The sequence below is a fragment of the Peromyscus leucopus genome, chromosome 20, assembly GCF_004664715.2.
Source record: "Peromyscus leucopus breed LL Stock chromosome 20, UCI_PerLeu_2.1, whole genome shotgun sequence".
NCBI classification, from domain to species: Eukaryota; Metazoa; Chordata; class Mammalia; order Rodentia; family Cricetidae; genus Peromyscus; species Peromyscus leucopus.
In genome coordinates, this window is record NC_051080.1 from 1,781,902 (window position 1) to 1,920,973 (window position 139,072).

Consider the following 139,072-nt stretch of genomic DNA (forward strand, 5'->3'; position numbering starts at 1 on the left):
AGTGAAAAGGTACCACCTATTAATGTATCCAAGTATAATAGATTGAGAACATATGCTCAGTAGGTGTATTAAAATCACTTAAGTATCAGCAGGCTCAAGAACTATCAAACATAATCAGACCTAGAATGGGTGCCACACCCTCAGTGGGACCCCATAATGAGGACATCTAACACAGTGATGGCGATGGTCCCCACCCTACTGACCACTGTGTGTGTGTGTGCGCGCACGTGTCTCAAAGGGCAAGAGAAAAATCCTCACTGTTTCTGGGGCTTCAGCTCACTCAGCTCAGGTCCACTGTTGATGAAAACTACTTAGATTATCCAGAAAACCCAGTCCTGCATTTTGCCTCTGAGGCTGGGCTCAGCCCTGTGACCTGCTGCTTGGCCGTGAGGCAGTGGCATCTCCAGCAGCTCTAGCTGGGTTTCTTCTCTGGCTGTGGGACCTGGTAACTTTGCCTTAACCTATCAGCTGTCTTGAATTATGCCATGGCTTCTTTAACCCTTTTGTAGCCACACTATAACCTACGTATGTCTATATGTGGTGTGTAATGTGTGACCCAAGAATTAGTGATTAATACTAAAGAAAAAGAACCTGTGCTTGCTTTTTAGCCCATTATTCAGGTAAATCAGGACTAATTAGCAAATTGCAGCCAATGGAACCGACACAGCTTGTTAATTGATTGATAGTCAATAAATTCAGATGTGGAAAGACACAAATATATTCGTTCATGTTTCTGACACAGGGTACTCAAGACAGAGGGTGAGTCTCTCTGGAGAGAATATGCAGTCTTGGGAGCAAGACATGGAAGCCATCCAAGGATCCCAAATCCTCCCAAGGGCAATCCCACCCTTTACAGGAGATGCATGATAAATGTTAGTGTCCTTTCCAGCATATTCTGACCTGGCCTAACTTTCCTAGCAAGCCCTCTGTTCCCAAACAGCACTGGGTTTCATTTCACTGTGCTTTTTTGCATCTGAAGTTCTCTCCTGTTCTGGAACGCCCTTCCTGGAGTGAAGGTACGGGATGCAAAGTGGTGCTCTGGAGAGAAGAAAACAGAAGGTATCAGCGGAGGGCGGCCGCGGTGGAGCTCGGCCTCTGGCTCCTCACGCGTAAAAAGGAGATAAAATTTTAAGAGATTTTTCCCCCCCAGCAAAGGCTGTTCCGTGGATCAAAAAGCCATTCCAGTAACGCTTTTAGCATCACTTCTTGCTCCAGTAACGTGACGCTCGCACGCGCGCGCGCGGGCACGGCGACCTGCTCCGCCCCAAGGGAGCCGCCCCTTGACCGCCTCCCCGAGCTCCTGGCGCCCGCGGTGGCGTCGGTGCAGCCACGTCGCCTCCCCCAACCCTGCCGACACCGGGGTGTCTCAGACGCCGCCGAGTGTTAGGTACCCGGCTCACCGGGCCGCGCCCCACACCGCCTGAGCCCTGCGATTGGCTGCTGTGGGTGCCCGTCTGCGGAGGCCGCCGCGGATTGGTCGGATTCGGCGTGGGGGGGCGGGCCCCGCGGAGCATAGGAAGGGCGGGGACCCGGATGTGTGTGGTGGCGGCGGCGGCAGTGGCGGCAGCGGCGGCGGCCGGAGAGCTACAGCACGGAGCTGAGAGGCCTATGGATGAGGAGGACGCGGCGGCCCCGGTAGGCGGGGATCGGGGGCGGGGTCCCGGAGGCCCCGGCCTCTGCAGATCTCCAGGCGGGGGTCCTGGAAGACGGCTCCGGGCTCAGGGGCGGGGCCAGGGGCTGGGGTCACCGGCGTTCCTCCCGCCGCCGCGCACCTCCCCTAGTGCAGGGCCTGCGGAGACCGGGCGTAGCCGCATTGACAGGTGAAGGCCGGGTGGCCCCCGGGTCTCCTCCGAGTGACCCGACCCTGCTGAGGCCGCGCCAGGCCCCAGCGCCGCTGCGGCTGGTTGGTGCTGGAGGATCAGGTGCCTTCACGTCTGGGGCTCCAGCTTCCACCCGGGTTCAAGCCCCGGCCCCGGGCCCAGGAGGGGCCTCCTAGTGCCGTGCCACAGGTGTCTGCTCGCTGGAGCGTGTGGTGATGGGTAGCTCCTTCAGAAGAGCCCTGATGTGCACGTTGGAATCGAACTCCGCTTAGCCTAGGTTTGCTAAGCACCTACTGTGTGTGTGTGTTTGGGGGGGGGGTAGGGGGAGCACTGTGCCAGGTGTCTGGGGAATGGGAAGAACAGATTTCTTCATCGTTTTCCCACGTTTGGCTCTCTGGAAAATTTTATTCATTCATTCATTCGTTGGTCTTGAGGGTTGTCTAAATACCAAGAGAGTCCCATTCCTTTTCTCCTCCGCTGCTGCCCTTCTGATGGCTGCCACCGGTGAGCTGGGAATGAGAGTCAAGATCTGATAAATTCTTTTTGTTTGAGACAAGCACTCACCACGTAGCCTTGGCTGGCCTGGCACCCGCTGTGTAGACCAGGCTGTTCTAGAACTCAGAGGTCCATTTGCCTCTGCCTGGGATTAAAAGTGCTAGAAGGATTGCTGGGCGGTGGTGGTGCATAATGCTAATCCCAGCACTCGGGAGGCCGAGGCAGGTGGATCTCTGTGAGTTCCAGGCCAGCCTGGGCTACGCTGTGAGTTCCAGGACAGGAAGGGCTACTCAGAGAAGCCCAATCTCGAGCCCCAACCCCACAAAAAGAGCACTGGCTTCTCTCCCAGAGGACCTAGGGTTCAATTCCCAGCACCCACATGGCAGGCAGCTCACAGCTGTAACTCCAGTTCCAGGGGCTCTGATGCCCTCTTCTGGTCTCTGAAGACACCAGGCACACACAGTACGCACAGACACACATACAGGAAACACCCATACATGTAAAAATAATAAAAAATTTAAAAAATTGCTAGGATTAAATAGATGAGTATCACCATACCCAGCAAGATGGGATATGTTTTAAAATCATACCATTTCTTGCTTACAATTCCAATTTCTCGCTACCCTTGAAGTAAAATTTAAACTCCTGACTGGGTAGTCTTTTGCCTTATCCTATTCTTTTTTTTTTCCGAGACAGGGTTTCTCTGCGTAGCTTTGTGCCTTTCCTGGAGCTCATTTGGTAGCCCAGGCTGGCCTTGAACTCACAGAGATCCGCCTGGCTCTGCCTCCCGAGTGCTGGGATTAAAGGCGTGCGCCACCACCGCCCGGCTTGCCTTATCCTATTCTTAATCACCTTCCCCATATTCCAGTGGCTCTGGCCGTCTGTCTTTCTCTACGGCGACACCTTTCTTCCACCCAAGGCCCCGTGCCTCGACTGTTCTCTGCCTGGAATGCTGTTTGCTGGGCTGCCATGCTGCCTGCCTGCCTTTCAGCTCACACGCAGTCCCTCCGAGACTGTCCTCGCCCAGTGTCTGTTACACCTCTGTGCTTTTTTCTTCCGCTGGCTAAAGTGGCCATTTGTGCTAATTACCTGCTGTGCTTCCTCACACCCACGAGATTGGAAACGACGAGAACATGAATCCCATCTGTCTTGCTCACAGCTTTGTTCTAGCCTCGATGACCGTGCACATGGAAAAAGCCCAACAAATATCTATTGACTGAGTGAGTGGCCAGGCTGGAGTTATTGAGATGCATTTGGACATCGGGCTTGCTCAAGTCTGGGGCCCTCTGCGCATTCAGGATTGAGCAGGCTGAGGTCAGGATTGAGCAGGCTGAGGTGCTCTGTGCTCAGCCCCATTTCCTCCTCAGTCATTTCTCTTCTCACAGGTTTGTTCTCATGAACAAGATGGATGACCTCAACTTGCACTACCGGTTTCTGAATTGGCGGAGGAGGATTCGGGAGATCCGAGAGGTCCGGGCTTTCCGGTATCAGGAGAGGTTCAAACATATCCTTGTGGATGGTGACACTTTGAGGTGAGCGCAGGGAAATGGTTCCACCTTGCCCCTCCAGTGCTTTCCAGGTGCTTTAGAGGGAGGGCACCCCGGTGGCCTTCGTGCATTCCTTTCTGCCTCCGGTCACTCGGGTTGCCCTTGGTTTTTGTTTATTGGGTGTGTGTACTCGGGGATGGCTGCTCAAGGACAGCTGGAGGAGGTTGATCGTCTTAGGTCAGGTGGGACCCAGGGATCCGACTGTCATTAGGCAAGTGCTTTGTACTGAGCCACCTCACCGCTCTATGCTTCGTTTTGTTTGTTTGTTTTTCGAGACAGGGTTTCTCTGCATAGCTTTGCGCCTTTTCCTGGAACTCACTTGGTAGCCCAGGCTGGCCTGGATCTCGCTCTGTAGACCAGGCTGGCCTCGAACTCACAGAGATCCGCCCGCCTCTGCCTCCCGAGTGCTGGGATTAAAGGCGTGCGCCACCACCGCCCGGCAACTTTGTTTTGTTTTTGAGATGGGCAGGTTGTCCTTAAACTTGCAGCCCTTCTCCTCAGCTTCCCCAAAGCTGGGATTCCAGGCATGTTCCACCTCAGCCATCTTGGCTCCCTGTCTTTTGGTCTGACAAGGAAAGGATCCAGAAAGGCCATGCATGTTCTGCTCTGGAAGTCCCCATGGCATGTGTAGGAGGCTGCCAAGACCTGCCAGGATGATGGATCTGTGTGGTCTGAGTCCCCCACTGCTGACATTTCAAAGATGGGGTTCAGCAGGGAGTGGCTGGGGAGTGCCAGTACATAATCACCCACCCTGTGTCTTTCTAGCCCTTTGGTTTGTATTTTTCTCTCTTTTGTCTGGAATCTTCCCTGCCTCCTTCCTGCCTCCTAGATAGTTATCATCTAAGAGGAGAAGGAAGTAGCATTATTTAGCCTGAGGGGAAGAAAGCTGAATTATGGGAACTGAGTGAATGCCAGGCTGAAGGCTAGTTGTCTAGCTCCACTGAGGACAGGGCTGAAGGGAAGGGCCAAAGTTGCAACGTGAGGGAGGGATTGAGGTTACACAAGACTGTGGGACCCCTAAAACACAGTTAAGGAAGGCTGTACATTTACCTCCTGAAAATGACGAAACTAGACTGGACTGATCTAGTGTGGGTTGGGCCTGGCTAGAAGCAGTGGGAAGGGGGGGTGGTTAAGTACCTCGTGTGTGTGCATCCACACAGATTGATTAATTTTCTCTGGATAGTCCTGGCTGCCCTGGAACTCGCTCTGCAGACCAGGCTGGCCTCGAACTCAGAGATTCCCCTACTACAGCCTCCCAAGTGCTGGGGTTAAAGGTGTATGCCACCACGCCTGGCTATGTGCCGATTTTCTGAAGCGTGCCTTGATGTTCTCTGTGCTAGCCCTCACAAGATTGGGGTTCGGGGTATTGGGACTTCCTCCTAATCCCTGGGCTTGCCTGATCATAGAATGTTTCCATATTCCTTTAGTTACCATGGAAATTCTGGTGAAGTTGGCTGCTATGTGGCGTCTCGACCGCTGACCAAGGACAGCAATTATTTTGAGGTGATCAAGCAGTAGTTGGGCAGAGCTGGGGAGCCGGGGTGCGGTGATAGGGTTGGCGATGAGGAGTGAGTATATTTGCTCCAAGGAGCTCTTCTCCTGGATTTATGACCTGGCCTTTTAAGTTTTCCATCAGTGTTGTTCTTTTGGGAGAAGGGTGCAGAGCAGCCTGACTCTTGATCTGAGACACAGGCACCTTGGAGTCTCATCACCCTTTGCCCTTCTGCTCTGCTGTTCCCTTGCCTAGGGTGACTTTGACCCATGTCTCACTTTCCTAGCTCCTACTATGGTGGTCCTCAATCTTCCTAATGCTGCGACCCTTTAGTACAGTTCCTCATGTCGTGGTGACTCCCAACCATAAAATTATTTTCATTGCTACTTCATAACTGTCATGAATTGTAATGTAAATGTCTGTGTCTTCTGATGGTCTTAGGCGACCCCTGTGAAAGGGTCACGACCCCTAAGAGGTCAAGACCCACAGGTTGAAAACTGCTGCCCTAATAGAAGCCCAGAATTGATTGTGTGCCTAACTTCTTCTTCTTATTGTTATTATTATTATAAATGCTGTGTGTGGGTATGTGCATGTGAGTGTAGTACCCACAGAGGCTGGAAGTTAGAAGTGTCAGATCCGTAAGGAGCTGGGGTTACTGGTGGTTGTGGACTACCTGATGTGGGTCATGGGGACCAAACTTAGGTCAGTATATACTCTTAACTACTGAGCCAGTTCTCTAGCTCCCCACCCCTACTTTTTTTTTTTTTGAGGCAGGATCTCCCTAGGTAGCCCTGGTTGGCCTGGAACTCTCCGTGTCTCTAAGTATACCAGACTGGCCTGGAACCTGTCTCTGCCTCTGGAGTGCTAGGATTAAGGATGTGAGCCATGATGCCCAACTAAGGCTCAAGAATGATTGTCTAGGGCTGGAAGATGGCTTAGTGGTTAAGAGCACTGACTGCTTTTCCAGAGGACCTGGGTTCAGTTCCCAGCCCCACATGGCAGCTCACAACTGTCTGTAACTCCAGGATCCAACCCCTCACACAGACATATATGCAGGCAAAACACCAGTGTACACAAGATAAAAATAAATAAATTGAAAAAAAAAAAAGAATTCACCTTAAAAAGAAAAGAGTGATTGCCTCAATAACCCTAGGAAAGGGGGCCCTGCCCTCCCCTGCTCTCCCTGGCAGGGCCTAACCTCTCACCCCCAGGTCTCTTTGAGCATAAACCTCCCTTTGATCACTCCAGAAGTTCATTCAGTTTTCTGTCCCTGTGAACTGTATCGTGCTCTCTTCCCTCCAGGTATCCATTGTGGACAGTGGCGTCCGGGGCACCATCGCTGTGGGGCTGGTCCCCCAGTACTACAGCTTGGATCACCAGCCTGGCTGGTTGCCTGACTCCGTGGCCTACCATGCTGATGATGGCAAGTGAGTGGGGGTCCTTTGCTGTGGAGTGGCAGTCTAGATGTGAAGGGTAAACCACCTCTGAGTGCTTTTCTCCACTGCTTCATTAGGTAAGGTGTGGGTGTCAGGGTGACCGAGTACCAGGACACAGGTGGATGCCATCAAGGGTGGAGCTGCTGAGAAGATGCAGGGGAGCAGGTGCCGTAGTCCGTGTCCTGTGCCACTCTCTCCGTAGGCTGTACAACGGCCGTGCCAAGGGGCGCCAGTTTGGCTCAAAGTGCAATTCCGGGGACCGGATCGGCTGTGGCATTGAGCCTGTGTCTTTTGACGTTCAGACTGCCCAGATCTTCTTCACCAAAAACGGGAAACGGGTGAGTGGGGAACCCTGTCTGAGGGGTTTCCGTGGCTTGGATCTGCCTCAGGATCTGTGAGAGGGACAGTGGAGAGTGGTGATCTCATTCCTGTTGCCTGTCTAGCCTCAGGCAGTCCCCTGTGTATCTGAGAAGACACTTCTGCCCAGGGCAGCTGGAACAGGATCCAGATCCTGAGGTTAGAAGGAAGGGGAACTGCAGCCAGCAGGGGCAGAAATGCAGGATTTGGAGGAAGACGTTTTTTAGTTTCTGTTTTTCCAGACAGAGTTTCTCTGTGTAGTCCTGGCTATCCTGGAACTCACTCTAGACAAGGCTGGCCTCAAGCTCAGAGATCTGCCTGCCTCTGCCTCTGGGGTTAAAGGCATGCACCATCACTGCCCAACGCAGGAAGACTTTGAACAGACAAAGGGAGGGAAAGAGTTTGCGACTGTAGCTCAGGTGGTAGGTAGTGTGTTTGCCTAGCATGCTTGAGTTCTGGGTTCAGCTCCCAGCACCGCATGGGCACTCAGGAGATGGATGCAGGAGAACCAGGAGGTCAAAGTCATTCTTGCTACACGATGAATTCAAGGACAGTTTGGGTTGCATGAAGTGCTATCTTTAAAAAAGTTTTCTTTTGGGATGTGGCCCCTGAGAGGCTGCTCATGCTCCAGTAGATGGCTCTGTGCCCTTGCACGTGTAGGCAATGCTAAACTGGCTCAGTGGGTTTGAAAAAAGACTGCATGACGTTAAGAGGGGGGTACACGGTCCGGGTGGGGGTAGGGAAGACTGCATGAAGTTAGGAGGGGGGTACACGGTCCGGGTGGGGGTAGGGAAGACTGCATGAAGTTAGAAGGGGGGGTACACGGTCCGGGTGGGAGTAGGGAAGAAATTGGAGGGGAGGGGAGGGGAGGGGGGTAGATTTGATCAAAGCACATTACATGCATGTATGAAATTCTCAAACAATAAAAATGTAAAAAGCGGTGCTGAAGAGATGGCTCAGTGGTTAAGAGCACTGACTGCTTTTCCAGAGGACCCAGGTTCAACTCCCAGCACCCACATGGTAGCTTACAAGTGTCTCTAACTCCTCCAGGTCCAGGGGATCTGTCCTGTGTCAACTGCAGGGTTTTGGGTTGGTTTGAATATTTGGGGCAATATGTCCTTGGTTTTATTTTCTTTCACTCCGAGAGTCCTCTTCTCTTCAGAGATGGTAGTTTTGGTGAGAGAAAGCCACGCGACTCTCTCCCTCTTCTTGCCTCCTCCCACTCTGCTGGGGGAAGATTGCTTCTCAAGCCAGGCAAGAGGTCAGCTCCCTCTGCAGCCTTGGCAGACATGCATTGGTGCTGCTGTGGCGCTCACGCAGGTGTTTGCAGAGCCTGAGGCTTGACTTCTAGCTCCATGTAACTTGCTTGGCAAGGAGCACTTACCAATTGTTAAAACTCTCCAGGACCTCTGTCTTTCTTAAGTCTGTGAGTGTGTATGTGGTAATAGTTGGTTGCATCGTCTTGGAAATGCCCTTTTGAGAACGGGATGAGCTGTGGGAAACTGACCCACATGGCAGCTCCCTCTTTTCTCCCTGTGCTGCAGGTGGGCTCCACCATCATGCCCATGTCTCCAGATGGGCTCTTCCCAGCAGTTGGTATGCATTCCCTGGGTGAGGAGGTGAGGCTGCACCTCAACGCGGAGCTGGGCCGTGAAGATGACAGCGTCATGATGGTGGACAGCTATGAAGATGAATGGGGCCGGCTACATGACGTCAGAGTCTGTGGGACTGTAAGTAAAAGGCACTGAAGGTAAATGGGCTGGGCAGAACACAGGGTGCAGCTAAGCACATTGGTATTGCTTAGAATGAGGAGGAAGAACAGTGTTGCCCTCCCCTTGCCCCCACCATTCTTTCTTTGAGACAGGGTCTCGTGTAGCCCTGGCTGGACTGGAACTCAGAGATCCACCTGGCTGGGCCTCCTGAGTGCTGGGATTAAAGGCGTGCACCATGCCTGACTCTTTTTCTTCATCTTGCTTGGCCTTGAATTTGCATTCTGCCCACCTTGGCCTCTGGAGTATCCGTCCTGTGCTGCTGCACCCAGTGGAGGCTTTTGTGTGGCTTGGGGAAGTGGAAATTTGGGTAGAGCAGCCAAGGCCTTGGCGTGGTTCTTGGAGTCCAAACCTGTGTTGTGAGGCTCATTCCCTCCCTTCTTTTCCCTTCATTTGGGACCTCAGATTGGCTGTTGATTCCCAGAATAAGCAGACGCTCTCGTTGGCAGGCTTCTCTTTCTTCAGTGTTGGGGAACAGCTTTGGAAGCCCAGTTCTTATGCTTCCCTTTGGCTGGATTCAGTTCAGCTGGGCTCTCTGGTCATAGAACTGAGGAACAAATGTGGAAAAAGACTCTAGGAGTTGGGTGTAGTCAGACTTTCTCTGCCAAATAATGACACGGAGACTTATTACTAATTATGAAAGCTTGGCCTTAGCTTTAGGCATGTTCCCAACTACCCTTAAAACTTAAATTAACTCACCATGTGGTGGTGGCACACGCCTTTAATCCCAGCACTCAGGAGGCAGAGGCAGGCGGACCTCTGTGAGTTTGAGGCCAGCCTGGGCTACAGAGTGAGATCCAGGAAAGGCACCAAAACTACACAGAGAAACCCTGTCTCGAAAAACAAAAAACAAAACAAAACAAAACTTAAATTAACTCATTAATATTAATCTATGTTCTGCTGTGTGACTTGTTACCTCTCCTCCATACTGTACATCCACATCTCTCTGGCAAATTTCTGCTTCTCTGAGTCCTTCCTAGAGTTCCTATCTCTGCCTGGAAGTCCCGCCTATCCTCTCCTATTGGCCTTTCAGCTCTTTACTAAACCAATCAGAAGGTGCTTTGGCAGAGACACATCTTCACCGTGTACAAAAAGATTATTCCACAACAGTTGGGTTTTTGTCGGGGGCGTGTGTGTGTGTGTGTGTGTGTGTGTGTGTGTGTGTGTGTGGTGTGTTGCTGGGTATTTAAAATAGAACATTGCACATGCTAAACAAGTTCTCTTCCACCAAGCTGTATGTATCTCTAGCTCTTTTATTATTTTTTTGAGATAGGGTCTTAACTAAGCTGCCCTGACTGGTATCTGAACTCAGTCTCTAACCCAGTTGGGTCTTGAACTTTGAATTCACATGCCTCTGCCTTTCAAGTGGTAGGGGTCAGAAGCTTGCATGCAGGCCCAGTTTTGGGGGTCACGAATGAACTTCGGTGTTAATCTCTTCTGTGTTTTTGTAGAAGATGACAATGTAGATAAATGATAAGTCGGGGGGACCTGAAGCCTCCAAGCTTGCTTTCAGGCGTTTCTTTTCAGTCTAACTCTGATCTCTTGTGAGATGCTCAGTCCTCCCACTTAGAATTCTTCTCTGCAGCCTTCTTACTGCTCCCAGCCTGGCCTTTGGCCCTCTCACCTCAACACAGGCTGTTTTCAAATCAGCCTGTGATAGGAAAACAGAGGCAGTGGGGGCGGAAGGGGGTTATGAGCAAGGCCTTTCCTTGTGGAGTTCAAGGTAAATTGAGCTCAGAGAGCATGGCAGACTGCGTCCTCCTGCTGTCTGATGCCCCACTTCCCTCTGGCCCTGGGGTGTGAGGGCTAGGTGGTTGTGAGCCAAGGCCTCAGACGCTCACGCCTTGATTCATCGCTTCTTTCTTTCTCCTTCTACCGTCATTTTGACAACATCCACAGAGTTGCCCTTGGGCCTGAGCCATGGCTGTGTTCCAGCTCTCATCTCTGACCTCTCCTCATTGTTTTCCTGGCATCCTTTCCCTGCCTGGACCTGTCCCTACTCTACTCCCAGCTCCTCCCAGGCATCTTTTCTAACTGAGGTGGAGTCCTGTAGACATTATAAATAGCCTTCCTTCCTTCCCTCCCCTCAGCGTCCTCAGTCCACTCACTTAGGAATTTTTTTCCCCTTAAGCTTAGCTGTCGAGTTTGTTTGGCTGTTTTTAAACCCTCACCTCAGCTTAGGGCTGCTGGCAGGGTAAGTCCACTGCACCGTGCACACAGGCTCCTCTGCGGTGGAGTCGGGCAGCTGTAGTCAGTCTGCCCTGGAACTCACATTTAGCTCAGGCTGGCCGTGAATTCTTGTCAGTTTTCCTATCTCAGCCTCCTGAGGTTACTGATGTGAACCACCATGCCTGGCTAGCAGTCAGTCTCTTCTCCCCCCAGTTTTCTGGTGGATCTTTTATTACATTTATTTATTAATTTATTGTGTGTGTGTGTGTGTGTGTGTGTTGGTGTGTGCGCATGTGGCGGTCAGAAGACAAGTGTGGGGACCGACTCTCCCTCTATCAGGTGGGTTCCCGGAGTTGAACTTTGGTGGTTAGGCTTGGCAGCAAGTGCCCTCACCCCCTTAGCCATCTCTCCAGCCCTAGGGTGAGTCTCTTGGAGAACATAGGTCTTTTTAGGTTTTCCAACTGTCCCATCTTTCAAATGAGGATAACCTGCCTGGTTTTTTTCATCTTCTGTTCTTTTGTACCATCCACTGTATTTCTGATCAGAGCTGTGTTGTCTTGGAAGGAGAGTTCGTTCCTTTAAAGATGACTAGCATACATTTTCATCCTTTGCCCTTGTTTTTTACATCCCTTGCTGTTGGGGACCCGCCCTTGGACCCAAGGCCTTCTTCCGGAGTGAATGGTGGTCTCAGTAGGGTGTCCCAGAACCATGGAGATTTGGGAAGGCCTCAAATCTGACCTAAAGTTTCTCAGAAGGACATAAGTGGTATTTCAGTAGGGACAGTTATTTTTTTTTTTAACTTTTATTCATTCATTTGTGTGTGTGTGTGTGTGTGTGTGCGCGCGCATGCACACACACACAGCATGCATGTGGAGATCAGAGCTTAATCTACAGGAATCATCTCCTTCTGCCACCATGTGGGTCTGGGGGTCCAACTCAGCTCATCAGGCTGGCAGTGAGGGGCTTTACCTGCTGAGCCATCTTGCCAGCCCAGGAGAGTTCTTTCATGTGCAGGACAGTGGGCATCTTTAGCATGCAGATACAAGTTATTGGTAGTATTATGATAGTACAGCATGAACACCCACATTTTCAAACATGTTCTGTGTAGATGTAAACGTCTTATTAAATAAGAAACACAGAGCCAAATGCAGAGTTAAAAGCCCAAGAGGTCAGAGCAGTAGCTGAGAGCTGAGACTTAAAACCGCCTTCTTACCCTTCCTGCCGCTGCTGTCCTTCCCCTCAGCAAGAGACCTACTTCCTGTGTGTCTGTCTTTTTATTGACTTTCTGTTCTGCCTTCTTATTGGTTGTAAACCCAACCACATGACCTCCTCGTCACTGCCTGTCTATACAGACCTCTAGGTCTCTATGGTTGGTATTGAGATTAAAGGCATGTGTCTCCATGCTGGCTGTATCCTTGAACACACAGAGATCTACTTGTCATGTGATTGGGATTAAAGGTGTGCACCACCACCGCCTGGCTTCTGCTATGGCTTGCTATTAGCTCTGATCCCCAGGCAACTTTATTTATTAACATACAAATAAAATCACATTTCAGTACAAATATAATATCACCATAAAGCAGTCCCAGAGAAGTGTGAAGGGGCTTGCTCAAATTGTCAAAGAGCCAATGAACAGGAAAAGTAGGCCCAGGTAGTTGTTCCTTGATCTATCTGTGGCCTTTTTGATAGTTTAATACTCATGGTCTTTGAATTAAGATTCTACAATTATGATGAGATGAGAACAGTATGCTTTCAGTAGAAGCCATGATTCAGAGATTATTATTATTGTTGTTGTTATTATGATTTAGACAGGGTCTTACTTTGTAACCCTGGCGGCCTGGAACTCTCTATGTAGACCAGGATGGCTTTGAAATCACAAGGATCCTCCAGCCTCAGCCTCCTGAATGCTGGGATTAAAGGCGTGTGTAACCCTGCCAGACTGTACTTAAGATTTTGAATTTTGAGGTCGGTCAGTGTCAGACATTTGCCTTGCATGCATGAAGCCCTCAGTTCATTTAATTCCTAGTACTACAAGGGGGGAAAAGTAGATTTTGAGTTTTGATCTTGTCCAAGGTCATGGGCATTGACAGCACGCTCCAGCTTCCGGTCAGTGCGGACACGAGAGGAGTCAGCTGGCATGCTGCGGTGCAGTGAGGCTGGTGCTCTGGTCGGGCGCAGTCAGTGCGCTTGCTTTTTTCTTCTTTTCTGGAGGCAGTGTCTCATGTAACCGAGGCTGGCCTTGAACCTGCTGTATAGCTGAAGCTGGCCTTGACCTAATCCTCCTGCCTCCACCTCCACAAAGTGCTGGGATTATCAGCACACCTGCTTTCTATGATGGTCAGGGACTGAACCCAGGACTTCCTGAATGCTAGGCAGATACTGCCCCCTGAGCTGCCTGCCTTTCTTGGTGTTTTGCCTGCGTGTATATCTTTGTGCCATGTGTGTGCCTGCTGCCCTTCGAGGTCGCAAGAGGACAGTGGATTCCCTGGAACTGTAGTTACAGATGGTTGTGAACCAACATGTAGTTGCTAGGAACTGAACCTTCATCTTCTGGAAGAGCAGCAGGTGCTTTTAACTGAGCCATCTCTTCAACCCCAGTTGTAGCTCATTTTGCATGAGTTCTTCCCCTGCTGTCTGTAGCCTCAGTTTTCCCTCCTTTAAAGAAGTCCTAGGTCCCTTGCCTCCCCCTCCCCAGGGCTGAAGATGCTGAAGAATGGCTGCTGCCCCTAAGGCCTGCACAGTGAGGTCATGTGTGGAGAGGGTTCCAGGAGCTGTCTGCACGCTTGCATTAGACTAATCTTGTCTTTGTGCGCTGTTCGTGGCTCTTGACACTCCTTACAGTGGCAGCTTCGGGACACAAAAGGAGAGGGTCCTCCCTAGATTCAACTCAGGAGGACTCTGTGTTGAGGCCTGAGCTGGGAGCTTGCACTTGATTCCTGTGTCAGCTACTCCAGGCCCTCCAGGCTTGCTCCAGTTGAGAAGAATTAGTCCATTCTGGCCAGCAATGAGAGAGGGAATCAACAAGAGAAGAGTGAGGAGGGCTTGGAGTGTAGACAGAGTTCTGATCTGCAGTCCCTGTGACGGGGTGGGTGGTGGTGGTGGACCTGAGGCTTCCGTGGAAAGGGCCCCCTCTACCCGCAGCTCAGATGCACAGGAGGGTCAGTGGGACTGTAGCTGTCTCAGTAGTGGGACTCTCAGCTGATGCCCAGCACCACAGATACCCATCCTGGTGGGCCTAAGGGTGGTTTGCTGCTCTAGTGTGAGGTACAGGCTGAAAGGTCATGGCCACTGTGGTTGGTCAGTCCCCATTTCCTGACAGAATGCGTATTTTCATCAACTGGGTGTGGCAGGCTCCACTGACGCCCTGATCTCATTTTATCTTATCTTTTTACTATTTTTGACAAAGTAGTAGTGTCCTCATTTTACTGATGAAGACATTAAGGCTTTTTTGTTACGTGAATGTCTGATGTTCAAGCTTAGTGGCAACCAAGCAACACTAGTTAGGGTTTGAACTTGGTCTTTCAAACTAAGAGTCAACCAAGGCACAGACTGAAGGACCAAACCTACAGATCCTGACGAGTGAGGCTCTAGAAGCCAGACCCCCAGTTCCCAACAGTAGTACCCAGAAAGGATCTGCCAGAGAAGTGACTCCCTGCTCTGGCCTGTGCATGCCGAAGGCTCAGGAGGGCTTGCTGGGAGCAGGAGAGCAGCCTATGACTTTGGCTGCCCCGAGATGGGATGTTCCACTCTTGAAGAGGGCCTGTTGCTCAGGGTCAGAATGTCAGCAGACTGCCTCTGCTCTTCAGGAGCCTGCGGGTGTGGGTTGAAGTTCCCTGTCAGGGCAGGTCGTCCCGTGGCCTCTTGCCCTTGGAAGCATCCCCACCCTGTCAGAACTGCGGCCGCCGTCTTCTGTGGGCTGAGGCAGAGGGAATGGTTGGGCGGGTTTTTCCCAAGGATGAGGATCTGGATCGGTTGCCTTTGGCCACGGAACTAGAGAACACCCTGTTTCCAGCATAGAGGCCAGTTGGATAGCATGGGTCAAGGGCAGCTGTGGGGTCCCTGATCCAGCTCTGCAGTACTGGGTGGAGGGAGTGGATCATAGGCTGCTAGATAGATGAGGTTAATCAACACCAGTTGACCCTTCTCCTGGCTGGGGAGCGATGCTGAGCAGAGCCAGGCCGGGAGCACTCGAAGGGCTCCAGACAGAACACATGGTGGGCTGCGTGTGGACCTGGTGGCTCCCATGTACCTCTGGCCTTTCTGCATCTGTCCTCACTTGTCTTTAGAGTACAGGAGCATAGACTAGGAGGTTCTGGAGCTGAGCACAGTGAGATCTTCCTGTCCACTCTGAAGGGAGATGAGGAGGGCTGGCTTCTGCAGGAGATGCCCCCAGGCCTTCATGCTTTGCTGCCGGTTCAGGCAGGAATGTTAGTGGGGTGAGGCCATTGTCTTAAGGTTTGCTAGGGATTAGTGGAGGAGGTCCCAAGGAACAGTGTTTTTGTAGGGCTACAGGGTTTAGAGAGTAGAAGAAAAGCCCTGAGGGGCAGTTAGGTTGATTAAAAGGGAATCAAGGGGTCCTAGGTGATGCTAGGTGGGTGAAAGAAGAGCTGGGTCTGGGTCATAGCCCCATTACCTGACATCTGACAGGTAAAGCTCCCAGACCGAGGTTGTTACCCTGATGTACACCCAACTCCAGCCTGAGTGGGGGTCGGGAACTGGAGGACCTGCCGATTGTCTTTGTTTTGACCTTTGCCCTGTGTAAAGTGAAGGGTGGGGTTGCTGTCTCCAGGCTCCTGGCTCCCTTGAGCACCTCCCTGGCCCAGCAATGAATGGCTCGGTTCAGGCCAGGGAGAGCAGGACCTGGAGAAACGACACCAGTCCCATCGGTGCAGCGCTGGCTCCTGACCGTCCCTTCCTGTCCCCCGTCTGCGGTCGGCTCCTGACCTCTGCATACCCCTTGTCTTCCCTCTTCCAGGAAGGCAGGCAGGCAGGCTTGGGGTTGTCCCGGAATGGGATGTTCCGGCCTGAAGACCCCCAGGGGCGTCCCAGACAGTGGCTCTGTAGGAATGTGAGACATCTCACACTAACCACCTTGTTTCTGCCATCCTTGTCCTCTGCCTGCCTAGAACTTGGAGTCCACTGTGCCTTTAGAATCCCTTTCCGTTCAGCCAGGGGATTTTGTCAGACTCAGAAAACCGTCCCGTGTCCAGGGAAGTGTCCCCCTAACCCCTGACCTCTGGCTCTTGCTCCACAGCTGCTGGAATATTTGGGGAAGGGCAAGAGTATCGTGGACGTGGGGCTGGCTCAGGCCCGGCACCCACTCAGCACCCGTAGCCATTACTTCGAGGTGGAGATCGTGGACCCTGGAGAGAAATGCTACATCGCCTTGGGGCTGGCCAGGAAGGTGGGCGCAAGTGCCGTCTTTGTCCCTGTGGGGTCAGTTTGGGGCTGTTGGGATGGGGCCCGGAAGTGCTGGGAAAACCTGGGCAAGGAGCCGTAGAGGAAAGTTGTGAGCTGAGGCAGAGCATGGCTCTAAGTCGGCTTAGAGGACAGGCCCTGTGACGTAGGACACAGTGTCCCAAGTGTGCCACCTTGTCTGGCCCTGGGCCCCTTCCTGTTCCCCCGGTTCCTGGCTGGGGACTGCCGGCCGTCTGGGTTGTCACAGAGTCAGGTGCCCCTTTCTTCTGTCCTCCCCGGTCATGCGTGATGTCAGATTTCCTTTTGTCTTCCTGCTGTAGGATTATCCCAAGAACAGGCACCCCGGCTGGAGCAGAGGGTCTGTGGCATACCACGCAGGTAAGCGGGACCTGCTGCTGTGGAAACTGAGGGGACAGGCCAGAGTCGCCCACTCTCCCCTCGCTCCCAGGCTGCTCAGGCTTTCTCCTCATCTTGTTTCTCTCAGTCCTGAAAGCTGGAGGCACAGGACAAGGCAGGAGGAGAGCTGGGCCCAGAGTGAACACTCCAGGCCTCTGACATGGCTCCCCTGTGCCCTTCCTGAAGATCGCTCAGCTCTCCTGTAGGGCTGGCTTCCTGAGAATACTGAGCCTGGCGCCTGGACTCCCCTCCTCCCTTCCCTGCTTGCTCACTCCCCCCAGGGACCCTGTCCTTTCTCCTGACCAGTTCAGTCAAGTGGACATTGTTTTCCTTTTTAAAGCCTGGTGTCCTTCCTGCATCTGTCTCATCCCGAGGACTCTAGAGTCAGTCCCTTCAAGTGTGTCCTTTCCTCTCTCCAACAGATGACGGGAAGATCTTCCATGGCAGTGGTGTGGGGGACCCCTTTGGGCCACGCTGTTACAAAGGGGACATTATGGGTTGTGGAATCATGTTCCCCCGGGACTACATTCTGGACAGTGAGGGTGAGTGAGGTTGGGCAGCAGCCAGGCTGCTCAGGGCAGCGGGCGGTGGGTGCCGCAGGAGCTCATGTTTCCTGTCTCCTAGGGGACAGTGATGACAGCTGTGACGCAGTGATCTTGTCCCCGACTGCCCGGGCTGTCCGGAACGTCCGAAATGTCATGTACCTGCACCAGGAAGGTGAAGAGGAAGAGGAGGAAGAGGAGGAGGAAGAGGAAGAGGAGATAGAGCAGGAGCATGAGGGCAAGAAGGTGGTGGTGAGTAGGGAGGAAGGGGCTCATTCTGGGGTCCTGGGGCAGACCACAGGTGGGAGGGGGTGAGGGTCGGGTGAGGGGAAGATCTGGAGCTGCACGGGCGGGCGGGCTCACAGTAGCTTTAGAGCCCAGGCTGCAGTTCCGGCCTCTGTCCAGCCTCAACCCGCCCTCTTGTGGTTGCTTCCCGTATCACCCCAAGTGAATCCTAAAGCCTGTGGTGGGAGTCGGGTATCCCCAGGGAAGAGACCAGAGTCCACTCTCTTCTCTCCCCTCCACTACCAGGTTTTCTTCACCCGGAATGGCAAGATCATTGGGAAGAAGGATGCTGTTGTACCTTCTGGAGGCTTCTTTCCCACCATTGGAATGCTCAGTTGTGGGGAGAAGGTGAAAGTCGACCTGCACCCCTTAAGTGGCTAGAGGCTTCCCCGGCACATCCGCCCTGCTCACCAGCAGGCTCTGGGAAGATATCACCCTGCCCCCACCAGCTCAGGGCCCAGTCAGGCTGGACCTTCTGTCCCTGGGCCGGAGCCTTTGGTGATGGGCAGAGAACAGTGTTGATATACGGGAGGGTCCCCGTGCTTTGGTTAGTGGGGCACTCAGATCCCCTTGTACCTCACTGGATCCTGTGCGAGTTGAGAGGTGTGAGCCCACCTGCTATTTGGGCCAAGGGTAGAGTCTAGGCACCCTGTCTCTATTCACCACATAGTTCCCCTGAAATCTCTTCACTCCCTGCCCTCCTGGGAGCCGGATGCTGCTGTCTCCCCCTGGCTGGGCTAGGGGGCCTGTCTTGGCCATCTCCCCTTTGACTGGCTGCTGTCCTAAATCACATCTAGGGTCTCCATTCTTTCCTCTGAGAGACAGCCCCACCCCCACACTAAAGCACCACAGAAAGCCTGAGCCTGGCTCCCTACCTGGCCACGTACAGATTGCTCAGTGTGTGCGTGTGTGTGTGTGTGCGCGCGTGCGTGCGTGCATGTGTGTGTGCATGTGTGTATGTGTGTGTTAGCATGGGACTGTGGCCTTTGCTCCCATCTCGTCTGCACTCTTCAAGGCACCCCTAGCCCTGGCTCCCCGAGATGGGGCCAAGGCACCAGGGCATGTATTATGTTGTGGCTGTCGCTCAGAGCCACCGCTTGGCCCCTCACCCCTTTCCTGCCCGCCCCGCCCCTGTGCCCAGCTTGCTGTGTGTGCCAGTTGACTCTTGGCTTCAGTGTTTGATTCTAGCGTCTTCATAGACCCCGCCCCTGCACCCAAGCCCCCATCTTCTCCCCCCTTTCCAGGGGCTCTTGGTCTCAGTTTGCACAGTGGGTAGGACTGGGGGGGGGGCTGTGCTGCTGGGGCTCCTGCCCCTCCTTCCGGGCCTGCACTATGATGTATGAAATGTATGTACAGACCAGAGATGTTTATACGCCCAATAAAGACGGAGTTTCCATATTTATCAGGACGGACAGAAAGGGAATCCTTTCCAGTCAGAGGGCCAGGGCGGGCAGGTAGAGACAGCCGAGGGTGGATGGCGCCAGGGCGGCTGTGGGACACAGGCCGGCGAGGGGGTGTCTCTGGGAGATGCACAATGTCTTCTTCCTATGAAGTAATCAACTCAAAAGTTTATAGAAATTCTTTATTATTACACAAAAATAGACTCTCTTTTTTCCTCTGTTTGTGTGATCCCACTCTGGTCTCTGTTCAGAGGGGAGGAAGGAAGCTCCCACGCCTCTCCCCTCTCCCACCGTGATGGGACCTGCAGCTGGGTTGAGCTGGCAGGACCATCCCCCACCAGGCCTCCACTACTGATAGCTCCTCACGCCTCACACCTGTCTCTGCCATCTGCTCACATGCCAGGTCATCTCAAGGCCCACTCACTCCGCTTAGCAGGCAAGGGCAGGAAAGAACGGTGGCCCGGGCTGGTGCCACCCCCACTTCGGAGGGTGGGCGCCGGCTCTTCGGGCTCCTGGGTCCAGGCCAAGGCAGTGAGAGCTGTGGGTGCTGGGAGGGTGCAGTGTTGATGTGGACTCGGCTTGCGGCCTCCTTCACTTTCTCTGGCCCAGGAGGACTTTGGTGATGAAGGTGACGATCGCACTGGCTGGCTGGTCTGGGTCCAGCTCCGCAAAGAGGTGGCACACGTTTTCCCAGGGACTTCCTGGTTTCTTGGCCACAAAGCCAAAGATCCTACAGGGACAAAGCCAGGGCTGGGCTAGCCTTGCATCCCTCTCCCAGGAGGGTGGGGTGGCCACGTGGGGGGGCTTGTGCCAGGACAGGGCTGGGCTAGCCTTGCATCCCTCTCCCAGGAGGGTGGGGTGGCCACGTGGGGGGGCTTGTGCCAGGACAGGGCTGGGCTAGCCTTTGCATCCCTCTCCCAGGAGGGTGGGGTGGCCACGTGGGGGGGGCTTGTGCCAGGACAGGGCTGGGCTAGCCTTTGCATCCCTCTCCCAGGAGGGTGGGGTGGCTTGTGCCAGGACAGGGCTGGGCTCCCAGGGAGACTTACTTGGAGGTGGTTCCATCTGGGTTGGTCCATCTGTAAAGAGAGAGAGAGCCCTGAAGGGGTACAGCCCGGGACACCGCTCCTGAAGGGTGAGCTGGGGCTGGCTGAGGCTGGCAGGACCACAGGGCTCTGAGGAGGGCTCACCTGCGGTCCTGGGGGTCAGTGCTAGAGAAGGTGATGCTGTTCACTGGGTAATGGCGGCGAAAGAAGAGCCTGTGAGGAGAAGGTTGGGGAAGGAGTGTCACACTTAGAAATGCAGGTTTTGCCGGTGGCGGTGGCGGTGGTGATGGTGGTCGCGGCAGCACACGCCTTTAATCCCAGCACTCAGGAGGCAGAGGCAGGCGGATCTCTGAGTTCGAGGACAGCCTGGTCTACAAAGTGAGTTCCGTCTTGAAAAATCAAGGGGGAAAAAAGGAAAAATGCAGGTTTTGGAGCTGGAGAGATAGACGGCTCAGAGGTTAGGAACACTGGCTGCTCTTCCAGAGGACACGGGTTCAATTCCCAGCACCCACATGACAGCTCACAACTGTCTGTAACTCCAGTTCAGGGGATACAACACCTCACACAGACACATGCAGGCAAAACACCAGTGCACGTAGAATAAAAGTAAACACGTGAATCCAGGTTTCTGGGTTGGGGAGGCGGCCCAGAGGCTAACACTAGCCATACAAGCAAGAGGGCGAGTCTGAATGCTAGAACCCATAATCCCAGCTGCAGGAAGCAGAGACAGAGTCCTAGGAGCAGGCCAGCAACAGGACTAGCACATCTGTGACCTCTGGGTTTGATTGCGAGACCCTGCCTGCCTCAGTAAGGTGGAAGAGTAACCCAGAAAGAGCTTTTTGTTTTTCCAAGACTTTTTTTCAAGATTTCTCTGTAACCCTGGCTGGCCTCGAACTCAGAGATCCACCTACCTCTGCCTCCTGAGTACTGGGATAAAAGTCATGTGCCACCACTACTTGGGACCAGAAAGATTCTTAATTATCAAACTGGAGCCTTCACACATAAATGCAAACATGTATGTACACACACCACACACACATACACATGAAAAGGAAGAAAAAAAAACCCAGGCCCCCGGTCCTTGGGACTTCGGGAGGCTGGTGCCTGGGCTCACTTCCTCTGGTTGTCTGTCAGTGTGATGCCTTGAGCTGAAACCTTGAAGTGGACAGTGGCTGGGACTGGGCTGGGGCTACAGCCCAGAGCTGCAGAGCTGGCCCTGGCCACAGCTTGAGGTCCCGTCAGTGACTCTGTTTCCACGGAGGTCAGGTAGAGCACACTGCAGGCTAAAGAGACAGGAAGCAGGGTGAGCTAGTGTGGCTTTGCCAGGACCAGGAGCTTCTCACCCAGTCACCCCGTGCGTTTCTCTGATGCGTGCCGTCTGAATGCACTAGCCTCACGTCCCGGCAAGTCAGAGAGGCAACTCTCAGACCCCGAGGGGCTGACAGCCAGCAAAATGGGAGTTCTTCCTCTGCTGCAGCTGTGGCTCCTGTATTGTGCACCCTGAGAACTTAGCCTGTGACCCCTCCCCTGCCTCCTGGAAAGATGGGGCCCCTCTGCCTTTGCAGGTTGAATGCATCTTCTGGGTCTACCTCCCACAGGCCTGTCCATGCCCACCCCTCCCTGTATCAGGAGTCTACAAGGTCCTCTGGACCACCAGGGAGGGGGAGGGGAAGGGCGTCGCTACCTGCTCCCTGACGCAGGAGGTCTGCTGCTGTGCTCATGTTGGTGGGCACGGGGGCCTCGGGGGCTTCTTCCAGAGGATCTGAGGAGATGAGGGCCACCAAGGAAGGTCAGCACGGGGAGGCTTCCTTAGGGCAGCGGGGGTGGCGGGGTTGGAGGGGGGGACCCGACCTCTGTATTTGCTGTAGGGGTGGTGGGAGCTGGGGAGACATCACACACCTTTACTGGGAATTTGCAGACAGCAGGGCAGGGAGATGGGAGAGATGGAGTGTTGAGAGACCAGGGCAGAGAGGCTGCCTGCAAGGGGAGGGGAAAAACACCCTGAAGGATGCATGGCTAACCAGGGCTTTCTCTCCCGCCCTCTTGAGGCTTCTCCCTTAACCGACCCCTAGAGCCCTCTCAGACTCTTGTTTCTCACCAAAATAGGGCTCAGTGGGACAACCCTTGATCTTCACGCCTTTGGGCCCAGTCTCAATGAGGAAATGACGAACCAGCTGTTCTGAGGGGTCCCCTGAGAGGAGGGCGGGGTGATGAAAGTGAGGCTTTCCTGGATTCCGGGATCTCAGTGTCCCCCGCCCCTGGGACTCTTTCCTAGGCTGGGGAGGGGGTGCTTTCCTTGCCCCTTCCCTTCATGGAGATGTCCTGTGCATCTCTCTGCTCTTGGTTCTGCAGCCTCTCCCCTGTCCACACCTGCTCCCTCAGCTTGAGCAGTCTGTACCTTTCCAGGGCTGGGCGCTGGGTGGGGGTGTAGCCACCTTGAGGGCTAGCCCATAGGCTCCTTGGAATGAATGGCTGTCCCTGATCAGGAAGGCCCCAGGGTCCTTTTCTTTCAGCAGGGCAATGGCTGCAGGGCAAGGGTTAGAGCTGGCGGCAGCGCCACAGTGCCCCACAGTGCCCCACAGCGCCCCACGGCGCCCCACAGCGCCCCACTGGCAGGTTCCCCACCGCGCCCCACAGCGCCCCCTGGCAGGTTCCCCACAGCGCCCCACAGCGCCCCACTGGCAGGTTCCCCACAAGTCCCTCACTCCGGCAGCTGTGTGGATGGCAGGACTCTGGGGCAGATAGTCCGAGGCCAAAGCTTAGAGTCGCTGCTGGTGAGCCCCTCAGCCAAGAGCTGAGACAGAAGGAACCAAAGCCCCCACCAGGGTGAGACCGCCAAGACAGGCCTTGGAGGTGGGGCGGGATGGGCACACTACCGTTTCTGGCTTCATACCTTGGTCCCGGGACAGGTGCGGCTTGTACCAAAACTTGGATGTGTCCTGGACGAACTTGGTGTTGCTTTGGTTCTCTTGTAAAGGGTGCTCTAGGAGGAGGAGGGGGGGGACGACTGAGTTCAGACCCCAGGGGTCCCCACGGTCTCCCTCTGGGAGGTGAGGTTCTTTAAAGGACGCCCGATGCCCCACACCCTTATACCTGGGGGTTGGGTGACGTCTGGGAGAGGAGGCGCAAAGGTGACGTGTTGACTGGCGGCCCTGGCTGGTGGCGATGGCTGCTGCCCAGGCCCGGGCAGGTGTCGTTTTTCAGGGAGAGGTGGCTGAGGGGGACCACTGGCATCATAGGAGGCAGCCAGTGGGAAGGCGGGCGTGGGCGAGCTCTGGGGTGGCTCTGGGCTGGCCACAAGCCAAGGCATCTGGGTAGGCACAGGAGTAAGGGGGGAGCCATCGGGACTGTCTGGGGGGCCCCGCCAGGGGGCATGGCGGAGTCCGGGCAAGGTGGTTGGCACAGGCCCTCGAGGGCTGGCACTGTTGGAGTGACCCCCCGGGCTCCTTTCCTGAGGCCAGCCGTTGGGTGAGCTGGGTGGGGAGGTCTGGGAGAAAGGGCTAGGGTCTGGTGGCTCGGGCCGGCTGCTGGCCAGCAGCTCAGGGGCCTTCTCAGTGCCTCCCTGGACAACAGGAGGCGAGGCCTCGCCAGGACTCAGTCTCTGAGTTGGGGCCAAGGAGGGAGACCTGGTGTCTGGCCGTCGGGCGCTGCAGGGGGAGATGAAGATGGTCAGACGGCCCTGCTTCGGGCTGCTGACACCCCTAGAGCGTGCCCAAGCAGCCCTGGCCCTCCGTGTACCTTTCTTTGCCCTGGACTGGGCTGCTGGTGTGCAGGGGCGTGGAGGGACCGGACAGCTCCGAAGAGGCACCGCACTGGGCATCTCGGGGAGACCGAGGCAGTGTGGTGTGCCCACTGGAGCCATCCCTCCAGGAAAGCTCAGGTGACTCTGTGACAGGGACAGAGGCTCTGTGGACAGGGGCCCGCTTTTCTGTCGGGCCCCGTTCCTTCCCACCCATGGCACCCACAGCAGCATTTCAAATCCTCCTCTCCCCTGGACAGTGCCGCTCCAGCGTGCTCACCTGTGGCTGTCAAGGGTCCTGTTGCGGCCAGGTGCCCAGGCAATGGGTACTTGTCCCTTCCATCCTCTGCGGGGATCTCATAGCCCAGCTTCCTGGACTGCAGGTAGGGTGGGCTTCCCGGGGACACAGAGCCCGCCCGTGGTGAGTGGGCACCAGGGCTAGGGTACCCTCTGCCCTCGCCTGGGGATCCACAACTGTGAGGTGCCCGGCCATACGCTGGGCAGTAACTGGGAACGGCTCCCCCATAGCCATAGGCTAGCAGGGCAGGGTACCCTGGGTGCCCATACCTGCCTTCGGGGCACATGGCATAAGAACAGCCGTCACGCCCTTCTTCACCCACCTTGGGTGGCTTCAGGCAGCTGTAGTCAGGCATCGGGGCATGGTGATGCCCACAGGCAGGCACCAGCAGAGGCAACGGGTGTCCAGGCCTCACCGGGTGCAGGAGAGGCTTGCCTGCTTCGCCGGCCCACCCCTCTCCAGCCTCCCTCTCTAGTCGCAGTCCATACAGGGCTGCCGTGGGCAGTGCCAGCTTCTCCTCACAGGCGGGGCATGAGCATAAAGCAGGTGCTCCGGGGTCCTCCAGGATCACCACCTCCCGGTAGCCTGCTGAGCGGTAGCCAAAGTCCCCGTTGGCCGGTTTCCCTAGCTCAGAGGCGTAGGGGTATGGCCCTTCCGACAGCGACCTGCAGAGGCGCCTCTTCTCCACAGAGGCTTCTGTGTAGCTCTGGGGGTGCCCCTCATAGCCCCCATAGGGCAGTCTTCGTCTCTCCAGGGTCCCCTCAGGCCGGTAGTAGCCCCCATTGGGGACTGCACAAGGCTCCCGGTAACCTTGCCGGCAGGAACAGTGGCGGCTGAGGCCAGGCCTGTGGCCCGGATACACCCCAGGGTGCAGGCCCCCACCTACAGAGGGCTGCTCTTCGTCGTCGAGGATGGCGGTCTCACGCCCAGCTCCACGGCCCCCGCTGGCCACGCCACAGCCCCCCAGCAGACGATCCAGCTCCTGACGTTCAGCGGCGGTGGGGGGTGGTCGGCCAGGGGACTCTGCTGTGGGTTCTGTGGTGAGTGTGGATGAGTGGCCGGAGTCGCTGCTGACAGAGAGCATGGGGGGTGGGGGGAGCTCTGGAGACGGTGCTGGTGGCGTCTGGCGGGGGGCCCGCTGCACCTGGGCGTAAGGACTGCCATCCAGGGGGCCCCTTGTGTGGGCCAAGGAGCCTGCGTGGAGAAGAATTAGTGAGCGGGGACAGCACTAATGCCTTAGTGTGCCCCCCCCACAAGCCACAAAGCTCTTATCTCCCGCCCGCCCACCAGCACCACCCCACACACCATCCACGCTGTCCTCATGGCGCTGGTTGAAATTCTCGTAGGAGTCCCAGCGTACGGCGGGCTCTGTTGTGTTGTAATCCACCGAGACAGAGGGGTCGTTCCGTGGGGTACTGCCTGTGGAAAGCCACCGGGGTGCTGAGGATCAGGGGACCCCCCAACACCTTCAGCACCCTACCCCTCCAGCTCCCACTCTTACCTTTGACCTTCTCAGGGCTGGAGGAGAAGACAAACTCCACTGAGGCTTGGAAAGGGAACCGCTCGTCTGTGGAGGTGGAGGTGGTGGTGGTGAGGAGCCGGGCCCTGTTGGCATCCCCTTCCCGCCCATTTGCCCCTTCCCTGGCCTCTGACTCACCAGCCCAGGCCTCATCTAGCTGGTCCTTGGGGAAGGTGAGCCGTGATCCATGGATGGTACACGTGTGGAACTGAACCCGGAACACAAGGGTCCGGTCCGTGCCCTGGCCACCCTTGTGGTAGCAGGTTACCTGAAGGAGGGCAGGAGGCTGGGGGTCAGGCCTTCACATCCATTGTGCCTTATGTGTGCCTTTACCCCAAGGGCTGCCAGGCCACAGCTTGTGCGGTGCCCTCATCTCAAGGTGAACTCTCTTGGATTCCCTTTGGGCCCTCCAACCCTGCTTGAACCGACGACTCGTCAGTCGACTATATGGCTAGAAGCCCCCACCCCACTGCGGTCCCCATCCCCAGGGTCCCCCTCACCATGACATCGCCTTTGAGGAGGAGAGCTGGCTCTAGGCTGATGCAGATTTGCTGGGGTCCTGGGCCTGCAATGCGGCTTTGGGCAGAGAGAAGGCAGAACAGTCAGAGGCATCCAGCGAGGGCACGGGCACGGAGGTGGCTCTGCAGAGTCAGCCCCCAGGGGGTAGGTACTTCAGCATCCCTGGCTGGAGGCAGAAGGCTGGACCTGGGGAGGCTGGGGGCGGGTGCAGCAGGCACAGGCAGGTATCGGGGCCTGGGAATGGAGCACTCACTAGACTCCAGACGTGTAGACCAGCTGCATAGATTGGTAGATCTTGAGGAAGGGCTGGAAGCCTGGAGGGGTGGAGGAGGACGTGAGGGGCATGGGGTGAAGCGGGGCAGGAAGTGGCTGTCCCCGTGGGATACATCTCAGGTGGGACTCACCTGTGCTGGGCTCAAAGGCTGGCAGCACGGGCACAAACACATAGTGCAGGAAGAGCGGGCTGCTGTTCATTCTGATGGAGCCGGACAGCAGCCCGCTGAAGTAGCTGACGTAGCTGGGGAAGATGCCCAGGAAAACATCAGCACCGTCCTCACACCAGCTCAACCCTGCAGACCCTCCCCGCAACCTGGGGAGACCTAGAATGTTCTACACTTCAAGGAGGCAAGCTCCGCTCGGCCTGTGACGCCCTTCCTACAAGCCTCTGCTTTACTTTCTTCACAGACCCTATCATCCGCTGGAGTGATCTCGTCTGTTTACGCATGGCCTCTTGCCTTCCACACCGCTAGCAAAGGAATGCCAGGAGAGCCTGACCCTGTACGTCCTGAGTCCCCACAGCTTGGCGCGGTGCCTGGCTCCCTTGCGTTGCCCGGTTCAGGTGGGCTGCCTGAGCCAGCGTACCCGCCCCTCCCCCACTGGGCGGCTCACCGGCGCTGGGAGGGCTGCAGTTCGGTGGCCACCTTGTCCTCACAGAATTTTCTCATGGTGAGAGTTGCCAGTGCCTGGTCTGCCCTGGGGAGAGCAGGGCAGGTGGGGGTGCTTAGGGGTCGGTCTCATTCTGGCCTTCCATGCCTAAGCCCCAGGGCAGGGACGGAGGAACCATGAGGTCCCCTCAGTGCAGAGGGGACCCCCGTGGAGAGGAGAGCTAGAAGCCCCGCGGTACAGTTTCCCAGTTGCTGGGCCTCAGGCAGCCGTTCCCCGAGTCTGACTTTCCTCGTCTGTAAAATGGGGCAGTTAGACAACCTAACGGGCTGCGTGGTGTCCCTCCCCCAGAGAAATGTACCTCAGACGGGGGCCTTATTTAGAAAGAGGGTCTCTGCAGACGTGATTAGATAGGTTAAGCTGAGATCATGCAGGAGCATCAGGGGGATTGGTCCTTAGAAGAGGAGAAACAGAAACAGACGCACAAAGAGAACACCACGTGATGACGAATGCCGCTGTAAGCCAAGAACTGCCAAGAATTGCCAGCCACCACCAGAAGCTGGAAAGAGGCGAGGAAGGAGTCTGCCTAGAGTCACAGAGAGAGCAAAGCCCCGCTGACACCCTGACTTTGGAGTTTTAACATCTTAGAACTGGGAGACAGTTATCTTAAGCCAGTTTGTGGCTTTTTGCTGACAGCCCTAGGAAGCTAGCCCAGCTCATCTGCTGGAGAGGGCTGGGCACCCAAGTGGAGATGGGTGGCATCACACCAGGTTTATGGTGTAGGACTCTCTGACTACAGGGAGAAGCTCAGACAGAGCCAGATGAGGGAGGGCCACCGGGCCAGGGCAACTCACCCTGCAGAGATCCTGCTATAATGCATATAGGCAGAGACAATGACTCCGAGCTTGCCCTTGCTGCCCTGAGAGAGAGAGAGAGAGAGGCAGGGTTGTGGGACCTGTGAGTTCTGGGCGGAGGCTGCCTCAGCTCTGTGACCCCAAGGCCCCAGCCCACCTTGCAGTACAACACCACCACGTGCTGAGGGTCAGCACTGAGCCATGTCTCCATGGCTTTGCAGATGGAACACAGTTTGTCCAGAGGCGGGGCGTGCAGCTCAGGCCAGCCGAAGTCCTGCACCTGGGGAAGTACAGGGAACAACTGTGTGTGCGTGGGGGGACAGGAACAAGGAGGTGAGGGGGGTAACAAGGGGCCCCGAGGCAAGGTGGGGCTTCCCAGCCGTCACCAGTAGCCTGGACACTTTTCTCAGCCACACTATACCATGTTTTCAGGTATCTTAAACGGTATGTCATCTAGGAGAGTGCTTAAGAGTGAGGTGGATGTCAGCCGCTGCTACTAATCACAAGGAGGCAGAGTCTTCTCACAGGGTTGGCCATTTCCCCCTACCTTAGGGTTCAGGCGGGTCAGGTCATGCCGTTTCTCTGAAAGGTTGAAGAGCTGAAATAAAGGGAAGCGTTAATAAATAAAGGCAACCTCAGACAGAGGTGCTGGAGGTGGACCCTCAAGGAGGATCTTACTCTGAAACTGCAATCCTCTGGAGCTGGATTCTCAGGAGCTGCTGCGTGCAGGACTGAGCTCAGGCTCCGCCCCCCGCCCCGCCCCGCCCCGCCTTTGCACACTAACACCGCCCTCTGCCAGTCCCATCTCAGGGATGGATGGCAAACAGTAGCCTTGCCTATTTGGACCTCCCGGCCCTCCCATTGGTCGAACCTGGCCGACCCGCTCCTCACCAGGTACTTGTCCCAGTGCTTGGACTGCAGCACGTGGGCCAGCTCCCGCAGGTGGCCTCGGTGTCGCTGCTCGTCCGGCCGCGCGGGGAAAGCCGCGGCCAGGATCCGCTCGGTCACGTAGGTGAGGTCCAAGTCCCAGCGACGCTCCATGAGCGGATCCAGGCTGAAGCTCCTGCGAGAGGTCGCAAAGCTGAGTTAGGGGACAGAGGCGAGGCGCCCCACGGGGCTAGTATAAGGAGAAGGGTCTTGGGGAGCGCTGAGGCCTGCTAACTCCTGAGGGTGCATGGCCCGGAGGGGGGGAGAGCACTGCCCTGGGGTGTCTTATTGGGGGCCACTGCCATGAGCTGAGTGGGGGTCCGGTCGCCAGGCGCCCTCACTCACCTGGGTAGAGTGCTGCGTTGCTTTGAGTGGTTCAGAGACTTGGTGGACCCCTGGTGGATGAGAAACCGTAGCAGACATCTCTTCGGATGCATCTCTTCTAGGCTTCCCAGTCCAAAGTTCCACACACCGTGGTCTCCCCAAAAGCTACCCACGCGCCCCTCCCCGCCCAGGCCCCTAGCATCCCTTACCAGGTGTTCTATGCGCCGGACCGGGGCCGTGTTTCTCCGCTAGAAGGGGGGAGGTGGGGGAGGAAATGGGAGTGGTTAGGGCCAGGGCAATGACTAGTCTGGACCTGGGGGTGGGGGTGGGAGGGCATGTCTGCGTCTACTCCCTGGGGTAAGAGAGAGGACTCCAGCCCCCCAGCAGGCCCTAGTGGACACTGACAGCCAAGAGCTGGAAGTCATCTGTTCGGATGACTGGCCAATAACCACAGCGCTCAGTTCTAGGTAACCTCCTGGACACCCGCTCTGAGACCACCAGACCTCTGGACGCTAGTCAGGTTCCTGCCTTCCCCGCCCCATCCTAGAGCACACTCACCAGCTCCGCGGGGGGCAAGGCCTGACAGGATGAGGTCACCTGGAGGGAGATGGGAACAAGGGATGGAGCTGGCGAAATGGGGTGCCCGGCTTCAGCAGGAAGGTGGAGGGGCTGTCAGCTGATGAGTACAGGCTCCAGTGGAGGTTCCGCTATTTAAGGGAGCCTTGCTTCTGGCCTCCCGGTCCCCCACCTCTCAGGCCCCCTGCTTGTTGCTCTTGGCTCTCAGCCCCCTGCCCAAACAGACCCCCATTCATCCAGCTGCAGGACAGGAGTTATATATAGAGGCAGGCAGGCAGGCAATGGCCAGGGGTGGACACTAGCCTCTTTCACCGTTGAGACCCCACCCATGGGCACATACTCCCCCAAGCTAACTTGAGGCCCTGGGACCACCCCCGGCACTGAAGGAGGAGAACCAGGAATGCTCCTCAGAGATGGGGCTGCTTGGTGGACAGTGGGTACCACCTACAGTGTGTATGTACCTGAAGAGGCCCAGCCCTTCCAGCACCCAGGATAAGATCAACTCAGGCATCCTGAGGACCCTTCCCCAGCGGAAAGGCACAGTGTAGCCCCGCGCCTGGTCTCTGAAATCCTGCCCCCTCTCTATCCACCCCGCCCTTCCTCCTCCTCCTTCTCCACCCGCCCCCCCCCCATCCTCTCGCCAGCTGCAGCCTGGGCACAGCACCAAGACAAACGCTGTCTCACTGTCCACCCTCCTAGGCCAACCCTCCAGGGGTGGAGTAGGGTGGTTCTTAAAGGGCCCAGCACAACCCCCCTGCCACCCAGGACAGGTCTCTAGGAATGACATGGGACTGAGTGGAAGAACCGTGCCAGTGTGGGTAAAGAAGACTGTCTGTCTGGGCAGTGAAAGGATTCCATCCCCCCTCAGCTAGGACCGGGTACCCACCTTTGCTTCGCATTTTCTGTGTGTGGCCACCTTGCAGACTAGAGAGGGAAGGGAGGAAAGAGGTTAGCAGAGGCTTATGGGAGCAGGGAAAGGGCCACCCTCCTCTTCCCCAGGTCCTGAAGGCCAACCCTGGGGCAACACTAGATTGCCGGAGTTGTGAGCAGGGCAGAGTATCCACAGGTTCTGCTCCGGAGTCAGGGAAGAGGGCCAGAGGTTGTGGCCTAGGAATGGAGGTGAGGAGGGAGGAAAGCCCCTTAGTCACAGGTGAGGATGGGAAGGTGGCAGAGTCACCAATCTCCTGAGCTGTGGCACGGTGGATGTTTCGGTGAGAGGGGGCATTGTTTCTGCTCCGTGAATCTGCCTGCTCCTGGAGGGAGCCTCACAGCACAGTGGCATCGAGTGGAGGGCTCAGGGTACACGGGCAGAGCGCCTCACCTCGGCACGAGACACCGGTCCCATCGATGGTCACTTTACACACTGCACACACCGGAGCTTTCTTCCGGAAAACCTTCTCCCGGAAGCTGTGTGGTTCTGCTTTCCTAGGCTGCGGGTGGGATGACAGACAGACAGAGGCATGAGTTCCTAGTGGGCCCATCTCCAAGGCTGGGTAGGAACCTGGCCTTGGAACCACGCTGCTTCCCTCTCCTCTGAACTCCCAGGCACACTTGGCCACAGCTGTTTCAGGGTAGTCATGGGGCCTGTCCTCTACGGGGCTTGGAATGTGACCCCTTGCGTCACCTTGGCTGGGTCAACTCCTCCCTAAGGGATCACTTGGGCCCCTCACGTGGCGCTGCTATGTGATGTCCTGGTCACTACCACTTCAAATGTGAGGGCTTTCCGAACCTTGGCAGAGTGGGGGGGAGAGGGGGAGTCTGACTCTCTTCCCACCCTGCCCTCTCCAGATGAGGCTTGTGTACTGTGAGCTGACGGCCCAGACACACATGCACATTGTCACCCAACACCCAGACTGGCTTCAGCCAGTCCTGAGCCCCTGGCTCTCAGTGTCCCCACGCTCCAGGCAGCTGACGAGCCCTCCCTCCTCCACGGTCAGAACAACATGTTTACTCTTTGCGCGTCGGGGCGGCCGGCGGCAGTTGTATAAGATGGGGGTGGTGGCCGGGCTGTAAGATGGGCTGACGGTGGGGACGGACAAGCAGCTGACTTGCTGCCTCCGTGTGTCCCCTCCCCACCCAGTGGTGGCGAGGCCAGCAGCTGGGCAGCTTCCAGTCGCCCGGGCCTACTTCAGCCTATCCCGCCCACCCTGTGTCTGTGGGCAGTCTCCCTCCACGTAGGATTTTTCACCTCTGTATTCCAGCTCCCGCTGTCCCCTCCTCCCCCTGGATCTGCCCACCACAGCGTTAACACCTTCGGAAAGGCAAAGGGGGAGGACGGCGACATGGGACAGCTTTGGTCCCTCCACTCTCCAGGACGCCTCTCTGGACTGGAGGTGGGACCCGCGAGGACACCGGGACTCACTTGTTGATAACATCATGTGCAGATGACGTCAGTGGAAGGCAACCTCCCAGTTAGAGTGCCTGGAGACCTGGCCGCCTCCCTGCCTTTCACTGCCTTCTCTCCATCCCTTTACTCCCAAGCTTCCCTGGGAGGTCAGGACTTACGTTCTTAGCTGAAGCTGGACTCCCCCACCCCCACCCCCACCCCCCGGGCTTACTCAAGCTCAAGCCGGGAAATACACAGAGATGGAAATACACTGAGGCAGGATCACACAGCCACCTTGGCCACCTCAGGGGGCCAGAAGAATGAGGGGGAATACTGAGGCAGGGCGAGGAGCAGAAGAGGCTGAGATTAGCAAGAGGGTCTGGCCTGAATCCTGACCCCCCCCCCTTGTCCGCACCTCCACCCTCCCCACCTTCGCCCAGCTGGTGGGTGCTCCTACCCTGCTGGTGGCCCGGCTGCTGTCCCTCCTCCCCAGGGCTCTGAGCAACCTTTCCACAGGGCCGCTGGACTTCATGGTGTCTGGCTGGCTGCGCTCTTGGCTGCAGGGCCTGAACAATGCTGGGGCCTGGCCTGGGGCTTCCTGGAAGCAGCCTGGCCGAGGCAGCCGCTTCCCTTGGGTGGAGGGGAGGCTGTCTGGCTGGTGTGTGGAGAAGCCTGGCCCTGGAAGTGGAGGGAAGTGCAGGCGGGAAGGGGGCAGGTCGCTGCTCCAGGAAGTGGGGTGGGGGAGGATGTGGGGGAGGCCAGGAGATCAGATTCCCAGGATCTACCCTGCTGGGAGTGTCCGCCCAAGATCTTCGGCTTTCCCCATCTCCTCTGGAACTGCCTCTCACCCGGTGGCCCACCCTGTGTAGGGGTCTGTGGTCCTGAGATCCAGCCCTGGAATCAGCCAGTGGGGCAGGGTGGGAATTCAGGTCTCAGGGCAGGGCTCGAGGACCAGAGGAGAACACTGTGTCCCTAGCCAGTCTCCAGCCTGGACTCTTATGCTCCCTTGGGACTTCCTGTGGGAAGGGAGTGGAGCTGGGAACCAGTACCCCTGGCAGCCCAGGACTCAGAATCCTCAGGGTGAAAGAAAGTAGGAATGAAGACCAACTTCCCTGTTAGACGGGAAAGGATCACGCCCTCCTCAAGGCCGAGTTCCAGCCAGAAGACCCAGCTGCCCACAGTAGTGGTCCATCCTGCTGCAGCCCAAAGCAGTGGAAGGCACCACCTGAAGACCCCAGCTACTGTGCTCCGGATAAAACTCACAGCTTCTGGCTTAGCCCCCTGCACCCGGGACCCCTCCCACCCCCCCACCCAAACCTGAGCGCTACCTTCATGGCTCTTCTGGGCCTGGCTCTCCTTCCTCTGTGGCTGTCACTGGGCCTGAGGACTGGACAGGAGGGCCCCCTTCCAACACATACTCCACCCCCTCTAGGGCCTCCTGCTTCCCTCCTGGGAATAGGGCCAACTTCCTGTCCCAGGAGTCAAGGGAAGGAGGTGGATGGGGCCTTGGAAAGGATGGAACAATCTTCCTAAACAAGGGTCAATGGCCTGGGGGTTCTCGGCCCGCGCCCTGGACAGCAGCCGCCTTTGGAATGCTGTAGCTGTCACTTGAAAGAATGCAAACGCTGTCATCCTCATTTGCACGGTATTTACTGAATGCCCCAGCGAGACTGACTCCTCCAGCTCTGGCTATGCAGGGTCCCACAGGAGTTCCCTCCTCCTCTGCCTCATGCTCCCTGGGACACCCCAGAAGACCTATCCGTCCCGGGGAGCCTCTTCTTGCATGCTCCCATTCTCTAGGAAGCCTGTCACCTGTGTACCCTGGCTAGAAGGGGGCACCTGAGCGGCAAGGTGTGTGCCTCCATCCTGTAACCGGAGAGCGCCAGCGGCCCTGTAATCCCTGCCCGAGTCCTGGCTGTGTCCCAGGACATTCCAGGCCGATGGCCAGGTGGGCAACTGGGCCTGGCCTGATTCAGCACCCGGCCCTGCTGGGGGAGATGGGTCACTGTAGTGCCTGGGTGAGTGTGGCTTCTCCCATCCAGTATTTTTCCTCTGCACCTACGGCACATAGCCCTACTTCTTAAAGTCCTACTTTTTTTTTTTTTGGTTTTTCGAGACAGGGTTTCTCTGTGTAGCTTTGCGCCTTTCCTGGAGCTCACTTGGTAGCCCAGGCTAGCCTCGAACTCACAGAGATCCGCCTGGCTCTGCCTCCCAAGTGCTGGGATTAAAGGCGTGCGCCACCAATGCCCGGCAAAGTCCTACTTTTAAGTCCCCTCCTCTGGGGAAGGTCCCCAGACATCCTCCAGCCCCATAGAACTTTCACTGCCCACCCAGACCTAGAAACGTGTCCATTCCATGACTGCAACGGGAGCTGTGGGCTAAGTAGGCACTATGTGGGCTGGTCAAGAGCCCTGCGGGGGAGTGGGGTACTTCTGGAAGGAGATGGGGGAACCTATGCCTGAGGGACGGCTGGGATGGCATTACCAGAGCCTGTGGGTCCTCACTTCCCACCTCCTGCCTGGAATATTCCAGAGCTTTTTTTTTTTTTTTTTTTTTTTTTGCTTCTCCTCAGCAGGGCCCCCTCTTACTCTGAAGCCCTGGGTTTGTTTGGAGAAACCCCTCCACCCACCCACACACCCCTCCTTCCTGGAAATAGCTGTGGTTGGATGTGAAGCTGGGAGCTGGGCCACAGAGGAGTGAGGCCCAGGAAAGACGGGAGGGGAATGGAGGTAGGATTCAAGGGTGTATCCAAAGGGACCTAGGGGGCGTCTAGGCAGGGCAGAAGTAGAAGAGGGCGTAGGAGGGATCAGCTTCATCTGTGCCTGCACTGTGCCTCAGTGTCCCAGACAGGGAGCACCAGAAGAAAACGCTTGCATGCCTTCTGCCAGGCCAGGGCCGGGGCCCAGCTGCCAGCTGCCGCGGGCATCTTGTGCTCCAAGTGCGCTTGTCTGACCTGGGGATGCACGCAGAGAACGGCCCGACCCAACAGTAGTGCGCAGTGAGTCGCGGGAAGGCGTGGCGGCCTGAGCTTAGGACCACAGCCGTGCCCCGCCCCCTGGTCACCTCCAGGATCTCCAACTGCCCCCTAGCTCACCGCGACCCGGAGGGCGCTGGCCGGAGTCCCAGCCTCGGGCTCCTGCCGCGCCCGGTGTTCCCGGACCCCCCGGCGGCTCCGCGCCCCCTGGCGCCCGCCCCCGGGCTCGGACTGCGCGCTGTGACGCAGAGGGCCGCCGCCCGCGTTCCCGCTCGGCGTGGCGCGGCCACTCACCTGTGGGGGGCGCCCGGAGGGCCGGGGGCGCGGCGGACCGGGGCAGCAGCAGGGGGCGCCCCCGGGCCAGCCCATCCCGGCCGGCCGCGCCGCGACACGCGGAGGCGGCGGCGGGCGGCGGCGGCAGCGGCGGCGGCGGGACGGGCACTCAGCTGGCTCCCTCCCTCCCTCCCTCCGCGCCCTGCGCCCGCCACCTCCTCCCGCCCTCTGGCTCCCTCCTTCTTCCCGGGCTCCAATCGCCACCTTCCACCCGCTCCCCGCCCGCGCCGCCTCCTTTCCCCCTCCTCTCCTCCCACTGTCCTTCCCGCGAACGGCTCAGCTCGGGGAGGCAGGCTCCAGCCGAGACTCGCAGACGGACGGAGCTGGCAGCCGGAGCCCGGGAGGGCCTGGCAGCCAGATCCCCGGGGAAGTCTCGGACCGAGAGGCTGCAGAGGGAGAGGGACGCGGGCGCAGAGAGCCGCGTGAGCCGCACAGACTCCTAAAAGAAGGTGGACACAGATCCTAAAAGAAGGGTACAGAGCACAGCGGTGGGACCTCGGCCTCTCCGCCGCCCCTTTAACGCCCCGAGCCGGATGCGGGATCTCGTCCGAACCAGGCCTGACCTGGTGGGGGCGCCAGACTTAGACACCCAATGTTACCGGTGTCCCAGGTCTTAGGACCCACGGGAGCTGTCTGTGTCATCTTTTCTCCCAAAGGACTCAGGGCTGAGGACCCACAGAAGGTTCAAGACTCCCACCCCTGGACGGCTTCAGTCATCGCCCCGGTGTTCTTGGGTTTTCCCAATGCAAGTTCTTCTGATGGCGTAATCCCATTCCCTTCTTTTAAAGGCTGATGTTGGATAGGAACGTCTGGAATTAAACTAATGGGCCGTGGTGCTAGTTTGAGTTGTGACGCTCGGAGGGGAAGGTGGAGGGTAGGGATGTGGTCCTAGAATCTTTGAACCTGCCGCCTTTCCCACTCTTCTGCTGTTACCCTCCCCACTGGAATTTCCATAATGGGAGTTGGTGGAGCCCGAGGATCTCCATGCTGAGAAGTGGGAAGTGCCGGGAGTTCAAGGCTAGGGTAGGTGCCCAAAGCAACCCAGCACTCCCTGCTCAAGCCCTCTGGGTCTGCCTGCCTGCCCCATCTCAGCGGAGTTCTGGGCTCATCCTGTCTCTGGCAAAGGCTGTGTTTGGCGGTCTGGTTCTGATTACTGGGAGATGGAGCCCCTGATTCTAATCTGACAGGGGAAGAGGCTGGAAGCAAGGCTACGGTTCTTACTGTCCAGTGGCTGGACTCCTGGGGGACCAGAGAAGAGCTGGAGAGGCGCTGGGAGGGAGTGGTCGCACTGGCGGTGAAGGGAGAGAGCAGCAGAAGTTAGAAGACAGTGGCAGGGATTGGAGGCTGAGGGTGATGCTGTGGCGAGATTAGATTACACAATTAACCTGGAATATGAAAATATACTTATTTGATGCCTGCAGCTAGCTCTTTTAATATTCAGACCTTTCCAGAATGTCCTGGGCTTTAGCTGGAACTCGCTTTGTAGACCAGGCTGGCCTTGAACTCACAGAGATCCTCCTGCCTCTGCCTCCTGAGTGCTGGGATCAAAGGCAGGAACCACCTCCGAGTTTTTAACTGATGACATCACCAAGACTGATTGGACTAGAACTTCACACCAGGCTGGTATCCTACCATGCCTAAGCAGCCACCAAGAGGAACTTGAAAGGTTCCTAGGAATTGGAGGGGGAAGAGAGGAGTCACAAGATGGGTAGCTGGATTCTCAGCTCAAGCTTGATCACCACTCTCCGGGTATGAACTGAGGGAAAGGGATCTAAAGCAGGCTACTTGGTGGGATAGGGTAAAAGGGAGTGGGGCTTGGGGAGCCAGCCAGGCATTGTGATTGCCAGCTCAGGGCAGCAGGGGAGGGGAGAGCCAGGCCACTATGGATAAAGGTGTTCACCTACTTATCCTCCCTCCATGCAGATATTCTTACCCTGACTATACAGAAAGACATCCATCTTGGCACTGAAGAACCCCCTCTTCCACAGCCTGAGACCTGATGCACTCAGTTTCTTGGGGTGGGTCTTGAGAATGTGGGGCTGTCCTGGCTGAAAAGCACTGGGTCAGGAGAACTTCAGTCTGGGCTCTAAGAACCAGGAAGAGCAGTGTGGGGTAAGGGGCAGAACCAACTCCAGAGGCAGATCTCCTGGGAGGACAGAGCAAGCATTGCCCAACCAGGAGGTTGCTGCAGATGGGCGGGCACAGCATTCTCTTCCAAACTTTCTGTGGAGGCGGGAAAGCAAGTCCCCTTCACTTGTAGCCCTGGGGGCTATAATGGTTGCTGAGAAACGAAGCTTGTTTGTTGAATGTTGCTTCCCAGAAGCAGATGTGAAGCTCAGTCAGTTCCTGAGAATATTTGCTGTGAGCTAGTGAAGCCCTTGAGGTGATGTTCTTAGCATGAACTTGGGCCCTCACTACCTCGAATTCCAGAGCACAGCGCCTGCTCTGATAGGAGAAAGCAAATGTGTGTGGCCTGGAGTATACCCAGCCTAGACTCTAGGTTAGAGTCTAAGTGAACATCCTGTTTGCATTCCGCTGGCTGACAGGGGCAGACAGGCAGTGAGGACTGATTAGCCCTGTCCCTGCAACTAGGTTTCTAAGTCTCCTCTCAGACCTCGCTTGCTCCCAGTTGGATAGCATTAGGTCTACGGAGATCAGCTCCTGGGGCGAAGCCTAGGAAGCCCTCTATCTAGTCACACTGAAAAGCTCTCACAGCACAGCCACTCACAGATCCCTACCCAACTCTGCCAGTTTTGGACTTGTTAGAAAAGAGAAACAGGCAGTGGTGGCGCACACCTTTAGTCCTAGCACTCGGGAGGCAGGGGCAGGATGATCTACAGGAGTTTGAGCCAGCCTGGTCTACAGATCAAGTTCCAGGACGGCCAAAGCTACAGAGAAACCTTGTTTCAAAACAAAATACACCCCCCCACACACACACACACTCAGCTGCCCTTAATGGCCAGCAGCCAGTGCTACATCATTCTTGGATACAACTCCCTCAAATGTGGTCCAATTCCTTGACTCCAGAGGTTCTGTCTCTGTCCTAACCCTTTTTCCTGCTTTCCAGTAGCAACCAGTTCTGTCTGGAAAACGTAAATCTGAGGTGTCTCCAGGACAGTAGTTTCTGCATTGGTGCCAAGTAACTTGCTGTGTGCAACTCTAGTCAGTGTGGCTGGCACCATTTGGCCTCATGGACGGCTGAGAGTGAGTGTAAGAGGCATGGGCCGCAGGTCACATCCACACTCGGGCGTTAACACTAGTCAAAAGGCTGGGGACTGAGGCGAGTGCCCAAGGCACCAAACCCTGGGCTTATGTACTGGGGCCTACCTCCACTGCTACATAAAACCCAAGGGCTGGAGACGTGGAAGAGGCGAGGACAATCCAAACACAGGGAGTATCCAAAAATGCAGCAGTAACTTCAACTTTAAAGACTGGATTTATTTGGAGAAAAACAAAAAACCCTCAACCCAAAGGATGGGATTTTACATCTCAAGACATCTCCCAAGTAATGTCTACAGATTACAAATCATTTTCATAGAAGATATTTTTGTACAAATTTTACATGTATTCAGGAGCGGGACATAAGTCAACCCCTGCTTTTATTTTAACAGAGGAGCAAAGTAGGAGAGTGGGACAGAACAGCTTTCTTCTGGTGCAACTATCTGGAAGGGAAATAGACATGAAGAGGGCAAACTACCTTTTCATTGTCTACAACCAACGGTTTTAAAAAACCCATTCAACCGTGGGTCTCTCTCTAAAAGCCCACTTTCTAGCTACTAGCCAATCAAGACCACTGGGCAAGCGACTTGCTATGGCCACTGCTGCAGCACACCAAACCAGCCTCCTGCACAGCAGGCCTCGGGCTTGCACACTAAGACCAAGGTCTCCTCTGCCTGCGGGTACCCCGCCGTCCCACAACAGGGAAGCCTGCCGACTTTGGAGCTGACCCCTACACAAAGGTGCAGATCAAAGCAGACAGGTCAAGCTACTGTGCAAGAGAAGCCAGGACCTTATTCAATAGTTCTTTGCATTATCCTTTATTCTTGAGGGAGGTCAAGAAACCAACCCCCTCTAAGCAGAAAACCACAGCCTAGGTCACATTACAAACCCAAGCACTAGCATGGGGTTCCAGTGAAGAAAAGTATAGAAACACCCCAATCCAGGCTGAAGACCTTTAACTCAACTCTCCCCATGTATGTACCCCTATTCACCACCCAAGCCCATCAATTGAAATACTCTGACCTCCAAGGGGGTGGTGAAAGCAGCAGGAGCAGACGGGGCAGGATCACCACCACCACAGAGCCTCAGCCACAGCTTCTGGTGAGAGCAGGGACTGATTTTGGAAGGCTGACAGCGTCATCAAGAACATGAGACGACCAGAGTGACAAGGAAAGAATGTGGATAGATTCGAACCTTTAGAAAGGACAGATTTTAGAAGAGAATTTCCCACACCTGCTACGTGCTTCCTCATCCGGGAAACGATCCTTCTATTCATGTGTTCATCGGAGGTCATGCCATTTCCCTTACTACCTGGTATAAAATAACTGATCACTCCCTCAAAGCTTTTCAAACCACGATTGAGTTTCCCATTCATTTTGGTCCCCAAGCGGTACTACTTGTTAGTGGCCTGTAGACTCACTCCCAATTACCCCCTTGGGGGGTAAAAAACAAAAAACAATTCCCCCTAGGTTGGCCCCAGTTAAGTCAGAATTAAAGTAGAGGGACTGGCACCTCCTGGAGACTAAAAGAACTTGAGAGACTAAATCTACCTTTCCAAGGATGGGGAATTTATTCAGATGATGTTCGGGAATTCATGGGTACCACCACAGGATAAGAATGGCAAGGCAGACATCTCACTCTTCCTTGTACCTGTCTCCACTGCCTCACTGTCACTACATTTCTGCTGAATGGAGCCCTAGGCACTAGTCACACAGGTGGCTGCTTGGTATTATCAGAACACATCACAACTTCCCCATTCAAAAGCGGTAGCCACATCTCTGGCTACAAATGGTGATTCTCCAGTTACTTCAATACTTTAAAAGGCTGCAGCAGCATGCAAAACAATTTCATTTCATTTAAAAAAAGTTAAGAAAGGTCTTCAGGAGATGGTGAGTTTTATTTTTTCTTGTCTGGATAGAGGTTTGATTTGCTCTTGAATGTTCCGGGGTGGAGACTAGAAGAAAGCACAGCACGTGGAGGTCTACTCAGTGTGGTCGTCTCCCTCATTCTCATCTTCACCATCCACGGAGAGAGCAGCATACTTGCTTGCAGAACTGAACTTCTGTAATAGAGGAGAGGGACAAGGTAACGGAGCCTGCTGAGATTCTCCTACCAAATATCTAGACACAGAAGGTTAATGTTTTGGCACAGCTGAGTTCAGAGCACAGGAATTCTCTAAGGGTAGCATGTTCCTCTCAGCAGTCATGGAGGGCCAGGGTCACAAGAGAGCTCACCAGCCATATACATCCTCTCTCTATTTTCCAAGAGGATGAGGGCTCAGAAAGGTTGGCTCATCAGCAAAAAGCCCATCTTCGTTTTTTTCCACTAATTTGAACAAACACCACTGCCTCATTTCCAACTTCTCCAGTCTCAAGAAAACAGGAGGAGTGTGATGCAAACCTAAGCTAGGAAGTGGATGACATGACACTTACAGAGGCTGGATTCTCCTCGGATTTCTTTGGCTCAGGTGCAGATCTGGAGTCTTGATCTTTTTTGCCATCTTTCCTGCAGAGACAAAACACAGACCACCTATTCAACAGCATTACTAGGACAGCACAGAATCTTCAGATACCTCAAATTAACTGTGACCTGAGTCTGTTCAGTGGTAGACCTGGTAACACTTTGCAGAAGCCCCTGAATCTAACATCAAAGGATCCCTACGTGGGTGAGAGGAGACTACACATACCTGTCCAACTCCTTCCAGGGGTCTCTGCTCCCTCCTTCTCCAGGACCACGACTGGAGGTCCCAGTTTGGCCTTTTGGGACACTCATCCTATCTACTTTATTTTCATCTGTTTAAGCAGAAATGCAAAATCAAATTCAAGTTATATAAAGTAACCTATCTCTCTGCCCTAACTTTCCTTTAAGCCAAAGAAAACATGTGCTATGGGAAAGTAACCCCACTCCAAACCAGCCTCCAAAGGCCTTCTTCCCAAGTTCCTGTATAACACACATGCACACAAACAAGACCTATTCAAAAGTCCCACTGTAGTGAATGCCAGCCGGAAAAGCAATACAGAAATAAGGACTAGAAGCCAGGTGGTGGTGGTGGTAGTGCACGCCTTTAATCCCAGTACTGGTGAGACAAAGGCAGGTAGATCTGAGTCCCAGGTCAGCCTGGTCTATGGAGTGAGTTCCAGGACAGCCAGAGCTACACAGAAAAACTGAAAAAAATATCACGGCATTAAAAAAAAAAAAAAAAAAAAAAAGGGCCGGGCGGTGGTGGCTCACGGCTTTAATCCCAGCACTCGGGAGGCAGAGCCAGGCGGATCTTTGTGAGTTCGAGGCCAGCCTGGGCTACCAAGTGAGTCCCAGGAAAGGCGCAAAACTACACAGAGAAACCCTGTCTCGAAAAACCAAAATAAATAAATAAATAAATAAAATTTTTCTTTCCAGTGGTAGTTCACACCTTTAGTCCCAGCACTCAAGAGGCAGAAGCAGGCAGATCTCTGTGAGACCAGCTCATCTATAGAGTGAGTTCTAGGGCTACACAGAGAAACCCTGTCTTGAAAAACAAAAATTTATTTGGGCAAGGTGCTTAGTTCTGGAATTTTTCTTTAAAGTTATTTTATTTCATGAGTGTTGCCTACATGTATGTGCACCACCTATGCCTGATGCGTGTGGAGGACCGAAGAGGGCACCAAATGCCCGGGAAGAAACTGGAGATGTGAACGGTTGTGACCCACCACAGGGGCTCTGGGGACTTGTAAACTCCTGGACGGGTTTGTATTCGAGGCTCACCTTTCCTTGATGGTCCGTCCTCTGCGGGCTGAGCTGGAGCCACCTTCCCTCCACTAGAGAAGCAAGCAATCAGCGTCAGTTTATACAGAAAGACAACACAAGCTCATCCCTTACAGAAGCCCACAAGGGCCTGCATTTTCAACATGAACAGTAAGCACAGGAGAGACAACAGACGCGGTCATCTCCACTCTCAAGGGCCATACGCTTTGGAATACAACCCAGCAAGGCTGGCAGTCGTCTTCTCTTCGTAAATATTGAGAAAATTTAAGAAAACCTTAAGTCCCGTAAGTGACGTGACCTTTCAAGGTTACACTAACAGTAGTCTCAGGGCGAAGCCCAATACACATGTCCACAGATTTGTGGTATAAATATTCCCACCATAGCTGATTTCAACCCATCAAAATGATGCCAACTGGCTAACAAAAATCAAGAAAACAGACACTGTTATGAGACACCCGGGTATGAATTATACAGGAGGCAACCTCATCTGTGACACTACAAAGGCCAGCCCCCCTCAGGGCACCTTCCAGCTAAGCAGCTGCTGCTGCAGGCCTACTCACCTTGTAGGGGACTGCTGCTCTGTGTCTGAGCTCTGAGATCGAGCAGGAGGGTTAGAGCTCCGCTTCACCCACGCATTCTCCTTTGGTGGAGGGGCTGGCATTACCTTTAGAGGCTGATCAGGTTTAGGAGGTTTGGAGGTTGGAGAGTGACAGTCTTCTTCTTTATTGAGGGTTTCATTTTCTAGAGACTTCTCACTCTCTCTCCTGCGTGTATCTGGGGAGAGGGGAGACTCGCTGTCCACACACTGTATAGTGTTCACGTGGACTGACTGGTCAGCACGGAAGGAGACGCATCTCCACATCAGTCCTTCCATCAGCAGAGAACGCTCTGACTAGCAGTTACAATTACACAAAAACCAACGGCTTCAATGTCACCCTGAGAAAAATGCTTTATGGACACAGAAAAGGGGAATCTGTGTAAAGGAGACAACTGCCTTTGCAGGACAAAAACCAGACACGCCTGGGCTTGCATAAAGTTTTCTGCAACTGTGGAGCCTGACTTGCCAGGTGCCTCCTACATCTGAAGTACAAGGCCATCAAAAAAAGGGCCACAGAAACCAACACCACACTTAACCTGCCACAAGGACCACATTATGTTACTGGGCTACTCCAAGTGTGAAACATTTCCAGAAAACTCTTACACCACTTGGCTCAATTTACAAATCACTTTGGCCTTGAGCTCTTTTAAAATATACAAATATAAAATAGAACAAGTAAACTTGGAGGTAGGAGAGCTTAGTCAACACTGGGTCACAGTATGGGAAGGGGCGGGAAGCTGTACTAAAACACTAGCTATGCTTGTGAGTGGCTCTGAAAGACAACATCCACTAGTGAGGCAGAGAACAGGGGCTGGCAAGATGGCTCAGGAGGTGTGGGCACTTCTTACCAAGACCTGCTAATAAATGAATTTAATCAGTGCCAAGAACACTCATGGTGGAGAAACAGACTTCTGCAAAATTTCCTGACCTCAAGGCATGACATGAATCCCCATTCTTCCACAAAATAAATGTTAAAAAAAAGGACAAATCTATCAGTCAAGTATTGTCTTTAGCGACAGGTGGTCAACAGATCATTTAAGTCGATTCTGGTGCCTGTTCCTCAGGCTTTTGAAGGTACGATGTGAAAACACACCAGCCCTTGCTTACCACCGCTGGTTCAAGGCCAGTCTAGTCTACGAAGGTTCAGGATACCTAAGGCTATGTAGAGGCCTTGTCTGAAGAAAACACTGCAAGCCCCTGCATACCCTGGTCATGGGAAAGCAGTACTGACACCCACCCTGGTCTGACTTACTTCTGCCAGACGTGGCTGAGGTCCCAGTCTGCGATGACTCACTTCCTGTCCTCGACCGTTCTCTTTCCTGAGTTTCTTCACTTCGCCAACTTGGGTGTCTGCACAATGGAGATTAAAAAAGGACAGAGAAAAATGGTGTTTAGTCCACTTAAGGCCACCATGAACCTGACACAAACGGTTTATAGAAAATGACAGCTATAAGCTGGGTAGTGTTGGTGCACACCTTTAATGCCAGCACTCAGGAGCCAGAGGCAGCGGATCTCTCTGAGTTTGAGTCCAGCCTGGTCTACAAAACAAGTTCGAGGACAGCCAGGGCTACACAGACACACACAGACACACACACACACACACACACACTTTAATTCTTACTATCTCTGAAACAAACAAGTAACACACAAGCACACAAAAAGAAAGGCAAAGAAATTCTAGGCTCCTTCCCTCCTTTCCTAACAGGAGAACAATGAAGGTAGTGGCTGCGGAGGCTCGTGCTGCAGCTCCCACCTCCGGGCAGCAGAGGCAGGAAGGAGCACAAAGCTTGTCTCACTCAGTGGTTTCTGGACTGGCTTGTGAGACTCTTGTACGTATAATCTTTTTGCTGCTGCTGCTGTGTTTTGTAGACAAGGAAACTCATGGGAATCTCCTGCTTCAGCTTGAGTGCTGAAATTATTCCAGGCATGAGTTACCATGATCAGCACTTTCTGGTTTCTACTTATCATGTTATCTACTTTACCACCATCTACTTGACACACTTCCTAAAAGACAGAAAAAATTGCTTTTTCTGTGTATGTTTCTTTTTTTTTTTAAAGAGTTACACAGACCAGGCTGCCTGTCTCCCAACGGAGCACACCACCACACCCAGCTTGTAATCTTATTTGTAAGGGATTATGTAGATGACTTGCTGGGTAAGAGCACTTCCAGCCAAGTCTGAGGATCTGATTTTTGTGCCCCAGGATCTACGCAATTGCGCTCTGATCTTTAAGTGGGCACCCACACAAATATAATAAAGACAGGTATGATGATTTACTTCTGTGCCCAGTGCCGCCAGCGTCCGTCTGTGGCAAGTGTAGCACAGGTCAAGTGTGTGCCACTGTCTCACTCTGCACCCCGCCCAACACACACTGCTCAGTGACCACAGCCACCACCCCACTACCCAACGCCACCCTGCTCAGTGACCACAGCCACCACCCCACTACCCAAACGCCCCGCCCCCCGCAGCAGGAAGGAAACCCTAATCAGACACAGCCTCACCTCTCCCGTGGCCGGCGGTCTAGTTTCGGCTCATCCAGCTGCCGCTGCAACTTCTCCTGCTCCTTCTGTAGCCGTTCCTCAACTTCCCGCTCTCTGGCAGCCGTGTCCACAGGTTTCGCCCCTCCAAAGATAGAAGCCGCTCGACTGGACTGGGAGGTGCTAGCAGAGGAATCATCTTCCTTAGGAGTACTCCGAGGCTTTAGATTCAGTTTGGGTCTTTGAGGGGGACCTAAGTTAAACGAAACTCTAAGTAACAGTTTCCAAATAATCAGAAGGTAAATGCTGAAAGCCAGACTCCAGACACAGCTCTTACGATCTTACTCAAGGATCTGGTCTGGAAGATGGGTGTCTTCAACAGGTTAGAAAGGCGCTGTAGCAATATAACAGGAGATCCTAGGAGTGTGTACGTGTGTTTGCACACATTGTGTGTGTATGAGAGAACACGAATGTCAAGGCCAGAGAGCTCCAAGGATCTACCTGCACACACTCACCCACCCTATTATAGATGCAGGTGAACAGACCCAGTTTACCTCCTTTTTAAAGGACACGTGCGGGAGATCTGAACTCAAGACTCATTACCTGCACAGCAGGCACTTGACACACAGATACGCTATTTTCCCAGCCAAGGAGACTCTATCTTGTTCTTACATTTTTGTATGAAATTCTAAGTAGTCTGATATCTTATCTTTCCACATTGTCAAGAGTACTTTCAGAATAAACCTAAAATTGGTTATAACCTTAGTTCAGAAAACTGATATGAAAGGTATAGTGACTAGAAAGAAAGCCAGGGAGCGAGACTACTGGGTTTAAGGAATAAATCAATACATGTTCACCTGCACTGCCTTCTCACAATAAACGCTAATTTTTAAAAAAGATTTATTTATTATGTATACAGAAGAGAGTGCCAGATCTCATTACAGATGGTTGTGAGCCACCATGTGGGTGCTGGGAATTGAACTCAGGACTTCTGGAAGAACAGTCCGTGCTCTTAACCTCTGAGCCATCTCTCCAGCTCCAATAAATGCTAAATTTTGTCTTTATACCTTTATTACATGTATCCATGTACTGAAATAATGTACTATTTAGCTTTTGTGTGTGCGGTTTGTGTGGAAGCCAGAAGTCGACTTTTGGACACTCATTTCTTAAGCACTGTCACCGTTTCTGAAGGGGGTCTCTGACTGACCCAGAGCTCATTAAGGTAGGATGGCCATCCAGTGAGCTCTAGGAATCTGCCTGGCCTTTCTTCTTATGTGCAGTGTTTTACCTGCATGTGTGTGTAGCACATGTGGACAGCCTGGTGGCTTCTTAGTTCCCAGAGGCAACAGATCCCCTGGAACTGGAGTTTTGGTAGTTGTGAGTCACCATGTGGGTGCTGAGCACTGAACCTGGATCCCCTACAAGAGTGCTCTTAACTGCTCAGCCAGCTCTTCCAACCCCTTGCCCAGTTTTTTATGTGGTGTTGGGACAGAACTCAGCTCCTCTTGCTTGCATAATAAGTTCTTTTTAAAGATATGGCAGGTTGCTGAGGAAGCTCAGCAATTAAAGATGCTTACTGCTAAGCCTGACAACCCGACTTTGATTTTCTGGACACTCATGGTAGAGACTGGACTCCCAAATTGTCCTCAATCAACCTCCATGCATGCAATCACACACAAAAGAGTGTAAGAGTGTGTATGTGTGTCTGATACAGATATAGAAAAGAGCCAGACACGGCTGGTCTGGAAAGCATATAGATCTACTGCCTGCCTTGGACTCCTGAGTGCTGGGATTAAATGCATGCACTACCAGTAACAACAGCTTTTAAAAGATACCATGCTAAGACTTTGTTCATTAACAGTTAAGGGATCATGAAGCCTGAGCATGTACCCAAGAGGATAGATGTGGAAGACTGGGAGATACCAGGACAGGGAAGGGACCATGTAAAAGAGAACATCAGGAGTCAAGGACACCCAGACAGGACTTTCATTTTCTTCATTTGAAAGATAGAATGCTTACGTTTCTGCTTATAAAAATCTTTTGGCTTTTTTTTTTTTTTAAAAAAACAGGGTTTTTCTGTACATCTCTGGCCATACTGAACTCTCTCTGCAGACCAGGGTGTCTTCGAACTCACAGAGATCCCAGTGCTGGGATTAAAGGTGTGCAAACCACCACGCGGCTGTTCTAACTGAAGCATCTACTCTATTCGAAGGCTTTTCAGGAGCAGATTCTGTTCTTTTCCACCATGTCACCCACATCCGACTGTCCACTGTGCCCCCTACCTCCTTTACACTCTGCATCTGTGTCAAAGCTGAAGTGGGTAAGGTATTTACAACCGCGACTTTCCAACTTTCTGCCCCACAATGACAGGATGAGAAAATGAGTACCTCTGTCATCACGCCTATAGTCGTCCCGAGAGTAGTCATCCCTGGAGCTCCATGATCGATCGTCCCTTCTGTCATACCGGTCTTCATAGCGGTCCCCACCTCCTCTGTAGTCATCATCCCTACGGTACCCACTACCAAATGCTCTCCTGCCACTGCCTATCCTGGAGTCATAGCCTGTAAACAGATCTCAAATTGTGGTCACAAAGAAAGGGAAAAAAGCAAAAAGCCAAATTCTTGAAGAGCTTTCACGGATAATGTTACTGTGACTACCTCGGTCATAGTCTCTGCTGCCTCGGTCATCATATCGATCCCGGCCCCCATAGCGGTCCATATCTCGGCGTGGGCCATCCCGGTACCCATCCCGGTACCCGTCCCGGTACCGGTCTGAATCGTAACGATCTCGATACTCTAGAAAGAAAAGAATATACGTAAAATCACTCCCCTCCCACAGTTGATAGAATGTGGGAGCTCACTCGATCAATTTGGCTTAATGAGTTCTATTCACTATGATTCAGTTTTTATAGTTCAATCACACCTCCAAATAAGAACCATTTGTACTGAATTAAAAATTTCTTGGGCTGGAGAGATGGCTCAGAGGTGAAGAGCACCGACTGCTCTTCCAGAGGACCTGAGTTCAATTCCCAGCACCCACATGGTGGCTCATAACCACCTATAATGAGATCTGGCACCCTCTTCTGTATACATAATAAATAAATAAATAAATCTTTAAAAAATTCTTAGTATAAGTTAATTATTTAATAAAAACCAAAACAAACAAAAACCCTGATGGGCATTAAGAATGGAGTTCATGGCAGAATGCTTGCCCCAGGAACAACACTTGAGAGGTATAAGCAGGAGGACTGAGTTCAAGGTTATCCTGTCAAAACCAAACAAAAACACACCCACAAAATGACAGCTGTAGGATGTTCCCCTGATGAAATTTTGCTGGGTTAAAGTGTTTTTTTTTTTTTCCTTGGATGGGTGGGGTGATAAAAATATATATATTCTATAACAAAAAACAAAATACAGCTGGGATTTTCTATGCTTGATACAAAACAACCAAAGATTGGTTCAAAAAGTTTAGTGTGAGGAACAGGGCAGCCAGATGGCTCAGCATATAAGGGCCCTCCACACAGACGCCCACACAGACATACATGCAGACAAACACCAATGTACATAAAATAAATCATACAAAAAAGAGAAAGGGGGTGGGTACTGGGCTGGAGAGATGGCTCCAAGGTTAAGAGCCCTGGTTGTTCTTCCAGATCCTGAGTTCAATTCCCAGCACTGACATGGTGGCTCACAGCCATCTATAATGAGATCTGGTGCCCTCTTCTGGTCTGCAGGGATACATGCAGGCAGAACACTGTGCATAATAAATAAATCTTAATAAGCTGTGGTGGCTGGAGAGAGTGGCCCTGCTGTAGGAGTGCTCGCGGCTCTTCCAGAGGACCTGAGTTTGGATCCTACACCAAGTGGATGACAACTGTTTCCTTAACTGTAGCTCAGGGTCCAATGTTTCACTGTCTCTGCAGACACTGGGTGCCAGCTCCACTGAAAAGGTGCAAACCCAACTAAAAATAAATCTTTTTTTTTTTTTTCCCAGACAGGGTTTTGGTGTAGACCAGGCTATCTTCGTTCTAACTCAGAGATCCACCTGCTTCTGCCTTCCAGGTGCTGGGGTTAAAGGCGTGACCACACCTGACAAAAACAAAACCTTAAGCTGTCCCGTCTCAGCACACAGGAGGGAGATATACATAGACTCAGGCCAGCCAGGACCAAAGTGAAACCACCTCAAACAAAACTTAACACAGCACAGCGCTGCTTTCAAATTTGTTTTTTCCCCTTAAATTTTATTCTTGCTATTACATACATGTTAAAACATGAAGAAGTCTATTATCTTCAAATCTTTATAAAGTGTTGATCCTTTTTCATATATGTATGAAAGGTGAATCACTATCCATATTGTCTCCCCCTGGATTTAGGTGGCAAATATGGGGCATTGTTTGCCCTGTCCTCACACCACACTCCCAAATCTCTCTTCCACTGTCACCAACGTCTGGTGAAGACCAGATTCTTTGCACACTGCCTTCAGCACCAAGTGCAGCCGCTATACTGTTTGAGTGAACAAATTTCAGGTTCTCTGAAAGTCACCCTTGGGTTTGTCCCTCAGGTACCGTCCATCTTGGTTTTTGGAGACAGGGTCCCTCTCACTGACCCGCAGCACACCCATTAAGAGCCTGGACAGCGGATCCAGCAATTTGCCTATTTTTACCTCCCCACACCTGGCTTTTTAACGGGGGTACTAGGAGTCCACCCTGGGCTCTCCCTGGTGTGGGATTACTTCGGCACTTAACTGATCGAGCCACATCTCTCAGCCCAGCCCTGCTTCTTTATAAACAACCATGCTCTGCTAAGTCTTTTCATTAGGAGCTTCATAAATCCTCTTCTGCAGTTGTCAACCAAACAAACAAAACCCAAACACCTCCCACATGACCAGAAACAAACAAACTCTGAGCCATATCCTAACTTCTGAGTGCTAAGGGTCTATTACAGACCCAAGAGTGGATGCCCCAGTGGTGCGATCGGTCACCGCGCGGCACTTATACAAATAGACCCAAGGAAGAATTCGGAAACTGAACTTACTGTCTCCAAAGCTATCGTCACCTCTTCTAGGCGGGTAGTCATCAAAGCTGTCGGTGGCGGGACGGGCCCTCCAGTCTGTGTCTGTTTTGTCAGAATCCCGATTTCTATCTCGACCAAAAGAACGATCATCCCGGTCTGCAGAGAAAACAAGTTAGCCAAGACCCTGCTCACTCCTCACATCACATCTCACTGGCTTCTGTCTTCCACTGCACTAGCATCGTGAAGTGGCCCAGGTCTTGCAGTTGCCCTCTCTAAAGTAACTCATCTATTCTTCAAATGTGTTTTTATTAATTTAATATTTATCTGTTTCATAGTACAGCTTAAGCAAATCTAATTATAGATTTAAGGTCCAATTAGGCTAGTCAGTGCTTTGAAATTTTTTAAATATATAATTTATTTTTATTTTATATTTATGGTGTTTTGCCTGTATGTCTGTGTGAGGGTGCCAGAAGCCCTGGAACTGGAGTTACAGACAGGGGTGGGACAGGTCCTGGGTCCTGGGAACTGAACCCGGGTCCTCCGGAAGAGCAGCCGGAGCTCTGAACCCCTGAGCTCTCTTCAGCCCTGGTGCTTTGAAATCTCAACCTACTAACATTTTGGGTTGCGACTTCTTTGAGGTGCAGACAGGACGACTCTCTGGACTGTATCTACCAGCCGCAGTCCCTTCCTCTGTGGCAAACCTCCTTTAACACTGCCTCACATGGAGCAAAACTAGCTGAGAACTGTTATTACAGGACTCACTACTTCCCTCGACCACTGCCAACTTGGAATGTTGTACCAGTTTTTTTCTCACCTTTATCCTGTGCTTGATCAGCAACGTCCACTCGAATTCTCCTGTTACCTAGAGACTGAGAGCACAGGACCCTATTAACCAACCCTGGTTGACTTAAAAAATCCCTTATCAAGATTTGAAAGATTAAAATAAACTTAGAAGAATTAACAAAGTTGGCCTTAAATGAATACAAAGCCCAATTTCATATAATGGAATTAACTCTCTAGCAGTTTGTTAAGCATCCTGAAAGCAATTCTTAATCAGTTAACATGCTTATAATTACAGCCCTCAGGATCGAGGCAGAGGCCAGAGTCACTCCAGGTTCCAGCCCAAAATATACAGGAAGAGACCCAGCTTAAGGGGGTGGGGGGGAGGGGACACACACGACGGGAGACGGGACTAAAATGTAACCAATCGCAAGGTGGTGACGACACACTTTTAATCCCAGCACTCCAGAGGCAGAGGCAGGCAGATCTGTGAGTTTGAGTTCAGCCTGGTCTACAGAGTGAGTTCCAGGATAGCCAGAATGGTTACAGAGAAACCATGTCTTGGAAAACCAAGCCAAACTAAACCAAAACAAACAAAAACCCCACCAAAACAAAACAAAAACCACAACTACTCTAGCATGATTAGTACCAAAGCATTTGATTCAAACAGGACACCGCACAGCAGCCAGGAATGTTGTCTACACCTCACTGTTTTCACTCAGTATTTCTGTATATCCCGACGTCCCTTTTCTCAATTGCCTTTGAAATACTGACCCAAGCTGAGATTACAGGTATGAACCAATGTGTCTGACTGTACCCATGAATTTTGACCACTATCTGATACAGGTTATGACATTCAATCACTATTCAGTCAAAGTATTTCTAAGAGCTGTTTATTTACAATCATACCAAATGTAGGTTTAGACTATGGAATGTGGCAGAGGAAATGGGTTTTTCAGAAGTGATCAGCCCTGAAGAAAATGCCCTTTAATAAAAACTGGTTTACTTTTCTATCTGCCCTTTTTTTTCCCCCCCTGAGATAGGGTTTCTCTGTGTAGTTTTGGGCCTTTCCTGGAACTCACTTTGTAGACCAGCCTCTGCCTCCCTAGTGCTGGGATTAAGGGCGTGCCACCACCCAGGCTCTATGTGCCTTTATTAGGACAGTTTATCTTGAAAAAGTAAAACCTTAGAGCTGAGACAAAGTATTAAGCAGGTTTTAGAAACCTGGCACATGATATCTTTCTTCTTCCCTAAAATTCCATCAAAAGCGTTTCCCCTAATTAATGGAAACCACTGTAGTTCAAATGACTTGGTCTGGTTGGAAGTGTGACTTGATCTGGTGGAAGTGAAGCGTGCCCTCCACCCTGGCCCTGCCCCCACTGTCTCTTTACCTCTTCATTGAGACTCAGAGCACTGAGCAGAGAATCCAGGTCCTCAAACTCCGCATAGCCAAAGCCTTTCAACCTGTCTGGATTGCTGGGTTCACGTGGTAAGCGTACAGCGCTGATCTGAGAGAACAAGGAAAGGAATGACAGGGACAACAGCAAACCACAGTGGTCAGTACAGATGTAATTGATTTCTCTGAGAACATCCAAGTATCTGCAAGTCTCCAGGGGGAAAACTGGTGAAGAAGGCTAGAAAACAAACTACTCTATAGTCTACCGTTCAAATCCTATCACTTTAATTCTTAAAAAATTAATGTATTCTTTCTATCTTGGACTCTGCAGCCTTCCACTATCAGTTTACTTCAGGTACTATTCTCAACATCCCATACATAAAAGTCTAACATTAAGACACTCACATTTAGTCCTCTAAAGAATTCCTTAATGGAGTCTTCTGTCACATCATAGGGCAGGTTCCCTAGGAAAGCAGTGTAGGGTGGCGATTTGGGAAGACGGCTCCGGTCGATATTGGGTTCCCGAGCAGCCCGTGGAGCAGTGGGAAGGATGGATCGGTCAATTGGAGGTGCCCTGTACACATCGTCATCGTTACTGTGCCAGGTTGTTGACACTAGAACAGAAGAGCAGACAGAAGGGGTTAAGAAGCCAGGCATGGTAGAGCACTTGGGAGGATGGACAGTAGGACTGACGTGAAAGCAAGGCCAGCCTGGGCTACAGAATGAGACACTCAAACCCAAACCCTAGCAGGCATAGAGGCAGAGGCTGGCTCAAAGTTTGAGACCAGCCTGGTAGTTACAGTAAATTCCAGGCCAGTCAAAACTATAAAGTGATATTGTCTCAAAAAGCACCCATACAAGATTAAAACAAATCAAACAAACAAATGAAAAAAGAATTAAGAGCAATACTCCCTTATAACTGGTGTCATAGAACCAGAGATTCATGCCAACACCAGCCCAAGCCACAACAAGGCTATCCCACTGAAGCACAAGACAATAATGGGTGTGCTTTAGCAATGCAAAAAGACAAGGAAAATGCTTCTGAGGTGTTAAAATTCAGGACTGAGGCTGGGAAGATGGCCTAGGAGTTAAGAGCACTTGTTCTTGCAGGACTCAGGTTTAATTATTATGACCATCTGTAATCCCAGTTCTGGGGCACCCAACAGCACACAAGCAAAATATTCACAGTTAGAGAAAAGCAGGAGTAATGAGCACTCATGTCTGTTCTGATGTACATTAACCATTATTGACTGACAGCTCTCCCACGCCCACTATAGGGCTGGACCTTGTGCTCTCTGCCCCTCTGCCTCTGCTTTTTGGAGACAGAGTTATGAAACCCGGGCTTTAGGTCCTTCTGCCTCCCCTCCCACTGCAGGGATTACAGGTATGTACCGCCTCACCAGGCTTCCTTCAAGGTTTACCTTCCCCCCAAACAAACCAAACAAAACCAACTATTCTAGTCCTGGTCCCTGAATTTGTATTTAGTTTCAACATTTAGAGAAGGTATAAGCTATATGAAATTTCCTATTTTTATTATAAAAATGGGCAATACACAAAGTAATCAGTTTGTAATAAGTTTTAAGGGAAAAAGGAGGAAGAAAGGTGGTTAGACTGACATGCCCCAATAACTACAAAGAGCCCCAATAACTACAAAGAAGTTCTGAGGTGGTGGTGCACTCCTGTATCCCAGTACTGGTGGCGGTGAGTAGATGTGAGCAGATCTCTGAAAGCTTGAGGTCAGTCAGTCTATATAGCAAGACAGTTTTACAGAGACCTTGTCTGTAACAAATAGCAACAGAAACATACATGCACCCCAACCAAAAGCAAAGCCAGGCATAATAGCACAGGCTTTTAATCCCAACACTCCAGAGGCAAAGGCAGATGGATCTCTATGGATTCCAGGTCAGTTAAGGCTGCATAGAGAAATCACACAAACTCTCCACAACATCCAACCAATTAAAACACCACAAACAAACAAGTTTTATGTTTCTTTTAGGTGTAGAATTTTATTATCCCCATAAGTGATGCTGCAATGCAATCTGCTAAATTATGTATACCTTAACTAATTATGTGTGAAAATACAGAATGCCTTGTACATTTAAACAGTAGCCAGCAACAGACAGGACCTGGGCCTAAATGTGTGCATCACAACACCTAACCACTCAATTTTTTTTTTTTTAAAGACAAGGTTTCTGTGTAGCCCTGGCTGTCCTGGAGCTGGCTCTGCAGACCAAGCTGAGCTTTCAACTCAAGACATCCGCCTGCCTCTGCCTCCCGAGTGCTGGGATTAAAGGCGTGCACTACCACCACCCAGCTAGCTACTCAATGTAGCAGCCAGTAGGTATTCTGAAAGTTCTTTTTCAGTTTGAGAGCCAACCAGAGTAAACTCAACATCCCAAAACACACAAAAAATTTCAGGCTCTACAAAGTAAGATCCTTTCCAATCACAAATGAATCAAATTATGGAAAACACCTGTGAAACAGTGAAAATTTAAGCATGATAGTTCTAAGGGCAATGACAAAGGGACATTACCATCTCCTTCCAGATCGTCTGTTTCATCAGCCCAGCTGACTGGTTTGGGGACATAGGTGCTTCCTCCACCGCTGCCCCCATCCTCAGCTAGAAAGTCTGTTAGGGAGATGGTCTTCCCCTTCTTATTCTTCTTTTTTGCTGAAAGAGAAAGATTATATATTCAACGACAGTCAAGTATTTAAACTTTGTTTTTGGCTTTCAAGACAGGATTTCTCTGTGTGCCCTTGGCTGTCCTGAAACTTGCTCCAACTCACTGAGATCTGCCTTATCTCTGTCTCCCAAGTGCTAGGACTTAAGGCATACACATAGACACCACTGTCCCGCAAATATTTAGACTTTTATCTTGCACCATTAAAGACATTCTAAGAAATCAACAAAGACTGGTCAGATGACTGGATTATGAAACTGACATGAAACGTTATATAGAGATAAGAAAAAGACCCCAAGGGAGAGGTACTATTAGGTGTGGCCTTGTACAAAGTGTGTCACTGTCGGGGTGGGCTGAGGTCTCTTTTCTCAAGCTTCACTCCGTGTGACAGTCAGTGACTTCCTGTGGCCCACAAGATATGACACTCTCAGCTTCAGCACCACATCTGCCCGCATGCTGCCATGCTCCCCTTCACAGTGATGGACTGAACCTCTGAAAACGCACAGCTAGTACGCACAGCTAGTACGAAGTCCTGGCTTCAGTCCTTAACACCATATAAACTGGGTGTGGCAGGATACACTCAAAATCAGGAAGATCACAAGTTAAAGGCTATCAGCTACACAGTGAGTCTGAAGCTAGCCTGGGACACATGAGACCCTGTCCCACAAAACTAATGTAACAGAGATAGATAAATGCTTATGTAAATAAGCATATTTAGGTACAGAGAGGGAAATAAGGTATAGATGTTTTCTACTCTACTGTTCACTCACCTAGGGCCTAACACACAAGTAAGGCAAAGGGGTGGGGTGGGGTGGGAGCGCCAAACCAAACCAACAAAATCCCACGTGGCTGGTTGGCACTGGCCTGTAACTGTAGCATCATGGAGGCCGAAGCAGGATGATTACAAGTTTGAGGCCAGCCTTGGTAAACAGTGACTGTTCCCCCTCCTCCAAAAGTTAAGCAACTCTGTTGTATCAACTCTCAGCTTCACAGTTGTTTTTTGAGACAGGCTCTCACTATGCAGCCCAGGCTGGTTGAGATTTATCTACCCCTGGCTTCTAGGTGCTGGGTTAAAGGGATATGCCACCATGCCCAGCAGCCTCATGGTTTTTAGCAACCATGAGTTCTTCCATCTTCCAATTCTCAACTAATTTTCAACTCAAGAGGAATAATCTAACTTGATACACCAATGCTTAACAGCAAGTTGCTTTCTCAAATTCAACTGTCAAGAAAGTAAAGCGCCCTGCCTACTATGAATGCTACAGACAACATTATGGACATAAACAACCACCTCAAATCAAGCGTTACGGTTTAAATGCTCAAACCAAATGAACACACCACAAAAACAGAGAAGATGGCTATAAATCAGTAGTTTCTTAAGCGACCTAACACTAACATGGCTCTACAATGGACAGCTAGACCACGTAAGTGATTCTCAGTGCCTTCTGCTCCTAAGACTAGAGTGCCAGGCCCGGCCACAAACTGAGCTACAGTCAGGAACTTTCCTACTGTTTGAAAATAGTTAAGCAGAGGGTTCTAAAGCACTCACATCTCTCCAATTCATATGCAGACACCTTTAAGTTTGCCATATGCTCCCTCATTGAGACAAGGTTGGTCACTAACTGTCCCCACGTAGCCAACTCCTCCCTCAGTGCTGTGACATGGGGATGCACCACACCAGGTTGACTGGTGACTGAACTCAGGAGCTTTGTGCATGCTAGGCCAGAACTAACAAACCACCTGAATGTGATACAAGACACAACACTTTAGATTTATGCCTGTAGAAGCTAGTACAAAGTCTTGGGTCCCCTGAACCCAGAGTCACAGATGATAGAGAGCCACTATGTAGGAGCTGGGAATTGAACACGGGTCCTCTGCAAGTACTCCTAACCACTTTGTCATCTCTAACCACATTATTTTAGTCCTGATTTTATACTTTTCAATTAAAAAAAAAAAATACCTGGGGTTAGAATGATGCCCGTCAGAGATTCTGATTCTCATTTGGCTACTATCATTAGCTAATATCTATTCATTAGTCTATTTTGGCCACTCGGAGTAAACACTGGCGGTAAAAAGATTTTAAGGCTGGGTGTGGTTGCACATATCTTTTATTTCCAGCACCCAGGAGGTAGAGGCAGAAAGCTCCGAGTTCGAGGCTGGCCTGGCCTACAAAGCTCCAGGACAGACAGAACTACACAAAGATAGACTCTGTCTCAAAATACAAAGGCAGGCTGATTTTTTTTTTTTTTTTTTTTGATTTTTCGAGACAGGGTTTCTCTGTGTAGCTTTGTGCCTTTCCTGTAACTCACTTGGTAGCCCAGACCGCCTCGAACTCACAGAGATCCCCTGGCTCTGCCTCCCGAGTGCTGGGATTAAAGGTGTGTGCCACCACCAGCCCGGCCAGGCTGATTTTTGTGAGTTCAATGCCAGACTGGTGTATACTGGGAGTGCCAGATCAGCCAAGGTCACACGGAGAAACCCTGCCTTGAAAAACCAGTAATATAAAGCCTTTGACACAACAATTTAACTGGTCCAGTTCTTTCATCTCCCTTCTTTTTTCCCCCAACCCCAAATCTTGCATGAATTAGTTAACAAATCAATCAATTCACAAAGCAAACTTCTTCTAATTTCTAAAGCTAAGCCTAATCCAAGGAGAGGGATTACACATCTGAAGCTCTTTACCTACCTGGTAAAGTTAAATATAAGAATTTAAAGCCGGGCGGTGGTGGCGCACACCTTTAATCCCAGCACTCGAGAGGCAGAGCCAGGCGATCTCTGTGAGTTCGAGGCCAGCCTGGTCTACAAAGCGAGTTCCAGGAAAGGCACAAAGCTACACAGAGAAACCCTGTCTCAAAAAACCAAAAAAAAAAAAAAAAAAAAAAAAAAAAAGAATTTAAAATCATCCCCCAAATTAGTTTTAAAGCATAGAAGACCTTATTAGAGACAATATACTGGGGGAGGGGCTAGTGGTTCAGGCTGACCTGGAATTTAACTTCTGGTTCAACTTTCCAGGTACAAGACAGGTGTGCACTACACTGTTGTATCTTGCTTTATTGTGAAGTACTGTGGATTGAATCTAGAGCTTTACACATGCTAGGTAAGCACTCTATTGCTGCCAGCACCTACTGTGGTCCAATAGGTTCTCACAAAAACAAAAAACAACAACAACAAAAAAAAACAACAGAACATATGGAGCTCAGGAAAGAAATAGTTCGGAGGTTAAGGTACTGGCTGTCCTTCCAGAGAACCCTGGTTTGATTCCCAGCACCTAGATAGATGCTAACAGCAGTCAATAACTGAGCTCCAAGTCATCTGATGCCTCCTTCTGGCCTCCCCAGGAACTGTAGGCACATGTAAGATAAACAGAAAAACACCCATACACATAAAATAAATCTTGACTTCATCCTAGCACCCGGGAGGCAGAGTTCCGAGGCCAGCATGGTCTACAAAGTGAGTTCCAGGATGGCCAGAGCTGTTACATAGAGAAATCCTGTGCAAGTAAATAAATAGATAGATAGATAGATAGATAGATAAATAAATAAATAAAATGAACAAGAACCAAACCAACAAAATAACCCAAATAAATAAATGTTGAAAAACAAACAAAAACACAAAACAAAACAAACACATTCAATTGTGTCTGAAATTGGGGAGGCCTGGAGGATCAGCTCAATTCTTCAATCAGGATCTTTTTCAACTTTCCTTTTCTCTCTCCCCCCCCAGCCCTTTGAGGCAGGTTCTCACTGCATAGCCCTGGCTGTCCTGGAATGCACAGCAATCCTGCCCCTCCCTGCCTCCCAAGCACTGAGATGACAGGCATTTGCTACTCAACAGTTCACACTTTGTTCTCTGGCTTCATGCATTCTAGACCAGCACTCACCACTGAGCTCTACCTATCGCTAGTCTGAAAAACACTGCTCAGGTGACATTTTCACTTCAATAAATAAAAGGCTCAGGAGAAGCAGAGGCAGGAAGGCTGCTGAAGGCCAGACTGAGCCAGAGAGAACCCACCCCAGGGTATGTGTGTGTAAAAAGTAAATCCTAAAACTTGGGAGGCTCAGGCAATATCAATTACCAGACTGAGCTACATAGCTGAACACCTCCTGCCCCAACCAAGTATATGCAACTAAGATTATTTGTATGTAGCAACCTTCTGCCCCTTTTTTTGTGGGGTGGGTTAGGAGAGACAGATGCTCACTATGTAGCCCTTCGATGGCCTGAAATTCATGAAAATCTGCCTGCCTCTGCTTTCCAAATGCTAGATGCTAGACTTAAAGGCAAGCCTTAAAACATACAAACAGTTCCCTTGTGAATTACATCTCAAAGCTATTATCAAAATGATCGCACATACCTTTTCAATACGAAACACTTTTCCTTCAATTGACAATACTCACAATTGGACTTTATTAGTGTTTTTAATCTTGGCCATCTAAATCTAAGTATCCTTGCAATGCAACAAATACTCTGTACAGGATGGGATTTGCAAAGCTAATTTGTATACAATGTAACTACAGCCTTTGAAACTGTTTAACTATAAAGATCAGCACTTTATAAAAGCAACCATTTAACACCATTTTCTCACTATAAACCCAAAGAAGTACCTCACAGCACAATGAGTCCTAAGCACACCTTACATACACTAGCTACAATTTTAATGTAACATATCAAACTATAATATCAAAATTATGATTCCTATTGCCAAGAGATCTGCAGATAAACTATGTCCATTTATAAATGAAGAAACTCACACTAGGTAAAGAGGCAGCCCACTTTAACAACTCAAATAGCCACAATAAACTACAATAAAAACTTAAAAAAAAAAAAAAAAACACCTTTTCTCTGAGGCAGAATCTCACTGTATTCAGGCTAGTCTGGAACTCATGGCAATCCTCCAGTCTCAACCTCCTGAGTGCTGGGATGACAAAGGTAAGCCACCATATTCAGCTAAAATCTCATAGATTGAAGTATTTCTTTTTTAATTAAATTCCCACTTTGGCTCAAGTTTCCTAGAAACTTAAACAGTCTCTTTTGTCAGTCAGCTCTGATATAATATACTGAAGGTCAGCAAGGGGTCACATGGAAACTGGTATTGCCTCAATAACTTTTTTTTTTTTTTTTTTTTGGTTTTTCGAGACAGGGTTTCTCTGTGTAGCTTTGCACCTTTCCTGGAACTTGCTTTGGAGACCAGGCTGGCCTTGAACTCACAGAGATCCGCCTGCCTCTGCCTCCCAGTGATGGAATTAAAGACGTGCACCACCACCGCCCAGTACCTCAGAAACTTTTGGTCTTACCGAAGTGATTAAGTTGTATCTGTTATTTTCAGAGAACTCAAGACCCATTTCCAGCTCTGGGTATACTGGCCACTCTAAGTTGGTCTAACTGGAAGAAATGTGGTCAATTCCAAAATCTTGAAAGGCCAAGTAAGAGGTAAATTTGTGCTGAGCCAACAAATCAAGATATATTTCCTGAGCTGAACTTAAAGAGGGGGTCTTCCTGAGAGGGTAACATAGATATGGAAAGGGGGGCAGAGATGTTACTAGGCAAACCTTTTGAGTTCGAATCGCACGCGAATAAAACGAAAGACAGCTTACTGTGATGTCTTCTTCTAACTTCTGACTTGTTTGATAGCACACAGGTCAGAGGACAACTTGCAGGAGTCTGCTCTCGCCTCCACCATGTGGATTCTGGGAACTAAACTCAACCTGTCAGCCTTGGCAGCAAGTGCCCCTAGCCTGAGCCATATCCTCAGTTCAGCTATGTCGTCCACAACCAAAAATTTCCTAAAAGGGAAATCCATCTAGACTTTTCACCCAGTTAAGACACTAACTGACAAGGCAGTAAATCTAGGCCAATGAGTATTTTTCACCGATTAAAACAGTTTTGTAAGTTTTAGATGATTCCCCCCCCCCCATAGCAACTTCAACTTAGTGTGACATTTTAGTACTTCTCATCTTAATGAGCCCAAGAGCCTGGAGTCTCCAGGATTTTGACCCTGCTCTGCTACCTGCAAGCAATGGGGCTTTAAACAAATCTTTAAGCAATTTCTCTTCAGCTGTGAGAAACCACCAGTTCTTTACATTATCTCACAGGCTTCTTCAATTAAGTGCTATACTAACAAAACCTGTTATATCCGGGGTTGGGGATACAGCTTACTTAGTGTTGAGAGTGCTTGCCTAAACAGGTGGTGGCACACGCCTTTCATCCCAGCGTTTGAGGCAGAGGCAAGGGGATCCAACCAGGACTATGCAGAGAAATCCTATGTCCAAAAACCAAAATTAAAAAAAAAAAGGGGGGGGGCTGGTGGTGGTGGAGGTGGAGACTTGCTTACCATGTCTAAGTTCCCTTGTAAGAATAGAAAAGATGGGATTTCTTTTCTTTTTCTATGTAGCTTTTGGAGCCTATCCTGGAACTCACTCTGTAGACTATACTGGCCTTGAACTCACAGAGATCCACCTGCCTCTGCCTCCCAAGTACTAGTATTAAAGGCTTGGCACCAACACCGACCAGCAAAGATGGGATTTCTGATAAATTACCTGGTATGGTGTCACTTCTAATCCTAGAATTTGATAGGCAGAGGCAGGCAGATCTAAGCTGGAGGCTAGCCTGTCCTATGAAGCAATCCAGGACAGCCAAGGCTACAAAGAGAAAACCCAGTCCTCAAAGGGGAAGGAAAAAAAAAAGGCTTTGAGTGTTGCCTTTAATCCTAGCACTCTGGAGGAAGTGGATCTCTGTGAGTTCAAGGCCAGCCAGGTCTACTTAGTTCCAGGACAGTCACAGCTAATTAATAGAGACTAAGTAATAGAGATAGAGACCCTTTCTCAAAGTTTAGAGGCAGCAATCCACAAAGTGTTTTTTATAGACTAGAGGGTCATGCTAGAGAAAATAAGCTGTACTTCACAAACTAAAGCTGAGTGTTTAAAACCACAGAACCTCTAGCCATTATTTTAATAGCACCTTTTGGAAGTTTCCCAATTATCTAGGAAAATGACAAAAGCAAGCCGAATCCTGACACTCGAACTATCAAAAAGCCAACCAATGGAAGCTGATCTTGTTCCCCACCCGTCCCCGGCATAGTCTGCACTGAGTAAATACTGTTGAATTAGAGTTGGAAAGAAAACCGCATAGGAGAGAGGTGTCCGTCCCTACAGCTCCTCCCTAACACGTGGGCGCACACTAGGCTCCCTACCCCCCAACTATAGTAGCACCAACCTCCAAACCTAACACGCGTTCTCTTGGAGTACGGAGGCCGGGGTCACGCTCCGAAACCAACCAGAGCACAAGGTACAAGGTCACAAACGAGCGAAGCCCGGGCCCAGCAGAGCTTCCCATCTGGACTCCGGCGCATGCTTCTTCCGAGGCGCGCCTTCTCCACCTCGCCCCGGCTCCCTGGTCGCGCAAGCGCACCCGCACCGCGGCTTCTCCTCCGCCCCTCCACCGACTCGCGCTCCAACTGCTCCCCCCTCCCCGACCACCACCACCCCCCGCACCCCCTGCCCCCCACTAGGGTCCGCAACGGCCTCGCGCCTCGGGGAGGACCCGGTCGCGTGCGCTCGCTCCGGTCCGCGCGCCAACCGCCTCCTTCCGTCCTCGGCGGCGCGGCGCGGGCGCAGTGCCTGCCCGTCTGTGAGAGCGGGGACGGGGTGGGGGGACCCTCGCGCCTCCCGCACACCTCCCCGCGCTACCCGCTCCGGGGGGAGCCGGGGTCCACCATTACGGCCCCCACTCCAACCTCGCGCAACGGGGCGGACAGGGCGTGAGGGGGAGGGGAGGGCCTTCCTCCCCTCCCCCTAGGCATCCCGGGGCAGGAACCTGAGAGCGGCCGTGCCACGCCAGCCGGCCGCAGCTCCCCGGCCCGCGGGGTGCCGGGGCCACCTGCCCCCCGACCCCCAGCACGGCGCGGATCAAGCCCGGAGGCTGTTTCGGAGCCTGGTCCCTGGCCACGCTCGGCCGCTCACTCACCTGAGGCCGCCATGTTGGGAGAGGGAGAGAGAACGCAAAGGACCCGGATGAGGCAATCACGTGATTATAGCGGGCGCGACGGGGCTTGGAGACGCGAAGCCAGGAGGGGGCGGGGAAGTGAGGACGGAAGGCAGGAGGCGGGGCGCTGCCGCCGCCGCCGCCGCCGCAGCCCCCGCAGCCGCCGCGCTGGGTTCGTAAAGCAGCGCGAGGAGGCGGCGCGGCGTCCGGCCGGAAGACCTGCGCGACATGTGGCCGGAGGGGTGGAGTCGGAGCTGTCGCGAAGCCCTGCGCTTTACGTCGGGCCCGGCGCGGCCGTCGGGTCGCATGGGCGGCGGGGCGGGGTCTCCTGGCGCGCAGACTTCTGGGTGGTGGGTCCCCCCGCGAAGGGCGGGGCCGCGCTCGCTGGTTCCATGGAACCGAGTGGGCTTGGAATCTCGAATGGGTGTGCCACCATTGTTATTCTAGAGAAGATTCTGAGTGTGGTTGACATGGTGTGTACCCCGATGCACTCAGCTGGGGTCGGAGGAGCAGGTCGAGCCACGGCCAACCTCGCCTCGACCGCTCCGCCTCCGAGCCCGAGCCCTCACCCCAATGGATCTCAGCTGAACTGCTGCTAAAAGCGTAAAGCTTTAAAAGCCTGTAGTCCCTGGTCCTCACGCCTTATTTACTTTTCTGCTTCCTGCCATCACTCCCTGGGATTAAAAGTGTGTGCCACCACGCCTGGCTCTGTTTCCAGTGTGGCCTAGGACTCACAGAGATCCGCATGGGTCTCTGCCTCTGCAATGCAAGGATTCCGGGTGTGTGCCACCACCGTCTGGCCTCTGTGTAATCTACTGGCTGTTCTGTTCTCTGACCCCAGATAAGTTTTATTAGGGTGCACAATATATTGGGAGACACAATATATCACCACATCTGAGCTTTGGGTTTTGTTGTTGTTTTTTGTTTTTGGGTTTTTGAGACAGGGTTTCTCTGTGTAGCTTTGCGCCTTTCCTGGAACTCCTTCTGTAGCCCAGGCTGGCCTTGAACTCACAGAGACCGCCTGGCTCTGCCTCACAAGTGCTGGGATTAAAGGCGTGCGCCACCACTGCCCGGCTCTGCGTTTCTTTTTAAGTCACTTTTTGTAAAGGCAAAGCAAACCCAACGTTCTGTAAATGGTTTCAATTAAACGTGCTTAGAAGAAAAAAGAGGTAACGTGAACGTGTTACGGCCATGGACTTTAACTCCTCATATAACCCTCCAATTTACCGACAAGGTCCAGCGCCAAGTGCTAACCACATTTTTCAAGCCAATGCTCCGTTTTCACTATACATCACTAAGTAAAACCGCTGAGCACCAACCATGTGTCAGGCAGTGCTTAACAGATTTGTGGATAGAACAGAACAAAACTGTCTTGAATAAAGTATCACAAATGATGAACACTACAGGTAAGTAAGAGAAGAAGAGTAAAAGGTGGGTGGGTGCAACTCTAGATTTCCTGCTTAGGGAAGGTCTCTGAGGAAGTGATGTTTAGCATGAGCACGGTGGAGCCAGCCTCTTGAAGCCAAGGCAGGAGTTGCTGAGAGCTGAGGCCTTTCTGAACTACATAATGGGTACCAGGTCAGTTTGGAATACGGAGTGAATCCTTCCATGCTATTAACAAACGGGAGCCGGGGAGCTCAGTCAGAGGTCTTGCTGCTCGAGCATAAATAAGGGCCTTAGTCCCGTCCCTTGTAGCCACGTGTTTTGTTTTTTAGAAGAGGTGATCCATGGCTGGAGGAGGGTTAGCCTGTAACTCTAGCATTGTGGAAGGCAGAGACAGTGGAGTTGCAGGACTTACTGGCCAGCTGTAACGCCAGGTTCAGTGAGAGATTGTTTTAAGGGAGTGAGACAGGGTACCCGGCATAGTCTTCTGGACTGCCCGGGTGGGCATCATCGGCACCTACATGGATGGGCAGGCACCCACACCGGTATGCCTCCCACAAAACAAAACAGAAACAAAAGGGCTGTGGGCCCCAGGAATGGCTTCATAATACCTTTAGAAAACAGGATACAAAGGGTTGAAGATGTGGCTTAGTGTTAGAACACAGCCTAAAATGGGAGAAGGCTCTGGGTTCAGTCTTTAGGACTACAGCAACAGCAGATTGCACACTTCAGATCGGTGCTCTTTATTTAAGCCACACTTTAATTAGATTAATCGGGACCAGTGAGATGGCTCAGCCCGTAAAGGTGCTTAGCTCCAGGCCTGATGACCCGAGCTCATCCCCGGAGCCCACATGGTGGAGGGAGAGTGCTGACTCCTATAAGCTGTCTTTGGACCTCCAGAAGTGTCCTGTGGTACAGGCATGCCTACGCTCACACACGTCTCTTCCCACAACACACGCAGGTTACACCGACTATTGGGTAGGAAGGAGAGTGAACTATACATGTGCAATAACGGTAAAGGTCAATTAAAAGGTCACTGCCAAGGCTACATAATGACTCGCGGTGAGCTCTAGATACTTTTGCCTAGACTACAAAAACTCAATTTAAAAACTCCCAAGTTTTCATTATTAGTGCATGGGTGAGGCAGAGCAAACTTGTAGGGCTACACAGACTCAGCTTCTCAGACTTCCTTTATTCTGTGCTTACAGATCACCTGGGAGATTTGTTGAAAATCACCCTGACTAGTAGGACTGGAGTGATACTTGAGATCCTTTTTTTTTCTTTTTCTTTTTTTTCTGTTGTGGACCAATAAAATGTAATGATCCTAGAGTTAAGGTGACCATTGAAATTAATTCCAGCACTTGGGAGGCAGAGGCAGGGGGATCACTGAGTTTGGAGGTTAGCCTGGTCTACAGAGCTAGTTCTAGGTTAGCCAGAGTTGCACAGAGATACCGTGTTGGGGAAGGACCCCCCCCCCAAACCAAACCAAACCAAACAACAAAATGACTTAAATTGAATTGAGAGTTAAGTTGTCCATTGGAGGCAGTGAATTTCAGAAAGTTCAGAGAAACACCAAATAAGAGAGATGAGTGTGGCAGAGAGATGTGCAGTTAGTGAGCACCTGTAATCTCCCAGTTAGGCCACTTAACATAGCTTATTTAGTACTAACAGTGGTCCTACAATGTTGATTATTAGTGACCTCATTTTTCAGTTATGACCCTAAACTCAGAAACAGTAATACTTCACTCAAACACACAACCACAAAGCAGCAGGGCCTCTCCTGGTCAGGTCAGGGTTCTTTACAAGTTTTCACAGACCTTTTTTTTTTTTTTTTTTTTTTTCGAGACAGGGTTTCTCTGTGTAGCTTTGGAGCCTGTCCTGGAACTCACTCTGTAGCCCAGACTGGCCTTGAACTCACAGAAATCCGCCTGCCTCTGCCTCCTGAGTGCTGGGATTAAAGGTGTGGAAATCATGTGGGCTACCACACCTGGCTGAATTTGTGGCCCTCTAATCTAGCTTCCCAAGTAGTCAACTTTTCTTTCTTTTTTTCTTCTAAGACTGGCTTTGAACTCTTGATTTTCCTGCCTCTACCTCCTATCTGCTAGTGCTGGAATCCTGGGATTACAGGCATGTGTCATCATGCTAGAAAAAAAAAAAGACTGTTTACTTGTTTATTGTGTGTGTGGGTGAGTGCTCCTGCTATCGCACACCTGTGGAAGACATGACAACCTGTGTGAGAGCCAGGGACGGAACTCAGACCATTGCTGGGAGAGCCAGGACTGAACTCAGACCATTGCTGGGAGAGCCAGGGACAGAGCTCAGACCATTGCTGGGAGAGCCAGGACGGATCTCAGACCATTGCTGGGAGAGCCAGGGACAGAGCTCAGACCATTGCTGGGAGAGCCAGGATGGAGCTCAGACCATTGGTGGCACCTTTCTCCTCAGAGCTATCTCGCTGCCCAGATCTTCCTTTCTCTCTGTCTTCCAAGATTTTCCTTTCTTTTTTCTTTCAAGTTTTCTTTAAATGTGCTTGGATGTGTGCATGTATGTATGTGTACCACATGTGTGTCTTGTGACCAAGTAGGCCAGAAGAGGGTGCAGGATTCCCCCAACCCCAAACTGTTGTTACAGGCAACTATAACTGTAAGCTGCTATGTGGTTGCTACGAACCAAGTCTAAGTCCTTGCAAGAGCAAGTGCTCTTAACCCCTGAGCCGCGCTCCAACCCCCCCCCAAGATTTTCTTTATATAATTACCTTGTATGAAAATGTATGTTTATAGGCCAGGTGGTGGCGCACGCCTTTAGTCCCAGCACTCAGAAGGAAGAGGCAGGTGGATCTCTGTGAGTTCAAGGCCAGCCTGGGCTACACAGTGAGTTCAGGAAAGGCGCAAAGCTACACAGAGAAACCCTGTCTTGAAAAACCAAAAAAAAAAAAGAAAAATTAGGTTTATTTCTAAAATTACGTGACTATACTTGGCAGTTTAGCACATTTCACATTGTAATTGCTTTAGTTAATACATTTTAGTTAGAGCCTTTAATCTTTTCTGAGATTAGAATTTTGGTCTGTAAAACAAGATTATTACATTGTGTGCTGTGTCGTTTTATGCGTATGTGATGGTAATTACAGACATTGTCATATCCCCAGTGACACTGGCTAAGGTGTCCCTCACCTGACAGGAGTCAGCCGGCCCAGAGATGGACGGAGTGTTACAAGGCAGTTACTTCTGCTCTGTTAAGCTTTGGTAACTAAGTAATTTCTTACTGTTTTCTGCTTTGCTTCCCCATGGGACAAGCAAAATTATGTTACTGATTTCATCATGTGCATGTCTCAAAGTAAAACTCCTTTATAGAATTTTGTTGTTCTCTTTGACACCGGGTCTCACTGTGTAGCTCTCGCTGTCCTGGAACTCACTCTGTAGCCCAGGCTGGCCTCAGACTTAGAGATCCGCCTGCCTCTGCCTCCTGAGTGCTGGGATCAAAGGTGTGTGTAGCAGGCTTTCTTTGGGGCCACCAACCAGCTCCCAAATGAAGACATGGAGACTCATTATCATTTATGAATGCTCTGCCGTAGCTTATGCCTGTCCCACTAGCACTTAGAACTTGATTTACCCTGTTTCTCTTCATCTGTTTTGTCTCGGGGCTTTTTACCTTTCTTTCATTCTGTATGTCCTACTTTTCCTGCTTCCTCTGTGTCTGGCTGGTCTCAGGCATTTTCCTTCTCTCTCTCTCTCTCTCTCTCTCTCTCTCTCTCTCTCTCTCTCTCCTAGATTCCTCCTACTATTTATCCCTCTACTACTTAGCTATTGGCCATTCAGCTTTTTATTAGACTAATCACAGGTGCCTTAGGCAGGCAGAGCAACACATCTTTTCATAATTGAACAAATGCAGCATAAACAAATGTAACACATAAGTAAGACGAATCTTTTTTTTTTTTTTTTTTTTTTTTTTTTTTTTTTGGTTTTTCGAGACAGGGTTTCTCTGTGTAGCTTTGCGCCTTTCCTGGAGCTCACTTGGTAGCCCAGGCTGGCCTCGAACTCACAGAGATCCGCCTGGCTCTGCCTCCCGAGTGCTGGGATTAAAGGCGTGCGCCACCAACGCCCGGCAAGACGAATCTTAAAAGGTCTTATTAATTGGCTGGGCAGTGGTGGCGCATGCCTTTAATTCCAGCACTCGGGAGGCCGAGCCAGGCAGATCTCTGTGAGTTCCAGGCCAGCCTGGTCTCCAAAGGTGCAAAGCTACACAGAGAAACCCTGTCTCAGGAAATAAAACAAAAAACAAAAAAAAACAAAAACAAAACAACAACAACAACAAAAAAAAAACAACAACAGCAACAAAAAGCTCTTATTAATTAAAAAAACAAAAAAACCTGGTGCCAGATATTGGGGTGAATTCTGAAAGATCAGAGAAGCAGAACAAGCCACAACCAAACTCACCTCGACAACTCCTCATCCGATCCTGTTTCCACGAATCCTCAGACTGAAAGCTTCTGAGTCCTCACTGGAATGGATCTCAGCTGAACTGTTGCGAAAAGCCTAAAAGCTTAAAAAGCCTCTAGTTCCTGGTTCTTATGCCTTATATACCTTTCTGCTTCCTGCCATCACTTCCTGGGATTAAAGGCGTGTGTCCTTCCCAAGCAAAGACATGAGATGTCCCGTGCTGAGATTAAAGAAGTGTGCCACCATGCCTGGCTCTGTTCCCAGTGTGGCCTTGCACTCACAGAGATCCAGACAGATCTCTGCCTCCCTTGTGTGCCACCACTGTTTGGCCTCTATGTCTAATATAGTGTCCTCTGACCCCAGATAAGTTTACTAGAGTACACAATTTATCAACCACATCTTTAAGTAATATTCCACAACAGGTATGTTCCATCACTCTCAGTTTTTGCTGAATTTTGAATGTGTAAGGTTAAATTTTAGGTATATATTAGGATTATATAGGAGTGAGTTCTAATTCTGGGATTGTAAGTGAGTTCCTACTAGATTGAACCCCACCCAAATTGATAACATCAATAAAACTGCTCCCCTTCTCTCGTCTCTTTCTCTCTCTCCGTGTGTGCGTGTGCATGCGCGTGCACATGCTTGTGTGTGCTTGTGTGTGTGTGTGTGTGTGTGTGTGTGTGTGTGTGTAAGTGGTGGTACTGGAGATTTAATCTAGGGCCCTCACAGTGGGCAAGTACTTTTACTCTATGTCCTAGAACTCACTCTGTAGACCAGGCTGGCCTCGAACTCATAGAGATCTGCCTGCCTCTGCTTCCTGAGTGCTGTGGAATAATCCTCTGTGCACTATAAAGATTTGTCACTAGAGCCGAGCCAGGCGGTGGTGGTGCACGCCTTTAATCCCAGCACTCAGGAGGCAGAGCCAGGCGGATTTCTGTGAGTTGGAGGCCAGCCTGGGCTACAGAGTGAGTTACAGGAAAGGCTCTAAAGCTACACAGAGAAACCCTGTCTCACAAAAACAAAAACAAACAAACAAATTTGTCACTCGAATTGATTTAATAAAATGCTGATTGGCCAGTAGCCAAGCAGAAAGTATAGGCGGAACTACCAAACTAAGGATGATGGGAAGAAGGGCAGAAGGAGCAGGAGGTGAACATGCCATACTAATAAAGGTGCCACCACATAGCAAAGCATAAATAGAAATATGGGTTAATTTAAATGGAAGAGTTAGCTAATAACAAGCCTGAGCTATTGGCTGAGTATAATTCGTATAAGCCTCTGTGTGTTTATTTGGGACTGGGTGGTTGGGACAGGAAGTGTCTGTTTACATATGGTGTTCCAACATATGGCAGAAAACTTCACATAAAATGTGACAAAGCTTAAAAAAGGATTCTAGACACAAGAAGGGAGTCAAACGCAACTTCTTGGTAACTGTCTTTTCTCAGGTAGGCTCTGTTTGCTGGCAGCAAGCAGAGATGAGACTCCTTTAAGAGATGGCTTCCTGACTCAGCCTTAGCAGCAAAAACCACGTGGATCTTTTAAGAGGCTCTGCTGCCGAACACCTAAATGGGGTTTATGAGCAGTGGGTGGCACACTGCTTGGTGGCAGCATGGACCCCAAAACTTCCCAGAGTTGGGGCAGTGAATGTACCTCTGCCATAAGACTAGCCTCTCAAGGAGTGGGGTGGAGCCAGCTGTCAGAGCTGCCACTTTGGTCCTAGCCATGCTTCTTAGCAGTTTAAAGACTCATGTGGTCAGCAAAAGATAGCGATATCCAGAAAAGACAGATTCAGACAAAAACAAAATTCAAGCTGCTAAATGGGTTACAGTGTGTTAAAAAGTATATGTAGGCTTAGGAGAGAAAAGAAAAAGGGTAGAGAAAGTCCTTAAAAAAGGAATAGAGTAATAAAAAAAAAATAAGCCACATAAAGATGGAAAATACACAGAGAATCTGGATTAGTGTATTAGTGTGTTGTCTTTAAAATTTTTGGTTGTGCCAGGCAGTGGTGCACGCCTTTAATCCCAGCACTAAGGAGGCAAAGGCAGGTGGATCTCTGTGAGTTTGAGGCTAGCCTGGTCTATGGAGTGAGTTTCAGGACAGCCAGGGCTACACAGAGAAACTCTTGAAAAACAAAAACAAAACAAAAAGAAAATTTAAGTAAAAGGGTATGTTACTTTGGGGGAGAGGTTATGCTTTTGTTTCCACAGGAAATGAGAGGCTGTGCATTCATTCCAGTTTGAGAAAAATCAGGTTTGATCAAGGAAGAGCCCCTGAAAAATCTCTGATGGGAATGGATGACCCAGATATCCAACATTTCACAGCATCTCTGTTGCAGTTTCCTCTGAGTTCTGCATTCAGAACAGCTTCATAGCTGCTGGCTGAGATGATCCGGCTTCACAGAATACTCAGCCTCTGAGTGTTTACTTGGATCCGAGCAGTTTTGGGACTGGGTGGGACACAGTAAAACTTTTTACTACAATATTCCAGTCAGCACTTGATCATAATCCTAAATTTTCTCAGGGTTCCCTCAAAGATTACCAGCTCCGTCAATCAGCAGGAAATAGTCTAGAGAACTACACCCACATTCCCCAAAATAAATTATGAATGTTTGTCATTGTTTAGGGGAGGTGCTTACAAGTTGTTATGGATAATGGTCAGGAAAAAAGCTAAACAAAGGAGATTAGATTCAGGAATCTTGTCCTGAAAAGGAAAAGGGGGATATAGAAAGGATAAAAGGGTAGATTATTGAGTCTACTTTAATTCAAAAAACAACTATTAATCTTACATATTTTATATTGGTTTGGATTTTTGTTTATTGATACAAATTTAAAACTATTTCTGTTATGCTATATTATGTTTCTACTGTTGTTTAGGATATTGTGCTTATACATCTCATTTAAAAATATAATGTATAATTAAATATAGATTAATCGTCACCTATAATAGTCAAACTTATAATCGTGTTAGATATGTTTTCAAGGTCATACAGAGATATATTTCAAATAAATAGATGGTCCTCAAATACTTCAAAGACCTATAGAATATGGCATTTAATGTGTTTAATAACCTAAAGCTTTTCATGACAGACAGGTCTGATCCTGGCAACACCAATCTACCTCAAAGATGATGGACATCAAAGAAACTCCATATGGTGTTTACTTTCTTTATGGCAAAAGTTAGTCTCTGGGCAAAGAAAGTGCCCTTGTCTTAATAGCTGACAGTTACTATCCAAACTAGACTAGCAGGGGACAAGAAAGGTGACTGCCAAACTTTGCCAAGACAAGGTAGGACAGTCCTTCAGAATTCCCTGCTTCACAGAAAGTCTGTCAGATATGCTAGGCCTGTAGGCCAGAGTTGGATGCTCCAATGTTACAGAGAAACTTTGGGTGACTGTCCAGGCAGCTTGATGTCCCTGTCATTAGGGGACATTACATCCTTCTGGGGTCTTTGATGGAGTTGAAGAGTATATAGTAATAATATAGTTTTCTTTAGTTATGATAAAAGATAAATTAGGTACAAAACTTTGGACTCACAAAGATAAGATAAATAATGGAGTTTTTTCTCTAATTTTGCCAAGTACAAATAGACTGGATATTGTAACTGTAATTCTTACTTCATAACTTTATGTTGTTATATACTATGTTAAAGTTAAAACCTTTCTTTTTAATTAGACAAAAGGGGGGAAATGTTGTGGAATAATCCTGTTGTATACTATAAAGATTTGTCACTCAAATTGATTTAATAAAATGCTGATTGGTTAGTAGCCAGGCAGGAAGTATAGGCAGGACAACCAAACTAAGGATGATGAGAAGGAGAAGGGCAGAGTGAAGAGTTGCCAACCAGATGCAGAGGGAGCAGGAGATGAACATGCCATGCTAATAAAGGTACCACCATGTGGCAAAGCATAACTAGAAATATGGGTTAATTTAAATGGAAGAGTTAGCTAGTAATAAGCCTGAGCTATTGGCTGAGTACTTATAATCCATATAAGTCTCTGTGTGTTTATTTGGGAGTGGGTGGTCAGGACAGGAAATGTCTGTTTACACCCAAATGCTGGGATTTAAGGCATGCACCACTACACCCAGCTTTGTCAGGATATTTTTTTAATCACAATAATAGGAATGAAACTAGGATGGAAATACATCATAAACTAGAGCAAGCATTAAAGTATAATGCCCACGTGCTGATGTACACCTTTAATTCCAACATTTGAGAGGCAGAGGCACATGGATCTCTGTGATTTAAGGCCAGCCTGGTCTACATGGTAAGAGCCTATATCTGTACATCTTGCCTCCTGACTACCTGGTTGAATGCATAATTCAGTCTGGGGATGGTGATGTAGGCCTATATATAATCCCAGTGGTTGGAAGGTTGAGGCAGGAGAAGCATGAGTTTAGGGCCAGCCTGAGCTACACAGTGAGACCCTGTCTCAGTGAAGAGAAAGGGATGGTGACACATGAGTTTGATACTTGAGACCCACTTGATGTCAGGAGAACCAACTCCTGTAAGCTGTCCTGTGGTCTATATGTGTGCCTTGTGAGTGTGCACAGGCATGTGCACACACAAACAATCTAATAAATTAGTTGGGTGCCTTTAATTCCATCAAACACTTGGAAGGCAGAAGCAGGCAGATCTCTGAGTTCAAGGCCAGCCTGGTCTACACAGCCAGTTCCAGACATAGAGCAAACCTGTCTTAAACACACACACACACACACACACACACACACACACACATTGAATATTATGCAGAGAGGTATATGGCTAAGAATACAATAAATTAATGAAACATCCTAAAAGATTACCAAAATGGAGACAGAAAAGGAAGAACAGATAATAAATAGTGGGATGAATATTACACAAAGTCTTTTAAGGAGAGTTTTCTTTGATAGCATTTAAAGGGGCAGCAGTGTTCAAACCCATGTTTTAGTAATCACATTGCAGCTTTGCAAACTAAGAGCGAGGAGAAGAAATACAGCACAGTGGGCCCTTAGGTGGAGGGATGTAGTCAAGGAGGGACTTGAGATATACAAGCAGCCTGGGTGGTTCATGCCTATAATCTCAGCTCTGGAGAGGCTGAAGCAGGATTGCCATGAGTTTGGGGCCAGCCTATACTGTACAGGCTATTCCAGGACACCCAAGCCAGCCTGTGTTACTGTGTGAGACTTTGACCCAAAAGGAAGAAAGGGGGAGGGTGGGAGTAAAGAAATGGGCACAAGGTTTCACCCTGTAGCCTAGGACAGCCTTGAACTTGGGTTTGGTTTTTGTGTTTGTTTGTTTTGTGTGTCCCCCCCCCCTTCAGCCTTCTGAGTGCTGGATTACAGGTTGTGCACCACTGTTGGGATAATCTTTTTGTCCTTGTATGAAGATGTGTCTCTGTTCTTCCTCACCTGATTAAGGCACCTTCTGATTGGTTTAATAAAGAGCTGAACAGCTAGCCAAAGAGGAAGCTGGACATATACTATTGAGGAGAGGTAATGAGCCATGTGGTAAAACATAGATTAATATAAACCGGTTAATTTAAGCTTTAAGAACTAGTTAGGAAGCCAGGCATGGTGGTGAATGCCTTTAATCCCAGTACTCAGGAGGCAGAGGCAGGGGGATCTCTGTGTGTTCAAGGCCAGCCTGGACTACAAAGTGAGTTCCAGGACAGCTAGGGTTGTTGCACAGAGAAACCCTTTCTTGAAAAACCAAAAGAAAAGAGAGAGAGAGAGAGAGAGAGAGAGAGAGAGAGAGAGAGAGAGAAGAGCTAGTTAGGAACAAACCTAAGTTAAGGCCAACCTTTCATAATTAATAAAAAGTCTCTGTGTGGTTATTTGGGGACTGGCAGTCAAAAGAAAGACCTGCTACAGACCATCATGCCTGCTACATAACATTTTGAATCTGCAACTCTGGAGACAAATCAGGTGTCTCGGAGCCCGAAGGATCTGGCAAGTTCATCCTTGGTGTAGCAGGTTCTGCCATTCAGAGCGCTGCCTTGAGGAGAAGGGGGAAGGCGGAAGACACACGGCAGGGGTGAGGCTCTGCTGTGTGCTTCTGGGCAGCACTCCACAAGGCGTGGCAGCTGCAAATGCCGGTGGCTCCGGGGCCAAGCAGATACTGCGAGTTATTTCAGCAAACTGGTGGTCAGGCAGCAGGCAGCGGAGCTGCAGAGATGCAGAGCTGCAGAGCACACGTTCTCTGGGCCACGGGCATTGCCCAGTGTTTGCTCCCTCTGCCTGCTGCCAGAGGATAAAGATGTAAAGCTTTCTGGCTATTTCTCCAGCACCACACCTGCCTGTGTGTTGTCATGCTCCATGCCCTGATGAGAATGAACCAAACCTCTGACACTGTAAGCCAGCCCCCAAGTGAATGCTTTCCTTTATAAGAGTTGCCGTGGTCATGGTGTCCCTTCACATAGAACAGCGACTAAGATCAGGGTTAGCGAGATGGCTTGTCAATTAAGAGCACTGGCTGCTTTTCCAGAGGACTCATATTCAATTCCCAGCACCCATACAGAAACTCACAACCATCTGTAACTCCAGTCCCAGGGCATCTGACTCCTTCTGATCTCCGAAGACACACATGTGGTGTACAGACACACACGCAGGCCAAACACCCATACATATAAAATAAAAAATGATTAAAAAAAACTAGACAGCATGTAAGACGGGGACAAAGCTGATCTCAGGGCCACAGTGAAAAACTGAGCAGGCCCACAGTGAAGAACTGAGCAGGGCCACAGTGAAGAACTGAGCAGGGCCACAATGAAGAACTGATCAGGGCCTCGGACTCAGCTCTAGCTGCTGGAGTGTGACTGGGAGGATAATGGTCGTGGTCCGCCTGGCGTTCTCAGGAGAAGCCTTGCCCTGTGTACCCTAATAAAATTTGCTTGAAGATCAGAGGACAGAACAAGCCCCTGGATTAAACACAGAGGCTGGGCGGTGAGTGCCTTCATCTGCTGAGTTACCTCTCTGGTGTCTGTTTTAAACACCAGATGTTATTCAGATGACACATGGAGACGCAGAGCTGCACAGGTCAAGTGGCATTTCTCTACAGTCACTGTGCATGGCTGTGGTTTGTTTCTCACGCGTTGCTCAAACCAGAGAACACATCTTGGTGCCAGGGAGATGGCTCTGTGGTTAAAAGCACTGGCTGTCCTTTCGGAGGATCTGGGTTCGGTTTCCAGCACACACATGGCAGCTCACAGCCACCTGTAGCTTCAGTTCTGGAGAATCGGATGCCCTATGATTGCCTCCCTGTGCATATATGGATGTAGTGCACTTCATAAATGCAAGCAGAACAGTCACACATGAGAACTGTAAACAAGACCTGGGGCTGCAGACATAGCTCAGCTGTTAAGAGCACTTACTGATCTTACAGAGGACCTAAGTTCAGTTCGCAGGATCCACATCAGACAGTTCACAACCTCCTGGAATTCTAGCTCCAGGTGATCTGATGCCTTTTTGTGGCCTCTGAGGGTACTAGCATTCATGTGACATGCATGCGGGAAAGCTTGCGCGCGTGTGTGTGTGTGTGTGTGTGTGTGTGTGTGTGCACATATACACACTAAAAGTAAATTTTTATATAGATAAATATCTTAAAAAGCAATCATTAAAAAATATAAATGAAGCCGGGCAGTGGTGGTACATGCCTTTAATCCCAGCATTCGGGAGGCAGAGGCAGGTGGATCTCTGTGAGTTCGAGGCCAGCCTGGGCTACGGAGTGAGTTCCAGGATAGGCTCCAAAACTACACAGAGAAATCCTGTCTCTAAATAAATAAATAAATAACTCCATCTTGTTCTAAGCTATGGCTGCAAGAGTACTCTGACGTGTTGAAGGTGTAGTCTCAGATGCACAGGTATAGGCCCTGGCAGCCCCGTGGGCAGAGGCATCTGCCACCAAGACTGACCACCCGAGTTTGATCTCTTGAGCTCACGTAGAGCAAGGAGAGAACAGATTCCTGAAAGTTTTCTTCTGGCCTCTACATGCCATGGCAAGCATATGCTCATGAACAAATATATACATAAATAAACTATTTTTTAAAATGAATAGATGTAGAAAAACTTTGGGTGGCCTTTGAATTGACTCCCATATGGACCACAATGTTTTCTAAAAGGTAAGTAATCAAAGCATGTTCATTGGGCTTTGAATTTATTTTATCTCTGGCCTTATTTGGAATGGCCCACATGGTGATACTAAAAGACAGCTTGACTTTTAGTCACTTTTACTATTTTAAAATCGACTACAGATAGAGCAGTCCCATATTCTCCACGTCAAGATGGACTCTCTGACCATCCTGGAACGACACCGCTCGCCTTATAAGCCCCTTGTTAAAAGTCAGACGGTATATTTTCAGGGATCTCAAGTTCAAACACTGTCAAGTATCTGTAGGCGAGTGTGTGGAGCTATGTGCAGACTCTGGAAGATGGAAGAATACAAGATGGCTTGAAGAGGCGCGCGCGCTCACAATCTTCCAGTTTGACATCTGTCTACCAAGTTATCGAACAGTTTGTGACACTACTAACCAACCCACGGGTCAATGACTCCGGAACTCTTTCTGCTGGGCCTGGAACTTCGGTTTTATTTTTTGTATTGTGATCACTATCACCTACCCACACATGCTTAAGGACAACTTAGTACAAATTCATAGCTCAGTACCGGCACACAGTAAGCACTCAAGAGAAGCAGCTCTGGATCAAATAAGTCATCGCTGGGAGTTTAGCTCAGCTGATGAGGTGCTTGACTAGCATGCACAAGGGCCTGAGTTGGATTCCTGCAAATCCGGGGTCATCCTTGGCTACATAATAAGTTTGAGACCAGCCTGGGCTACACGAGACTCTCAGAAAATAGAACACGTGATAAAACGGGAGACATTATACAGAAACTTTGAGTATGATTTGGAAATGACAACATGGGAGTTAGACAGGGCCTCCTTTTACACTAACCGCGGAGGTGAAGTCGGACGGAGGCTGATTCTGTGCCAGGTGAGAAACCAGCAGGAAACGAAACTCCAAACTTGAGAGTCCTGGAAGGCGAGAACCGGAGTAGATGGGCTGCGAATGACAAGTGACTCCAAGTGCTTCCTGACATCGGGCCTGAAATGGTCCAGTCTGAAAGTGTGGCTTTGCATGAAGCGGAAGAACGGCCTCACTGTTTGCATCCAGCGTCACACTTGAAGGGGCACGCGTGCCTTCCACAGGGATATTTGCAATGCAAAACGACTTCGAAGCTGTCAGGCCCAGCTGGGGACGCAGCTCAGTAGCACAGTGCTTGCCTGGCATCGGCAGGTCTTTGGCTCAAACTCCAGGTACAAATATGTGCATCCATGCACACACACACAGCCAGAGGAGTGCTCGTCGGAGTTCAGTTTATGATGGCAGTAAGTTAAAAGCAATATAAATATGCAAAAAATTGGGGCTAGTTAAATAAAATTATGTGAAATTCATTGAGGGAATAGTGTTCAATCCTGAAAAAAAAATATTTTTATCAATAGGATCCAGTTAGGTGAGACTCAACATGAAAGGATGCTCATGTTCCACATACAAGTGGGATCTGGACTGACAACATAGTGGATCCAAGTCAACTTCACCATTTTGAAATAATCACAAAGCATATGGTAAAGGTTAAAGATCTTGTCTGTGAAAGTTCTAGACATGGAGGCTGGAAAGATGGTGTACCGGCTGGTTCGTGTGTCCACTTGACACAAGCTGGAGTCATCAGAGAGGAAGGAGCCTCAGGTGAGAAAATGTCTCCATAGATCCAGCTGTAAGGCATTTTCTCAATCAGTGATCATTTGAGGAGGGCCCAGCCCTTGTGGGCGGGGCCATCCCTGGGCTGGTGGCCCTAGGTTCTACAAGAAAGCAGGTTGAGCAAGCCATGAGGAACAAGCCAGTGAGCAGCATCCTCCATGGCCTCTGCATCAGCTCTTGCTTCAGGGATCCTGCCCTGTCTGAGTTCCTGTCCTGACTTCCTTCAGTGATGAACAGCGATGCTGAAGCGTAAGCTGAATAAACCCTTTTCTCCCCAACTTGCCTTTTGGTCCTGGTGTTTCGTCGCAGCAACAGAGACCGTGACTAAGACAGATGGCTCTGCTGTTAAAAGTGCACCCTGCTCTTCCAGAGGCCCTTTTGGTTCCCAGCGCCCACATCTGGCAGCTGCCAGCTGCCTGTAGCTCCCGCTCCAGGGGCTCCCGTTCCTCTTCCAGCTCCTGCGGCCATGGCACTCTTGAGCACAAACCCACACCCAGACATAAATATGCACATAGTTTAAAAAACTTTTTCTTAAAGAACATGGTGGCTCTTGCCAGTAATCCTGAGCGTCTGAGGCAAGGGAGTTGCTCGGCTGCCAGCCTGGGTTACAGAGACCCTGTCTAAAAAAAAAAAAAAGAGGGAAAATCGAAGATCTTGAAGGATACATATCATCACAGCCTTTTTTAAAAAAAAAATTGTTGTTTTTGTTTTTTTAAATATGCATTGGTGTCTTGCCTGCATGTATGTCTGTGTGAGGGTGTCAGATCTTGGAGTTACAGACAGTTGTGAGCTGCCATGTGGGTACTGGGAATTGAACCCGGGTCCTCTGGAAGAACAGACAGTGCTCCCAAATATCACAGTCTTAATAATGCTTCTCTCAGCTAGGCTTGGTGGTGCCCAATTTTATTCCCAGGACTTGGAAGGCAGAGGCAGGTAGATCTCTGTAGGTTCAAAGCCAGCCTGGTCTGCATAGTGAGTTTCAGGCCCGTCAGAGCTACATAGTTGAGACCCTGTCTCAAAAAAACAAAAACAAACAAACAAAAAACCCCCACAAAACAAACAACTCTCTCTAGACGATAGCATCCGAGAGGTCCATGATTTCTTTATTTCTGCTCATCTGTTTCTAACTTTCCACAATGAACATGTCCTGTCTTTGTCTCTTTCTTTTTTAATTTAAAACTACATTTGGAGGACTGGAAAGACAACCCAGTGGTTAAGAGAACTGGCTACCCTTCCACAGGACCTGGGTTTAATTCCCAGCACCCACATGGAACATGGAGGCTCACAACTGTCTGTAACTCCAGTTCCAGAGGATCTAATGCTCTCTTCTGCCCTTGGACACCGGGTGTCTTAGTCAGGGTCTCTATTGCTGCGACGAAACACCAGGACCAAAAGGCAAGTTGGAGAGAAAAAGGTTTATTCAGTTTACACTTCAGTATTGCTGTTCATCACTGAAGGAAGTCAGGACAGGAACTCAAACAGGGCAGGATCCCTGAGGCAGGAACTGATGCAGAGGCCATGAAGGAGTGCTCCTCATGGCTTGCTCAGCCTGTTTTCTTGTAGAACCCAGGACCAGCAGCCCAGGGATGGCACCACCCATCATGGGCTGGGCCCTCCTCAAATGATCACTGATTGAGAAAATGCCTTACAGCTGGACCTCAAGGAGGCATTTCCTCACCTGAGGCTCCTTCCTCTCTGATGACTCCAGATTGTGCAAAGTTGACACAAAACCACCGAGCACACCAGCCACAAACATGGTGCACAGACATACATGCAGGCAAAACAGTCGCACATCGGAATAAGTAAATAAAAACTAAATTAAATTACATCTGGGAGGCAGGGGCAGGTGAAGCTCTGTGAGACTGAGGCCAGCCTGGTCTACAAAGCGAGATCCAGGTCAGCCAGGGCTGCACTGAGAGACCCTGTCTTAAAAATATTAATTTTCTGTGTGCATACACATGCGTGTACTGCGGCACACGTGTGAAAGTCAGAGAACAGCTTTCAGGAGTTGCTTTTCTCCTTCCACGGTGTAAGTCCTCCGGATTGGACTTAGGTCATCAGACTCGGTGGCAGACACCTTCACCAGCAGCGCCGTCTCCCTGGCCCCGGCCTTTTGCTTTGTTTTTGTTTGTTTGAAACAGCATCTCTCACATCTCTATGTAGCATGGCTGTGCTGGAACTCACTCTGTAGACCAGGCTGGCCTTTAACTCACAGAGATCCTCCTGCCTCTGCCTCCTGAGTGCTGGGGTTAAAGGTGTGTGCCACCACCGCCCAGTCCAGGCCCCCACTTTTGTAATAAAGAACAACTAAGGGCTTGGAGAGATGGCTCAGCTGTTAAGAGAATTTTCTGCTCTTGCAGAGGATTTGACCAGCACCCACAGGGCAGCTCACAACTGCCTGTCACTCCCTCCTCTGGCCTCTGTGGACATCAGACATACACACTTGGTTCACACAAAGACATACAGGCAAACACGCACATATAAACTAAGATAAATCTTTAAAACTGACATTCATTGTTTGTGTGGTGATGGATGGGCAGAGGTCGGAAGGTAGGAGGACTAGGTGGTAGGAAGAGGTGAGGAGTACAGAGGGGGTGTTGTGCCCCGTGCTGGAGTGCGGAGGCGTTGGAGCGGGCACAGGTGACGTGACAGAGACTGGGCATCGTAGCCAGTTCCCTGACTCCCAGTCATTTGTGTGCTATCCACACCTCTAGCATGGCCGTTCACGGTAGACCAGCAGGGATGAAGCTCTGGAGGGGGATTTAGATGCACTGATGTTGCCGGTACTGAGCGAAGATTGGAAATGAATGTGGGATGGAGCAGCCGCCTGTTAGAACTGGCCACATGGTGGCGCTATAAGCCAGGAAATCAGAGGGCTGCGCAGCGGCTCCTGGTTAGAAAGAAGCAACTGTGTTTGCAGGTAAAGGCCACCAGGGGGCAGAGCGAGGTTAGGGAGTCACAGGACCTTAGCTGTCATTCCATAAAAAGGAAGGTGATAATGAAGACGTACCAGGACGAAACAGAACGAACAGGCACAGAGTTTGGAATGAGATGTCTGAAGAGACAGTTCGAATGGCGGGTCAAAGTCAAGCTTCGGACTTTCTGTCCCCCACACGTTCTTATTGCAGACCTTGTTCCTTTCCCATGCTCGTCCTCCCGTCCTTCTGTCTGTCTCCCTTTCTTTCTTCCTTAATCCTGAACACCTCCGGTCACCAGGACCTACGGAGACACCCATGAGGATGGGGTAGGAGGGGTCAAGTGGTGTGTGTATGGGTATACATTAGATTTGTGTTGAGCAACTAGCGGAGAGGACCAAGTCCGAGGTCTCTGAGTGGGAAAAGTGTGGCTGTTCAGAGCCCAGCACCCCTTTGTGACCGAAGGCTGATCAACAAGGGGAGACAAGATGGCAGGGCTGGAGGGGGCCAGAGGACTGACTACCTTGTTTGGATACTTCCTGGACCACTGAGGGATTCTGAGTGGATGATGGATACTAAGGTTTTTTTGTTTTGTTTTTGTTTTTAAGAAGATTCTGCTGGCTAGTATGTGGAGAAAAGCAGAAAGGTCACTAGGGCCCACGAGAAGACGTTGTTTGGATGTGGCGGTAATACTGAGGACAGGTGGGTGCAACCTGGACACAGTGGGCAGATGGAGAGATTAGAACACACTTTGGAAGTAGAGTGAGTAACTCGTTACAGGGAAGTCAGGTAAGAGAGATGGAGGTGTGAAATAAGATTCCCGGGTTTCCAGGATGAACAACTGGATGGAGGGTTTGTCATTTTTCTAAGTGAGCAATGATTAAGGAGCTGTGGAGGCTAAAATCAGTGAGCAGGCTAACTTTAAAATGACCAGAGACATCTAGAAGGGGCAACAGCCAGGGATGGTGTTGCAAGCCCACATCCCTGAAACTGGAGAGAGAGGCAGGAGTGTAGCAGACTTTCTTTTGGGCCACCAACCGGCCCCCAAATCCTGACACAGAGGCTTCTTATTAGTTATGAATGCCTTGTCTTACACTTCTCCCACTGGTTCTTATAACTTATTTTAACCCGTTTCTCTCTCTCTCTCTCTCTCTCTCTCTCTCTCTCTCTCTCTCTCTCTCTCTCTCTCTTCACACAGTTTCTCTATGTAGCCCTAGATGTCCTGGAACTCACTCTGTAGACCAGGTTGGCCTCAAACTCACAGAGACCCACCTGCCTCTGCCTCCGGAGTGCAGGGATTAAAGGCGTGCGCCACCACCGCCCGACCTCATCCTTCTTTGCAAAGGAGATGTGTTGTGCTTTAGACGGTGTGTATGTACTCGTCTGTGTGTGGGAATTTTACTCGAGCAAAGGTGCCTCAGAGACAGGAGGTGTTGGATCTCCCCAGACCCGGAGCTGCAGGCAGTTGTGAGCTGTCTGATGTGGGTGTGGGCGACTCTGAAAGAGCAGCAGCAAGCACTCTTAGCTCACTGCTCTCTCCTGCCCTGACTTCCAAGATCTCACTGTGGTGTGGGTGCAAAGAGGGGCGGCAGGCTGACTGAGAGACTCGGCTAGGCTATTTCCCTCAGCGGCTATTTCTGATAGTTTGTGTGTGAGTGTTCATGTGTGTGTTTGTATTCGGAGTGCATGCCTGCGTGCGTGCGTGCGTGCGTGCGCGCGTGCGAGTGTGCACATATCCTTTCAGTGTCCTTGTATTTCCAGCCCCTCTCATGCAATCTCAGGGAATGCAGTTCAAGGCATGAGTTTAGAGTTAGACAAGAGAAAATGAAGGTGGGATTCTGGTTTCCCCGGTTCCCCCCCACAGCCAGACAGGAGGCCGGAGGCGAAGGGGAGCAGGCTGAGGGAGATGCCTGAATCTCTCTGCCTGGTATAGGAGGGACACCCTGCAGGTATTTTCTCACGAAGATGAGAAGCTGCAGGGCTCTCTGGAATGCAAACAGCAGATAAGGCTGCCCCTCTCCAAGTAAACTTCCATTTTCTTTGATCTGAACAGACACCATGTTCTTTCCCATGGTTTCGGTCTGCTTTAGCCTCTGTAGTCAGGTTCCTAATCCACCACTGCCCCTTCCTTAGCCTCTGTTTCCCTCTTTGGGCCTCACCTTACCTCCCTTATGGTCTCCCTTTGTACACAGCCTGAGCATCTGGACTTGGAGGGCCTTGCATTTAGATCAGTGTGTAGAGATAGCCCTGAACTCTGGCTAGGAGGTTTTGGCCCCTCCCATTGTGGGATTCTCTCTTCCATCTCTTTTGGGAAGAGAGAGCAGGCACCTCATGGCACCAATACAGGGTTCATTCCAATAACCGATGCCCCTGATTAACAAGCTAAGGGTCGTGGGTACCCACCAGCTGTGAGGCCAGGCTCCCCAAGTGACAGAACAATCTCCCTGAGTGGGTCCGGAGTAGTAGAGGTGTCAGAGGAGGAGAGAGCCCAGGAGCTGAGAGTTTGGAAGAAAGCTTTGAGGAGGAGAGTGTGGGCCGTGGAAAAGGAGCCGGAAGAGGTCCTGGCAGGAGGTGCTTTAGGCGGCGCTGTCTGGGGGTCCCGGACTCAAGGGGACTGGAAGAATTAAGGAAGGAGCCAAAAATGGGGGCAGGGGAGATGGAATGTGGGATAAGGCTGGATTTTCTGCTTTTAAACTGCAAAGCTATAATGATGTTTACAGAGCCGGGAGGGAGCACAGACAGAGGTGCCTGGGGTTTAAAGATAACCCCAGGAGAGCATTGTGGACTGTGATCAGCAGGGCAGAGGGGGAGGGTCATCCACTGACCCCTGCTCCCCCTCCTCCACTGCCCCCACGAAGCTCCCGGGTGCCTTGAGCGAGGACCAGGATGAGATACTCCCTCCTCCTCCTCTCAGTCATGGGACTAGCCGCGGCCACGTTTCCACTCCTGACTAAGGGTTCTTCCCACACTGGAGCTGGGGCCTAAAGCCCTTCCTACCTCTCAGATAGTGCAGGACAGAACGGACTGTTCTGGGCTGGAGGGCTTGGCACCGTCCAGGCACCGATTCTCTTTACTAGATGCCGCCCGGCGTCGGTGTGCTCTCACCTCAGCTCGCTCAAGGCTGGTGGGAGCAGAGAACGCAAAAGCTGGAGGGTGCTTTAGAACAAGCCCACCGGCCCCGTCCGGCCGGTGTGGGGACATCCTAGGGCTCGGTCCACTCAGAGGCTCCCAGCATTGCCTTTCTGTCACGTGACGGGCCCTCGGACCACCACAGCCTCGCTACTTCTGACCCCAAACCCTGCAAGTGAGGTTCTGGGGCGAGGCACCTAGGAGCGCAGGCTCACACGGAACTGAACGCAGCAGGAGGATTTAAGGGGACAAAGGATCTTGGTGACAGGGACAGGAATGGCTGCAATGTACTCCCATGGCCACTTCTGTGGCTGTTTAGAGAGATGCATTGCCCCAGAAGCTGGAACCGGGCGGTTTGTAGCCGCTGTTTCAGGAGCGGAGATAAAATTGAGTGTAAATACAGGGATCCCAGACGCCGGAGATTTCATCCACCCTTCTGTCAAAGGCAGGCAGCTGGATCTTTAATTGCATCCTCTCTCCACACCCCCACATGCCCAGATTCTTCTGCTGGACAGGCCTGGAGCGGTGAGGGATGCCAACTCCGAGGCTGGTTCACCTGGGTGTGACATGAGGCGCACACGGAGGGAGGGGTACTCACAGGACAAGGAAGACACAAACACACCTGCCCGCGGGCCACGCAGCATCGGGGCTGGCCATTTGGCCTGTCTGTGGCTCGTGAACCACAAGTTTACTTTTTCTTGAAAAAATTTTCACATTATTTATTCATTTGATGGGGGCGGGAAGTGAGAGGAGACCTTGCAGGAGTCAGCTCTCACCTTCCACCGTGTGGGTCCCAGGGACTGAGCTCAGGCCACCAGCCTTGGTGGCAGGCGCTTTTATCCACTGAGCTATTTTGCCAGCCCAGACGCCTGCGCATATCAATGTGTGTGTCATGCTTCTGCATGTGGGAAGAGGAAATTATATATATGTATGTGTATATATATATGTATATATATGTATATATATATAAAAGATTTATTTATTTATTTATTATGTATACAGTGCTCTGTTTGCATGTATTCCTGAAGGTCAGAAGAGGGCACCAGATTTCATTACAGATGGTTGTGAGCCACAATGTGGTTGCTGGGAATTGAACTCAGAACCTACTGGAAGAGCAGCCAGTGCTCTTAACCGCTGAGCCATCTCTCCAGCCCGAAATTCTATATTTTTAAACCATCTCCACTCCATCGGCCCCCCTCCAAAAATGGCTCCCACTTTCGTTCTAGAGAGGAAGTTTTTCCTGGACCCAGCCAGATGACTCTGAGAGCCTCAGGGCACCTGGCCTTGTCCCTTGTCCCCACCCTCTGCTGCTCTTACCAATCAGCCTGCTGCCCACCACCCCCAGGAAGCCAGCTCCCCTTCCTTCTCCCAGTGACCCTCCATCTCTGCAATGCTGGGCACAACCCCTTGTCTCTGGCGACAGAGAAGCGCTGGGCCGCGGTCTCCTGGTGTTTCCTGTGGGCAAGTCTGCCTGGTGTTTGCCAAGTCAGGTTTCACACTCAGACAGCCAGGCTGCACCTCCTCCACAGGGCTTTGACTACAGGAAAGGGCAGGGGAGCTTGTGTTAGGGACCCGAAAGAGAAGAGAGGGGTGTGTGTATGTGTGAGAGAGAGAGAGAGAGAGAGAGAGAGAGAGAGAGAGAGAGAGACAGAGAGACAGAGACAGAGAGAGACAGAGACAGAGAGAGACAGAGAAGGGGCAGGGGCAGAAATTCCCAGTTAGAGGGGGGTGGGACCTAAGGACAAGGCCCCCTCCTCCCCCAACATACCCAGTCTTTGTTGCCTACCACTAGCCCACCTCACCGTGGCTGTTCTATTTATTGTGTGCTTTACTTCTCTATTATTACTACTATTTTTGTGTGTGCACATCATGTGTGCTTTGTAAGGTGTCAAACCCAGGGCCTCATATACACTAAGCAAGTGATCTATGATGGAGCTGCAACACCCTCCCCAGAGAGAGAGAGAGAGAGAGAGACAGACAGACAGACAGACAGAGAGAGACAGAGAGAGAGAAACACCTCGTCCTACTTGTCTAGTAAGCGCCCTTGACTCGGACCTAGTCCTCCAGCTGTGGCCAGGGCACTTTCTTTTTGTCCAGACTGTTTTCCTCCAGGTTAGCCTCTCTTCAGAAACACTGCTCTAGTCTTCTCAGTCCGCGTTACGTGGGTTCTCTGTGCACACACACACTCTGCTCTCCTCTATGAGTCTCCTGGAGACCGACATTCACGTTGCCTTCCACCCACAGGGTGTTGTCTCACCCATGACCTTACAACACAGCCAAGAATTACTCCCTGGGTGAAGGAATAATGAAAGTGGAGTTCCCGGAGGTGTGTACCATGTGTAGCTCCTTCGTCCACACCAATGCTAAGGGCAGGGGGTGTCCTTCAAGGCTAGGAGGCTCCAGAGGCGTGTGGATCTCTGGGTGCAGCTACAGCAAGAGATAGGCAAGGCCGTGGCTGATGAGTAAGGGTCTGCTCCTGGGCATGCTGGTGAGAACACACAGACACTGCAATTCTGTACCTGTGTATCAGCTGGCCAGTGGCCCCTGACCTGTGCTGTCCAGGTCCCTGACCCTTCCTCTCCCTCTGTCGTCATCCTACTCCTCATCAGCTCCAAAGCATCTCCAGGCCCAGAAGGCATGTAAGGATCCAGGCTCTAAACTTAAGCCTGGATCTTGGTTACACGTCCACCATCCCTTAAAGGAACCCTGGAACCTATGGAGTCATAATGATCTTGATTTTAGAAAGGAAATGTGGTGTACGTAACATTTAATAATGAAAAACCGCAGGGCGTTTCGAGGTGACACTCGGAATCACAGAATTAGCTACATTTACTATTTCTGTGATTAGACACAGGAGTGTTTGCAATACACAGGATGTGCATAAACTATAGTCACATGACAACTTATATGTGAGTTACCAAAAGCTTTCTGGAACCTGGGATGTTTAAGAGATCGAATAAGTGATGGAGAGAGAGCTCTCAGTTAAGAAATCTTCCCGTTCTTGCGGGGGACCAGAATTGGTTCCTAGCCCCCACATCTGGTGGCTTACAACTACTATAACTCCACTCCAGGGGGCCCAACCCCCCTCTTATGGTCTCCGTGGGCACCTCCAGTCATGTTCAAACTCACACGCACAGGCACACACTTACACATGTAATTAAAAACTAGAATAAATCTTCCAAAAAGAGCTTGGATAATAGTGTGATGCCTTCCGTGTTGTGCTGGAGATGAACCTAGAGCCTCCTGCATGCTAGGCAAACACACTCTGAGCTCTATCACTAAGTTTATCGTGCTGTTTAAACATGGTTTGGTATTCCTTAGAAGGGACTTGGATGGCTGGAGAACTTGCTAGGAAGACCTGGAGTGGGGTGAAAAATGCCCAGAAATGGAGCACGTGAGAGTTGGCTCCAGAAAAAGTCAGGAAGGCTTCAGTTTGATCAGAGTTGGATTGGCCAACCAAAAGACACGCTTCAAAGCCCTCAAGAGTGCCCTGTGACTGGGTCTAAAGATAGTGTCCCCTGGGCATCAGGGTTCTGAGAGCTCACCTAGGCAGAGCCACGTTCTCCAGGTAGGTGCTGTCCCTTGTCCAGGCCCAGGCCTGGGCCGCTGGAAGGCTAGCATTCCCTGATAACAGGTGCAGGGACAAGACCCCTTTGTTAGTGCTCTTGGCTCAGCTTGGCCCCACTGTATGCCTGGCTGCTCCTGCCAGCCAAGGTTATCTCCCCGCTGATGTACTGCCTGGGGTTGGCATTTGCCTGCCCATGATCTCTTGCTACTGCTGCAGCCAAGAGCAAGGATTTCGTTTCTGGGACCCCAGTCACACAGCCCAGGAAAGCCAGGGAGCTTGTGTCTATTGAGTCCTGTGATGTGCAAGACAAACGTGGCATCTCGAGAGTTCTGTTGCCTCCTCTTGTCTGGGGTGTGCACCTCTGTCCTTGCACAAGTCTCAGGTTCTACTCCTACCACAAATCACGATCGCCATCATCCCCGGGACAGCTCCCAGCAGCCTTTGCGGCTGGGCTGTCTCTTGGCTGTGAACTAAACCCGCAGCCTTTGTTACATCTTTGCCTTGTGTGCTTTCACTTGAATTTTTGGTTGAGGGCTCGGTGTTCTGAATGAGGGCCGAAACCCAGGGACTGAGCTTAGGGCCAAGCTGTTCCTTTACTAGGCACCAGCTTTTCCTTCCTTGAACACGTAGAGAATGTGGGAGTGACCCCGGGGGCAAAGAGGAAATGTTAAGTGGTGCCTGGGGCCTATAAATATTTGTACTGAGCCAATAAAAGACTGCAAAATTTATAGTTGTAGCAACTAAGAGACTGTTTGGATAACTGAGAAACACCAGGTGATATTAATACCTAGAAAACCACTCTCTCTCCTAAGTGCTTGGATTACAGGCGTGAGTCACTATGCCCAGCACACCTGTGTAGGCTTTAACGTTCATTCAGTAGCTCTCATAATATGTGGATCTCTTCTCTGGCTGCGATGACAGAGGTGGAGACCTGCTCTCAGGCTTTTGGGGTTTCTGCAAGCTGGGGTATATAGATGGAGGGTGTTGCAGCTTGAGGAAACTCCACCATTCTCCCACTAGGTTCTGCTTGTTGGGACAAAGAGGAGCTGCAGATGTGGGAAGCAGCTGGGCATTTGGAGCACGCTCACAGTTTTACTACTCAGAAGGCAGAGACAGTTGGACTGGTCAAAGTTCAAAGCCAGTCTGGTCTACATAGTGAGATTCTATCTCAGAGAACAAAACAAAGCAGCCCAGGCATCTTGGCAAACACAGTTAATCCCAGCACTCGGGAGGCAGAGACAAGGGGAATCTCTGAATTTGAGGCCAGCCAGGTCTACAGAGTGAGTTCCAGGATAGCCAGGGTGACACAGAGAAACCCTGTCTCGGAAAAACCAAACAAAGGGCTGGAGAGATGGTCAGTGGCTGAGAATGCTAGCTGTCCTTCCCGGGGACCCAGGTTTTAGTCCCACATGGCGGCTCATAACTGACTGTTACTCCAGTCCCAGGTGATCCAATGACATCTTCTGCCTTCCGTGGGCACTTCATGCACATGGTTCACAGGCATACATGAAGGCAAAGCACATATATATATATATATATATATATATATATATATATATATATGTATGTGTGTGTGTGTGTGTGTGTGTATGTATGTATGTATATATACATAAACAAAACAAAGTAAAATGAGAAAGCAGAGTGAAGACGGAGGAGAGGACTGCAATGGAAAGACACCTGCTGCCAAGCCTGCCGACCTGAGCTCAATCTCTGGAACCTGCGTGGTGGAAGAAAAGAGCCAAGCCAGGTGGCAGTGGCGCACGCCTTTGATCCCAGCACTCGGGAGGCAGAGCCAGGCGGATCTCTGTGAGTTCGAGGCCAGCCTGGTCTACAGAGTGAGTTCCAGGACAGTCAGGGCTGTTGCACAGAGAAACCCTGTCTTCAAAACCAAAGGGGAAGAAAGAAAGAAACAGGAAAGAACCAACTCCCACATTCTGTGGTTGGCTTTTACCCCCATGCAAACAAGCACACAAAATTTGTGGTTTTGAGACTCAGTCTCTATGTATCCTGGGCTGTCCTGGAACTCATAGATCAGGTTGGGATCAAATTGAACTTGAAATAAATAAAAAAAATTAAAAAGTAGTAAAAAAAAAAAAGTCTTCCTGAAAGACACAACAACAACAACAAACCAAAATTAGAAAGATGCCTATTGATGTTTAAATGTTGTTTGTTTTCTTTTTTCTTGTTTTGGGGATGGGAGTGGGTCTTGCTATATAGCCTTGGCCAGCCTAGAGCTTGCTGTATATACCAGGCTGACCTCAAACTCATGGGTGAGGCTTCCTGCCTCTACCTCCTGCATGCTGGCCTTGCAGACATGGACCACCATACCTGATGACCATCCTGAACAAGCCTCTGACTTTGTCCTGCCTCCTTGGATGATTGGCAGCTCCGCAGGCAATCTGCCTCACCGTTCATTCATTTGCATATGCAAAGTTGGCAGGCGCCCATCAGATTCAGAAATTTGAAGTAATTAATGCAATTCAATTAAATTGGATCGGCCACGGTGGGAATATCCGTACCACAGAAACTGGCAGACACGACAGGCCAGGGCAATTTTTTTTTTTTCCTTTTTCTTTTAAAATGAAATCATATCAAAGGAGGGTGAGTAATGAGACACTTGTAATCCCAGCAACGGAGGAGCGGTAGGGCAGGACCATCCCGAGTTCAAGACTGGTTTACATAGAGAGACCCTGTCTCAAAAAAGTCAAAACACAAACCAACCAAACAGCTAAAGCCACTCAAAACTAAAGTGCTAAAAACTTACTGCTCACTGGTGACTTAACACAGTGTGGAATGAAGTTAAGTCCAGGACGTGATACTGAGCAAGGCCATCTCTGCTCATGGACGCTTACAGCCTGGGGCCTCACTGACCTGCTTCACCGAGTGACTATTAGCTCCGAGCTACCGCTGACGTGCGTTTTAAAATTTAGAATGAATGTCATTCTAAAATCGTCTCCTCGTTCCTACGCCTCATCGTAAGCCAAATATGGTCAGTGACTGTTAAAAAGCACAAAGTCCATTATTACAGAATGTTCCAGGGGAGGCGCTGCAGCCGGGGGCATGAGGAAGAGGAAGAACAGGTTTGGCAGATGGGTCCAGTGCCCTGATCCAAAACAGACCTAGCAAACTTGAGTACTATAGATTGCTGCCCCACACCACTACCCTGCATCAGGGGTGGAGCCCAGGGCCTTGAACACAAGTTGGCCACTGAGTTATACTTTCACCCTTCACTGGGGATTCTAAAGGTTCGAGGCCAGCCTGGTCTACAGAGTGAGTTCCAGGACAGCCAGGGCTGCACAGAGAAACCCTGTCTCAAAACAAAACAAAAAAAATTTAAAATACACATATATGGGGCTGGCGAGATGGCTCCATGGTTAAGAGCACTTGTTTTTGTAGAGGACTTGGATTTGGTTCCCAGCATCCACACAGTGGTTTACAACTATCTGTTACTCCAGTTTCAGGGGAACTGACACCCTCTTCTGACTCATGTCAGGAGCCAGACACTCAGGTGGTACACAGACATACATGCAGGCCAACACTCGTACTCATAAAGTAAAATAAAATACACAGCATATGTATAAATATGAACACCAATATTATCCAGCTGGCCAGGCAGCTCTAGAGATTTACTTGTCTCTGTCTACAATGCTGGAATTACGGGTGGGCGCTGCCATGGCTGGCTTTTTACCTGGGTTCTGGGATCAAACTCAGGACTTGAGTCTTGTGTAGCAAACACTTGACCAGCTGAGCTTTCTCCCCAGGCCCTGGAGAACATATCATGGCCTGTGTCTTTTCCTACTGAGCCACCCTGCAGGTCCAGAAAAACACATTTATACAGCCTACTTTTCTGGTATGCTCATCAGTTTGAAAAAAATTCTGCTTAAAAAAAATAAAAAAAGATAAAGGAGCCAGGCGTCGGCGGCATCTGTGGCACAGCCTTTAATCTCAAGCACTTGGGAGGCAGAGGCAGGCGGATCTCTGTGAGTTCAAGGCCAGCCTGGTCTACTGAGTGAGTTCCAGGAAAGGCTCTAAAGCTACACAGAGAAACCCTGTCTCAGAAAACCCAAAGTGTGTGTGTGTGTGTATGTGTGTGTGTGTGTGTGTGTGTGTGTGTGTGTGTGTGTGTGTGTGTGTGATCAAGGAAAAACACAAGGAAACATTGTTTTATAAACACATAAGTGAAGGGCCGGGCGGTGGTGGCGCACGCCTTTAATTCCAACACTCGGGAGGCAGAGGCAGGCGGATCTCTGTGAGTTCGAGGCCAGCCTGGGCTGCCAAGTGAGTTCCAGGAGAGGCGCAAAGCTACACAGAGAAACCCTGTCTCGAAAACTTAAAAAAAAAAAAAAAAAAAAAAAAAAAAAAAAAAAGAAACACATAAGTGGGGCTGGACAGAGAATGCTTGGGGGGGGAGGGTAGCATTCAGGAGTAGGAAGAACAGTGTAGGATGTCGGGAAATGGAGCTAGAGGGGTGGGGGTGTGGCCTCGGGGTGTACCACAGGGTCACTCTCTGTACCTGGTGGTTTCTATCTCCCCCTTCCCCCTCCCTCGCCTACCTGGGCTCCCTAGCCCTTCAGCATGGCCTTGAGAGTAAATCATTATCTCTAGCAGGGAATATACAGAGCAGGCCTCAGCCACAGACGTGCGTGGGAAGGGCCTGGGAGATCTTCAGGTCTGCAGAAAGTGGGCCATGGGGGGAAGGTTGTCAGTCTGGCAGGGGTCCCTCTGACCCTGGCGTCTGTTGCCCCAGAAGTTCCGTGTGCTTTAGGCCTAGGGCCTGGTAATGTGCCCTGTCTCCCAGTGGCTGACCCTACGGCCTTACCGCGGCAGCACCAGCTACTTCAACACGTCCTGACCAGGCAGGCCTTCAGTAGGAACAGTCCTGACCAGGTCCTCCCGAGACCTGAAAGTTCTAGAGTTCTAATCCCTCTGCTCCAGGACAGAGCTCGCTCTCCTGGCTCACTCAGGCCTGCAAGGAACTTGTCCCCACACGGGTGGGGTCCATGCCGGAAGTGGAGCTAAATCCTGGGACATGCTTGGGGCTTTCTCCACACGGGTTTTAGGCATGACTTTGAAATCCCTCCTAAAGGAAATCTATGCGGGAGAGAGCTCTGCTCGGCTCCCGTAGGAATCTAGTTGGAGGCTGACTGCGGCCCAGCAGGAGGGGTCGTTTTATGGTAACTGCAGTGTTCAGCAGGGGCTACCTACTGAACTTCGTATGGAGGACAAATGTCAGGAAGGGCCACAAAGAGGGTATAGACGTGGAGAGGACAAACTTGAACCATGCATCCGTAAATTTGGGACTTTACTATGTGCCAGATCTGCGCTAGCTGGAATCACGTCTGAGAATGATGCAAACAAGAAATTCGTTGTCACCATGGCCTGACCAGATGGAACCTCTCACCACCCTCAACCTTGCCTGGGCGGGGTTGGGGGAAGGAGACTAGAAGAGAAAGCGACTCGTGTCTCCCTTCCTTAGAGCCATTTCCAAGATTAAAACAGGATAGGAGAGGGCGCTGAGCCCAAGCTGAGCTCGACTCTACTGGAGCGAGGCAGCCGGGCTGCGAGGCCGCACCCGCTTACGGAGCAGCCCGGGCTCGGCGCCACCCGACTCGCTGCCCCAGCGAACCGCGTGGGGAAGCCGCGTCCCTGCCGGTGGCCTCCTTTTTCCTCGCCGCGTCCTCGGACCCTGGCAACCGAGAGTGCACCGTGGACCCGCTGCGGCGCGGCTCCTGCGCGCGTGCGCTGGGTCAGCAGGTGGCGCCCGGACGCTCCATCCCCCGGCCCCAGCACGGCCGCAGCCCGGCAACCCGAGGCTCCAGGTCCCATGAGCCTACCGGAACTGGAATACAGGCTCTCCTTTCTTCGCTTCCCGGCAGCCCCTAGCTGGGAGAATCTCCTGGTTTCCAGACAGTTCTGGGACTCGTCCGGGAACGTTCGTGGCGAGACCCTGCACCCACACGACCCCAATCCAATCTCCCAAGAAAAGATCGTGGGAACTCTTTTCCATGACTCTAAAAAAGGAATAAAATTTTTTTGAAGTGTGGGCTCATGTAAGGGTTATTAAAAAAATCGATCTCGTGGCACACGACTGAAAATCCCACCCGCCCCCTAAGCATGTGGAGCCAGGAGGAAAGGTTCTGGGTCATCCTGGCTATAGAAACCAGTTCAAGGCCAGCCTAGACAGCAAAATATCCTATCTCAAAAACAAATTCTGTTTTAATTGGGCAAGGGCTGTGAGTTCGAGTCTCAGAGGCTGGGGGTATGAGATGAACACAAAATATTTATACATTTTCAATTTTTAATTTGAATTTTACTATTAAAAATTTAAATTACGCCGGGTGGTGGTGGTGGTGGTGCACGCCTTTAATCCCAGCACTTGGGAGGCAGAGGCAGGTGGATATCTGTGAATTCGAGGCCAGTCTGGTCTACAGAGTGAGCTCCAGGAAAGGCACAAAGCTACACAGGGAAACTCTGTCCTGCCCATAAAGGCCAAAAGGGGATCTTGGATCCTCTGGAGCTGGAGTTACAGGTGCTGGGAATCTAACTCAGATCCTCTGGAAGAGCAGCAAGTACTCTTAACTTGGCATCTCTCCAGCCTTGATAATGTATTTTCAAAATTAAAATTTTAATTGTACTGTAAAGAGAGACATGCAGTGGTAAGAGGTAAAACAGAGATCCATGTACCCTTTCCCCCAATTTTATGTATGTATTTTTGTAAATTGGTTTTGGTTTAGCCAAAAGATGTGCCTGAATTCCCTACAGAGGCTTAGATTGGCCTTGAACTCCTAATCCTCCTGCTTCCATCTCCGGAATGCTGGACCTGATGCTAACATCCTGGAAAATTACAGTACAAAAATCACAGGATATTGACATGGATAAAGATCTTAATATTCAGGCCAGGTGTGGTGGCGCATGCCTATAATCTCAGCACTTGGGAGGCAGAGGCAGGTGGATCTCTGTGAGTTCGAGGCCAGCCTGGTTTACACATGCAGTTCCAAGGCTACATAGTGAGACCCTGTCTCAAAAACAACAAAAGACCCCAACATCCGTTACCTGCCACAAGGACCTCACTGTTTGTCCTGTATAATGGCACACACCTTTCTCTGACCCTGCCTCCTGACAATCACAAGGCTGTTTCCGTTTCAAGAATGTTACCTAAACAGAATTACGTAGCATGCAGACTTTGGATGTTGGCTTTTCTCAATCAGCTAATTCTCTGGAGATTTACCCAGGCTCTTGCACATGCCAATAGTTCATTTCTTTTCATTGTTGAGTATTCCACAGGATGGTTGGACCCCAGTTTGTTTAACCATTCATCCGTGGAAGGACATCTGGATTAGTTCTGTTTTTTACTTAGTTAGAATAAAGCTGTTATTCTTGTAGAGGTTTGTGTGTGTGTGTGTGTGTAAGTTTTTATTTTTCTAGGATAAATGCCCAGAAGCACAATTGATGTGTTGTATATTTGGTTTTAAAGAAACTGCCAAGCCATTTTCCACAGTGACTGTGACACTTTACATTCTGACCTGTGATTGTATACAGGATTCAGTTTTCCCACATCTTCTCCAGAATTTGCTGGGATTTTTAAAAATTTTTATTTTATATGTATGTGTATTTTACATGTGTGTACAATGTCCTCAGAGGCCAGAAGAGGACATTGGATTCCCTGGAACTGGAGTTACAGATGGCTATGAGCTGCCACGTGGGTACTGGGAGCAAGTGCTCACTATTTTTTATTATAGCTGTTTTCATAGGCATATGCTGATACCTCTTTGTGACTTTATTACACATTTCCCTAGTGACTGATGATGCTAGGCATCTTCTTAGGCATTCATTTGTCATTTCTATATTCTCTGGGAATATTTTTGTACTGGTTAGTAATGCCTCAATAAGATTGGGCTGTGAGGCATGTTCTTAATTAGTGATCAATGGGGGCCTGGTCATTGTGAGTGGTGCCATCCCTGGGCTGGTGGTCCTGGGTTCTATAAGAAAGCAGGCTGAGCAAGCCATGAAGAGCAAGCCAATAAGTAGCATCCTCCATGGCCTCTGCATCAGCTCCTGCCTCCAGGTTCCTGCCCTGTTCGAGTTCCTGTCCTCAGTGCTTCTGAAGATAAACTGTTACATGGAACTGTGAGTGAAATAAACTCTTTCCTCCCCAAGATGATTTTGGCCATGGTCTTTCATTGCAGCAATAGAAACCCTAACTAGGACAAATTGGTACCAGCATAGTAGGCTATTGCTGTGACAGATCTGACTGTCTGTGACTTTGGAGCTTCGGGCTAGAAAAGCCATTGAGGACTGAGAGCTCAGGGGGCTCTTTGTAGGAGCCTGGAAGACAAGCGGTGCAGACAACCGGGCCAGGCTTGTGAAGCTTCAGAGGGAAGTTTAAAGACTCCATTAGAGCTGTTTGCTGTAAGATTCTGTCGTTCTGGTCTGCTGGGGCTGAAGAGTCAGTCATGTTTAATAAGGGACCAGCACCACTGACGTGAAACCTTTCTGTTATTGGGACAATTGATGCGGGTTAGCTGGAGCTAAGAAATGAGTGGTGATTAAGAAGAGACCGGAATCACTGAGGTGAAGTCTTCTGGGAAGTGTTTCCTCAGGGTCAGCACACACAAGTTCTGTTCCAGAAGTGACTGAGGTTGTACCTCGTGCTGGCAGTTGAACTTGGTAGTGTAAGCATCACCCAGGTGGTGCTGGTTTTGAAGGCATGGAGGGGTCATGGAGAGCAGCACTGTGTGGCAGGGCCGGAGTCCCTCAGGAGAGCCCAGGAGAGGCGATTGGTGAAAGTGCAGCCCAGTTGCAGCGGAAGACCCAGCATTTTGGAGATGCCAGGACCGTGGGACGACCACCGAGAACAGCCGCAGCTGTGGAGCCTGCTGGAGCCTAGAAGAGGAGCTGTGTGTGCTGCAGAGGGAGGGCAGAGCTGGAGAAGGGACCCAGGCCCCATGGAGGAGCCCAGAACATCATGAGTGGATCCCAGACAACTGGACATTGAGTTGTTAACGCTGTTAGGGTTTGGTTTTGCTTTGTTCAGATTGTAACTGTGCCCTGTTCTTCCCTCTTGAAGAAAGCATTCAACTTGATTTTTATTTTTATAGAATCCTACATCTGAAAGACTTTGAACTTTTACAAGAGATTTTGGATTTTTAAAGAGATTGGATGTTTTAAAATTATTTATTATTTATTTTTATTGTATGTGGAGGGTGTTTTGCCTGAGTGTATGCCTATGTAGTGTATACAGAGTCCAGGTCCCCTGGAACTGGAGTTACAGTTGTTAGCTGTCTTGTGGATGGGGGAAATTCCTTGGTCTTCTGGAAGAGCAGCCAGTGCTCTTAACCACTAATCCATCTCTCTAGTCCCAAGAGTGGATATTTTAAAGAGACTGAACTTTTAATATGTTTGAATTTTTAAGGACTGGGACTTTTAAAGTTATTTATGTTTTATATTGTGATAGTAATATTGATGTTCCATCTTGGGGGTAAATGAGAAAGGAAAGGTTCTAATTAAAAAGAGATGTGCTTGTGTGTCAGGTTGACGAGGGGTCAGCTGTACTGGCTGCTTTAATGTCAACTCGACACAAGCTAGAGTCATCAGAGATGGGGGAGTCTCAACTGAGAAAATGCTTCCATAAGATCGGCCTATAGTCAGGGGGTGGCGGCGGCGGCGGCGGCGGCGGCGGGCGGTGCACGCCTTTAATCTCAGCACTCAGGAGGCATAGGCAGGTGATCTCTGTGAGTTCAAGGCCAGCCTGGTCTATAAAAGGAGTTCCAGGACAGGCTCCAAAGCTACACAGAGAAACCCTGCCTCAAAAGAAAAGAAAAGAAAGTGAAGTAGACAGTGTGTAATCGAGTCATGCATTTTGAGACTGGGGATTTGTTTTGCTATTGTTTGTCTGTTTTGAGACAGGGTTTATATCTCCAGACTGGCTTCAAACTCGCTTTGCAACTGAGAATCCTTGAATTTCTGATCCTCCTGCCTCTGCTTCATGAATGCTGGAAGGACAGCCGCAGACCACCACATCTTGTTTTATGTGGAGCTGTGGCTGGAACCCAGAGCCCCTCACACATGCTAAGCAGGCGCTCTCCTGATGGAGGTGCGTCTCCAGCCCCAACGATCTGAATTTTCTCTGTGCACTTTGAAAACACATGGTGCTGTAAGTTTTGCTTCAGACACCAAACATACTTTAGGGAAGTCATCGTGAGGAAGATGAGTTTATGCGAATTTTTGCTCTTTTTCTGCCCTTTCTACTAATCTAACAAGATTCCTCCTTTTATCATTTCCTATATTCCCAGAAAAACTTCAATTATTCTTTTAGGGAAATACCTCCAACACAGCCACACTTACCCTTTCCCATCTCCACACCTAGGGTTTGGGACAGAACACTACTCAGTGGCGTTATTATTGTAAGTATGAAAACATAACTCTATGGATTCTGTACAGGACGCCATGGTGACACTTGCTTTTCTATATTCTTTTGTTTGTTTGGTTTTTTTTTTTTTTTTTTTTTTTTTGGTGTGTGTGTGTGTTTGAGACAAGGCTTCTCTGTGTAGTTCCTGGAACTCACTCTGTAGACCAGGCTGGCCTCGAACTCACAAAGATCTGCCTGCCTCTGCCTCGGAGTGCTGGGATCCAAGGCCCAGCCGGCTCTCTTTTCTATATCCTTAAACCCCAGATATGCCACATCACTGAACATGGGAATCACAAAAAACTAACCAGAATAAAAGGTTTCTGAATACACAATGGCAAAACCAAACCAAACCAAACTCCTGGAACAAACCAAACAAACTAAAACCCAATGGGGACGAGCGTGGAGCGTGGAGCGTGGAGCGTGGAGCGTGGAGCGTGGAGCGTGGAGCGTGGAGCGTGGGGGGAGCGTGGAGCGTGGAGCGTGGAGCGTGGAGCGTGGAGCGTGGAGCGTGGAGCGTGGAGCGTGGAGCGTGGAGCGTGGAGCGTGGAGCGTGGAGCGTGGAGCGTGGAGCGTGGAGCGTGGAGCGTGGAGCGTGGAGCGTGGAGGCCCTCGCTTGTAATCCCAGCTCTCAGGAGAGAAGCTGAGGTAGGAGCATCCATGAGGGTCCAATGCCAGTCTAGGCTACCTACTGAGTTACTGGTTACTCTGGATCACAGCGTGATACTCTGTCTCAACAAACTTACCAACTCAAACATCAAACACCAACAATCGCAAACAAAGAATCAAGTGACTGCAGCGGCTTCCGGCAGCACCTGAGCATTGCCTAGCCTGACTTTGCAGGCTTGGTTCTAAACCCACAGTGTGTGTTCTTTGCACTAAGCAAGCCGTCACACAAAACGTGTTATCAACAAACAGCCAGGAACACCTGGGCCGGAGAGACGGCTGGAGGGGGGTTAGGCTCCTGCCACCACGTTTGCTGATTTGTGTGCGAACCCCAGGGCACACAGAGGAAGGAGAGAACCGAGTCTTGCAAGTTGTCCCCTGATCGCCACACTCACCACAGCAGGCACGCTCCCCACCCCCACATACTCGTACAAAGTACAATGAAATGCAAACAAAAAATTAATTGAAAGAAAAAAAAACCTCTGCTTAAACTCGAGGTGACAGAAGGTTGAGTTGCTGTGTTTCTTCTGTGCCTGTGCAGTTTCTGCTCTGTTGTTTGTTTTTTTTTTGTTTTTCGAGACAGGGTTTCTCTGCTTTGTGCCTTTCCTGGAACTCGCTTTGGAGACCAGGCTGGCCTCGAACTCACAGAGATCCGCCCGCCTCTGCCTCCCGAGTGCTGGGATTAAAGGCATGCGCCACCGCCCAGCTCAGTTTCTGCTCTGATTGAAACATCAGTTTAACTGTGAGAAAGTGAGTTTCAAGATTTTCCTATTACTCCTCACCATCGATCAAATTAGCACATCTTTTGATTATATTGTGTTAGTGAATGGAAAGAAAGAAAGGAAGAGAGGGAGGAAGCAAGGAAAGGTCTCAGGCCGTGGCAGGTGAGGGTGGACTGCCCTGCCTACGGGGAGGCTAGAGAAAGGGTACAAGTATATTGCAGGAGGAAGTCAGAGGCTTTTGGGAAAAGGGAAAGAGTAAGTTTCTTTAGTAGAGACATGTGCCCAGGAGGCATCTCAGGCTGCAGGAGTCAGAGAGACACTTACAGAGGAGGAGATGACCAGTGAGAAGGCAGCTGAAGAGACAAACCCTAGAATTTGGAGTCCAATTTGGTGGGTGGCAGAAGCCCTCAGAAACAAAGGATCCTCACACATCTTAAAGTGAAATCGGCAGCTTGGTTCGGAGCCGCCAAGTCCCTTGGACAGGAGCTCACTGATGCCACTCCCGTGGTTTAGACACCGGCTGAGTGAAAAATGGAACGAGGACATGTGGAGGCTGTGTCCTCCACATTGACATTTTAATAGGTGCCTCAGTTAGCAGTTTGTCCCAGGTTTGAGACCGAACAGAACGTATGAATTTTAAGGTTGCTATTTGAGGGGCTGGAGAGATGGCTCAGTGGTTAAAAACAAATCAGATTTTTAAAAGGATGTATTGTTTGGGACTGGAGAGATGGTTCAGTGGTTAAGAACACTGACTGTTCTTCCAGAGGACCTGGGTTCAATTCCTAGCACTCATATGGTGGCTCACAATTGTAACTCCAGTCCCAGGGGACCTAACACCCTCTTCTGACCTACCTCCACAGGAAATAGGCATGCACTTGATACATACATATAAAATAAACCTAAAAAAATGTTTTTAGCTGGGCATGGTGGTGCATGCTCTTTGATACCAGCACTCAGGGGTCGGGGAGGGGGCAGAGACAGACAGATCTCTGAGTTCGAGGCCAGCAGCTTGGTCTACAGAGTTAGTTCCAGGACAGCCAAGGATACACAGAGAAACCCTGTCTCAAGAAAGCAAAAAAAAAAAAAAAAAAAAAAAAAATTAAATAAATTTTGATTTAGAATTAGGACAAAATTTTCACAATTCATGAAAAGACACTAAGTGTAGGTCTGTGGTTGTATTATGTGTTTGTGGAATGTCTTCAGCGTGGATTTTCAGCGTGGATGATTATAAGATCACAATACTGATTGACCCTGGAAACCATCGAAATGCTCTGATTCCTGCATTGTTAAAGCTTCAGCTGAGATTTATTTGTTTATGTAAAAAGGAACAAGCAGTAGCCAGGTGTGGCAGTGCACACCTGTGATCCTGGCACATGGGAGGCGCAAGTAGGGGAATTAGGAGTTCAAGGCTAGCTATGGGAAATCTTGTCTCAAAAACTAAAAAATAAAAGTAAAATAAACAAGTACATTCAGCAAATTACCATGCAAACTTGCTTTTGTTTTTAGTATGTATACTGAAGAATTATTTTAAAATACATTTCTTTGTGATCTTTTAGTAAATGTTTGATTTATAGACCTATTTTCTATACCTATGTAGCCTGGTTGTATAAAATTTTCTTGGGCGAATACAGTCATGAGTTGGAGTTAATTTTTTTATTTATTTTTTATTTTTCAAGACAGGGTTTCTCTGTGAAGTTCTGGCTGTCCTGGATCTCATTCTGTAGACCAGGCTGGCTGGCTTTGAGCTCAGAGATCTGTCTGCCTCTGCCTCTCCCTCTGGAGTGCTGGGATTAAAGATGTGTGCCACTACAATTGTCTATGAATGGGAGTTTAATAAACGGTGCCCTATACTACTTTTCTCAGAGATATTTGTTGTTTGCATGAAATTTTAGTTCTTGTTTGTTTGTTTATTTTTGAAATGGGGTTTTGCTGTGTAGCCCCAGCTGGCCTGGAACTCACTACGTAGACCAGGCTGGCCTTGAACTGGCTGGTATTCTTGCCTTTACATCCTAGATACTGGAATTATTATTATTTTTTTAAGATTTATTTATTATGTATATAGAGGAGGTTACCAGATCTCATTACAGATGGCTGTGAGCCACCATGTGGTTGCTGGGAACTGAACTCAGGACCTCTGGAAGAGCAGCCGGTGCTCTTAACCTCTGAGCCATCTCTCCAGCCCTAGGCAAGGATGACCTTGAACTTCTGATCCTCCTGCCTCTGCCTCCTGGATGCTAGGGTTCCAGCTGTGTACCACCACACCAGGTTTGTGCTATGCTGGGGATAAAACAGCTGCCTTCCCAGCCCCACTTCCATCTTGTCTGTGGCACAGCTTGCTACCTCATAAGCCATTCTGTCTGTCTCTACCTCTGTCCCATTAGCCACAGGCACATCACCTGCATAAACTGGAACTGAGTTGCCTCCATTTCCTGCTTCTATTGTGACGAGTCATCTCAACCTTACAGCAAAAACACATTTTTCATCTCTCAGTTCTGTAGGTCAGAAGTCTGGCCCATGACTCACTGGACTGTAATCAAGGTGAGGCTCTGGATGCCTTTCTGTCTGGATTCTCCATGAGACTGTTCAGAAGAAATGCTATCTGAGGTGCTGTGACGGCAAATACGATGTTTACCATCTAAGGACATACTGAACGTCGTCTGTGTCCGGGGTATCTCTGTCAGAGAGGACAAATCACTGTATCTCTCACAATAAAGTGATGTAGTAGTCTCTGTCCTTGTTACCATGGCTACTGTGTTCATCCCATGGGAGCGAAGCCGGAGGTGCTGAGGAAGGAGCTTGCCTACAGCACCAGGTTGGCGCATCTGATTCGTAGGGTATTAAATTCTTTGTCTCCCATGGAGCCCTCCCTTGGTGAACATTCACAATATATGACAATAGTCTTACATTTTTGGCCTACTTTGAGATTTCAATCTGTACCCCCATTTCCCAGAACTCTCGGTCATCAATCCCCCAGTCTTCCAAGTCCGCAAACATCTGGCAAAAATATTAGTCATTACTCAGGAATCAATATAGATCTTACCTCTGGCCACCTCCCTCTCCAAGCATGGGAGCGTGAGGAGGGGATGAATCAGGGACTGTAGGAGTCTCTGCTCTCTGGCTGTGAAGCTGCTGCGTGCTTTGCCTGACTCTAAGGCTTCAGACCGAGTCTCACTTGTTTTGGGTAACACTTAAATCACTCTCCCTCGATATCCAGAGGTTGGATGTTGAATTTTCACAGGTGTGTAGGAGGCAACCAGGAGCCCTTTGTTGAAAGGAAGGTCATGAGGCCTCCTGGCTGCTGCACTGTGGGCTGGGCCAGCCTCACACTCATACATCAAAGCTCTCCGTCTTTTGGGTTGCTTGGCGACTGGGTAGAGCAGGTGTTTTCTTTGTTTTGTGCTTCTTTCTTAGTGGTAGGGACTCTAAAGTCCAGAGTCTGCAGGAGCTGTCTGGCATTCTCCCTGTCTGAACCCCAAAATCATCTTTACTAGACATGAAGTCTTTTTTTTTTTTTTTTTTTTTTTTTTTTTTTTTTTTTTAAGACAGGGTTTCTCTGTGTAGTTTTGGTGCCTGTCCTGGATCTCTCTCTGTAGACCAGGCTGGCCTCGAACTCACAGAGATCTGCCTGCCTCTGCCTCCCCAGTGCTGGAATTAAAGGCGTGTGCCACCACCGCCCGGCTTAGACTTGAAGTCTTTTGAGTCTTCCCAGGCTTATTCCCTCCTGGCATGCTGTTTATCTAGCCAAGGCATCTAGGGCCTATTAGCATGCTATGATCAATGTAATATGCTAGAATATATAGACTTAGGAGATGGTGGGGCACTCAGAGTTCTTTTTTTTTAAATGATTTATTTATATTTTTTTATTTTTTGTTTGGTCTTTTTTTTTTTTTTTAAAGATTTATTTATTATGTATACAGTCTGTCAGTATATCAGAACTGGGTACCAGATCTCATTACAAATGGCTGTGAGCCACCATGTGGGTGCTGGGAATTGAACTCAGGACCTCTGGAAGAGCAGCCAGTGCTCTTAACCTCTGAGGCATCTCTCCAGCCCTGATTTATTTTTGTTTTATGTGCATTGGCGTTTTGCCTGCCATGTGTCTGACTGTGTGAGGACATCATATCCCCTGACACTGGAGTTACAGACAGTTGTGATCTCCCATGTGGGTACTGGGGATGGAATCCAAGTCCTCTGGAAGAGCAGTTAGTGTTCTTAACCTCTGAGCCATCTCTCCAGCCCCAATGAAAAATTTCCCCCCAAAATAAGGTTTCTCTGTGTAGCCCTGGCTGTCCTGGAACTCACTTTGAAGACCAGGCTGGCCTTGAACTCAGAGATATGCCTGCCTTTGCCTCTTAATCACTGTCATCAAAGGCATGCACCACCACACCCACCCAAGTTCTTGCTGGGAAAAACCTAATATTCCCCTGATGATTTTTTTTTTTTTTTTGCTTATCAGTAAACAGGGGAAAAATAATTCACTAGCTTAATAGTACTAATTAGTTAATTAACTTTTGTGCATGCATGCACAATGTGTGTATTTGTGTAATAATGTGTGTGAATGTGGGCATGCATGCGCCACAGCACATATGTGGAGGTCAGAGGGCAACCTGGGGTGTCAGTCCTCATCCTTTGCCTGGTTTTCAGACCATCTCTGTTGTCCCTCTCCTGTACACACCAGGCTACCTGGCCCCAAAGCTTCTGGGGATTCTCCTGTCACCATCTCTCATCTTCCCATAGGGATGCTGGAGTTACAGACACTCATGCTGCTCACTTGTGTAGGCGGAAGTTTCTCTCCCACCTGCCTGTTTCCAGATACCCAGCAGCTGCTTCCCAAATAATTGACTCGGAAGCTTAATACTATTTATAAATGCTTGGCCAGTAGCTCAGGCTTATTACTGACCAGTTCACACACTTAAATTAACCTGTAGTTCTCATCTGTGTCTAGTCACGCGGCTTGGTGCCTTTTCTCAGTGAGACATTGTCATCTTGCTTCCTCTGCGTCTGGCTGGCGACTCCTGACTCCGCCTCCTTCTTCCCAGCATTCTTAATTTAGCTTTCTCACCTATCTTCCTGCCCAGTTACCAGCCAATCAGTGGGTTTTTTTTGGCGGGGGGGGGGGGGGGCGGGTTTTCGAGACAGGGTTTCTCTGTGTAGTTTTGGTGCCTGTCCTGGATCTCACTCTGTAGACCAGGCTGGCCTCAAACTCACAGAGATCTGCCTGCCTCTGCCTCCCGAGTGCTGGGATTAAAGGCATGTGCCATCACCACCCGGCCCCAATCAGTGTTTTATTAAACCAATTCGGGTGACAAATCTTTACAGTGTACAAGAGGATTATTCCACAGCACACTTGGCTTTTTACTTTTTATTTTATGTGTATAGTGTCTATATGTATGTATGTGTACCATATGCATGCCTGGTGCCTACAGAGGCCAGAAGAGAGGGTCAGATCCTCTGGAACTGGAGTTACAAATGACTGTGAGCCAAAGAGCCCGACGTGGGTGCTGGGACCCTAACCAGGGTTCTCTGCAAGAGCAGTAAGTACTTTTTAACTACTGAGCCATCTTTTCAGCCCTTACATCCAGCTTTTTCATGGGTTCTGGGGGTTTAAACTGAGGTCTTCATACCTGCATGACAAGTCTTTTCACTGACTGAGTGGTCTCCCCAACCCTATTTTGTTTTTTAAATAGTGAACAGTGTCTTAGAACACACTGTGTAGTTCAGGCTAGCCCCAAAGGCATCTCAGCCTCCTGAGTGCTGCTTATTGTCTTTCAAAGTCTCTGGGAGTCAGGTATGGCTGATACATGTACTAGCACGTGGAAGTGGGTTAGATGTTAAAGGTCATCCTGAGCTACATAGCAAATTCAAGATCAATCTGTCATACACAAAACCTTATCACAGAAATAAAATGAAAGTTTTGGGGACTCCTTGATCTGCCCCAGAAAAGTAGGTACATCTGGAATGGCAGCTGAAGCTGAAGCTGTGGGCCCAGAATATATGGGCATACCACACTTTAATAGTCCCAGCACTCTGGAGGTGAAAGCCGGAGGATTAGGCGTTCAAGGTCATCCTTGGCGACATAGCACGTTTGAGATACTATCCTGCCTCAAAGAAGAAACAATTATCACAACAAAAACAAATTTGGAATCTTGGTCTGCTTGTGTTTACAATATGAGTTATCAGGCGAGAGAGCCCATTTCATCAGGATTACAGCAGGAAGGGTCATCCCTGTACCTTTCCTGTCTGTGCTGGTGTTGGTAACATTGTGTTGGTAACCTTGATTTACTACTGTAGAATAGAAGGTTAGTTTCAGTCAGGGCAGTCCTGTTGTTGTTGTTGTTTTTTCCATGATAGTCGTTGTTTTATGGGTCATAGAGCCAAAGCGGAGCTTCTGCAGTTAACTGTTTCAGCTAAGTGTCAGGAGTTACGGAAGCGGAACAAGGATATCCTGATGGATCCTAACCGATGTCGTAGGATTAACCAAAACTGCCTTTAGCAACAAATACCCCTTCTGTGTTAGCCTCCCATTCTCACTGGTGGGCCATACTTCTGGAAGAGTTCATTTAGACCGGTCCCCCAGTGACACACCTCCCCCAACAAGGCCACACCTCCTGATCCTTCCTAAGCAGTCCACCAACTAGAAACCAAACATTCCAGTAAGTGAGTGTGTGGGGGCCATGCCCGTGCCAACCGCCATCTTCCCAGTCATATGATAGCTGGCCTGGGCTACCTTGGAAAGCTCGGAGGAGAATTGCAATACAGACCTGTGGCATCTTCCCTATAGAATTAGAGTTCTCTATCTAACCCCACCCCTTTTTAAGGTGCTCTGGGTTTGGGAATAAAAGACAATACATCCTATAACAGTGACTCAACAGGACTCCACCTCGTTACGCCTGGCATTACTTTGGTTTGATCAATTTTTTTTGTTGTTGTTTTCCCACCAGACAATCTGGGTTTGAATTCTGGCTTTGCCTTGTCTTCAGCTGTGAGACATACGAAAGGGCTGGAGCAATGACTCAGTGGATAAGAGTGTGTCGTGTGTGTCGTGTGTGTCGTGTGTGTCGTGTGTGTGTGTGTGTGTGTGTGTGTGTGTGTGTGTGTGTAGTTTTGGTGCCTGTCCTGGATCTCGCTCTGTAGACCAGGCTGGCCTCGAACTCACTGAGATCATCTGCCTCTGCCTCCCGAGTGCTGGGATCAAAGGCGTGCGCCACCACCGCCCGGCACAGGGCATACCTTTAATCCCAGTACTCAGGAGGCAGATCTTTACATAGCAAGTTCCAGACCAGACCTCTAAGAACTACATAGTAAGACCTGTCTCAGAGAAGAAGAAAAAAAAAAAGATGTGGTGGTGAGCACCTGTAATCCCTACACTCCTAAGAGCAGTGGGAGGCAGAGCCAGGAGATTTTCCTGGAAGCTTGCCGGCGGACAGGCAAGCCAGGAATGGCCGCGCAGTGGTACCACCAATGAGAAAGATGCTGTCCTAACAAGGTAGGAGAGAACTGACTTCTGAGAGCTGTCTTTTGACAACTCACACACACACACACACACACACACACACACACACCATCAAACACGCACACACTAATAATAAATGCAATGCTTTACAGTTACTTATTTTGTGTGTATGAATATCTTGCCTGTTTGTGTGTGTGTACCACGTACGTGCCTGGAGCCCGTGGAGGCCAGAAAAGAGTTAGTGCCCCCGGAGCTAGAGTCACAGACTATTGTGAGCTGCCATGTGGATGCTGGGAACTGAACCAAGGTCTTCAGCAAGAGCAGTCAGTGCTCTCAACTGCTAAGCCATCTCTCCAGCACCTATACATTTTTTTTAAAAGACTGTCGGTGGTGGCACACGCCTTTAATCCAAGCACTCAGGAGGCAGAGGCAGGTGGATCTCTGAGTTCCAGGCCAGCCTGTTCTACAGAGTGAGAGCCAGGACAGCCAGGACTATACAGAGTAACCCTGTCTTGAAAAAAATATATATTTATTTTTAAAGAAAAGATACTTTGGGGGCTGGAGAGATGACTCAGAGGTTAAGAGCCCTGGCTGTTCTTTCAGAGGTCCTGAGTTCAATTCCCAGCAACCACATGGTGCCTCACAACCATCTGTAATGAGATCTGGTGCCATCTTTTGATGTGCAGGCAGAACACTGTGTATATAATAAATAAATAAATCTTTAAAAAAAGATACTTTATCTTTCTGAGCCTTATAGTTCCTTCATCTGCAAAATGAGAGTATCATACTGCTAATTTACAGGGTTGTTAGAACTGAGCAAATTAACATAGAACACGTCAAGCACTTGGTGCGGTGGCTGATACTGAAAGGGCTCACTTGACGCTGGCTGTTGTGACTACAGTTATATGATGACTACGGTTATTGCCGCTGTTACAACACTTCCAGGATGACAAAGGGATGAATAACACACTATTTATCTTCCCGGTGTCTATAATCTCCTGGGAAAGGTGAGATTAAATAGCCAACTGTGTCACGCTGTACAATAAAACCAAAGTAAATTAAAAAAGCAATAGGCCCAGACATAAACTGGTTACCCAGGGAGAAGAATGGCTGGGACAGCCCATGAAGCCAGGGTTCAGAGGGCTAACCAAGGAGGCAGACAGGCAGAGGGGGGCGGGCAGGAGTGAAGTGATGTTGATGCTCAGAGGAGAAGGTTCCAGGGTCGTGGAGGCTGGAAAGACAGACACAGCGGAAGCTGCTGGATTCCATGGTGCTGCTTGGGCAGTGTAGAGTTCAGGAGAGACAGGGAGAGAACTCTGGGGTAGGGTATGTGCACAGTCTACCCTTTCTTTATAATGTCCTGAGGGTCCCAAAGAAGGAGGAGCATGGTGAATCTAAGAGGAAGGGATGAGGGCAGAGGATACTGGCTTACACCCAGGGTCACGTCCGTCCTTACTGCTGTACCAGGTCTACATTCCTATCTCCTCCAGTCTTGATTCAAATGTCACCTTCTACCCAGTCTACCCTGCCTAACGGTCTCCTCCCCCAAGATATCAATGCCCTAATCCCCGGAGCCTGAGAACATGTTACCTGACCTGGCAAAAGAGACCGTGCCATGTAAATCAAGCAGCTTGAGATGCAAAGATTATTCTGGGTGGTTATGGTCCATGCCTATAATCCTAGCACTTGGGAGGTGGGGGCAGTAGGATCAGGAGTTCAAGGTCAGCCTCTATTATATACTGAGAGCAAATTTGGAGTTTGAAGCCAGTTTGGGCTACACGAGACCTGGACTTAAAACATACCTTCTGAAAAATTCTAGGTTGTCTGGATGGATCAGAGGTAATTAAAAGATTACATCCCTACTCATCCTGGATGAATTATAACAACAATACAATAACCACAGTAATCACATAATTACAGCCACAATAACCAACCTTTAGTGTTCACTATGTGTCAAATACTTCTGCATGTGCTTTACATGTGCTGTGCTATTTCTCTTAATTCTAACAACCCTTAGAACTGGGAAGTATTATAATATAAAACTCAGGCCAAGTGGTGGTGATGCACACCTTTAATGCCAGCACTCGGGAGGCAGAGGGAGGCAGATCTCTGAGTTCAAGGCCAGCCTGGTCTACAGAGTGAGTTTCAGGACAGCCAGGGCTACACAGAGAAACCCTGTCCCAAAAATCAAACAAACTACTACTAGTAATATATAAAACTCATTTTATAGGAGAAAAAACGGGCGCTCAGAGAGGTAAAGCACCTCTATTCTGTTCTACTCCCCCTCCATTTTTGCTGTTGCTACTGTTGGGAATGTAGCTCAGGCTGGGTGCTTGCAGAGCGTGCCCAAAGCCCTGGATTCAATCCCAAGTCTATATACACGCATGAACACACATAAACAGCCAGATGGAGAGAAATACAATGCAAGGTCTGGCCCAGGGAGTGCACGCCTGTCATCCCAGCATTAGGGAGGAGATCAGGACCATAAAAGGCTACATGGTGAGGCCAACCTGAATGATAAGAGACTATGAGACCCTGTCTTTCTCTCTTTCATGTACAACATACCAAAACAAAAAACAACGGGCTGGAGAAACGGCTCAGCAGTTAAGAGCACTGGCTGCTTGCTCTTCCAGAGGACCCGGGTTTAAGTCCCAGCATCCACATGGCAGCTTACAACTGTCTGTAACTCTATTTCCAGGGGATCCTACACCCTCACACAGACCTACATGCAGGCAAAGCACCAATGTACATGAAATTAAAAAAACAAAACAAAACAAACAAACAAAAACAAAAACAAAAACAGAGCCGGGCGGCCGCGCACGCCTTTAATCCCAGCACTCGGCAGGCAGAGCCAGGCGGATCTTTGTGAGTTCGAGGCCAACCTGGTCTACAGAGTAAGATCCAGGAAAGGCGCAAAGCTACACAGAGAAACCCTGTCTTGAAAAACCTAAAATAAAATAAAAAATAAAAATAAATAAATAAAATAAAAAACAACAACAACAACAAAAAACTTACAGGAAGGAAGGAGGCAGGAGGGTGGAGGCAGGGAAGGAAATGTGATGATGAGGGGGGGCGGGGAGAGAGACTGACTGATTTAAAGATATTGTGATTGGGGGACTAGGGTATAGATCAGTGGTAAAGCATTTACCTAGTAAGCACAAGGCTCTTGGTTCAAATCCCAGTCCCACCCAAAACCTATCAAGTGTTGGTTCAAGTCACCATTTTTTTTTTCCTCTGTGTGTTTTGTTGGCTGTCCTGAAACTCGCTCTGTAGATCAGGCTGACCTCGAACTCACAGAGATCCACTTGCCTCTGCCTCCCAAACAGTGGGATCAAAGGTGTGTGCTATCACTGCCCAACTCAAGCCTGTTTGTGGTTCATTTGTTATGTTTTTGAAACAAATCTTGCTGTGTAACCCTGGCAGGCCTGGAACTTACTGTGTGTTCCAGGTGGGGTTCACACCTGGAGCCATCCTCCTGACTCTGATCCTGAATGTTGGGATTACAGGTGTGGCACTGCCACACCTGACTTGGGGCAAATGTTCACAGTGACAGCAAACTCATGTCACCCACAGTTCCTGAATTCCCAGTCTTGCTCCACTTTCTCTCCACGACACTTCTCTTCCTGACATACTATAAAATTTATTCATTTCCTTTATCTTGTATTGTATCCCTATCTGCTAGGATGTGAGCTCCGTAATAGCTATACATATAGACTATATATATATATATATATATATATATATATATATATATAGTGATAGTGATATATATATGGTTATAAAATTTGGCATGGCTGGCTTTGGGAGCTGTTTGGGAGGCTAAGGCAGGAAGACCACAAATTCAAGGCTTGCCTGGGCCACAGGGTAAGTTCAAGACTGGCCTGAGTAACTTAGACCCCAGCTCAAATTAAAATTGAAAAAAAAAAAAAAAAAAAGAATTGGTGATGTAGCTCAGTGGTATATTGTTTACCTAGCATGTGGCAGTCCCCAGGCTCAGCAGTACTTTTGTTTGTTTGTTTGTTTTGAGACAGGGTCTCACGATGTAGACCAGGATGGGCTGGAGCTCACAGAGATCTTTGCTTCTGTCTCTTAAGTGCTGGGATTAAAGGCAAACACCACTATACCCAGCTTAGTATCTTTATGTGTATGTGTGTATTATATGAATTATATATGTATTACATATAATATATATATATATGCAGAAAACTCTACACCTCCCCAATCTTTAAAAAAAAAAAATTGTATTAGGAGTCAAGTGTGGTGGTGCATGCTTTTAATCCCAGCATTCAGAAGGCAGAGGCAGCCTGATCTCTGTGAGTTCAAGGCTAACCTGGTCTACAAAATGAGTTCCAGGACAGCCAAGACTGTTACACAAAGAAACCCTGCTCAAAAAACAAAACAAAAAAATTCGCATTAGTAATAACTGATTTGAAAGATGTTGGCAGACACAGATTTGGAAACAATCCCCTACCCCCATTACTCCCTACACCAATTCCCCCCTCAAATGCAACTGTTAATTCCAGTTTCTTTGGGTGTCCTTCAGGAGATCTTTACATGTACTTATGAATTTATTTAACTATGTTTTTATTGTTGCCCAAGGGACGTCATATGATATGTGCTGCTTGTGGTTTTCAGCACTATTTGCTAGTTTATTACCTGGGCTGGGTGGAATGGGACACGTACAATTTAGGACAGGTGACTCTACACCGTCATCTTCCCCTTCTGATGCTCTAGGGACAAAATGGGCTGCCCCGCAGGCAGTGCCTTTCCCTGCTGGGGAATGAGGGGAATTGCCAAGTGGCCTTGGGCGTCTGCAGCAGGGTGTTATTTAATTAGAAGAGGCACAGCTTGACCTGCAGCAGGAAAGAATGCCAGGATGCAGACCCTAGGGACCACATGGGCCTGCCTCTTAATCTTGGCCGCCTGTTAGGATCACCAAGGGAGATTTTCAAATATTTCCCTTGAGGCCTGGGGCCTCACCCTTGAACAACTGAGTTAGAATCTCCGAGTCTGAGGACTCAAGACTCAGGAGTGTGTTGTAGGGTTCTCTGCTTGAACCTGCTCAGCCTGCCATTAAGTCAGGGTACACCGTCCAGGGCCTCTGATGTATGACACCATCCCAGCAACAATCTGCAGAAACTGGAGGGTCACAGCAAATTCAAGGGCCAGGTAGGGCTATGTAGATTGTAAAGCCAAAAATACCACACACACACACACACACACCCCAAAATCCACCCACCCAGCAAAACAAAACAGAAACAACATCGTTAGATGCACTCCAGAAGGAACACGGAGAGGTGACTTCACTCCTGCCTCAAGTTCCTAAATCTGAAAACGCAGGGGGTCGATGGGTCACGTGATGTCTGTGGACTTCAGTGTCCAAACTCTGATCCAGAGCCAATAACAGCCGCTGCCTCGCATACCTCACAGGATTGTAATGAGGATCAGGTGGTAAGAGTCCTGGGAACTCTGAAGCCCTGTCTGTGTGGGGAGGGATAATCATATCAGGTGCCTCGTCTCAGGTTTCTCGAACCAGCTGGATTCAGCCGCAAACACCGCTCAGGCTCTGCCAGGGACTTTCTGTTTAGTTTTGGCAGGTTGGCTCCCTGGTTTGAGAAAACACATTCAATGTCATACCTGCATTTGTAGAAGACAGTAAAGAGGGAGGGGCAAGGAAACCACCTCAACTGCTCATCCCGCACAAATCCCGGAGAGTATAGCTCAGCCACGTCACCTGCAGCTCTGTCTCCTGCAGACCCCTGCAGGGGTGGGAAGACAAAGCAATGGCTGGGGTGGGGTGGGGGGAGTGGAAGGGATCCGTGGGCCAAATGATTGCCTGCTGTGTTTACTCAGGGGAGGCAGGTGTAAAGCGTTATGAGTCATCTTTCCTTGCTCTCAAGTAGAAGGTTTTCTCTGGAAGTCTGACGGCAGGGGCCCTTCCCACAGAGACTTCCAGTTTCTCTTGTGTAACTCGGACCTTGCTCGGCAAGGGCGGCCCTGTCTCCGTCCACTGAACATCCTCCCCTGACTCTTCTGGTCTCGGGGCCCACACTAGTGTGTACCTGTCCTGGGGGCTCACGCCAGGGGTTTTCTGAGCTAGTGCTGTCCTCTGGGTTTCAAGAAGCAAAGGCCTCAAAGGGCTTTTACCACTCAGGACACCCTGAACACACCGCTCTTCTCAGGCAAACACTTTTCCCTTCAGCTGTGACCACTGCTCTCCCTTTTCCCTGACACCCCACTTCCAAGGCTCTGGGGCTGCTTCACTCCAGCCCGCAATGCTCAACCGCCTCTGCGCATCTTTTATTTATTTGTTTGTTTGTTTATTTGTTTATTTAGAGACAAGGTTTCTCTGTGGAGTTTTGGAGCCTGTCCTGGATCTCGCTCTGCAGACCAGGCTGGCCTCGAACTCAGAGATCCGCCTGGCGCTGCCTCCCGAGTGCTGGGATTAAAGGCGTGCACCACCCCTGCCCGGCTCAACCGCCTCTGAAGTGCCGAGTAATTTGGCTTCTTATCTTATTGGCTTTTGTTCTTTGCCATCAACGTCATGTAATTTCCACAGTGATAATAAGGGCTCTGTCTGCGGTATCCCAGCCAAGCAGAATGGTTGGTGCCCGTAATGGGTGCTCGGCACTTGTTGAAAGGAGTAGAAATGTCTGTGTCTTTGGTCTCTAGCTGTGAGTTTTGTGAGGGAAAACTAGCAGGTATTTTGTGCGCCGTGTATATCCTGCAGCCTAGCACAGGGCCTAGCCGGGGGAAGCCCTTCGTCTGTGTGTGTATATGATGCCATTTTTGCTAACTTCATCTGCAGATGTGCTCGTGGAGTGCAAAAGTGCATAGGGACGTGGACTGCAGCCTTTTGCTTAAACAAAGCTACGAGGGACCCAGACATTTCTACTCGAATATCTGGGTTAAGTAACTTTGTACTCCACACTATAGAAGAGGCAGCTGTTCAAGTGAGTGAGGCAAGGCCTTACTTTGTAACCAGACTGGTCTTGAACCCAGGGTAATCTTCCTCCTTTAGCCTCCAGAGTAGCGGCATTACTGACCTTAGCCACCACACGCCCACCATGTGGTTTACCAAGTTCCTCACTAGGCCCCTTTTTTGAGACAAGGTCTCTAATAGCCAAGGTTGGCTTCAGATTTGCCGTGTAGCAGATGATGACCTTGAATTCCTGGTCCTCTTGACACTACCAATCTCTGGGATTTTAGAAGTGCACCACCACACCCAGCTGTTGTTGTTTTAATCGGGACACTGGCATGTGATGTAGGATGCCCTGGAACTTGCTATATAACCCAGACTGGCCTCGAACCTAAATCACAATCTTATGTGCATACCACCATGCCTGGCTTCTTCATCAGGTCTCTGGAGCGGGAGATTCCACAGCTTTAGTCTACTTTCACCTGTACCTAGGACAGTCATATCTCCGACTTCATCTGCTTTTAGGTGTTTTAAGAACCCAGACTTGGGGCTGGAGAGACCGCTCAGTGGTTAAGAGCACTGACTGCTCTTTCAGAGGACCTGGGTTCAATCCCCAGCATTCACATGGCAGCTCAGAACTGTCTGTAACTCCAAGATCTGACATCCTCACACAGACGTATTTGCAGGCAAGGCACCAATGAACATAAAAAAAAAAAAAAAAGAACCCAGACTCTTCCTCTCCCACTGCCCAGTCCGTGTGAAACCCCTACGGTCAAGAGACTTCTGTCTGACCCAGGATAGGACTTTGGACTCAACACCCATGTGCACAAGCCAAGGAAGACACCAAGTGATGTCCAGAGACTTCTCAACTTTTATTGGTCCCTTAGTCCCCAGGGGTCGCCTCCTTGTCAGCCTCAGTGCCTCAGAACTCTGGTGTCGTTGGTCTCGGACACCACTTTCCCATCCACGACCTTGCGGGTGGTTGTCCTCTGGACAGTCTGCAAGGAGTTACTGGAGTCCAGGGCATCGTTGAGACTGTAACAGATGACCAAGCCTTAGTTATAAACAGCCCCAGAATAGAGAGCGGGAATTCAGAACACGTTTTCCCTGACTCTTGTCTTGACCTCCTCCAAACTTTCCCCAGCCATTTCTTCCAGAAAAGGGAAACTCAAGGCTGAACTTTTATCCCAGGTACAGCTCGGGACAATACTTAAGCCATTCTTTTCTCATGGGGTAGAACCTGTGACTCACTGTTTTGAAGCCACTGCTCAGGGGTCACCAACAAACATCTGTTCCCGAAGTGGAGAAAAGACCCTCCCTTGCGTGGTTGGGAGGATACCACTCACCTGAAGTCTTCCCCATCTTCCAGCAAGCGGCGGTAGGTGGCAATCTCAGCCTCAAGCTTGACCTTGATGTTCAGCAGGGCTTCATACTCCTGGGTCTGGCGCTGCCCCTCTGCCCGGGTTTGGGCCAGCTCTGACTCCAGGTGCAGAAGGACCGCATTGAGCTGCTCCATCTGCATGCTGTATCGGGCCTCCACATCCCTAAGGCTGTTCTCCAAGCTGATCTTCTGCAGGGCACAGAAAGATGGAAGGGTGAGTCCCAAGCCCCAAGTCCTAGCCTGCTCAGCCCTTCATTCTTTGACAGGGTGTTGAGGACCACTTGTCTATCAAATACTAGGTTCCAGTGTGGGTGTAGTGGGAAATACAAAGAGAAGTGATTCAGCGTAGGGATCTCTTGATTATGTGGGAAGGAGGACCAGGGACAAGACAGTCGGGGCTGAGGCCACGTGTCAGAGGTCTGGGTCCAGAGGAACTGCAGCAGGTGACTGGGGGACTCTCACCTGATTTTTCATGGCTTCCAGGTCAATCTCCAAGGCCTGGAAGGTGCGCCTCAGGTCCGTGAGTGTGGTCTCGGCATCTCTGATTTCAGCAGACTGGGTGGTGACTACCGTGGTGCTCTCCTCAATCTGCAGGGTTGGGAGGGTCAGTCAAGACCCGCCTTCCTCGCCTTCCTCGGCAGCCTCCCCCTCCCACCCTGGCAACCAGCTTTTCCTCTTGTGTACCTGCTGGGACCAGTACTTGTCCAGCTCCTCACGGTTCTTCTGAGCCAGCTCCTCATACTGGGCCCGAATGTCCGCCATGATCTTGCTGAGGTCCTGAGATTTGGGGGCATCCACCTCCACGGTCAATCCGGAACTGGCAATCTGGGCTTCCAGTCCTTTGACTTCCTGAAGAAGGCAGAAACAAGGGTGGGGGTGTCCAAGAGGGGGCACGTAAGGTCAGAGTTCCAACCCAGCCATTCATCACTGACGGTCTTTTCTAGAAGGCAATGATAAGCGTAACGGGAGAAGAGAGCAGAGGAAGCCCTGGACTTGCACTTGGCAAGGCTTGATCTGGGCTTCTGCTCCAGATGGGTAGGAATTCCCAAGGAACCTGCCACTCACAGGTGATTTCTGCTCTTCATTTTACTCCCCCTCCACAGACTTTACCTTAAACTTCCTCCAGGAGCCCTCCCAGCTCCACCATCAGCCCCGGCTCCCAAGACTGGCAATCCCTACTTTTGTCTCCATCTCCATTCACTCAGTGAGACAGGCTGGCATTGAACTCAATCCTCCTGCCTCAACTTTCCAAGTGGTAGTAGGTCTGCAAGCCAGGCCTTATACTCTTATGAGGTCAAGATACGAGGGCTAACTTGGGGTGAGCCATAGAACACAGGTGACCCACTGGGTTTGCTCTTAATCAAAACAGGCTAACAACCCAGGCTGGTGGCTCTAAATTTCCACGCAAGGCTGCTTTTGGGGGCAGCCTGGCCCATCTAGTCTCGGCTCCCAGGCCAGGCCTCACCTCCTCGTGGTTCTTCTTCATGAACAGCAGTTCCTCCTTGAGGGCTTCAATTTCTGTCTCCAGCTGAAGCCTGGTGATGTTGGTGTCATCCACTACCTTGCGGAGCCCATGGATGTCGTTCTCCACAGACTGGCGCATGGCCAGTTCTGTCTCATACCTGGGGGAGTGGAGGTGATCAGTGCGCCCCATCTCATCCAGAAGCTTCTCAACCAGTGCCACATCCCTAGCCTAGCCTTGCCCCATCACCAACAGTCACCTGAGCCAGGCACCATGCCCTCAGCACTGTTCTTGGCTGTGAGGAACAGTGTGCTGAAACCCGGTGGCTGCACGGATGAACAGTAACATGACCACTCAATGCCCCCTACCCTGAACGAGGAAACCCTATCCTAATGCGGCCCCTGGAGCAGACCGTTCTTAGCTCTAGCCACAGCCCCAGACTTACTTGACTCTGAAGTCATCAGCAGCAAGACGAGCATTGTCGATCTGCAGGACGATGCGGGCATTGTCCACAGAATTTGCAAAGATCTGGGTGGATTAAAGCAGAGGGTGGCCGTGAGAGGCCAGGACAAACGTGCGTGTGTGAAGGACACATCTGTTTCAGTGAATCCCTCCTCGTCCCGGAACTGCCAGAGGCTAGCGCTCCCATCTTGCCGTTCCACCTGTGCCTCAGCTCCCTTCCTGGACTCTTAGATCCTGGCACCTTGCCCCTCTGCCTGGGCCTGCCCTAACCGGCCTGCCTACAAATGAGCCGCTTCTAACAAGCTCTCTCCCCCATCCTCTCCCGGCGTTTTCTCCCGCTGCACCTGCTAACTCCCTGTTCTGGGCCCCCCACTCCCTTGACTGGCCCCTCCCACAGGTAGGCTCCTGTTTACTTCTAGATGACTCAGCCTTAGCTACATCCGCTTAACCCTGTAACTGTCCCCACCGAAAAAGCCGTGTCTGGGTCCACTTTATGGCCCTCTTTGGAGCGGCTCTCAATCCGGTTCCCTTCCCACTACAGCCCTTGGGGAAAGCCAACTCCCGTGTGTAGCCACCACCCTTGGGATTCCTAGACTGTGGGTGAGAATCCAAAGTATTCCTAACTGCGTCCCATAGAGGGGAGGAAACGGATGGATGTGGAAAGCGGAACGAGTCAACCACCCACACCCTATTCAAGTTTGGGGGGTGGAGGGTGGGCGGGATGACCGGAATGGCTGGGAGCGAGGGTCCCTCCCTCCTTGCTCCTTTACCTGAGCCCTCAGGTCCTCGATGATCTTGAAATAGTGTCCCCAGTCTCTGACGCCCTGGGACCCCTTCTTCTCCAGATGTTCCCGGATTTTGCTCTCCAGTCTCCTATTCTCGGTCTCCAGGCTCTTCACCCTGTCCAGGTAGCTGGCCAGGCGGTCGTTCAGCTCTTGCATGGTCTCCTTCTCGGTCTGGATGCCACCCATTCCAACCAGGCCTGCAGACCCCATGGAGCCACCCCAGACGCTTGAGGCGCGGGACACGGAGATCCGGGAACCGGAGCCCCCAGCACCTGCATAGACGCTGGCCGCGCTGCTGGCAGGACGGACCCGCTGGCTGGGCGTCCGCACAGAGCCCTGGGACCGGTAGTTGGTGGAAAAGGTGGTGGAGCGGGTGGTGAAGCTCATGTTGTCTGGAGGGGAGAGCGAAGCGAGAGACCGAGAAAGGAGTTCGGACGGCCGTGGAGGGTGGCGGCCCTCGACCTGTTATATCGATCGCTGAGGGAGGAGGTGGGGACCTCTCCTGGAGGCTCCGCCCTGCCACCCGAGCCGCGGGCGCCAAGAGCGCGACTCCCGTGACCTACCTACCTGGTCGCAGCCCTTCTTGGCCTCCGCACACGCTCTCAGCCACCCTCGCCGCTTCAGGAAGGGGGTGCCGCCTAATCAGAGGCACCAGGGATGGCAGGTGGTGTGAGCCCTTGCTTTTAGGGCAGGAAACGAAGTTCTTAACACCTTTCCCACAGATAGAAGAGGGGTCCTCTAGGGCGAAGATTCTTGTAGTGTCCTTAGCTTAAGTCGGGGAATAGTCTTGGAGCCCCAGGAATCCTGGGGAAGAAAAGCTGGGGGCTCAAGAAGAGGAAGAGAGAGAGGGGGGCTGGAGAGATGGTTCAATGGTTAAGAACACTGGTTGTTCTTCTAAGAGGACCCTGGTGCAATACTGTCTGTAACTCCAGTTTTCAGGGTACCTGACACCCTCCTACAGAAGACATACTTGCAGGCAAAACACCAGTGCACACAAGTAAATAAATAAATAAATAAATAGGAAAAGAAAAGGATCTGAGAGCAGATCTCTTGGTTTTCACACTCTGGTCCCATGTTCCCAAACCCACATAGGGAACTATGGAAATACATGTCCTCAAATATGGAAATACATATTCTCACATTTCCTCACTCAGTCCCTGGGCTGTCTCTGGACCTCTGTGAGTGCAGCAGCCCTTCCCATGTCTGGACACCGTTTTATTTACTTCCTGCTTCCCCACCCCTCTTCTTTGGAGACAAGGTCTCATGTAGCTCAGGCTGGTCTTGAACCTTCCATGTAGCCAAAGATGGCCAAGGATGGCCTTCAGCTCCTGATCCTCCTCTCCCTACTTTTCAAGTGCTGGGATCACAGACGTGAGATCTCACACCCAGTGTATGGGGTGCAGAGGATCAAACCCAAGGCCTCCTATTGGACATAAGTGCTCTACTAGCTGAGTACACTGCCAGCCCAAGAGCATTTTCAATTTAACCAGTATTTGCTGGACACCTACTGTGTGGCAGGCCTTTTCTGGTAGCCATGGCAACAGTGGAGGAAAAGACCACTGCCCCTCCTCCAGACTATACTGTGTCTGGATAGGTTGGGGTCTGAGAGGACAGACCAGGATACTTAGAATCACCCGGCTGGGTTTGAACCAGATTGCCTGCCCCTCTATTCTCCCTACTCCTGGCACCGGCCCCCTCCCCCTCCTCCTTGGGCCTTCCTTCCTTCCTGGTCAGTCTTCATAATGCTCTGGGCTTCCCAGTTTGTTCCCTGGAGAAACCCCCAAACTGAGCAACACCCCACCAGCTGCATGACCACTCCTGCTGAATGAAGACGAGAAACCCTGAGGTTCAAGTCAGCCAGCACCGGGAGCCCGTTTTTCCGGCAGGACCTGGCGTTTGTTACACATGTGGCCATGCTCTTTGCTCTGGAGTGGACCTATTGATCCTTATCGAGCGACCCGCTGAACTGACTCTGTGTGGGCAGACAGAAAAGTAAAACAGGGAGAGAAAGGGGCCCTAGGAAGAGCCCAGGTCAGCAGATCAGGCGGATGCAGGGTGTGAATGGATTGTTCTAAGCCTGACTCCTTGGAGCGGGGGTAGGAAAACCCTGGAGACCCATTTGGGAGCTGGCTGGGAGGGCTGGGTGTGGCCAGAGGCCGCCAGGCAAACGGGATGCAAACTAACAAACAAACGAATGCTCGCTGCCTTTGCATGAAGGCTTCTTGGAGGCTGGAGATTCCAGCCCGTAAAAGGGGCTTTCAATTTCACAAATTCTCCTACTGAGTTCCACAATTACCCTAATTTATGGGACCATACAATGAAGTGTACCGAAGAAATGTTCCGTGGACATTTTTTTTTTAAGCTTTAACTTAACCAACTTGGGTACTTTGCTGGTTGAGTGACCTCAGAAAGTTACTTAACTGAACTTCAGTTTTTGGTTTTTTTTCCCCTGCTTCTATGAAGAGGAAAAGAAAAAAGAAAAAAGAACTGCTTGTCTAATCTTCTGATAGGCAACGCATGGGAATGGTAACCACACAACGCTCATTCCTGAACAAATAGAGGAGTTACTTATTGCAGAGTAAGGCCTCGCTAAGGGGGCAGAGGGCGGAACTCTTACTAGGGAATCCTCACGTCACGAGTCACGTAGGACTGCTGTGGGACTTTTCTTTCAGTGACCCTAGAATTCTTCCCTAAGCCCCTGGGTAGATCCTGCTCTGATCTTGCCCCACCCGTGACGCGCAGGCCCCTCTGTGGCGGGGAGGTTTGCAATTAGGACTGGAGAGCTGCAACGTCTCCTTATCTCTCTTAGCTAACGCAGATGGTCGCATTCCTGACCTCTTGCAGCACCAGGGCAAATACCGGCCTCAGGAGTCCAGTGCCAGCTTGCCCCTTCCCCGCACTTCCGGATTCCTCTGCGATCCGGCCTTAAAACTCAGCCAGACAGTAGGCGCGCTGGGGAGAGGGGTGTGGGGGAAGAGTTTCGCCCCAGGACTCCCAGGGCTGGGCCTCTGGGCTGTGGGTGGGGGCAAGGTAGCGAAGGGAATGGAGTGGCTGGGAAGCCAGGCTGGGGAGAGGGAGGGGCGCGAGCGGTCAGCCGAGAAGCGCCGAGAACAAAGAGGAGAAAGGAGGAGGTTGGGCGGTGGGGTGAGGGGTAAGGGGGAGGAAATGGTTCCCTCCCCCAGGCCCTGCATTCCCTTGTCCCGCAGAAGGGGAGGGACCTGAACTGCAGGTTTAACTAGGAGAAAGCTCGGTGGTGACTGTGGGGTGGGCCGGGGCCGACCCGCATTCTCAGGCTCGCTCTACTAAGGACTAGAGCCATACTCCGTGCAGACTGGATAGTGGGAGATTAGAGGATTAAAGAGGACTGGGAGGGTCTGGAGTCAGTTGGCCCAGAGATTGTTATCAGTCTGGCTATTCCACCCTCCCTGCCCCCCAGCCCAGAGGAGCTGGGGTGGAGGATGGGGACATGGGGGGTGCGAGGGTGTTCAGAATGTCTTTCCAGGTCTGTGTGGTGGGGTCTCTACGTGGAGTCCAAGGCTAGTTCCATCATCTTTCTTGGAACGCGCTATGTGGTCCAGGTTGGCCTGGAACTCAGGGATCAGTCTCACGCCTCCCAGAGTGCTGGGATGAAAGGAGTGCGCGCTATGATTATTTATCCTTTTTGAGACAGTTTTAGACTGTAGCCCAGGCTGGCCCCAAATGTATGATCCTCCAGAGTGCTGGGATTACAGGTGACGCCACACCCAACCCGAGTCTCTCCTTGAAGGACTAAGTGATTCAAGTGTTGGATAAAACCGGAACTTCGTGGTTGGGGTGAGAGTGTCAGAGGAACAAGGAGATTCAGGTTCCCTTGGGGGGGGGTTGGGCGGGCGGGGGAAGGGGGTGAAGGGGGGGTCCGATACCTGGAGCAATGAGGTGGAACTCTGGGTAAAGTGAGTTTGGTGTAGAATGGACTTTCAGGGGGAGCTTAGTACATGGCGCAGGTTTAACCGGTTACTGAAAAGGGTGAGCTGGCCATGGTGGCACGCACCTGTAAGATGTGAAGGCAAGGGGATTTGGAATTTCAGGCTAGTCTAGGCTGTTCGAGTCCCCCTCTGGGTGTAGCTGAGGTGGTACAATGCTTGACCAGCTGTCAGGAAGCCCTGAGTGATGGATGCAGGAGGATCATAATACACTGGGAATTTGAAGCCAGCTTAGGCTACCAGGATGGCTTGTCTATAACATGAAGTAGGATTCTAGAGGGTCAGGAAGTACAGATGAGCTGAAGAGAGCCTGGGGGCGGGGTGGGCAAAATGTGCATCTTCAGGTGGATGGTGCAGGGGTGGAGGGGGGCAGGGGGCACTGAAGTAGGACCCTCAGCACTCTCTGGAACTATCCTCCTGTTTGAAATCCTAGGGCAGCTTGTGCAAGGTAGAGTCGGGTGAGGTCCTGAGGGCTCCATTTGGGCATGCTCCCCGGGAGGGGGAGGGTGGGGATGCACTGACACTTTCAGTATTATTACCTCAGTTGTTTGCATCAGAGGGGTCTTTCCTAGGGTTAATGGAAGAGGAAAACTCTGCCCTCCTGCTCAGGAGCATCTGCATGTCTGCCAGGGCTCTCCGGGTGCTGAAGCTGAGAGAAGACATCCCAAGAACTCCCATGGCCCCTGCTCTCCACTCCAGCCTCCTTCATTAGGGTAGCTTTGCCACATCTCATATTCTCTTCTTCGCTTCCCTTACTGACTCCAGTGAACTTGTCCTGGAACTCACTCTGTAGACCAGGCTGGCCTCCAACTCACATAGATCCGCCTGGCTCTGCCTCCCGAGTGCTGGGATTAAAGGCGTGCTCCATCACACCTGGCAGATGACATAATCTTAAGCAAACTGTATTAGCTTTGGTCTCCAGTGGTAGCAATGTGGTACTAAGATTGAGTCTGTAGAAAAGAGGATGAAATGGACCGGCAGGGGGGCCAAGAATCTGTTCTTAAAACTGTGTAGTCCATGGTCGTGACTGATACCCTTTCTCCTCCTGCCTCTAGATTTGGCAGAGGTAGAGGCATGCCTGGAGAGATTGCCTTATAAGTACCTAGAAAACCAGGGCTGGAACTTAGGAGAGCATGACGTAGCAGCTGGTGTGACTGACCTCCACGCAAACTGGGAAGAGGCAGTGTCTCCCCTGTGTCCTTGGTTGGGGACCCTAGAGCCCTGCACAGCACCGTCTCTCTGGAGACGATGGCTGAGAAGGTTTGGGCAGAGCCTGCGTGTGATGCAAAGGAAAAGAATAGAAGTGACAGAGACAGGCCAGTGAGTTGGCTCAGTCTGTAGAGGTGCTTGTTGCCAAGACGGAAAGATCTGAGTTCAAGCCCCGGAACTTATGTAGCAGAAGACATTAACAAACTCTGCAAATCATCTTCTGACCTCCACATGTGTGTGCACTCACAAATACATATATAATATATAATATAAATATAAAAATGAAGCTGGCAGGTGGTGGTGGATGCCTTTAATCCCAGCACTCAGGAGGCAGAGGCAGGCGGAACTCTGTGAGTTTAAGGCCAGCCTGGTCTACAGATAGAATTCCAGGACAGCCAGGGCTGTTACACAAAGAAACCCTGTCTCAAAAAAAGATTAAATGCTGGCCTAGTGGTGCACACCTTTAATCCCAGCACACTAAAGGCAGAGACAGGAGGATTTCTGTGAGTTCCAGACCAGCCTGGCCTACATAGTGAAACCCTACCAAAATAAAGTCTTAATAAAAGAAGGCTGCAAAGGGATTGGAGATGGGACTCTGAGGCAGCGCTTGCCTAACATGCACAAGGCCCTAGAACCTCAACAGAACAAAACACCAGCTCATTGAGAAGGAGACAGGTCAGCATTGGTTGCCCTGGAGGTGGAGGTAAGTGGAAGGTTTCCCGGGCAAGTGCGGCAGTGTGCGGCAGGGCTGCTTGGCCGTTACAGAAGTCAGCACACTGGAGCTTGTCGCTGTTCTGGGTGAGTCTAGAGGTAACGGAAGTTGGTAGCAGGAACCGCTGGTCCCACTAAGGGCTTGAGGAACGTGGCAGGTAACCTGCCATGCTTCTGCCGCTCCTCTAATGGGCAGCGAGAGGGACGTAAATGACAGTCACCTAGAGGGTCTCAGTGGAAAGCTGGGTAGGGAGTGAGAGCCGGATGCCTGGGGTGGACGTGACAGCTGACACCAGCTGTGTAAACACCGAGGGAAGGAGCCAGGTGTAGTGGTGCTTGTCTCTGATCTCAGCCTCTCAGGAGGCAGAGGCAGGTGCATCTCTGTGAGTTCAAGGCCAGCCTGGTCTACAGAGTGAGTTTCAGGACAGCCAGGGCTACAAAGAGAGACTTTGACTCAAAAAATAAAAACGAGAACAAAAACAAACAACAATTAACAAACAACAAAAAACTAGGAAGATTATGAGTTCAAGGCCAGCTGTCAGCTCCAAAGCAAGTTTGAGACTAGCCTAGACTACCAGAGACTCCGTTTCCAAAAAACCCAAGTCTAGGGGCTGGAGAGATGGCCCAGTAGTTGAAAGCAGTGACGCTATTCCAGAGGACCCAGGTTCAAGTCCCAGCACCCACATGGCAGCTCACAACTGTCTATAACTCCAGTTCCAGGGGACCTGACACCTTCACACAGATATACATGCAGGCAAAACACCAATGTACATAAAAAATATAAATGAATATATCATTAGAAAAATAAAGACCTAAGTCAAAACAACAGCTAAAAAGCAGCGCTATCATGGAAAGTTGGAGGGAAGTGTGTGTGCGTCGAGGATGGATTGTCAGAGGATGCCGGGGTCAGAACAGGATGACTGACAGTCGTAGAAGGGACACTGTTGTGTAGCTCAAGCTGGCCTGTTTCAGGTTACAAGTGTGCACCCCAGCAGGCTTGGCTTCAGCGTTTCTCATGTGCTGGTTTGTGATCTATATCTCTGCTTCCTCCTTATTCTCTTCTTTTTTAAAAATTTCTTTGTTTATGAAACAGTTCTGATCCACAGTAAAAATGGGTGTGGGACTTACTATACAACCCCGCTAGTCTCAAACTCGAGGCAATTCTCCTGCCTCAGCCTCTCAAGTGCTAGAATTATAGACTTGAACCACCATGCCTCAAAAATGTCTCTTCTGGGGATGGAGAGATGGCTCAGGTGTTAAGAACACTGGCTGCTCTCCCAGAGGTCCTGAGTTCAATTCCCAACAACTACATGGTGGCTCACAACCATCTGTAATGAGATCTGGTGCCCTTGTATGGCCTGCAGGGATACATGTAGGCAGAACACTGCATACATAATAAATACATCTTAAAAAATATTTTTTAAAAAAATGTCTCTTCCTTGACTTCACCACTCAAATTTTTTGCCCATCATAGGAAATTATGGACTTAAAAATATGAAAAATTGTACATTATTGTGTGTTATATGTATATCCAAAATACGTTATATGTGTATATATTAACTCATATGCATATATTCAAATTCTTCATGATATATGATTTACAATGTTTTTTCTACCACTCAGTAGTGTCTTTTTATTCTTTTATTTGTTTGTTTGTTTTTTTTTCAAGACAAGTTCTCCTGTGTAGCTCTAGCTGCACTGGAACTCACTATGTAGCCCTGGCTGGTCTGGAGCTGCTCCTGCCTGTGCCTCCCGATGGGACTGCAGGTGTGTGACACTGTGCCTGGCTGCTTCCTTCAAATGTTTATTATATTAGTTACTTTATATAAGTGTCTGCCTGTGTGTGCAATGGGCACATTCTGCAGAGAACCTGTGGAGGTCAGAGGGCAGCTTTCAAGAGTCAGCTGTTCCCTTTCATCTGGGGGATCATCGGGGATCAAATTCAAGTCGCCAGCCTTGGCGGCAAGCGCCGTTACCGACTGAGCCATCTTGCCAGCCCAGACCTTTTCTTCTCTTAACAGTGTGTTTTAATGAGATGTTCTTAATTTTTGTTGTTGCTTTGGTTTTGGAGATAAGGCCTCAGGTATGCCAGGCTGGCTTTGGATTTGCTGTGTAGCTGAGGATGACCTTGAACTTGTAACCTTCCTGCCTCCACTTCCACTACCAACAGAACGATACACACCTCTTAAAAACGACAGCAGTGCATATTGAGCGTGTAAGGCGGACGAGGCACAGCACTCTACGGGGTCACATTGCTTAACCTCAACTCGTTAGTTCAGTGAAGCATGTCCTTGTGTCTGAGCTTCAGGCAGTGCCAGGCCTCTGGCTTTGGAGGCAGATGATACGGTCTGCCAGGCAAGGCTTGCGGGAGGCGGTAAGGCTTAGACAGTGGTGTTATGTAGCGATTTCAGTTTGGAACCTGTAAGTTAGGGTTTCTGTTGCTGTGATAAGACGCCATGACCAAAAGCAGCTTGAGGAGGAAAGGATTTGTTTTATCTTACACTTCCATGTCACAGTTCATCATCGAAGGACTCAGAGCAGGAACCTGGAGGCAGGAACTGGAGCTGCGGTCATGGAGGAATGGTCCTTACTGGCTTGCTCCTCATGGCTTGCTCAGCCTTCTCTCCTGTATGATTAGGACCACCTGCCTTGGGATGGCACTGCCCACGGTGGGTCAGGGCCCTGCCGTATCAATTATTAATCATGAAAATGCCCCACAGACTTGCCTAGAGGCCAATCTTATGGAGCCATTTTCTCAATGAAGGTTTTCTTGTCGGGCGGCGGCGGCGGCGGCGGCGGCGGCGGCGGCGGCGGCGGCACAAGCCTTTAATCCCAGCACTCGGGAGGCAGAGCCAGGCGGATCTTTGTGAGTTCGAGGCCAGCCTGGGCTACAGAGCGAGATCCAGGAAAGGCTTCAAAGCTACATAGAGAAACGCTGTCTCAAAAAACCAAAAAAAAAAAAAAAAAAAAAAAAGAAAAAAAGATTTTCTCTTCCCAGATATATTTGGGTTTGTGTCAAGTAGAGAAAACCACCTAGCAAAGCACCCACAGATTTGAGGTGAGGTACCCAGTTGACAACTGAGATGCAGCTGTGTACCTCCCATGGGGGTTCAGAGATGTTTGCCACACACAGGTTATCCAGAAGAAAAGAGGTGGAGGCAGATCCTAATAACCGCTGTGGGGGGAGGGGAAGGGGTTCCTGAGTCACTAGCTGTTAGCCTCTGTGTGTGTGTGTGTGTGTGTGTGTGTGTGTGTGGAGAGGGGTGAGTTCCTGAGTCATTAGCTGTTAGTGGTGCATGTCAGAGTTTCAAAGGGCATGTGACCTGCCAAAAAGTGTGTTATTAAGAATAATGGTTGAGCTGGAGAGATGGCTCAGTGGTTAAAAGTGCTGGCTGTCCTTCCAGAGGACCCAGGGTCAGTTCCTGGTACCCACATAGTGGCTCAAAACCATCAATTCTGGCTCCAAGAGATCTGTTACCTTCTTCTGAACTTCAAGGCACCAGGCACCCACCTGTTACTGAAGCGTGATCCTAATTCGTCTTGACAAAAGCTGAAAGATCACAGAAACAGAGCAGCAGCCACTACAGACACTTCTTACCTCTACGAATCCTCAGACCGAATGCAGGGCAGGGATCCTGTCTCCACCCACCTTATATTCCTGTCTCCACCTCCCTCGTGCTGGGATTTAAGGTGTGCACCACCACCGCCTGGCCTCTATGGTTAACTAGTGGCTAGCTCTGCCCTCTGATCTCCAGGCAAGCTGTATTTGTCAGAACACAAACAAAATATCATACAACATGTTACACATACATACAGGCAGGTCAAACACTCATACATATAAGATAAAATAAAATAAAAAAATCTTAAGAAAAAAAAAAGATGGTGGCGGCCACTGGGGACCCAGCTGGGCAAGAGTTCATGCTTCAGTGACTGACAGGAAGCAGTGAGGGTGTTACTACCTCGTGCAGTGTTCTGTTCTCTCCTCCCAGCCAAGGCCATCTCTTTTGCTCTGAAGGCTTTGCTGTCTTTCCTTCCTTGATGTTATCCGCCAGGCTCCCTTCTCCGCAGGTAGCTCAGTTCCTCATTCCTTCTTTTCTCTGGCACAGAGGCGGGACCGTCTCCTATCTTAGTGTCTGTCTGCCTCTGGTCTTAGAGGTTTGAGAAGCGGTGGGACCCTGTTTCTGTGAGATGCGTGGCCCCTCCTCAGCTCTGGGCTGCCTCCTACTTGGCCACAAGGGGGTGCTGGGTTAGAGCAGGCCCCAGGGGCACACGGGTGGCAGGCTGGCAGCAGAGCTTTAGGGCTGGGTACATATGGCTCCACCCCTTGTGTCCAGGACCTTTGCTCCCGGCCCTAATGACACTGGCCTAGGTTGCCATGGCAGCCTTCAGTTTGGAATAAACAGTCGTCCTCACGCTGTCCCATGTAACTGACACCTAAGTGTCTCCCCAGGGACAGGCTGGAATTTCAGGTGTCCAGCCTCTAACCCCCCCCAGGGAGGCCAAAGGAGGGTGAGTCACTGCACTTTGGCCCCTTACCATTTTTGGTTGTTTTTCTTCTTCTTCTGTCTGGCCTGCTGCCCCCTCACCCAACCTGTGTCCTGCTAGAGTTGGGAAGGGCAGGAGAGAAGAGCTGGGACTCCCTTGGGGGCTATCAGAACAGGTAGTGGGTGGGGGTGAAGGCCTCTGCCTGGCTACCCAGGCCCCAGCTGTTACCCTGCGACCCAAGAGGGACAGTCCACTGCTCATTTCTTCCCTGTCCTCCACGTTCTTGGACCCAGAGTCAGGGCGAGAAGGCGGGGAGGAAAGCAGGGTAGAGCTGGCTCACACACTCACTCGGCTGACGGGAACGTGGCAGTGTTTTGAGGAAGGTGAGAGCCGTGGACGTAGAGCCCCAAACCCTCCTTGATCCCTAACCACTATTCACAACATGGATTGCTTCTCAGAGACCTGGGTTCCTCACACGTAAATAAGGATAGCATATTGGACTCTCAAGGTCATCTCGAGTATCCGATGGGACACACAAAAAAAGTGTGGACGCCCCTTAGTCCACAGTTCACACTTGGATCGGGCTTGCAGTGAGTGTGCAGAACTCAGTTATGCCCACAGCAAGTGACACCCGGTCCAGGGGTGCCACAGGCCCGTCGGGGGCGTGGGGTGGGTGTCTAGGGGTGGCTTATCTCTGGCTACTGGGAGGAGGGATTGCCCTGTAGTGTTCATTCAGCAAATGTTTGCTGAGTGGATGGGGTGTGTGGAGCTGGCAGGGAGGGTCAGCCTTCAGCAGCAGGTGCAGGTGGCCAGGAGGCAGAGTATGAGGGAGGGCAGGGCCCCGGGAGGCGGGCTCGGAGTGGCAGCCAGTGCCAGGTGGGCAGGACTCAGTCTCAGCGGACAGAGGAGAGATGTGACCTTTATTCAGAATGTGATGGGAAGCTCAGGGCTGGGGCATGACGGGATCAAAGCAGTGTTTGTAGAAGACTGGCCGGCCGGAGCACTGGCAGAGGACAAGCTCGTGGGGGAGGAGGAGACGGGAACATTTCCTTACCTGGCAGAGGAAAGTGTGGCTCCCCGAGAGGACAGTGATGTCATCGATACCACCTGCAGAGGGGGGCCTGATTAAGCACTGGATCCCTGACTGGCGGGCCTCACTGGCCTGCAAGGAGGGAGGAGAGCTTGGCAGGGGGCTGGGGAATTTCTCAGGGACACCAGGAACCAGAGAACAGAGCCTCTTTTTTCTCCCTCCCCTTCCCCCCAGGTCTGCTTAGGGTGGAGGCGTGACAGGGGGCACGGACCTGGCAGTAGACTGTCCCTTTGTCCCCCAGCCCTGCTCCTGTCTCCTAAGCTGGTTTTGTAACTTATAGAAAGAGAAGCCACTGGGTCCCATTAACAACTGGGTGTCAACTCTAGATCTTAGAACAGAGGGATAATTGAGAGACAGTTTGTGCCTAGCTTTCCTGGGAGGGGCATTTTTGGCTTAGGGCTGGCTGGTAAGATTCTGGGCCCGTAGCCTTCATGCCAATCAATCACCTGGCCCACCTCTTCACCCCACTGTGCAGAGAGGCGGGTCCCCTCTGCTCCCATTCCATTTCAGAATGACCACACATCCGGCAGTGAGTCAGGTGTGCCTCAGGCCCCAGCCCTGGGCTCTGACTCAGCCTGGGCTCCTGGAACCTCCGAGGAGCCTGGGAGATAAGGTTTATGGTTCTGTATGGCTCCTGCTTGGGTAAAGCCCGGCACATAGGCCACCCAGCTGCATTCCACAGGCGGGATAGGGAGATGGCCTACTCAGGCTTCCCCAGGAATTCAGACTGTCTGACAGCTGTTTTCAGGAACCCCATGAGCCTCTCAGTCTCTGGAGGTCATCTCTCTCGGTCCCCAGGCCCTGTCCTGTAGGGGCTTGTCCTACCCACCATGTGTTTGGCTTCTGGGCAGGCCTGAACCTAACCAGACTCTCTCTTCCCTTCCCGGTCACTCCTCTCAGTTCTGACAGAGCTCCGTTAGGAAGACCTTTCTTTATTCCAGCCTTTTGCTCCTTTTCGGTGCTTAGTCGGAGAAAGGCCTGCTGAGGTCACAGGACACCAGTGCGCTGAGAAAGTAAACTGGGTCTCACTACGTAGCCCTGGCTAGCCTGGCAAGCTCTATAGACCAGGCTGGCCTATGCCTCCCTATTGCTGGGATTAAAGGCATGAACTACCACTCCTGGCACTATAATTTAACTAATTAATTAACTAATTAACGTGTGTATACACACCAACGTCACGGTGTGCTCGTAAAGGTCAGAGGACAACTTGGGGTGGGCTTTCTTCTTCCGCTGTGTAGGACCCAGGGATCAAACTCAGGTCTTCGGGCTTGGTGGCGATGCCTCTACCCGCTGAGTCATCTTCCTGCCTGGAGTTTTGTTTAATTTGAGTCATAACCCTGATAACAAGCGGATTTTAATCACAAACCCTAGTGTTCTTTGGAAGTGTGTGGTGGTGGTGGTGGTAATTTGCAGAATTTGGGGGGGGCAGAGGGCAGAGTGAAGTGTGTATTCCCACCTCACCTGTGCTAAGGCTCCGGGGGCCACCTGCCCAGTCTCTGGAAGCCATGCCTTGTCAGAGGTACTGGCTGCTCAGAGGCAGAGCCTGGGTGCTTGCAGGAGAATCTGTGACCTGGTCAGAGAAGAGGGGCCCGGCTGAGGTGCTGGAGACAAAGAGCTGTAGTTCTGCCCAGGTCCAGTGTGCTCTGTGGCCTCAGGGAACGTCCCCAGCTTCCGCTCTTCCACAGACTCACGTGGAAAGTAGGCTGTTTGTACGTTCTTCTAGTTTTAGCTGAGAGGTTTTAATGGATTATAAGCAGCCTTGTGCAGGGAGTGCCTGGGGCGGAGGAACCAGGGCCCAGATCTGGCGTTCCCTGTATTTGCTATATTTTTAACCACCACACTCAGATTCCTCAGCTCCAAAGTGCATGTTCTGCTTATTTCTCATTTTCTGTACCGATTACTACCCCAAGAGAACCCTAGGCCATGGGGTGCCTGAACCCATGTCCAGCCCTCTTGATGTCCTGTGGGAGCCAAGGCTGCACCGTGGAGGCTCCAGGGTGGAGGGCCAGAGGGAGCCCATGCTGGAGGCTTTCTGGAGGCGGCTGTGGGCAGGGCCAAGCTGGAGGAACGGGTAGGTGGGAGGGTGGGAGTAGGGTCCTGGGCCCTAGAACTGCAGCGGTGGCATTTCATGAGGAGCTGTCAGTCAAAAGGAACAGGGTGGGGTCACGGGGGAGTAGGGAATGACCGGGTGTGGAAGACACCGGTGCGGTGCCGTGTGCCTGCAGGTCCAGGAAGAGGCCCAAGAAACTGGGGAGGTGCAGCTGGAGGCTTCTGAGTGAGGGAACACTGGTCTGGGAGTTAAGAGTCCCCTCCCTTCTCCCGCTGGGGCTTTCCCGATGCTTCACGGGTTCCTCAAGCTGCTTTTCTGTCACTAGCAACTCTGAGTGTCCCCTGGATGTCACCTGGGGAACCAGGAGAGGCTAGGAGGAAGAGAGGGGGTGGGTGATGGGGACTGGATGTCACAGTTCTGTCAGGAATGCAGAAACTGCACAGTGACTTGTGTTGCTATGGAAGCATGCCTAACAAGTCCCAGAGGCTAAACTGGCTTAGGCTGGCCCTAACCCAGTCCAATCTCACTGTCTAAGTCAACAGATTTTTCTTTAAGACCTATGAATGGGTCACTGTGTGTGCATTTGGAGTTATCTTGGCCCTTAGAGACGGGGAATCTGGAAGATAGGTGGGTTAAAGGGTAGTAGGTCGCAGGTCACGTCTTTCTTTAGCCAAACTCCCCTCTCCTTCTTTCTCCCTCTCTTCCTCCTTTCTTCCCTCCATCTCCCCAGGTAGGGATGAAACCCACCTTCAGGTTAGGAAGAATTCTACCACTGGGCTATATTCCTGGCCCTGTCTGTCCTGTTTTATCTCATGGCAGAGAAGGCCAAGTCAGCCTTTGGATCCACTCAGCCCGCGTGTCTGGAGTTCAGCGAGGCGTTTTCTAACACTATAGGTATGCAGTTTGCACGATAGTCATGGTTTCTGTTGAACGTAGCATTCCAGAGCGCCGGGCAGAGCTCCCTCCAGCCTGCTGGAAGCCTCAGAGGGCAGAAGAGCTTAGAGGCCCAGCGGACGGCGACTGCATGACTGGGCTGGCTCTGTATGGCTCGGGTCTGAGAGTTTCTTTCGCATTATTGACAAGTATTGCATTTCCCCCTCTTACTTTATTTTTTATTGACATTTATTTCTAGGTGTGCATGTGTATGCATGAAAGGGCACATGTACCCTGGGACTTACGGAATTAGTTCTCCTTTTCTACCATATGGGGCCTGCTGATCCGTCATCAGGCTTGGCAGCGGGCATCTTTACCTACTGAGCCATCCTGCCAGCCCTAATATTGCTGCTGCTTCTCCTTCTTCTTTTTCTTCCTGAGAGAGGATTTCTCTGTGTAGTACTGTCTGTCTGCCCTGGAACTCACTCTGTAGACCAGGCTGGCCTCAAACTCACAGAGATCTCCTTACCTCTGTCTGGGATTAAAGATTAAAGGTTTATGTCACCACTACCTAGTAACTATTTCTTCTTCCTTCTTTTCTTCTTCTCCTCCTCCTCCTCCTTTTCTTAAAATTTATTTATTTTATGTGCATTGGTGTTTTTGCCTGAATGTGTGTGTAAGGATGTCAGATCTTGACAGTTGTGAGCTGCCATGTGGGTGCTGGGAATTGAAACCGAGTCCTCTGGAAGAGCAGCCAGTGCTCTTAACTGCTGAGTCATCTCTCCAGCCCCGACTATTTCTTCTTTCAAAGGGCACAATTGGACAAGTGTCTCAAGTGGAACCCCTGAAGAAAAGCACACTTAGCCTTTGGAAACCTGGTTGTGGGCCTAGGCTCTGACTGTATTACATTGGCCGGAGGAATTTTGAACTTTACTGTTCTTATCTGCAAGTGGGAATGCTGTCTTCCTCACTGGCTATTTTATGGTTATAAGTAATGTACGCAAGGACTATGACACTGTGACACTTGGGAGGAGCTGAGTAAACGAGGACCATCACTGTCACTCTGCTGCCCACCTTCAGAACTACCACCACCAGCAGGGGCGAGGGTCAGCAGGCAGGACATGGTTTGCATGGCTTGTTCCCTAGGAACTGGATTTGCAAACAGTTTTGCATGGAGGTGGATTTTTGCCTATTATCTCCTCGTTACAGCCTTGTGGGATCCTCCTTATCACCCCAATTGCCACCTCCTTTTAGGTACTCTCAACCCTCACCACAAACGCTTTCCTTCAGTCATCTCTTGTTGCCCAGCAGGTGCTGCAGAGGAGACACTGGTTGTCCCCAAGAAGCTGCTGCATGCCGAGGTGGTAACGGTTAAGCTAATGTGAACTGAAGCCTACTCTTGTGCCCGGATGGATCGTTGTTCTTATCTGCTCTCTGAAGGATGTGCGGTGCACATTTCTGGTTGATGAAAAGGAATCTCAGAGAGGTTAAGTAACCTGCTCAGCTTCACACAAGAAATCCTTCAGATCGCACCTGTCCCTGGAGCCTTGGTCCTAGCCACAGCAGAAGTTTTGAGAGAAGGCAGGGACATTTCCCCTAAGTGAGGAGTCTGACAGGCCATCCCCCTGTCTCAGTTATAAGAGCTTAAGTGTATAATGTATCCTAGACACCTTTTATTTGCTGCCCGCTTCTTCAGGCCAGTTGTAAAAATCAGACAAGAGCTGAGGGACTGGGGACCTAGCTCTGTGGTAGAGCAGATGCTCAGCATGTCCTAAGTCCCTAGACTGATGCTCAGCATGCTCCTCCCCCTGGGGGAAAAAAGTGCCACTGTTTTCCAGTGTGGCATGATGAGCAGGGGAGAAAATAAGACTCCGTCACTGGCCTCTGTGAACTACTGGATATACTTTGACACACCACCTAGCTGTTCCACTGTTCCTTAAGGATTTTGTGCTCACCCAATGGCTTTTTACATTTCCAGATCTTTGCATCCACCTTGTTTTTGGGTTTCTGAGTTTTGTTTGTTTTTTATTTTTTGTTTGTTTTTTCTTTAAGACAGTGTCTCTCTACATAGCCTTGGCTGTCCAGGCTGGCCTTGGACTCACAGAGATCTGCCCGCCCCTGCCTCCAGAGTGCTGGGACTAAAGGCGTGTGGTGTGTCTCACCACCACTGCCTCTGTTTTGTTTTTGTGATGCTGGGGACTGAGCCTCGGACTTCTCAGTGAAGACAAGTACTTTACCTCCAGCCTTAACTCTTACTTTTCTAAGCTGGGTACGGTAGAACACGCCCGCATTCACAGCACCTGGGAGAGGAAGCTGAAGCTGGAGGATTGCTACGTGTTCAAGGCCAGCAGGGACGCATAGCAAGTTTCAAACCAGCCCATGGTACAGAGTCTGCTTTTTGTTTTTGTTTTCTAAATTCAGTTTGGTCAAGGGGCTCCTTGCCCCCAAAGTTCTAAGACACATGTCTTAATCCTTTATTTATCCAAAATCAATATTTTGTTGGCAAGGCACCAGAGACTGGCTCACTGTGTATGCTGATATCTTCATGATCTCTGGGCTTCCACATCTTTGTGTACATTTGCGTTGGTGCCTGTAATGAACATCTGCTGTTTTTCACCCGCCCTGAATCTCCCCCCATGTCTTTCTGGTGAATCATCTCTTCTCCCTCCTTCCACTAGTTTGAATGGTCCTGATCCTCCCCCCTTTCCCAGGGGATCAGCATGGGTTCTTTGTAGCTCAAATGACAGCATTTTATGGTTCTTCCAACCAAAGGCTTGGTTCAGAGATAGTTGTATGACCTGCCAGCCCAAGGAGAGTCGCCCTTGGAACTTCAGCTGGAAGCATCTGGAAATAAACACTCCCTTGGTGGTGTCCCTCCTTGTCACAGCTTGGACATGGCCTGCTGAGCAGACCAAAAGAGAAGAAAACAACCACTGAGCCCCTTTGGCTAGAGTATAAGCCAATTGTGAGAACAAATAAATGACCTTACATGCTGAAGCTGGGTTGACTGGGTATCAGCCATTTGCTGTCGGGAGCCCAGAGCTATAGCTTGTGTTGTGTGTTGGACACATGCCTTATGTGCTGCTGCTGCTGCTGCTGTGTGTACGCACATGTGATAGGCATGGGAAGGCAGTGTTTATGAGTCTGAGAGGGTAGTGGCAGGGAGGGAGGAAGGGTACACACACACACTCATGCTTATCTGCGTCATGGGGGTGTGAGGTAGCTGTGCTCCTCGGAATATATGGGTGGGACACGTGTATGGGAGAGGACAGAACTCATGTGTGTGTGTGAGTGTACGTGTGTGTGTGCGCATAGGATGGAGGGGCTCCGAGGTACAGTTGAGGTTGTGTGTGTGTGTGTGTGTGAGTGTGTGTGTATGGGAGGGGATGGAGGGGCTCTGAGGTACAGTTGAGGTGTGTGGCATGTGAGCTGCTTTTCTGGGAGAGAACCCGAGGTCCTGCCCAGCTTTGCATTCGTATGTATTCAGACTTCCAAAAGCACTTGCTCTAAGCCACCTCCCTGGCCAGCAGGATGGCTCAGCCAGACAAGCCATTTGCTGCACAAGCCTGGTGACCTCAGTTAATCTCCAGAATCCACATAAAAGTGGAAGAGAGAAGAGACTCCATACGGTTTCCCCATGACCGCCACACACATCTTCAGCAGCTCACCCACGTGCTGTGGAACCTCAGCTTGACCACATAGTCTCTCTCTCTGTCACACACACACACACACACACACACACACACACACACACACACACACCACACTTGAATACTACTAATAATAAAACAAACAAACAAACAAACCCAAAACAGCCTGTCTATTATCACCAGCTCCACCCAACTAAAAATGCTCATTGCTTTCCAACAACCAAAGCCAAATTCCTTAGATATCCAAAACTCATAAAACTTTTGTTGATGTTGGTGAAGCTGGAGCTCTCAGAGGCCATTTAGACACACCCGTGACTATCACAGGAGGAAACTGACAGGTGGGACCTGTGGGGGCACTGGGCGAGTTCCCCAGATCAGAGGCATTTCTTCCCTCTACCCAAGCAGATGGACCGGTGGGCAGGGCTGGCCTTGGGGCACTCCCTTTTGAGCAGACTCCCTCAGCCTTTCCTCTCCAAGGCTGTGGTTGCTTTTATGGCTGGTGATTTACCAAATCTCCTGTGATAAATGGGTATTTGTGGCCTCAGATCTGGGCCCTTGATCTCCAGCCTTGTTTCCAAGGCAGCCCCCGCCATGGCTGTTTCTCTGCTCTCTAATCCTTCCACGCCTCACTACGCAGACCAGAGAGATCTCCCTAAGCCAGCCTCCTGGCCAGGGTGTCTGACGGCATGGCTGTGCAGAGTGCGCTCTGACCATGTACACATTGGCCACTCAGTGTGTATCCCAAAGCCCCTCTGTCTTCTTCTCCTTCGTCTCCTCCTCCTCCTTTTTTTTTTTTTTTTTTTTTTTTTGGTTTTTCGAGACAGGGTTTCTCTGTGTAGCTTTGGAGCCTTTCCTGGAACTCACTCTGTAGCCCAGGCTGGCCTCGAACTCACAGAGATCTGCCTGCCTCTGCCTCTCAAGTGCTAGGATTAAAGGCGTGCACCACCACTGCCCCGCCCCTCTGTCTTCTTACTCTCTGGTCTCAATTTTGTTCTTCCTACCAGGTCCTGTCCCCCCCGCCCCCCTTCCCCTCTCCCGTATCAAAACCCTTCTGTTCTCCATCCTGCCATTCACAAATGGCCATTTCACATATGACCCAACTGAGGGGAAGGTTGGTGATGGCCTCTGCCAGCGCAGGGGGCAGAGACATCAAGGCTAGGACACCTTCCAAAGGCCACCCTGTCTTTGTCTTTTCAGGGCTCTGGGCCCGGAGGCTTCCTCCTTTATGTCAGTCATGGAAATATCACTGATCTTGTGCCCCTGGAAAGCAGGAACAGACCCTTCTTCTCTTTACCTGGGGACAGGTCATTGGTCCAGAGCTTACCATATAGTCCAGGCTGACCCTGAACTTGCTATGTTGCTGAAGATGACGGTGAACTTCTGATCCTCTTGTATCTACCTCTGAGAGATAAGATTATAGGTGTGCACTACCATGCTTAGTTTATGTGGTACTGGGAGTGGAACTTCCGTGAGTACTGGGCATGCACTCTTCCAACTGAACAACCCTGGCCCCAAGCGTCTCTTTCTTGAGTAGCCCAGAACATCCAGGGCCCGAACGAAGCATTTGCATGGGATTTGTTAGTTTCCTGGGTCCTGACTGGGGTGCCCCGGCAAGTTATGGGGTAGCTGGGCAGTCACAGATTCTTAGTCAGTCCATGAATCATGGGTGTTTAGGGAGATGATTGGAAGATGTTTTTCCAACTACAAAAGACTCTCTCTAAAGGAGGGCCCTGGGATGTTCCAAGGGACTGGGGGAAGGAGGAGAGGGCCAAATGGAAACTTGGAAGTTTTCATTGTAGACCAAGTGGGCCACAAGCAGCAGCAGTGTGAAGAAGGATGCTTGGCCACCTCACCCAACACAGGGTCCTCCAGCTTTCTTGGGCCCCAAACCACTGTTCTTCCCATCAACTCTGGCTGTTCACAGTCTCTCCTTAGACCCTGCCCTTCTGGGTGTCCATCTCATGCTGTTAGACTCTTGTACAACTTACCTTGTTCTTTATCACCCTATGGAGAGCATGCCATAGCTCTGAGCAAGGAGACAGAGCCACGCAGCTGTATGACTTTGGGTATGTTTCTTTAAATTTATTTATTTGTGTGCATGTGCGCGCGCGCGCGCGCGCGCGCGCGCGTGTGTGTGTGTGTGTGTGTGTGTGTGTGTGTGTGTGTGTGTGTGTGTATGCACATGCCATGGTATGCCTGTGAAGGACAGAGGACAACTTGTGGGAGTCAGTTCTCTCCTTCTACCTATTTTATAGCATTATTAGGAAAAGTAAGTGATATTTATAATATTATAAGGCTTGATTTTTGG

At 50.4% G+C, this 139,072-nt stretch overlaps 5 protein-coding genes and 1 long non-coding RNA gene across 8 annotated transcripts; 3 read left to right on the plus strand and 3 right to left on the minus strand.

The window, feature by feature from the left end:
- The first annotated feature begins 1,574 nt into the window (after positions 1-1,574).
- Spryd3 (SPRY domain containing 3) lies at positions 1,575-19,131 on the plus strand. The gene is made up of 11 exons (XM_028874505.2): positions 1,575-1,635; positions 3,701-3,847; positions 5,290-5,365; positions 6,657-6,781; positions 6,993-7,128; positions 8,692-8,877; positions 16,340-16,489; positions 16,824-16,881; positions 17,322-17,441; positions 17,524-17,693; positions 17,973-19,131. The coding sequence occupies exons 1-11, from the start codon at positions 1,613-1,615 to the stop codon at positions 18,105-18,107; spliced, it is 1,326 nt and encodes a 441-aa protein (XP_028730338.1). The 5' UTR covers positions 1,575-1,612; the 3' UTR covers positions 18,108-19,131.
- A 163-nt stretch (positions 19,132-19,294) lies between these two features.
- Tns2 (tensin 2) lies at positions 19,295-35,418 on the minus strand. Of its 3 annotated transcripts, none has more exons than XM_028874503.2 (29): positions 35,402-35,418; positions 31,129-31,237; positions 30,694-30,731; positions 29,790-29,828; positions 29,441-29,479; positions 29,253-29,302; positions 28,872-29,043; positions 28,528-28,578; positions 28,138-28,260; positions 27,981-28,045; positions 27,133-27,216; positions 26,649-26,761; positions 26,498-26,558; positions 26,226-26,301; positions 25,864-25,993; positions 25,708-25,773; positions 25,512-25,625; positions 24,189-25,400; positions 23,908-24,055; positions 23,263-23,816; positions 23,063-23,152; positions 22,568-22,693; positions 22,268-22,360; positions 22,069-22,146; positions 21,854-21,931; positions 21,284-21,452; positions 20,314-20,382; positions 20,173-20,202; positions 19,295-19,856 (listed from the first exon to the last, which is right to left on the minus strand). In XM_028874503.2, the coding sequence occupies exons 7-29, from the start codon at positions 29,019-29,021 to the stop codon at positions 19,718-19,720; spliced, it is 3,819 nt and encodes a 1,272-aa protein (XP_028730336.1). In that variant the 5' UTR covers positions 29,022-29,043; positions 29,253-29,302; positions 29,441-29,479; positions 29,790-29,828; positions 30,694-30,731; positions 31,129-31,237; positions 35,402-35,418; the 3' UTR covers positions 19,295-19,717. The 3 variants fall into 3 exon arrangements, with proteins under 3 accessions (XP_028730336.1, XP_028730335.1, XP_028730334.1); XM_028874502.2 differs by lacking the exon at positions 35,402-35,418 and adding an exon at positions 33,462-33,558; XM_028874501.2 differs by lacking the exon at positions 35,402-35,418 and adding an exon at positions 32,591-33,394.
- Positions 35,419-35,563: 145 nt separating this feature from the next.
- LOC114696639 lies at positions 35,564-36,275 on the plus strand. Its single transcript, XR_005089587.1, has 2 exons — positions 35,564-35,913; positions 36,097-36,275. It is a non-coding gene; the product is annotated as an uncharacterized LOC114696639 (long non-coding RNA).
- A 2,582-nt stretch (positions 36,276-38,857) lies between these two features.
- Eif4b (eukaryotic translation initiation factor 4B) lies at positions 38,858-63,391 on the minus strand. The gene is made up of 15 exons (XM_028874506.2): positions 63,303-63,391; positions 55,196-55,333; positions 53,068-53,276; positions 52,658-52,774; positions 51,301-51,355; positions 50,508-50,642; positions 48,132-48,269; positions 47,862-48,035; positions 45,499-45,727; positions 44,251-44,348; positions 42,961-43,174; positions 42,401-42,453; positions 41,346-41,451; positions 41,092-41,164; positions 38,858-40,721 (listed from the first exon to the last, which is right to left on the minus strand). Exons 1-15 carry the CDS (start codon positions 63,313-63,315, stop codon positions 40,641-40,643), a joined length of 1,833 nt encoding a protein of 610 aa, XP_028730339.1. The 5' UTR covers positions 63,316-63,391; the 3' UTR covers positions 38,858-40,640.
- LOC119086337 lies at positions 55,256-64,017 on the plus strand. The gene is made up of 2 exons (XM_037197341.1): positions 55,256-55,333; positions 63,303-64,017. The coding sequence occupies exons 1-2, from the start codon at positions 55,303-55,305 to the stop codon at positions 63,917-63,919; spliced, it is 648 nt and encodes a 215-aa protein (XP_037053236.1). The 5' UTR covers positions 55,256-55,302; the 3' UTR covers positions 63,920-64,017.
- Positions 64,018-115,497: 51,480 nt separating this feature from the next.
- Positions 115,498-119,203, minus strand: Krt18 (keratin 18). Its single transcript, XM_028874360.2, has 7 exons — positions 118,720-119,203; positions 117,933-118,015; positions 117,491-117,647; positions 116,710-116,874; positions 116,488-116,613; positions 115,991-116,214; positions 115,498-115,679 (listed from the first exon to the last, which is right to left on the minus strand). Exons 1-7 carry the CDS (start codon positions 119,119-119,121, stop codon positions 115,559-115,561), a joined length of 1,278 nt encoding a protein of 425 aa, XP_028730193.1. The 5' UTR covers positions 119,122-119,203; the 3' UTR covers positions 115,498-115,558.
- Between the last annotated feature and the right edge of the window lie 19,869 nt (positions 119,204-139,072).

What these genes read in the sequence shown, in the direction of transcription:
- Eif4b (XM_028874506.2), bottom strand. An exon ending in AATTCTTTAGAGGACTAAAT is followed by an intron (nt 52,775 to 53,067) that starts GTGAGTGTCTTA and finishes TTGTTCTCTCAG; the next exon opens with ATCAGCGCTGTACGCTTACC. An exon ending in TGATCAAGCACAGGATAAAG is followed by an intron (nt 50,643 to 51,300) that starts GTGAGAAAAAAA and finishes TTTTCTCTGCAG; the next exon opens with ACCGGGATGATCGTTCTTTT.
- Spryd3 (XM_028874505.2), top strand. Translation starts at nt 1,613, where the DNA reads ATGAGGAGGACGCGGCGGCCCCG. An exon ending in GTGGATGGTGACACTTTGAG is followed by an intron (nt 3,848 to 5,289) that starts GTGAGCGCAGGG and finishes ATATTCCTTTAG; the next exon opens with TTACCATGGAAATTCTGGTG. An exon ending in AGGACAGCAATTATTTTGAG is followed by an intron (nt 5,366 to 6,656) that starts GTGATCAAGCAG and finishes TCTTCCCTCCAG; the next exon opens with GTATCCATTGTGGACAGTGG.
- LOC119086337 (XM_037197341.1), top strand. Translation starts at nt 55,303, where the DNA reads ATGGTCTTCCCCTTCTTATTCTTCTTTTTTG. An exon ending in CTTCTTATTCTTCTTTTTTG is followed by an intron (nt 55,334 to 63,302) that starts CTGAAAGAGAAA and finishes CCGCTCACTCAC; the next exon opens with CTGAGGCCGCCATGTTGGGA.
- Krt18 (XM_028874360.2), bottom strand. Translation starts at nt 119,121, where the DNA reads ATGAGCTTCACCACCCGCTCCACCACCTTTTCCACCAACTACCGGTCC. An exon ending in TCGAGGACCTGAGGGCTCAG is followed by an intron (nt 118,016 to 118,719) that starts GTAAAGGAGCAA and finishes TAATCCACCCAG; the next exon opens with ATCTTTGCAAATTCTGTGGA. An exon ending in TGGAAGCCATGAAAAATCAG is followed by an intron (nt 116,215 to 116,487) that starts GTGAGAGTCCCC and finishes TGTGCCCTGCAG; the next exon opens with AAGATCAGCTTGGAGAACAG.
- Tns2 (XM_028874501.2), bottom strand. Translation starts at nt 32,665, where the DNA reads ATGAAGTCCAGCGGCCCTGTGGAAAGGTTGCTCAGAGCCCTGGGGAGG. An exon ending in AGACGTCACCCAACCCCCAG is followed by an intron (nt 23,153 to 23,262) that starts GTATAAGGGTGT and finishes TCCTCCTCCTAG; the next exon opens with AGCACCCTTTACAAGAGAAC. An exon ending in TCTGCAAATTCCCAGTAAAG is followed by an intron (nt 21,932 to 22,068) that starts GTGTGTGATGTC and finishes TCATCTCCTCAG; the next exon opens with ATCCTCTGGAAGAAGCCCCC.